A 144179-nucleotide genomic window follows, 5' to 3' on the forward strand; every position below is an offset into this window, starting at 1 on the left:
CCCTTTATGGCCTTACTTTATCCCTTCTTAACAACAGACGAAGGAATTAGGAAAAGACATACTTTTTAAATTCATTTTACCATTGATCCCAAAAGAAATCTATTCACTCAATAATACTTCCATAATAAAGGAAATTGACAAAGAAAGAATTTACAAGAAAAACAGATATTTGTTATCTTTAAAGTCAAAAATAATATATGAAAGAATTGCTGATCAATAACAGATCCCATATTGAATCATAAAATAAAAGTATTCAGACAACAAATTGAGACAGAAATTTGTTCTAATCTCCCTATTGCTTTTTGGCACAGGCACTGACATATAATACAATTAGCTTATGAAAAAGACTTTAATGAAAGAAAGATACCTACTAAAGCTAGACCAATACAAATGAACAATGAATTATTAGAACATTGTAGAAAAGAAATTGAAGATCTTTTAATTAAAGGCTTAATTAGTAAAAGCAAGTCTCCTTGGAGCTGTGCCACTTTTTATCTTAATAAACAGGCAGAATTGGAACAAGGGGTTCCAAGATTATTTATAAATTATAAACCTTTAAATAAAGCATTACAATGGATAAGGTATCACATTCCCAATAAGAAAGATTTACTTGATAGACTTCATGAAGCAACCATATTTTTCAAATTTGATATGAAAAATGGATTTTGGCAGATACAGATAGATGAGAAAGACAGATATAAAACTACCTTTACAGTTCCTTTTGGTCATTATGAGTGGAATGTCATGCCTTTTTGTTTAAAAAATGCACCTAGTGAATTTCAAAACATAATGAATGACATATTTACACCTTTTATAGATTTTTCAATTGCTTATATAGATGATGTCTTAATTTTTTCTAAATCAATCGATGACCATTGGAAACATTTAGATATATTTGTCAAAGTAATTAAACATAATGGATTAGTTGTCTCAGCCACTAAGATAAATTTGTTTCAAGATAAAATTTGATTTTTAGGTCATAATATTTATAAGGGAACCTTAAGCCCCATTGACAGAGCCATTCAATTTGCAGATAAATTTTCAGATGAAATAAAAGATAAAAATCAGTCACAGAGATTTCTTGGTAGCCTAAATTATGTTTCTGATTACTTTCAAGGATTAAGAAAGACATGTAGACCCCTATATAAAAGGCTAGAAAAGAATCCTCTTCCATGGACAGACAGACATACTATGATAATCAGACAGATAAAAAAATAAACTCCCTTGTATTGTTATTCCTTCCCCCAATACTTTTAAAATTGTTGAAATAGATGCTTCTAACATAGGTTATGGTGGATTCTAAAGCAGGTAGCAAAAAATGATGCCAAAGAACAGATTGTTAGATTCCATTTTGGTTCTTGGTCAGCTACCCAGCAGAATTACAACTCTATTAAGAAAGAAATGTTATCTATTATATTATGTGTTTCAAAATTTCAAAATGATCTTTTTAATCAAAAATTTTTAATTCGAGTTGATTGTAAAAGTGCTAAAGAAGTTTTACAGAAAGATGTTTAAAATCTTGTCTCTAAACAGAGTTTTGCTAGATGACAAGCTATTTTAAGTGTTTTTGACTTTGATATTGGATATATTAAAGGAGAAACTAATTCAATTAGTGATTTCCTAACCCATGAATTCCTACAGGGAAGATAAGTTCCCCCTCAGATAAGAGCAGCTCCCTAAAACCCAGAACCAGATAGTCTTATGCTGCTACTCCTATTCCCCCTAGCAAATTCCTCCCTTGCCCTTCTTTCACCTCACCTGCTCTCTCTTCGAATAGACCCCAATTGACATGCAGACCAAACCCCTTTGATCCACTCTCCCCAAGCCCCACTCCAACAACCAAACAGACATATGCTTCGCCCTCAACTTCTCCCTTAAAAAAACCATTTAACATAGCTGCATTCTCTTTTCCCCCTTTAACCACTCCCTCCAACCAACCAAAGTACAGATCTTCTACCTCTCAAGAAGCCCAGGCCCCAAAAGAAGACCAATGTATTAAGCTCCTGAAAGATTCCTGGAATTTTTTTCTATGGATTGAACAAGAATACCAGCACATAAGAGATACTCTCTCCTTAGTCAGACAGCTCATACCCCTAGGATGGGAATAGCCTAAGACAGAAATATTAAAAACCCAGAAATTTTATGAGTTTATTTTAGTTGATACAAACTCAATCTTGGTAACACATATGCCTTGCACCCAAGACCCAAACAGAATTGGCTACTCTAAAGTAGTCATAAAACAGATCCTTACCCCTTCCCAATGGAAAGCATCACCCTAAATCACTAAAAACTTTTCCCTACCCTTTGACCCTCAGTTTAATAATTATTATGACTATGTAGAAGCCTGTGATAGGTTCCTTCTATTCCAAAATAATATTAATAGACATACTTGGTTTTTCCATTTTGATATGTATAGAAAAAAAAACATAATGATACTTATACCTTTCACAGTAATCTTAAATACTCATATAGCAGATGTTCTAATAAAAGAAGTTTTGACAGATTCTCCTTTACTAATCATTAAAGAAAACATTAATTGTGGTAATTTCTTGTACAAAAGATAGATTTAATTTCTTAACAAATAGAGTTAATCATTTACATGGATGTAAATGACCAGTCTAATGGTTGAAATGAACTACTGCAACTATGTTTGTGAATCAACATCTTGAACAAAGGTGAGATTGTTTTGGTATTTTGGTGGAGAAACTTAAGACTAATGAAATGATGGTTAAATGATCATAAAAATAGTGAGTTTAATTGAGAAATCATGAGAAAAATATTGGCTTTCTAGCTACTAAAGGTCAGAAAATTCAATCAAGTTCTTACAAAAAATTGGTCTTAGACTCTTTGAAACTTAAAAGTATTATGGAATGATTTGGCAAAACTTTGCTATGGGTGTAAAAAGTGGGATCTTTTGAAGGTGGGAAATGGGGGTATTTGTAGAGTTTATCAGGCTCTAGGGTTTGGTGGGACATTCAAGCCAGCATTTGGCCAGACTGATTGACTAGAAGATCCCACCAAAATAGAAGTGAAATGATTTTAGGCTTTTGTCACAAAGATGCATATGCCACAACTTTGGTGCATAAGCATCTTTGCTAAGCCATATGCAAAAATGGGTCAGAAATGGAATTTTGGGTTAAAACTTGGGGTTTTTGCTTTTGGTCATTGAGCTTCATAGACAATACTAATAATTTTGCTAGTAATTTAATTTCTCGTCATTAGGACCAGGGACTTCGAGTATATATAGGCCATGCAGAACAAAATAGAATGTCTACAACATCAGTTATAACTTACAAACTAATATAATTAAAAAGTGTAAACATAAGACTTTAGGCAAAATCCTTATTCAAATTTAAAAATGTTTCCCTAAACAATTTATAGTTTCATACATTACTCTTTTTCTAATTCTACCATTATCATTTTCAAAATCCAAACAAGTAGCAATCATATGACTAGAAAAACTAACTTAATACTACAAAGACATGAAAATAAACTATTGCTTTGTAACAATAGTGCTATCTGGCTTTGTTGGATTCTAAAGTTTTCTTGAACCACCACCAATGCTATTGCTATCATCTGTCTTCGGGTGATTGCGGTGCCAGATTCGCTGTACGCGAGCAGCAGCCTTGGACTGCAATTGCTCTTGGCCTAATCTTGACAACTTAGACTGCCATATTTGTTTCAAGTCATGGGCCATCAGAGCAACGGCTTCCACTTTTGTGTGTGTTTTCAGGGTTTTTGACGAAATAGGGAGTTTTGATAGGTTGTACATGTCGTCGGAGGTAGGTGTCAAAACCCATTCAAGAAGTTTTCCTCCAAAGTACTGACCTTTTTCAAGACGCTCAGCATGTTGAGGGCCAGATCCTTCACCATTGTTGCTTGTACAAGTCCATACAATGCCTTCTGTAATCAAGAACACTGCATCGATTGGGTCTCCCTCCCTAACAATGTAGTGGTGCTCATTGAAGAACACTGGTTTGAGAGAGTCACAGATTTTAAGCAATAATGGTTCTTGCTTAGCCAATCCACTGTCTTTTATGATAGTTAGCTGATGAAGAAAAACAAATATAAGTCGAAGTACAAATGTAGTTCCTAACCATATAAAGAGATGCTCAAGTTGAAAATACCATAAAACTATATATATATATATATTTGACACAATACCATAAAACTAATTAATTTTTAATTATATTACACTAGCAATATGAGCATTTAATGCATTTATTAATAAAAGAAACATATGCATATTAATTTAAGAAACTAGTCGCTAACCTGTGCGATGCACGGGATAATTTTTATAATTTGGCTCAAAGCATATTATAAATTTTTTTTTTTAACCCATAATAGTAAAGAATGTTAAACCAAGAGCAAAATGGGGGAAAATATAAGGAGAATACAAATTGACTAAAAAAGGGATGAGAATCTTAACAAATTTAAGTTAAGAATAAGCAGTTGCCAATGTAAATCCTTCAATTTAAGAACTTTCAAAAACTAAGTCTTGTCTGGTTGAAAATAGCTACGAAATAAATAAAAAAATTTAAAAAGGGGGGCTCTCTCCTTTTCTTCTAACCTCAAAAGTGTCAAGCAAGGATCATAGGATGGATTATGGGCAACAATAAAAGTCCACAACACAAATTTGGGTAAAAGAAACCACCTGCAACATTTAACATTCTGTGAGGCAAAAGATATGACAATCCAACTACAAATTTGTGTTAAAAAATTAATTGCAAGTAATATAGAAAAGCATGATTCCAATCCAAAATTTGGATTCTAAAACAGTAATAGGTTCAGGAACAAAATATGATCCAACTCAGATTTTCAACAAAGATGAAAAAATTGATGTGTAACCCCAAAGTCTTAGGGCATAAAATTCAACTTAAGCAATCTATATATTAAACTCTAGGAGTTTAAACTTTCTTTTTCAGTTTTAGATGTCTTTGTGATTCTCATTAAGAAAAAAGCTTTAAATGTAAATAATCACCCTTTCATCAACATGTTTAATATAAACAAAGGCTAGGGAAAAAAACCATAACCAAAAAAAAAAAAAAAGAAGAGAATCCTATAGAGTTGAGAACAATTACATCTCATCGAAGAAGCAATTAACAATAAAAGTACTAAATTTCTAAACTTTGTTTTATCAACATAGTACAACTTTTTCATTAAAAAAATTAAATTAAAAAAAAAAACATAGTACAACTTAAAATGATGAACCATAGAACAATGGAGAACTTTGTTCCGATTTTTTGATTTAATAGTAGAAAAAGGAACAAAACGGAATAGTAGAAGAATTAAAACCTTCTAGGTTGTGTTCCTTGCAATCCTCCAAAACCAAAGGAAACCCATCAAACAAAAAAAAACATGAAAAATAATCAAGCAATAGGGAACCAAAGAAAATAAAAGAAAAATCCATATGGAAAAAAGAGAGGAAAAAATAGGGGTGTACAGAGATTCAATGGTGGAGTTTACAAACAAATAGAGAGACAAACAGATATAATTTGGGAAAACAAATTTGAAAAGAATTGGGAGAATTACCTGACATGATAAACCAATCAAAACCAATTAAAATACATTATATTTTTGCTGAATAAAACTTTGGAGGCTATACTTATTTTGCTAAATTTTGTCTTTGCCATTGCAAGGTGAAAACAATACAACTTTCTTATATCCTTTATGCAACATAAATTTCAATGAGGTTGATGGCATGCTAAGCATGGCTGTAGCTCTGTACCTGCAATTACATATATGTACTTACTTACATATTTGTATTGTAAGAGTTCCAATTAAAACAAATTAGAGATTAATTATAGTAAAAAGTTTCTCCTCTATGTGATAAAAAATCAAATGAAACGTAAATGATCATAATGCATCATGAAATGGTACAACTGAAATTCGTGCACTTCAAACAACTTATAAGAAGCTGTCCAATACATAGCAAATAGATTAATGACACAAACACATGCAGTGCCAAACAACCAATGCACCATTCCAAGTCAACCAATTCACCATTCCAAGTCTCTCCAAATCAAAATCAAAACAAAAGAAATACCCAAAAGACAAAAATCCTCAGCAACAAATCTCAACAGAAATCCAGGAAATTAAACAGACCCACTTCCCAAATCCCATTGATTTCACCTCAATCCCCAGAAATTGGAAAGAGAAATTGTTAGAGATCATGAAGTTCATGAACAAAAGCTAACATAAAATGCAAACCAAAGAATACATTGTTAAGTTATAGTAACTCATTTAACACAAACCCAAAACTTAATCCATAAGTTTATTTTTTCCATATGTATTATATTAGGATTTGGAATTAGGAAAATAGAATGATGCAAAATGCTTATCTGAATATTATTGGTCACTATCATCTAATTATATACATCAACAGAGTACTTAACCAACTAACTGAAAGATAACTAACTAACTTCAAAGTCACGTGCACATCACATGCTCACTTAATAGACTAAACTACTTGCAGCATATCTACCTAACATTGAACTACGTGTAGCACAGCACCCTGCTTATAGCTCTTCAATAGCAACATCAGTTTCTGCATTAACTGCATCTGCAGAATCCTTCTTCAACATATTACATAATAGAAGTAAAATTATTAGGACATACCATATGCATACTTATTGCTGGTGAGTTTTGGGTCGGGTCCAATAATGTGAAAACTTTGTGCCAAACCTATTGTTGGTGAAGCTAAAGCCACCATTCACGCAGTTCACCTAGCCTGGTCTCTTGGGTTAATGTCATTTTGAAAGGGACACTTCAGCTATTATATCTGCCATCCTCAAGTTCAATCCTACTCAAGCTAGCATACTGGAAAAATGCCTTTATCACTGTAGACATTCATAAAAGGATGTCATTTTGAAAGGGACACTTCAGCTATTATATCTGCCATCCTCAAGTTCAATCCTACTCAAGCTAGCATACTGGAAAAATGCCTCTATCACTGTAGACATTCATAAAAGGGCTCTTTTTCTCTAACACATGGAGTAAGATGGATTTTTATATTTATTTATTATTGTGTTGCTAGAAGAGCTAGATGGATTTAATTCGCTATTTTGTATTAATTTCCTTATGTGTTAATGAAAAGTTTTATTCAACAAAAATAGAGAGAAAAGATAATTCAGCTTGCCCTTTCATATGGTGAGAATTGGAGATTATGGTGTGTTGGAGAGGGTGGATCTACAATGTTTTCCAAGAGAAAGAGAAAAACTTATTGATTGGGGTAGTAGAGCCACAGGCAGAAGAGGAGTGGGGGGAACAATAGAGTGAGACATTAGTTGTAATTCCACCATCATTGATTTACCTCTTAACTGATATAAAAACCAATTCTAAATCAAAACAAAATCTGAACCAATTTCTTAAAGCAAAACCAAACAAAATATCCGAACCTAAATCCTATTAAACACCCACAAAAGATTTTACCTGACCTATATTAGGGTTTCCAGTATTGATAAAAACCAATTCTAAATCAAAACAAAATCTGAACCAATTTCTTAAATCAAAACCAAACAAAATAGCCGAACCTAAATCCTATTAAACACCCAAAATTAATAGAAAAGATTTTACCTGCAACCGCTCCAGCAGTCTGATGTTAGGTTGGTTGTGAGGCGAAGCGTTTGTGGCTTAGTTGAATTCGCTTACCGTCGCAGGGGAAGAAAGAAAGATCTGCGTCTAGCTTTTCCGTTTTTGGGTTCTTGCGTATGGGTCTTGTAGTGTTTGTTGGCTGAGTTTGCGTTTGAAGGAGAGACAGAGACTGAGACATAGGTTTTATCGGGTTTGTTTTGGGGAGAAATAGTTATTGAGTTAGAAATAGTTACGTTGTTTAGGGTTATTTTTTTAATAGTTTTATTTTTATATATTTTTTTAATAGTTTTAATTTTTTAAATAATGCTAATGTGGAAAAATGTGGAAGCTTCAAAAGTTTCGGTGGTTATTTTTTTAATAGTTTTATTTTTATATATTTTTTTAATAGTTTTAATTTTTTAAATAATGCTGATGTGGAAAAATGTGGAAGCTTCAAAAGTTTCGGTTTTATATATATATATATATATAGATGATTTGAGTAATATAATTTAATTCAAATATTAATTAAAGAGACATATGTGAATTATTTAAAGAGATGATTTTTTTTTTAATAAATAGTTTGATAGTTATAAGTTATAATGGGTTGAATGAATTCAAATTCTTGATGTCTCTGTTGGAAACATCAGGAGTTAAGTTACAAAACTCTTAGCAATTAAAGAAATGTTTTAAATAATTAATATCATTGATCTTAAAAAAAAATAGACAAGTATTTTTTTAGATAACTCTTAGCAATTTAAGAAATGTTTTAAATAATTAATATCATTGATCTTAAAAAAAAAATAGACAAGTATTTTTTTAGATCGCATGTGGAAACACATTATGTAACATAAAGTAATTTTTTTTTTTAGGAACGTGACTAACTATATATCAATACCTACTATTACGATAAATTTTTTTTTAAAAAGAACTTTCTTTTAAATTTCGTAGGAATATTGGTAATAAAATTTTAGACAGAGTGTTATTTTAAACTTCTAGGTAAGTACTTTGTTAATACAGTTTCATGTACAGCAAATTATCTTAATAATTTTACTATATTTATAATAAATTACAAGATAAAAGCTTCTCATATGTAATATTTATATCCATTTGACATAAGCACAGTGTTTAAGACCTGAGTTTTATTATATTAGCTTAAACTTATATTATATCTATATATATAACAGAACTCACAAGCCATAGCCATCCACTGCCGTCTATGCTGCAAGCCCACTTTGTGGAAAATTGTTTGTATATAAATCTATAAATTTTTAAGAAATTGTGGATAATCGTAGAGAAATCATAGAAATTATGAAAATTTAAAAAGATGTTAGGAAAATTGCTGCGTATATATATATTTTTTCTGGTTTTTGTACAAATAATCAAATTAAAAAATAATTTTTTTTCATAGATCTAATTATATCATCTTTAGTGTTTAACTTTTTTTTTTTTTTGTTCTTGGATTATTATTTACTAAAATTATTAGTTGTAGAATATTTTAATAATAAAGTATAATTTGATGAAAAGTATATTCCCGAAAACATAATCGAACGCAATTTCAATCAGCATAATTACTTTTTCATAAGAATTCAACATAATTTAAAATTATATTTCTCTAAACAATGTATTTTGCAAAAATTCATTTTTGTTAGAATCAATTCTACTAGAATTTCTATTTTCCAATAGTCTGACCACACGTAGCCATGAGACTGTTCTTATGTACACTTAATAAATTCTAAAATCTATTTATTTAACATTTTTATTTAATTCTCAAATGATATTTTATTACTCATTAGATATTGGATCTAGTAGGATTTTATTATTAATTTTTAAAAATAATTCATTCTCACTATAAATAATACATTAAAGCAAATAAATACTTGTTTTAACTATTATTCAAGACGATATGTAATTACATAACAAGTATAGAAATAATAAATTACAGACATTAGTTGTATTGGGTATACATGCATGTGTGTGTAAAGTCAAATATTAAATAACAATGACAATGGTGAGTGCTTAATATAATTGGGCCTAAGCTTTCATTTTTGGGTAAGTAATATTCCCTATATATTATATTAACTACTCAATTGAAATCCCTTCAAATTGCTCTTAATTTTATTCTAAAAAGAAAAAAGAAAAAAGAAGGGTTCTCTAATATCTCAACAAGCTGGGATTTATTTCGACTATTCTTCTTTTTTTTCCCTTTTTATTTATGAAATTTAAAGTGCATTTCTTAGTCATTAATTATGCATGGAAAAAGAGTTATTTACCAAATTTACAAAGGTAATGAAACTCACATTCTTTAGTAGATCTAAGCAGATATGGCGCTTGACATCGCTTTGAAGTTCAGAAGGAAGATCAGGGATAAGGGTCTCGACATAAACGTCTTCGTCTGCTTCATATCTCTGACCTATGTAGTCATTAATATTTCCCTTTGTTGTACCATGAAATTCATGTTTGGATATCCACGACTTAAGGTTTTTTTGTTGCTTTTGTCGTTTACTCGACTTCATCTTCATGCGTTTCTTTTCCCACTTTTTAATTGATTTTGATGTTGTCCACTGCATGTACATCTATCCCACATCTACTTGTCAGTTCAACTCACCAAATTCTTAGCAGGGATTGAAATTAAGAGTCTTAATTCAGGGATTGAAATTAAGAGTCTCAATTCAGTAAGGGTGAGGTGTAAAACTCATATTTTATACCATTCAAGAAGATATTGATACATTAGTTTTTTACTTAAAATTCAATAAATCCTACTGCACATAATAACATTTCAATAAATTCATAATTAATTTGGATTTTTCAAATGGGTATTAGAATTGATTGAGTGCGGTTGTGTTTATTGTTTATACGTAAAATGATGATGTGGCATGTTGAGATTAGAGAGGTAAAACTTAGGTTTTACATCACATTATTGTAGAATTTAATTTCTAAAATTAATTATAGTAGTTTACATTTTACAATTATACATCTCATTGTTCAACTTCAACACACAACTTCATTGGGTAGTTCACCAAAAAAAAAAAAAAAAAAAAAAAAAAAAGAGAAGAAGAAAGGAAAACAAGATATAGAGAGAAGGTTTAGGTTTCAAATCCTCTACCAAAGGTTAGAATTTATTGACTTAAACAATCTTCTGAAGGAGAAAAGGTTGCGGGTTTACTTATGAAAGTATGGGGTTTCATGATCTCATTTAAAACTACAGGGCTAATGAAAATACTATTTTTGTATTTTCCCCAGAAAGAAAATACTAACTTGTGGAATTTGTGAAAACGTTCACTAGAATATGCACACAAAAAAACCTCCCCCCACCAAAAAAAAAAAAAAAAAACCGATCTAGTTTCTAATGCAAAAAACATAACAAAAAATTCTAAATATGGTTCCTAAAGGTGTTTTAGACATTTTAGGTGTTAAAATATTAGCAACGCGATGTGATATACCATGTTATGTATGTTAGAGTGGATGCGGAAGAAGAAGCATAGAAGAGGAACACTGAGAACACGAGGGTTACGTGGTTCAGCCTTGACGGCCTACATCCACGGAGGAATCCCTTAAGGGCTACATCTTTATTGTATGAGAGTGTAGTACAATAACGTCCTCTGTTACAATGAACCCTAACATGAGTATATATAGGTGACTAAACCCTAGACTAATAGACTTCTAGTACAAGTAGGAGACTTGACTTGCACACAAAGTAGAATTAGGGTTGGGCCTATTACATTGGGCTAATATGAATAATATGAATAATATTATTCATATGAATAATATGAATAATATATATCCTACTTGTACTACACAACATGATATAACACATCCCTATGCTAATATTTAACATGGTATCAGAGCCAAACTTCGTTCTTGGCATCAAACAAACATCTCTACACAGCAAAGAAGATTCTCACGTGCATACCACCATCAGAAGTCACGCATGCCTCTCTGCTGGATCTAGACTCCACGGCATCTCGCAGCCACCGTGGCGCAATGCTGTGTCCAAGATCCACAAACTCAAGCAAACCGTGACTTAACTTATCAGATCTGCACAAATCCAAGCCTCGCCTGATGAAACCAACACCACAGACGTGTTCCAAGATCTCTCGCGACAAAAACCCAGAAATCCGGTCACCCAAATCCTTGCCACGCGCCTCCACGCGCCGCAGAAGCCTCCAGAAAATTCCCACGCGCCGTCTCAGATTCATCACTTCAGCTCATCCTTTGGCCACACGTGCCGTCCAATCGGCCATGTCGACCACCGATCTACCTACGGAAGAAATATCTTCTTCAACGGCCGCTGCACGCGCCTCCACGCGCCACCTGGGTTTCTGGCTTCTCCTCCACGCGCCGGTGATGCTGTCACGCGCATTCCACGCGCCGGAAAACTGATTGCTGACGTCATCCGATGACGTCATCACTCCACGTCAGCAGCCACGCAAGCTCGTCCACGTCAGCCCTAGTCCACGTCAGCGACACGTCATCAGCCACGTCAGCAGTGTCGTCTCGTCAACACCACGTCACCTAGCTGACCGTTGACCCGGACCGACCCGACCCGGACCACCCGGATCTGACCCGTGAGCACTTTGACTGTTGACTTTGACCTGGACAAGTTGACTTTGACTTTTGCGTTGACCTTTGACCAAAAGTCAAAATTTCCAAAAGGGTCTATCTTGCTCAGTTTTTCGCGTAGATTCCGATTTTGGGCTCCATTTCTGCATTTGAGGCTCCGAAATTGGACATTTGGCACATTCTTCATTGTGGTTTCTTCGAAGGCATTCTTCAAGGCATCTCCAAGTGATCTTCTCATGCTTATCCAACCTCAAGCCTTCATCGAGCTTCCGCCTTGAGTTTGAGGGAGGGTGTTAGAGATATATATTAGACATATTAGCCCAATGTAATAGGCCCAACCCTAATTCTACTTTGTGTGCAAGTCAAGTCTCCTACTTGTACTAGAAGTCTATTAGTCTAGGGTTTAGTCGCCTATATATACTCATGTTAGGGTTCATTGTAACACATGACATTATTGTACTACACTCTCATACAATAAAGATGTAGCCCTTAAGGGATTCCTCCGTGGACATAGGCCGTCAAGGCTGAACCACGTAACCCTCGTGTTCTCAGTGTTCCTTCCTATTCTATGCTTCCTCTTCCGCATCCACTCTAGCATACACAACATGATATAACACATCCCTATGCTAATATATTTAACATTAGGTAGGCAGTTTTCTACAAATGCACAAAAGTGACCAAAATGACCTAAGGAACCTATGATATCGTAATGTGGATATCATAACGTAAAGTCTCACATACACGGGACACCATGGTTCACCTTGGTGCACCATAAGTGGAATGCTGTACTAGATATCATAACGTGTAAAATGTGGAACTCTACTAGATTTCTACTTTGAAAATAAGATGAAACTTTGCCGAATTTTTGTTGTGGAAATTTCTTCTTGACTCTTTACAACCAGGGGTGATATGCTCAATAAATTGAACCCTTACCCTCACGAAGAAATGGGCCACATTTCTTCTAATCTAGTTAGTGAAATAGACACCTGGTTATCTTAGGTTAGAATGGGATTTCGAGTACATCCTGACGCTAACATATTGATAAACCTTGGTTTCTTAAAACGTTGCCTGTTTGCATCATTTTTTATGTAAACATATCATGATGGAACACTTACCTTGAAAACTAGAAGTTAATGTTTTTATTTATTTTCTACTTATTGGTCAACAAGAGTCGGTAAAAAAGGATGGGCATCGTGGGATGTCTAACAATTTTCTCATGTATAATCGAATTTCCAAACTCATGTTTTTTGTTCAAGAATTTATTATTATTAATAATAATGATGTGTCATACTTCCTAGTTCCTATCTACAAATCACTCTCTCTTTCTCTCTGTTCTTCATTATGTGCATCTACATCTAGTGTATAACAAATTTCTCTCGCATAAACATGAATCTTGTCGATGGGTCCATATATGAAGCTTATTTTTATGTGAGAGGAAAATGTAATACATTGGATGTACTAAATAATTTCACATATAACTAGGAGACTTACAAATTTTCAAAAAGAAAAGAATAGAAGAGAAAAGAATAGGGTACTTGTATGCGACTAAATTTCTCGTTTCGAAATGAGTCGAACAAGTAAAATAGTGTCACAAATGCGAATTTGTATTAATGATTGTGTGGTACAATTCTCTGTAATTACAAAAGAGTTATCCTCTTATTCGATCTCCTTAAAAGACTTATTGATTGGATTTGTAGTAATGTGATTTTGATTCGAACACCCAATGTACTTCAATTTGGCTGAAGAATGGATCGAAGATCTTTGAAACAGAATTACAATGAATCTTTGACTATGAGCTTGTTGGAAGTCCCTTGTTCTTCATGTTCTTCGTGTTCTTCGTGTGTTCTTCGTCTTCGAAGGTTTGTGGTGGAAGTTCTTCGGTGCTTTAGAGGCTTGAATTCATTGAGCTTCACTGATTTGTGATTTCTTGAGGTTTCTGGAGACTTTTGAGCTTGATTCCAGTGAACTTTGAATCTAAGAAAATGATTTGGATGATTCCTTTTCGAATGTTCTTTGTATTTGAAGGTTTGTGGCGGAAGTTCTTCGGGGCTTTGGAGGCTTGAATTCGTAGAACTTCACTGATTTGTGATTTGATGATTTTTTCGGACCTTTGAGCTTGATTCCCGCAAACTTTTGGATCTAGGCAGATGGTTTGGATGATTCTACTTTGAATGTTCTCCGATTTTAGGGTTAAAGTTCTTGAAGTTCCTGGAGGCTTTAGGGCTTGATTCCAGCAGAGCTTTTTCACTTCTGAATCTTGGTCCTTTTAAATGTCTTAGGAAGGCTTCTATTTATAGGAGTTTGGAGGTGAGTGAGCAACACGTGGCGGAGGTTGATTGGTGACACATGTCACAGCCTGATTGGTCTACTTATGTCATCGCTTACACGTGCAAGGTTGCTTGTGTCATCGCTTACACGTGCAAGGTTGCTTGTGTCATCGCTTACACGTGCGAAGCTGCTTGTGTCATTGCTTATACGTGCACTGATGCGTGATTAGTTTTTGCATGACACTTGGCAAATTTCTGTTGGCTTCTAAATAGTGATAGCAAAACCTAATAGCAGCACATGGTGCTTTGTAATTGACTATATTTTGTGGACTTAGTAATGTGACGTGTCAGCTTGTGATAGGTCGAGAATTTTCCCTCTCTACAAATACCCCTTCAAGAGTCGTTCACGCACACAATCTAGAAGTGTGGTGTGGGAATGAGTTTAAAAAAAAATGGATTTTTGTACTTGACTCTTTAAGTGAAGTAGTTGAAGGTGGTGGAGCTTTCAACAGGATGAGATAATTTCCGAAGAGTAGACCCACCCATATGAAAGGCTTTGATGAGACTGAAAAGGGGTCTGCGAGTATTTGAATGTATTCGCGTGATGGAGCTTTTTCAGCAGAGGTTAAGTTGAAGTAATTTTAGAAGAGTATTTTGGATCGTTGGCGGTGATCACAAGATGTTGAAGATGGGGAAGATGAGAGAATGGTGGCTGGGTATAGCATGCAGAGTCATAAGGCTAACCTCATGTTTTTAAGAAGTCTAGGCGAAGTAATTTCTGAAGAATATACCTTGAATTACGACGAGGACTTGTGGGAAAGTGGTTGAATGCACATGCGCAATTGTTTCACTCAGTTTAAGTTGAGGTAATTTCAGAAACTTATGGATTCTGGGTATGTTGGTGTTGGTGTTGAAGAAGACGGGGATGAAGTAAAGCGAATGGGTGAAACACATGCCACCATGGTGCTGGCCCTGTATTGCTGGGGACCTTTTGGTGTAGATGTTTATGGGAAGTACACCTTTGGATATGTGACTGACTGCATGCTAAATGAGGTCCGACGACAAGTAGTAGAATGTGCGTGCATGATGGGACCATGTTGAGGGACGTTATGTTGAAGTAATTTCAGAAGAGTACCTTCTGAAATTCTTCAAGCTGATTTTAAGTTAGAGTAATTCCAGAAAGTGAGTTTTGGAGTAATTCCAGCAATTGGAGAGAGACTATGGGAGACCTAAGGTTAGGAACAGGTGTCTCTGCTAGACTTAGGTTTCCTGGCCAACCAAGTCCACGGAAGCATGGGAGGACGATGTAGACCTTGTTATGTGTAATTTTATGGACAAAGGTGGTCGTTAAGGGGAGAAACAAAATTTGTTTGGATCTCAAAACTGCAATGATGTTGTAAATAGGGTTTCGACCGAACCATGAGAGGGTTGATCTCAAATCGATTATAAAGCAATATTGGTTGCTAGGTGTTGAGAATGATGAGGCCATAGTGAGAAATGGCTGTGAAAAGGAGGACTTAAGAATTTGAAAGAAGCAAATCCTCATTTCATGATTTAGTGTGTGTGTGTGTGTGTGTGTTTTTGGTGAGACGAGGAATGGTAGATAGGTAGTTGAGAATGGCGGTTGAGAATTTTTGGTGAGAACGGTAGATGGGAATGGTAGGCACCGAACAGGAATGGTAGGTTAAAGACTGGTAGGCACCAAACAGGAATGGTAGGTTAAAGACTGGTAGGCACCAAACAGGAATGGTAGGTTGAATTAATGACCTAGTGTAATTTCAAGTTCCAACACACTTGTGAGAGTTCATTTGTACTTCGAAAGGGAAGTCTTGATAAAGTTTGAAGAATAACCCTGAGGGGATCCCAATTAAATGGATGAATCTCTAATTTTGATCTCAGGAGCTTAAGTTTTGGACACCGTCAGTACTTCAAAGATGTGGGTTTGATTGGTGATTTCCAAGTCCAAAACAAATGAGCGGATTTCAAAATTAGAATCTATGTGAAAGTCTGAATAGGACAAGCTTTGCTCGAACATCTTGATTCTTGGTCAAAATTCACTTAAAGCCAACAGTTGCAGAATCACACTATTTGAGCAATTTTGGATTCTCAAATGAAGAAATATACCCCAAAATTGGAATCTAAGTGAAAAATTGGGCAAGACGGGTTCTACTTGAAAATTTTGACTTTTGGTCCGGATTTATGCAAAAGTCAACTTTCTAGAAATTGGATGTTTGCACGATTTTCGAGTTTTGAATGAAGAAACGAATCCCAAAATCGGGATGTACTAGAAAAACTGAGTGGGATAAGTCCATTTTGAAAATTTTGACTTTTTAGTCAAGGTCAAAGGCCTACTTGGTCAAAGCTTTTTCTTTCTTTTTTTTATTTTTTTTATTTTTTTTATTTTGCAGGCAGTTCGGACCGGGTCAGATTTTCGGGTTGGTATGGGTCAAACGGGTCAGACCGTAGTGGGTGGTGACGTCATCCATGACGTCATTGCGCTAGGCGCGTGTGTCAGCGTGTACGCATGCGAGAGAAATGCCAGCGCATGTGAGCGCGTGAGCGGATGGGGTAGCACGTGTTGCTAAAGGCAGTCATCGCTAGATCTTTTGGCGGTGCGTGCTTATGTTTTTGGGCCTGAAATTTTTGGGTTTTGTCAATCTAAGGCCGTAGAAGACCATGGTATAGTCAGTTTTCTAAAATCATGGGTAGATTTGCACAGATTTGAAAGACTAAGCCGCGGGTCATCGCGAGTCCATGGCGGCGTATGGAGGCGCGTGCAACCGTTTTTGGGCTTGAAATTTTAAGGTTTTGTAGATCATGGGCCGATAGATCTAGTGGTAGTATTATTTTTGTGAAATGAATTTTGGATTTGCGCGCCTGTAAAGAAGTAGGCAACGATCCTCTGAAGCTTTTGCCGGCACGTGGAGGTGCGTGAATGAGCATCCGGAGTTCATTTTCCTGGGTTTTGTAGATCGAAGGTCGTAGAAGATTTCTCTGGTGTTAGTTTTGTGAAATGATCTTTGGATTTTCACAAATTTGGAAGAAAAGGCCGTGGGTGACAATTTGTCTATGATGACTTTTCTAGTCCTTTTTTGTGGGCGGCTCTGACAGTGGATTAATGTCTTCGGCGGCTCTGACAGTGTTTTGACACTGGTAAAGTAGCAATGTCTTTGCTTTCAAGGTCGGCAGCACAAGTAACTTTGAACAATGTTTGGGCTAGAGCTCTATCCCAGGTCTGGTGCAGCAATTTTTTTAGATGGCACGTGTACTTTTGCAGGCCTATAAGCCATCTTTTCTGAGGTCTAGCATAATATTTTCTTTATGGCAACATGATACTTTTATGAGCACCCTTTTCTTTTCAAGGTTTGGCGCAGACTTCCTTGACCTTGAGTGTCTGCAAAATTTGACTTTGAGCTCCACAAATCTCTATATAAGGCCATCCGGGGCATGCATTGAGTTGTACAAATAGCCTTCAGTGGGTAGTATGATACTTTTAAGTGTAGAGAAATTATGCAGAGAAATATATATATATATATATATATTTTATGCTTTGTTTGTACTAACTATTTTTTTTTTTTTTTTTTTGATAGGCTAGTGATTAAAATTGAAGCTCTCTCTCTCTCTCTTTCTTTATCAAAATTTTTTTTTTAAGATGTGCCATGAGATTTTCTTCTGACAAGTTTTTTTTTTTGCTTGTTTTTGTTATGCAGCATGCTTTCCTTGGCAATTAAGCTGCACCAACATTTGTCTTTTCAACGCAATCATTTCAAGAGTTTTTGCAACGTTGCCATATCAAGAGTCTTTACCATGAAGCGATGCCAGCATTTGTCCTTGTATTGAAGCCATGCTGACATTCATTTTTGCCATGAAGCCACGTCAACACTTCATTTGCACTAAAGTCGTGCCAACGTTCAACTTTGTCATGATGCCAACGTTCATCTTTGTCATGAAGCTAAGTGAACACTTTATTCACACCAAAGCCGCGCCAACGTTCATCTTTGTCATGATGCCAACGTTCATCTTTGCCATGAAGCTATGTCAATACTTCATTTGTGCCGAAGCCATGAGGCCACGTCAACACTCCATTTTCGTCGAAGTCGTGTTAACGTTCATCTTTGCCATGAAGCCATGACAACACTTCATTTGTGCCAAAGCCATGAAGCCATGAAGCCACGTCAACACTCCATTTTCGCCGAAGTCGTGCCAACGTTCATCTTTGCCATGAAGCCACAACAACACTTCATTTGTGCCAAAGCCATGAAGCCACGTCAACACTCCATTTTCGCCAAAGCCATGCCAACATTCATCTTTGCCATGAAGCCACGACAACACTCCACATTAGCACTTGCACTTGCATTGAAGTCGCGCCAAATTTTTAGAGACAACATAGCTCAAATGTCGAGGGTGCATAGCACTATAGCCAAACATCGAGATTTTAAAGATGCCAGCAAGACGTTGAAGATGCAAGGAGTCCCTTGAAGTTTCAAGAAGCTCCCATCAAGACTTTGAGGATGCAAGGAGATGCTAGCAAAACTTTGACATTGCAAGGACTTCTCATTAAGATTTCGAAGATGCCAACGAGACTTTGAAGTTTCAAGAAGAATGCCGCAAAGACTTTGACATTGCAAGGAGCTCTCATTAAGACTTTGAAAATGCAAGGAGATGCCAACAAAACCTTTAAGTTTCAAGAGGAATGCCGCGAAGACTTTGACATTGCAAGGAGCTCTCATTAAGACTTTGAAAATGCAAGGAGATGCCAACAAAACCTTGAAGTTTCAAGAAGAATGCCGCCAAGACTTTGACATTGCATGTACATGCCCTTGGAGGAGAGATGATGCAACACCAACTTCAGATGCTGGAGGAAGGTGACATCGTCCAACTTTTGGCGAAGTGATGTAAAACTGCACCACTCAGAAAGGAGATGATGTGGTTCAAATTTCAGAGTTGTGAAGTGGTACAACCTAGAAGAGAGAAGATGTAGCTTTGACTTGTAAGGTACAAGAACATGCTCCCAGGAGATAAGTGATGTAAAGCATATTTCAAAGATGTGGGAGGATGTCCACAGAAGATGAGCAATGTCATGTAGACTTCATTCCTTGCAAAAGAGGTTGAAGATTTTATTTTACTCCACAACCAAGAACCAACTTATGTTTATCATTAGTTCAAGGAAAGCTAAGTAACAGCAATTCTTTGTAGCTGTCATTTTCTACCATAATGATCTTTGATCATCATGTAGTGAGCAATTGACTAATCTTAAGTGACACCTTGCCAATCAAGGGTTCTTGAAAGCACGTTGATGGTCTATGGAGAAATTCTTCAAGCTAGACAGGCAATCCTTCTTCTTTTCACATGACTGAACTTAGTGACAAGTACTAAGTTGCCTACGTACCCCGGAGAGAGATCAAGTCATCACGTAGTTCAACATTTTTTTTTAATTTTTTTAATTTTTTTTATGACTTATTTTTTTCTCTTTTTCTTATTTGTTTTTGCAAAAAGGGGGGCACAGTGTGTAATAGTGGGTATCACCACTAATCGAACCTGAGACCTTGTCCTCAAAGGAGACACGGGCGTCCAACCGCTACGCCACACTCGCAATTGGTGACATGGAGTGGGATTAATTTCTCCTTATTGGTACGCTTTCAAGGGTAATGGAAAGACATCATGTATTCTTGCAGCGCTACAGTGGGCAATTTAAACTCTTACCAAGGAGCAATCCTTGATTTTCAAGCATAGAAGCGTTTGAGGAACTTCCCATTGATGGGGCCGATCCTTACGCCATTATTGTCAATCAATTTGTAAGCTCCAATGGTGTTTGCCCCCTGCTTGAGAGTTGGAAGTACATCACAAGCAACGGTCACATGGTTCAACCCAACAACTTTATCAAAGTTTAGATTAATCTTGTTTTCTTTGACAAGCTTCATGATTTGTTCTTTGAAGACAAAGAATTTTTGGATTGGGTGGCCAATGATGTGATGATATTTGCAGTAGTTAGGGTCATCAACTTTCCCCATGTCTTCTGGTCGCTTGCATTCTGGCAATTCAATCAGCTTCAGCTGCAATAGTTGTTCTAAGATGTTTGGCACATCTTCATCAGGGAAAGGATATACTTTTTACTCACGTTCTTTAAAAGTCAGGCGACGCACCTCGTTCTTTTGCCATCCTTCAAGCCATTTTTCATTTGCATTTGTTCCTCTTCTTGGAACCTTGACTTCGGTAGTGTTAACAACCATTGAGTCTTTTAGGTTGGCTTTTGCATTCCTATCATTCTTCCTTACTTCCTTTTTGCTTTCCTCAAGTATGGGAGGGTTTGTACATCCATGGCTAGAGATACTCAATTCCATGTCATGCGCACGAGTTGCTAACTCTTCAAATGTTCGAGGCTTTATCCCTTGGAGGATGTAAAGAAGTCCCCAATGCATGCCTTGGATGCACATCTCTACAGCAGATATTTCAGAAAGTCTATCCTTGTAATCCAAACTCAAAGAATGCCATCGATTGATATAATCGACCACCGGCTCATTTTCCCATTGCTTGGTATTAGTAAGCTCCATCATGCTCACCATGCGACGTGTGCTATAGAATTGGTCAAGAAACTCTCTTTTGAGTTGCTCCCAACTGTCAATTGACTCAGGTTCTAAGTCTGTATACCAATCAAAGGCATTTCCCTTGAGTGAACGGACAAATTGCTTTACAAGGAGGCTTCCTTGAGTCCCTGCATTCTCACAAGTTTATACAAAGTGAGCAATGTGTTGCTTAGGATTTCCTTTGCCATCAAACTGTAAGAACTTAGGGGGTTGATACCCATTTGACATTCTCATGTTGTCAATGCGCTTTGTGTAGGGTTTTGAATATGTGAGAGAACTTGTAGAAGAACCTCCATGTTGTGCTCGAATGGTATTTGTTATCATGTCTTGCAGTTGTTGGACAGATATCGAGGCCATTGAGGTGGAATGTCCATGTTGAGAAGTGCCTTCACCTCCTTTTCCTTTATCAACCCTAGCGTTTTCTCCTTTCAAGGTAAAGCCAAGTGGGTGCTAAGGGTCAAGACTTGATTCACCCGAATCTTGTACCTCTAGCTTGTTCATTAGAGTTGCAATTTGGAGGTCCTTATCTTCAAGTGCTTTTGTGAGAAGGACAACCCTTTGTTCCATTTCAGCCATCTTTTCTTTCATAGTAGAGGTGTTAGTCATCATGACTGACACAACTTCCCAAGATGATGGAGAAGGAAGTGAATTAAAGTGAGCATGTGAAATCTCATCTTTTGGATTCCCTTCGGTGGGAGAGCAATTGTGCGACCAACTTTTTTGAATGAAGAAGGGGATTTACCCCCATACTTGAGGTGTTCCAAGGTGGAGAGCAATTGTGCGACTTTAGGTTGGCTACAATTGATTGCACCAATGCAGTTGTTGGTAGTAGCCGTACCAAGTCTAATTGAAATAGCTATTGTTGAAGCTTGAATGTTCTTGCTAGAGGCCATTGAAGTTGGTAGCAATGTGATGTTGATTTCTTTCTTTGAAGGAGAATGAGATGGGAGGCAGAGAGGTCCCACCGGGCATGCCAGAATTTGTATGCAACTAAATTTCTCGTTTCAAAATTAGTCGAACAAGTAAAATAGTGTTGCAAATGCGAATTTGTATTGATGATTGTGTACTACAATTCTCTGTAATTACAAAAGAGTTATCCTCTGATTCGATCTCCTTAAAAGACTTGTTGATTGGATTTGTAGTAATGTGATTTTGATTCGAACACCCAATGTACTTCAATTTGGCTGAAGAATGGATCGAAGATCTTTGGAACAGAATTACAATGAATCTCTGGCTATAAGCTTGTTGGAAATCCCTTGTTCTTCACGTTCTTCGTGTTCTTCGTGTGTTCTTCATCTTCGAAGGTTTGTGGTGGAAGTTCTTCTGTACTTTAGAGGCTTGAATCTGTTAAGCTTCACTGATTTGTGATTTCTTGAGGTTTCTGGAGGCTTTTGAGCTTGATTCCAGTGAACTTTGAGATCTAAGAAAATGATTTGGATTCTTCGAATGTTCTTTGTATTTGAAGGTTTGTGGCGGACGTTCTTCGGGCTTTGGAGGCTTGAATCTGTAGAACTTCATTGATTTGTGATTTGATGATGTTTTCGGACCTTTGAGCTTGATTCCCGCAAACTTTTGGATCTAGGCAGATGGTTTGGATGATTCTGCTTCGAATGTTCTCCGATTTTGGGGTTGAAGTTCTTGAAGTTCCTAGAGGCTTCAGGGCTTGATTCCAGCAGAGCTTTTTAACTTCTGAATCTTGTTTCTTTTAAATGTCTTAGGAAGGCTTCTATTTATAGAAGTTTGGAGGTGGGTGAGCAACACGTGGTGGAGCTTGATTGGTGACACATGTCACAGCCTAATTGGTCCGCTTATGTCATCGTTTACACGTGCTGGACTGCTTGTGTCATCGCTTACACGTGCGAGGTTGCTTGTATCATCGCTTACACGTGTGAAGCTGCTTGTGTCATTGCTTACACGTGCGCTGATGCGTGATTGGTTTTTGCACGAACTTGGCAAATTTCTGTTGGCTTCTGAATAGTTATAGCAAAACCTAGTAGCAGTATGCGGTGCTTTGTAATTGGCTGTATTTTGTGGACTTGGTAATGTGACGTGTTAGGTTGTGATAAGTCGGAAATTTTCCCTCTCTACAGTACTCACCTGCAATTTTCCCAAGAAATATAGAAATAGTATCATGCCAAAGATGGAAATACAAAGTGCAAAGCAATTTTCCCATATATAGTTACTTGTTTGGAGGTTTTGACCAAGGGAACTGCAAAAATGGAACAACTATAATGTATGATAATTAATGTTAAAAATTTATAACAACGACAATGAATAAAATAAGACTACAAAATTTCTTGGGGAAATGGATAATTCAATCCTGTTACATTAATGAGAAAAATCTCAATTAAAAGAAAAATGAATAGAAAGAAACTATAATCACATTCCTAAAAGAAGAAAACAAAAATAGAAGACTAATATTGAACTCGAATTCTATCACATGCTGCTATTTCTTTTTTTGGATAAAACGCAAAACACACTCTTGAAATTTGGAATGTTTGAATTTTACACTCTAAAGTTTCAGAATTTTAATTGTGTCCCTTAACGTTCTATGTTGTTTGGATTGTTAACCCTCCATCACTTTTTTGGCTAATGTGTTTGTTAAATGCCATATTAGCTTATGACATGTATTAGTCATCCCAATTAAATTGTGACGTGAGGATTATTTATTACATGTAATAAAATAACTTTAAAAAATCTTTAAAATAATTAAAATAAATCCTAAAATCTAATTAAATAAAATGATTAGATTAATTTTTTTTTTCTTTTGAATATAATTTCAGAAGATCAGTATGAATGTGTTCTTCCCCAAAGAATCAAAAGTCCTCAAGAGTGCAACACTGAATCTGATGAAGACTAGTGACTAGGTTTGGCATCAAAACAAATCCAACCCCTACGATTGATATGAATAGAAAAAACAATGATAAAACCAAGAATGAAAGGCTCCTTCGACCCATCACAACTCCACAAACCAGGTCCACTCCCATCAAAGAATCAAAGAGGCGAAATACCACTTATTTTTGAAATATTTAGCAAAATAGCATTATTTCCAAACTATCTGGCAAAATACCACCCTTTTGGAATTCGATAGTTTGAAAATCGAGTTCTATGTAGAACTCCATATTACCAATATTGAATTCCATGTGTGTTTTGCCATGGTGGCAAGTGCTGATGTGGCTTTTCTGAATAAAAATTGCCATTTGAAACTTGATATTAGAAAAATCGTATTTTGTAGATTTTTTTTTTTTTTTCAAGTTGAACTATTGAGTTCTTTGCAAATTATATTTTTTAAAATAGAGTGGAACTTGATATCGGTAATGTTGAGTTCCACCACAACTAAACTTAGAAGCAAAAGATTATGTGAGAGAAGAGTACTTGCGGATGCTACTTTTGTGAGATAAGAGTACAAGTCAGAAAGCATAAAAATAAAAATAAAATAAAAAAAGGAGGGGAGGGGGGGGGGGGGATACAATAAATGTAGGACTAGGAAAATTGAAACCAATTTAGGCTACGTTTGGTTCAATGTAAATCAAATTCCAAGTGTAAAATGAATGCAGGGGAAAATATTTTTGGGAAAGGAAAATATTTTCAAGTGTTTGGTTGCATTCCAAAAAATGCTTTGGAAAATATTTTCTAGTGTTTGGTTGTGTTCCTGAAAATACTCTAGAAAACCCATTTTTATCATGTTTCTCATTTTTTTTAGGATCCAAACAAATATTATTACAGAGAATCAAAATAGAGAAAAAATCAAAGAAACAAAAATCAAAATCCCAAGACCAATCGTGAGAGAGGGACTTAAGTGACAGAGAGAGAGAGATCGGTTCATGGGTGACTTGGTGGTGGCGACGGCAATGGTGACATGGACACGGTGGGTCGATCTAAAGGTGGTGGCTCAATCTAGGAGTGGGTCACTCACTGGGTGGTCCGCTCTAGGAGTGGGTTGCTCACACGGTGGACAAATCGGCTCAGGGTGGGTCGTTCACTGGGTTGGTGACGATGAGGAATGGGTTGGCGGAGTAGGATGGGTCAGCGGAGTGGGATGGGTCGGTGAGGATGAGGGACGGGTCGGCGGAGTACCCTCTCCTTGCTCGGCTTGAGGGATGGGTCTTCTTTCTCTGGGTGTGAGTCCGGTGAGGATGGGTCTTCTTGCTCGATCGGGACCCATGTCTTCTTTCTCTGTACTCTCTTTTCTCTCTCTCTCTCTCTCTCTCTAGGTGTCTGAGTCTAGAAATCATTTGAAGGTAAAATACAAGTGTAATTGGTTTTCATGCGTGAGGCTGTCTATTTTATGGTCAACTAAAATTCATTTTCAGTTTGACCGAATATTCATGCGCACCCAAACACCCTCAAGGTGTAAAACGTTTTCCTGATTTCGTTTACCACCAAAACAAACGCAGTCTTATTGTGGAAATCAAGGAAAACATGCACAGTACATTAACAGCAAAAGAGACTATGTTTTTCTCTTTCCCTTTTTCTTATACAATCTGCCACACAAAGGCATATATATAGAGCAAAAGTTCATTTATAGTTGTATAACGCACAACTTCATTTATAGTTGAATATTTTTGTTATTCTACTCCCCTCACCTTGTACAAATTATAATTTTGTTATATGATTTTGTGTTGTCCTAGGAAATCCCCAGAAGGGTTGTTGTTTTAAGGATTTATTTTGTGTTTTTAGGTGGTTATATTTCAAGTTTTGAATGACAATCAGGAAAATAGTTCTTTAAATCACTTTTGTGACATTAAGATAAAAATATCATTCTTATTCTCCTTTCTTAGGTTCCTTTTACATAGTGAAATCACTTCCACCTCCTCCCTAGTGAAGTCTTTAATGAGCTCCTGATTCATAGTTGCTGACACCTTGGGTTCTATTGTCTCCAAAACTAATGCATATCAGAAGGTTGCGATGAAGTAAATAGAGACTCATAGAACCTGACTACTATCTCCTCAACATATGGAACCATTGAAGGCACCGGGACCGGATGGTATGCCTCCAATCTTTTTCCAATCCTTTTGGTCTGTGGTGGGTGATGAAGTTTCTTTTGCTGTGCTTGACTGCCTTAATAATTGTTATATCCCACATGATCTTAATCATACTTATGTTACCCTCATCCCTAAAGTTAAAAGCCCAGAATTTATTTCTGAATTTAGACCGATTAGTTTGTGTAATGTTATTTACAAACTGATGTCTAAAGTCCTAGCTAATCGATTGAAAAAGGTGCTACCTTATCTTGTTTCTGAAAATCAAAGTGCTTTCCAAGCAGGAAAGGTTATTACAGATAATATTTTGATGGCTTTTGAAACTCTCCATTATATGAAACATCACCAATCAGGCAAAACAGGGTTTATGGCCTTGAAACTCGACATGAGCAAGGCTTATGACCGAGTGGAATGGGGTTTTATGGAAGGGCTATTACAGAAGATGGGATTTCATGAGAAGTGGGTTGCTTTAATGATGATATGCATTACAACTGTATCTTACTTGATTTTAATCAATGGTGAGCCTACAGGTACCATTCATCCTAGCAGAGGTATAAGACAAGGTGACCCTCTCTCACCTTATCTTTTTCTCCTTTGCACCGAAGGACTCCATGGCCTGATCAATCAAGCTGTATTAGCAGGGCAAATAAGGGGTATCTCCATTTGCAAGAATGGTCCAAGACTTACCCACTTATTTTTTGCAGACGATAGTCTATTGTTTTGCAGGGCCACTAGTCAAGAGTGCCAACATGTTTTAAACATCCTTATGGCATATAAGAAAGCTTTCGGTCAACAGGTTAATAGAGATAAAACAACTCTATTCTTCAGCAAGGCCGTTTCCCATGAGATGCAAGACACAATTATTTCTATGATAGGTGTGCCTGAAATCAAGCAATATGAGAAGTATTTGAGTCTCCCTTCCTTTGTGGGTCGAAGCAAAAAAGCTAGCCTCCTCTATATTAAGGAGCGTGTGTGGTCTAAAATTAGGGGATGGAAGGAGAAGCTACTATCTCAAGCTGGTAAGGAAATTATTTTGAAGGCGGTGGTACAAGCCATTCCCGCATACTCTATGAGTTGTTTTAAGCTTCCAACCTCATTATGTAATGAGCTTGAATCCATGACGCGGAGATTTTGGTGGGGACAAAGAGGTAATAGAAGGAAGATTCACTGGGTGAAATGGTCTAAACTTTGTAAGCCTAAGAGCGAAGGTGGCATGGGCTTTCGCGAGTTGGAAAAATTTAATGAGGCTATGTTGGCCAAGCAAATTTGGAGATTGGCCTCAAACCAAGACTCTCTATTTTATAGGTTTTTTAAAGCAAAATTTTTTCCTAATGGATCAATTTTTGATGCTAAGGAAAAAATGGATCCTATGCTTGGCGAAGTATTCTTAAAGGGCGGGATGTCATTATGCGGGGTATGAGATGGAGGATTGGTGACGGTTCTGCAGTCAGGATATTTCATGATAGATGGCTACTGGGTATTGATAGTGGCAAGGTCATTTCTCCCATGTCGGATTCCAACTCAAAAGCTTTGGTCTCCACTTTGATTGACCATGAACTGTTCAATTGGAAAGAGGAAGAGGTTGATAGGATTTTTCTGCCCATGGAAGCTTCAACTATTAAAGCTATTCCCTTGAGTTTCTCTAACAGATGTGATAAAATTTTCTGGTCAAGGAACCATGATGGGGTCTATTCCATCAAGTCCGGATACAAGCTGATCATGGAGATGGAGTGTGGAAATGGAGCTGGTGCTAGTTCGTCTAATATGGGTACAATGAGGAGCATATGGAATGGAATCTGGAAGTTAGAGGTCCCAAACCGTATTCGACTGCTACTATGGCGTGCTGGGAATGACTCCTTACCTACAAGAGTCAATCTGGCCCGCCGTAAGCTATTTACAGAGACCACATGCTCACTGTGTAAGCTGGAACCTGAAGATACACTACATGCCCTATGGAAGTGTCCGCTTCTCTCAACGGTTTGGCAGGTGTCTTTTGCTGACTTGGTGGCTGGAAGTAACGTTGTCTCAAATTTCTCGGATGTGATTCAGCTTGCCCAGCAAGACAGATCACGTTTTGCCCTGTTTGCTTGGATGATTTCTCTCATCTGGATGTGCAGAAACAAGCTTCGGGTAGAGGCGGAGACATTCCCGTTGTCTAAGATCAGCTCCTTGGCTAGTGACGGCTTACAAGAATATCAGCAACTGCGTCCTATTCACATGAAGCTTCCACGCACAGCGAGGTCTGTGAGATGGCGTCCTCCTCCAACAGGTGTACTCAAAGTTAATTTTGATGGAGCTTACTTTGCAGAAGATAATAAGGCTGGCCTTGGCATTATAATCCGTAACAATGTCGGATTAGTTATGGCTGCTATGACACAGCAGATTCCGCTACCTGCTTCGGTGGAGATGGTGGAAGTGTTAGCAGCACACCGAGCTCTTTGGTTTGCTAGGGAGCTGGAATTTGACAGATTAGTAGTTGAAGGTGATTCCGAAGTGATTATTAATTCTATCAAGGAAGGCAATATGTCTCACTCTGAGTTTGGGCATATCTTGCAAGACATTAATTCCCTCTGTTCTTTATTTAATTATGTATCTTTTTAGCATGTTAATAGACAAGGTAATGGCGTAGCTCATAGACTTGCTAGATGAGCTATTACAAATCCCTTGGACGTTTGGATGGAGTCTGTTCCTCCAGACACGAACGATTTTTACAATTTTGATCTCCATCTTATTAATCAATAACAATCCCCATTGTTAGGGGTTTCTCAAAAAAAAAAAAAAAAAAAAAAAAAAAAAGAGGTTCCTTTTACATATTACAGTACATTTTAAGTGCAAACGAATAAGTTTGCTTTGGGTAATTGCCACTCGATGTCATGATTATTACTGAATAAAACATAGCAAACATAAAATCAGTTATTGACTCTTAATCCTATGTAGGGTGCGAGTAAAACACAAAAAATGCAACCATTAGAACTACATAGTATCACACCCGAAATGTCATTCAAACATCAAATTATAACGTTTTGCTTGAATAGGAAAGTTTATTATTTGATGTTTGGCCACTGAGGAAATAGAAGAAATCACAGGGAAATGTAAATTTGGATTAGTGTTGATTTTCGTGCTGACGTGGCTTATTGTAGCACAAAAATGGGTGACATGTCAGGAGAACAATTGACACTTATCAACTGGGTGATATGTTAGGGCCTATTTTGTACTTAATGGTGAGACTAATAATAGAGATGGACCATTTTGAAAACGGAGCCAAACTTTAGGTGCCAAAATGAAACTTTTAAAACATCAAGGACCAAAATAAAAATAAAAATTTACCAACCCACACGACAAAATACCTAACTTCAATGATTTCATTTTAGCATTCAATACATTAAAATAATATAAACAACATAATAAAATAATATACCTAATTGAATAAAAAACAGCCACAACCACCCATAACAATCCCTGTCATAGCCATGGAAACCACCGCACATCCACAACCACAACCACAGCCACCTCCACCCACAATCGCAGCACCCAACTATCACAATCCCTCCAAATTGCAACCCATCAAACACAAAAAGACCACCACTGCCACCTACAAGGGCCACAAACCCTACAAATCAGAAACCCCACCACCGCAAATCAAATCACAAACCCACCAAAACCCAGCCACACCTGCCGGAACCCATCCACACTTGCCAAACCCCATCCACATCCACCGAACCATTGCGAGACCCACAAATTGAGCTACCCACACTGTAGCCGATCTCAACCTCCACGACATGCCCACGTTGTCACTGATCTCAGCCGTCTTGATTTTGAGTTAGAGGAGTTAGGCAAGAGAGGAGAGAGAAAAAAAGAAGAAGAAGAAAGGGAGAGACATGGAGATGTTGAAGAGAAAAAGAAAGGCAAGAGAGAAGGACGAGAAGAAGAGAGACGAGAGAGAGAGAGAAAAAAAAAAAAAAAAAAGAGAGAAAGACAAAAAAAAAAAAAAAAAAATTAAGGGAAGAGGAGAGAAAATGGAATAATATATATATATATATATATAGAGAGAGAGAGAGAGAGAGAGAGAGAGAGAGAGAGAGAGAGAGAGAGAGTAAATTCTATAAGGACGTGGTGTAAAACCCATGTTTTACCCCTCCAATCTCAACATGTCACATCATCTTATCACATATTTAAGAATAAACACAATCACACTCAATCAATTCTAATACCCATATATAAATCCAACCAAATTGGAAATCTATCGAGATATTATTAGGTGTGGTAGGATGTATTGAATTTTAAGTAAAATGCTAATGTGGCAATCACTTATTGGATGGTGTAAAACATGGGTTTTACACCACATCCTTATAGAATTTAATCTCATATATATATATATATATATATTATATTTTTGGAGCTATAGTAAAGTAGTTTATCAGAGCTGGGTTGTTAAAATTTTTAGCTTTAACACCATTAACGTAGTTTTTTTTTTTTTTTTTTTTTTTTTGGGTTGCTAAAATAACGTTTAAGCAATTTTAACACCATCAATGTAAATATATTAAATGAGAGAGAGAGAGAGTGGGTGAGTGTGTGTGTGTTAAATTAAATTATGTCCAGAGCAAAAGCAACTAACTTTGAACCGTTCCCTTGTGGATGCTGAAGGTAACTCATAACTAAAGTTTATCAATGACACAATGTCTAGAAGAATGAATCAACCTCTAAATATGTATAGAGCCCACGAACAGTACCACAAAGTTCTGACTTTGGATCCCTGAAAAAATGAAAAAGAAATTAGTGAGTTACAACCTATTAGCCACTATTGACACTACGCTTATAAGGGGAAGAGTCTCATTCAAGCTAGACATGAAAAGTAAGCAAATATCATTACATACAACATAATTTAATTTTAGCTGTTTAGAAATGTAAATATTAAAGCAAACTATAAGTAGTTTAAAATATGTATATATCTTAGAGAGACATGAATGTGTATTTACAAGAAGTAAATTGAACCTGCTTAACTCAATTAGGAAGCATTTTACAAGCCGGAGGCAAAGCAAAGAGAGGCAGAAATTGGCTTTGTCATAGGATTCTAGAGTGCATAGATGCAAATGAAGATGCACATCCAAGTAATAAGCATAGCTAGCTCCATGGGCACTAGTCCACCTTAAGTCTTTCTTTAAATTTATCTTTCTAACCAACTACATGGTAAAGTTTCAATATATTATAAATTCAACTCAGCCAACTAGCCTAGTGCGCTGGTAGTGTAAACATAAGAAAAAAAAAATTAACCTCGCAACTTCCAAGTGAAATAAAATGGTAAACAAATGAATAAAATAAGCTTATATTTGCAATTTGAACATTAACTATAAGCTTGAAATTGCAATTCTACATGTGGTAGTACTGTAGCAAAAAAGTCCAACTTCGCATCTTCCCAGCAATTAGAAATTGGTAAACAAATGATAAAAAAAAAAAAAAAAAAAAAAAAAAAAGCTTAAATTTGCAAATTGCTAATTGACTGCAAACATACTACAGACTAATGGTCCATTTGGATTGAAGACGATGAAGGGGAAGTAGATGAGAGTTGGTTGAAGATTACCCTATTTTTTATCAACTCTACTCTATTCCCCTCTGCTTCCTCTCTCTCCCCTTTTAATCCAATTAGGCCAAAGGAATATATTCTTTTGCACCCAATTCACATCTACTATTTCATATACACATCTACAATAAGAAATAATACGTATACAACATTTTCATAATATTTACACAATATATCATAGGTGATAAATTGCTATCACTTCTAATTTGAATTTACAACTTAAATTATTTTTTTACTCACTCATTACAACCAATAACAACTTACTACTTAAAATTTATTATAAAAATATTGTGAAAATATTTCAAACATTTTCATAAAATAATGACAATCGGGCTTATTAGTATTAAAAGTCTGGTTCTAATATACACGGTTTTGTTATGGGATTTTTGTTAAAGGGTGGAGCTTGAGTCCAGTGGCACTGGCCACTGGACATAAGCCGGACCCTTTGTCAAAAGAGTTAGATGGTACGATGATGATAATGATGATGTTGGGTTAATGATGTCATTTGATTAAAGTGTCGTTGCGTCATGAAAGGCGACAAGATGACATGTGGAACGTGGAGCGGTTGAAAATACATCATTGATCAAAGCTGATTTGATTTGAATTCGGTGATGCAGAAAAGCATAAATGTTTGTGAAAGGTTTGGTGCGTACTTATACGCAGTAATTTTTGCATTATGGTTATAGGGCAGAAAAAATAAAATAACATGCGTCTAAGAGTCAGCGATGCACATAATTAAGTAGGGCCTTAAATATTTATCATTTTTTTCTCTGCTACATAATCTATTATGCAGCAATAGAATTACCCAGTAAAACTTTTCCCTCAACAAATTACTGTTTCTGTAAACATTTTAATTATTATATTAGTTTTTTTCTTTTTCATTTTGTTACGGTGATGAGCTGAGTCAAGTCCCTCGACTACTAGGACTTTTAGAATAGGCTTTCAGCTGGAAAGGGGGCAACTTGTTAGTCGTGACTTGTGACTTGCAGCAAGTAAAATAGCACAAATAGATCAACCAAGTCCGTGAAAAGCCTACAGTATATTATTCAAGTCCCATTTGGGAACAATTTATTTAACTGAAATTTTTTATATTTTATTAAAAATACTATAGATAAAACTAAAAATTAGTTGAAATAGTATAGAGGATATATGAATAGTACCAAAAAGTACAATGAATCTATTAATAGTAGTAAAAATAAGTTAAATAATAAAATAAGCTACCAAATATAATATATCCAAATGCAACTTTAATAATCCATGAAGTGATATAAGAGTATCTTCAATAGTCTCTTTAAATATGTGTATTGTTTGGATTCACCAACTCACTTTTTCAAATACACTTTTTGTAAATATGAATTTATTCAACTATATATGTGTTGACTTTATTCCGTGCCAAATTTACTTGTAATTCAACAATTAGAAACCTTGTAGTTAGGTAGGGATAATGTACGGGTTGTGTGTGAGAGAGTAAAGAATTGATCAAGTGTGTGCAAAGAAAGAGGCTTCTTGCGACTGGATTTTGCGACTGACTCACAAGTGGTAACTCGCCAAAATCCAGCACACATATGGAGCATGTAGGAAGTTGAAGGGTCAAGACAGTTGGATCACTACAGGACAAAAAGTACAATTTGGTCATTCTATTATCTGGCGACTAGAACTCGCGACTTGTCCCATTTGTGAGTGACTCGCCAGTGCACCATGTGTTTACTGAAAAATGATTTTTCATATTCCTTCTCATACCCTACTATAAATACCGTTATACCCATAAAATGTAGAGAGCTTTTAGAGAGAATTTTGAGAGATAAACCTCAAAGAATAACAAGATTGATTCATCCACAATTTTATACCTTTGATTCTCCAAATTTCTCTACTCTCACATTCTCCGTTGTCATACCCTTGAGAGGATCTTTAACCAAATCCTTACCTCATCATATTCATATCAGTGAGAAGGTTCTTGGTGTTTGAGAAGCAGTTCAAAAGAGAACCAATTCATTTTGGTTGATACAATGGGTTTATTGCGAGGACTGGTAAGCTAGAGAAGACAATGTTAGGCTTAACCTTGTTGGAGCAAGAAGTTTGGAGGGTTTAGGTACATCGGGTAGATTAGGTTTGAAGGGTCTATTGCTATTTATGTATCTCAACTGATTTTCTAGTAGATCATTTTACCACTTGGAGAGTGGCGAAAAAGTTTTTTGCCGAGTTCTTCGGTTTCCTCTTTGATAACACATGTTGGTGTTATCTTGTGTTTGTTTCTTTCTAATTCTTACTCCTTGCTTTTAATTACTGTTGTGTTGTGATTAATTTATGGCTTAGAGTTAGTTGCTTGTTTGGGTGTAGCTTCTATTTATCATTCCGCACATATATTGTTTGAGTATAAGCTTGTGTTGGTATTTTTGTAATTGGGGGTCTAAACATTTACTAGTGTTTTACACACTAAGTGAGCTTTCACTTTCCAATATACTCTCTATCTTTTTCTCTATTCCATTAAAATATTATTTCTTCATTATTTCTTTATTTTTTTAAAAAAATTTCTTCATTCATTCATAATGTTTATATTTTTCAACATTTTTTCGCAATACTTTCACAACAAAATCTTATATGGTAAGTTGTTATTAGTTCTAATTTGAACCACCCACTTAGTGTGCATTTGGGTTAGAATGAAAAATTAAAATTATTTCACTATTTAGCTTATTTTTGCTACTATTTATGGGTCTCATTGCACTTTTTGGCACTATTCATAGGCCCTACCGTACTATTTCAACTTTTACCTTTATTTACAGTACTTTCAGCAATAATTTTCAATTTTAGCAAAATAAACAGTATCCAAACACATCCTTGAATTATTTTCACAACATTTCTTTGTCCACGATTGAGGTGAAAATTTTCACATGTTAACACATAAAAATAAATGTGAAATAGTGGAGTGTGAAAATCAAAACCCTAATCCTAGACTAAAACCTTGAATTAGCAATCACAGGGGATAGTCTAACAAAAACAGAAGGGTTCAAATTACATTGGCGAACTGACATTTCAGTATCCAACCTTGAAATTTTCAACAACAAAAAACCTCGTACCTTACACTGGTGTGGCCCTTCCTTCAGTCGAAATGGTTAAAGAAGTTGTAAACACACCACAAAAATAATTTAGTTTCCTAAAAAGTTCAAATCTTGTCATTAAAGCAACAAAAAAATAAATTTAGTTTCATACAGTTAAAGAATTTTCTTAAAGCTCTTATGTACCTAAGATCCTCTCTATCCATTATAAAATGGGTAGGTTGAATTTGGCCGTATCAAATCTGATAATCAATTAAATCTCTAATTTATAATCTATATCAATAATTTATGATATATATAAAACCAAAGACATTTGACTTTTGATTGACAGTATAATATGTGTCATATAAACTTTTAAAGCCTCATAAACTTATAATTCATTATTTTAACATATGTTTTTTACTTGAATTGAAATTTTATTCCACAATTAAACCATTTATTAGAATCATAATAAATCATATTTTATTTAAATAATACTATTTATATTTTCATATAAAAATACAAATAAAATCATAATAAATATTTAATGTTCGAATATATAGTTTCATATACTATCATCACTATCACAATAAATATCTATTGATAACTATCATAATCATCAAATTCAGTAGAGCACATATAGTAGAGCACGCTAAAGCTCTAGCGGCAAGCCGAGCCGTTACACTGGCTAGGGAGTTGTGTCTGTCTTAGATGGTTTTTGAAGGAGATTGCCAAAAGGCAATTGCAGCCATAAACTCGACGGGAGCATGCCATACTCTATTCGGCCATATTATAGATGAGATCCGTTGTCTTAGTTCTACTCTAGTTAATAGTTGTTTTGTGCACACTCATAGGGAGGGCAATAAATTAGCCCATGCCCTAGCTAGAAGAACAATTCTAACTGCAGTTACTGATGTTTGGGTAGAAGAGCTACCCAGTGATGTGGATGATGTATTCCATTCTAAAATTATCCAATAAAACTCCCTTACTTCTTTCTCCAAAAAAAAAAAAAAAAAATCATAATCATCAAATTTCATCTTTAGAAAAAAAAAAAAAAAAAATTGAAGATGTTGGACATTGGTGAGTGTCATAATATTATGCTACATAATCTTTGGAGGTCTCACAATTTTTCACGCATTATTCAAATAAATCTTTTTCAATTGAATTTAAATTTTCTATAACTACAACTTTCAATATTTTCATACTCCATTAGAATCTTACCATATCATAATAAGTATTTTCATATTTAAATATAATCATAACGAATTTTTTTTTTAAAGATACATAAATTTTTTATATTAATTACTACCAAGATTATCAAATTCCATCTATAGAAAAAAATTAACTAAAAAGGGACATCAAAATTTCTAATTTGGTTTTCAGAGTTTCAAAAATGCTAAAAAATGTTAGTTTAATTTTTTTTTTTTTTTTTGAATTTACAATTTTATTTTTAATAAAGAAGCTCAATCCTCATATAATAGAGGATTGTTATAAATCTCATCTAATGTAACTTTGGATTTTGGATTGAAAATTTCAGCAATATGCATTGATATGCCAGTCAAATGAGAGGGAGGAAGGAAGAGTAAAATGAATAACAAAAAAAAATAATAATAAAAAAAATAATGTCCGTTCTTGTGGTGTTAATTATAGCTTGTTAGTTAAGCTGAGAACAACCAGAGAGAATGGAAGCTGAGTATTGCAATGACCCACCACGATCGAGTGAGGAAGAAGATGAGCTAGGACGTAGTGTTAAGAAGTTTAAAGAGAGCAGTGGAGTTAAGCAGTCTACACCACAAAAGAACTTTGTAAGCTACAAAGATAGACTTGTAGGAGACATTCCTGGAGCTTATGAACAAGCCTTTAAGCTGGATAATGTCTGGGATGATGGTGAAGAATCAGACACAGAAGTTGAACCTCTCATTGAAGGAATGGCGGAAGTGAAGCTATCTAAGGAAACCAAGGATCGTATCAGAGCCCCATGGTCAAAGGCCTTGATAGTGAAAGTGTTCGGTAGAACTGTTGGTTATAGCTATCTCACTTTCAAGCTCAATGCCTTGTGGAAACCTGCAACTAGGATGGATTGTGTTAACCTTGGGAAAGATTATTTCTTAATTAAGTTCTATTGTGCAGATGATTATGATAAAGTATTACGTGGAGACCCATGGTTTATTGGTGAGCATTTTTTGGCCATTAAGCCTTGGGAACCATATTTCAGAGCCTCAGGAGATAATCTAACTTCAGTTGCAGTTTGGGTGAGGTTCCCTGAATTGCCAATTGAGTTTTATGATATGGAAGTGCTAAAAGAAATAGGTAGCATTATTGGGCCAGTTCTTCGCATTGATTCCTACACGGCCACAGGATCACGGGGAAGCTACGCAAGGCTATGTATACAAATTGATCTGGTGAAGCCCTTGATAAAATCCATCAGGATAGGTAGATTGGTGCAACAAGTTAAATATGAAGGTATCTCGTCTCTTTGTTTTTGCTGTGGGCGACTTGGGCACAAACAAGAAAATTGCTGCTACCAGATTAAGGAAAAAGATAGGAAAGACAGTGAAACAGAGAAAAGTCCGAACCAGGCCAGTGAGGAAAACAAACAATTGGATCCAAATTTTGGTCTGTGTATGTTAGTTACAAGGAAAAAGAGTTCAGTTAGGAATGGACGGTCAAGATTTCCCTTGAGGAGCGATCATAAGGGTGAAGTCAACCAGAAGGGCATTTTTGTCCATGGAAAGGAAAAAGATGAGGGTGATTCAGTCAAGTCCAATAAAGAGAAGGTGTTGTCTAATCTTTCTGACCAAACACGTGATGAGAGGAACGTTGCTGGCCATGAAGTTTCACAGAATGAAGATTTGAGAAATCTTGTAGGAGACTCTAGTGCGGTGAGCCCGATACAAGGAGAAGACGTGATGCGGACTGATGGGAAGTTTCAGTTCGGTTCTTCAGGCACGAATACAGGAGGCAGCAGATCTAGTGGAGGGAAAGGATCAAAATCTTTGAAAAGACAACACCCATCTTCTTCACAGAGAGCTTCCTTTTCTAAGAGTGTGCAGATAAGGGAGAATGGAGGAAAACCAAGTGAATCGGTGCAATTCAACAAGGAGTGGTTGGGCGATTTGGCACCGAAACAGTTTGATAGAGGTGCCAAAAGCGATAATACGTCAGATCAAGTCCATGCCGACGCAAGAGCTGGAGTGGTGCAAGGCCGAGATGGGTCAGGCAGGGTGGGGCATCTTTCCGTTAACCGTGGGGAGTGGCAGATCGGGGACACTATTACCGGATCATCCGGACTGGGGTTAGATGCCCAACCCTTGGTGGCAGTTCATAATGGACACTCCGTTAATTTCACAGGAAGAAGCCGAAGCCTTGAACAAGCTGAGAAGGCCATTGGTGGTACCCCACTTCGACGAGTTCGGATGGGTGATACAGGAAAGAAGACTAGTGGACCAGAGGGGAATGGCAACAGCTTTGATGGGGAACCACCCGATGCTAAAGCTTATCCAAATACTTGCTCCGATAGAGAAGAGCGATGTGTTGATATGTTTCCGGGAAGACATAGCAGGAATATTGAAGCACATGATGATATGGAAACCGGAGTGGAATCACTCGACGGAGTTGTTAAGGAGGCTGGGATGGAGTATGATCGAAGCTGCAACAATGAATCCTAGTCAAGCTGAATTTCCCTTGGATCAGTGTGTGAAGATGAATGTTCTTATGTGGAATTGCAGGGGTGCACTAAACCCGGATTTTAAGAGGAGGGTGTTTGAGATGGCTGTGAATCATCTTCCATCGATAATGGTTATCACAGAGACCAGGGTGGGTGGAAGTAGAGCAGAAAAGATCATTGAAGGACTCCCCTTTGATGGTTTTATTATAACAGAGACTATTGGGTATGCTGGAGGCTTATGGATTTTGTGGAAAAAAGAGGATGTGGATATTAAACTTCTTTCAGCTACGGAGCAGGAGATTCATGCTACTGTGAAGGTATGAGCTTCAAACTTTTCTTGGTTAATTTCTACAATTTATGCTAGCCCTCGATTAGCTGAACGGAGAATTCTTTGGTCCAACATAGAAGAGGTAGGGCAGTTACATAATCTTCCTTGGTTGATGGTCGAAGATTTCAATGAAGTGCTTAGTGGGGAGGATAAATTTGGGGGGAATCATGTTAATTTAAATAGGGCCTTGGAATTCAAATCTTGTTTAGATTCTTGCAATTTTGTTGACCTTGGTTTTGCCGGCCCAAAATATACTTGGACTAATAAAAGGCAACTTTCAGATTTGATTTTGGAACGTTTAGACAGGTGTTTTGCTAATCCTAGGTGGAGAATTTTGTACCCGGAAGCAGTAGTTACCCATCTCCCTAGGACATTTTCTGATCATCATCCTGTTTTGATTGAATTATGGAAACCCAATGTGAATAGACTAGTGAGGCCTTTTCGTTTCCAAATGATGTGGCTTCTTCATCCGGATTTTTACAGAATTGTTAAGGAAGCTTGGCCCAATGAAGCTCAGTTACAAATGGCTATTCCAGAGTTTACTAGGAAGGCTAGGAAGTGGAATTTTGAGGTGTTTGGGAACCTTTTTGGAAAGAAAAAGAGAGTTTTAGCCAGATTACAGGGGACTCAGAAAGCATTGGCTGATAACCCGAATGAGTCTCTTATGAGACTTGAAAACCAACTCATTGAGGAGTATTCTTCTATTTTGCTCCAGGAAGAGGAGTTTTGGGCCCTTAAGTCGAGGATCAATGTGGCTGCCTTTGGGGATAGAAACACTTCTTTCTTTCATTTAAATACTGTTGTTCGAAGGCAAAGGAATAAGATAAGGTGTTTGAAGGATAACATGGGGGAATGGATTGTAGAGGAAGAAGCGGTGCAGGAGCATATTTTGAATGGGTTTAAGAAACTCTACTCCACGGATTTTGAGATGTCTTATAAGATCTCTCAGGTGGCTGATTTCTCAAGTAGCTTTCTCACAGAAGTTGATAGAAATTGGATGGGGAGGGAAGTTACTGATGAAGATGTGAGGAATGGGTTGTGGGCTTTGAAACCGTTTAAAGCCCCAGGGCCGGATGGTCTCCATGTTGGGTTTTTTCAGCATTTTTGGCATGAAGTGAGGAATCCAATCTGTAAGGAGGTGAAGAATATTTTCAGGGATGGTGTAGTCCCAGACTATCTCAATGATACTCTTGTGACTCTCATTCCAAAGTGTAAAAGCCCTGAATCCCTAAACAATTATAGGCCGATTAGTCTGTGTAATTCGGTTTATAAAATTGTTTCAAAGATTTTAGTGGAAAGGATTAGACCTCACCTAAACAAGCTTGTGTCTCCTGTCCAATCTGCCTTTGTGCCCAGAAGGAAGGGATTAGATAATATCTTAATTGCTCAAGAGCTCTTCTATGCTTTGGATGGGAAGAAAGGCAAAGAAGGTTATATGGCTATTAAGATAGATTTGGAGAAGGCATATGATAGGTTGGAATGGTGCTTTATTCACAAGGTTCTTCTGGCCTATCATTGTCCCCAAAATATTGTTAAGGTGATAATGAGTTGTGTCTCTTCTACTAAGATATCAATTTTGTTTAATGGAGGGGCCTTGGAGTCGTTTAATCCTTCAAGAGGGATTCGGCAAAGTGATCCTTTATCACCGTACCTTTTTATTCTATGCATGGAATATTTAGGGCATTTAATAGAAAAGAAATGTATGGAAGGAGCTTGGAAACCTTTAAAAGCCTCTTATAGGAATCTCCCATCTATTTTTTGCGGACGACTTAATCCTCTTTGCCAAAGTAGATGATGATGCATGTGAAGCCATCTTGGAAGTATTAGATGAGTTTTGTGAAGAGTCGGGTCAAAAAGTAAGTGTAGAGAAGTCAAGAATTTATTTTTCCCCCAATATGCAAGCTGAAACAAAAAGAGAAGTCTGCTCAAAACTGGGAATACAAGCTACGACCAATATTGGGAATTACCTGGGGTTTCCGATAAAGCATAAAGGGGTCCTAAGGAATAGGCTAAACTTTATAATTGAGAGGGTAATGAATAAGCTGGCTGGTTGGAAGGCAAGGTTCTTATCCTTTGCAGGAAGGTCTATTTTGGTGAAGTCGGTCATGTCATCCATCCCTAACTATGTAATGCAGGCTGCCACCCTCCCTTCTCATCTTTGTGAAAAATTAGACAAAATTAATCGAGATTTTTTATGGGGTTCAACCAGTGAAAAGCGAAGGCTACATTTGGTGGGTTGGAGCAAGATTATTAGGCCAAAGAAGGAGGGAGGTCTTGGGATTCAATCTTCTAGAGCTAAGAATTTGGCTTTATTAGCTATGCTAAACTGGAGAATGTATCAGGAAAAAGAAAGCTTATGGGCTAAAGTGATCTTAAGGAAGTATTGTTCGATTGAGAGAGGAGAGCTAGAGACCCGGATAAGCTGCCAACTTCTCCAAATTGGAGAGCTATTAAGGCTGGTTTTCAAACATTTAATGATGGAATTTGTTGGGGGATTGGAAATGGTGAAAGAATAAAAATCTGGACTGATAGTTGGATAAGGGGGTGTTCTTTGAGAGAGTTGATTGAAGGCCCTTTAACTCAGAGGGAATTTGATATGAAGTTGTCTGAATTACTCCTTGATCATATGCAGGAGTGGAAGTGGGAAGTTTTGTCTTTTGAAATACCTCCTTGTATCAAGGATAGGATTAAGGCTATCCCAAGGCGGCTGGTTGACAGTGGGGAAGATGTCATTATGTGGAAGTTTTCTAAGGATGGAGAGTTCACCACTAAGTCTACCTATGCTTTGCTAAATGGTGCTCAACAAAATGCCGTGCCTTTCCAAGGTCAATGGGTTTGGAAAATAGACACTTTGCCAAGAATTGTCAGCTTTCTTTGGCTGTGTATGCATAACAGCTTACCTGTGAAGACTGAATTAACTATGAGAGGTATAATTACTAACAGTTGCTGCCCTTTGTGCAATAATTTTCCTGAAACCATAAGCCATCTGTTGAGAGATTGTGTGGTGGCAAAAAATTTCTGGTTTAATCTTAAGATTCCCCCCGTTATGGTTAGCTCCTTTTTTGATTTAGAATTGAATTGTTGGCTGGAAACTAATTGTCAAAGTAAGGTGCCTCATTCCTCTTTGGTGCCGTGGAGCTATATTTTTACCTTTGCCATTTGGAATTTATGGAAACAAAGGAATGGAATGGTTTTCAATAATACTACCTTCAATGCTAACTTACACAGATCTAGTAAAAACCAAGCTTTGGAGTTTTACTACTGTGTGGGGAAGCTCAATTGTCACAGGAACAAGGTGGTGTGTACTGTTAGCTGGAAAAAACCTCCTTTAGATTGATGTAAATTAAATACTGATGGGGCCTCTCTTGGTAATCTGGGCAGGGCAGGAGGAGGAGGAATTATTAGAGATAGTGAGGGGAGATGGGTGAAAGGGTTTGCTAGAGCTATTGGGTTCACCACTAGCATTATTGCTGAGTTTTAGGCTCTAAGAGATGGGTTGTTGCTGGCGGATCAGATTGGAGTGCAGAACCTGGTGATTGAACTAGATGCTAAGGTTGTGGTGGAGTTAGTCCAATCCAAAACCACCTCTAATGCTTTCTACTCCTCTCTGCTGGCTGATTGCAGGTCTCTGTTGGGCAAGTTTCAACATTTCAAGGTGCAGCACGTGTTTCGTGAAGTTAATAGAGTTGCAGACGCACTGGCTAATTTAGGATGTAGTATGCAGGAAAATTTTGTTGTTATGGATAGCTCCCCATCTGATGTTGTTGCTAATTTTGTGTATTCAGATGCCATGGGGGAAAACCTTTGTAGGCTTACTGCCAACAATTTAGCCATTTTGGCTTAGTTGAATGCTATTTTCCTTTTAACCAAAAAAAAAAATTATAGCTTGTTAGTTAACTGTTGTAGTCAGAATGAGTACATTAATAACCTTTGAAAAGTTTAAGAACAAAATCAGACTAACAAAAACATTAAAATATATATATATATATATATACACACATGTAGGAAAGGACCCCACATTTCTTCTGAAATGATATGATTCATTAATGACTTTGGAAAGTTTAAGAACAAAATAAGACTAACAAAAACATTAAAAAAAAAAAAAAAAAAATTACATGTAGGAAGGATTAACTAAGACCTTGACATTTTGTCATTTAAAAAAAAAAAAAAAGACCTTGACATTGCGTGTTAACATGTAGGAAGGATTCTTGTTTTCGTAATTTTGCTTTCTAATACTTTATAGATAGAAGTACATGCTATCAGAACAAGATCTTGACATTTGACATTGCAGCTCCATTAGGAGCAGCCCAACATAATTTGGGGTATAAGGTGAAAAATTCATATAGCTTTTTACATGTAAATATTAATTAAATAAAATTATTTAATACTAATCAAATCAAGGTTAATTTGATACATCAAATACATAAATTGATGAATAACACCAACTAAACTAATTTTAATTTCATATAGAGAATTGAATATTATAGTTGGACTGTAAATTTTAATAAAAGGATATAAAAATATATTGTGATTAAAAAAGATATTTTATTTTGGAAATATGACAATACATAATTAAGTAAAGTTGTAATCTAATTTTTAATTTTATTACTTGTTTTTAAGAGAGAGAGACTGAGAGAGAGAGATTATTTGGTGTGTGGCTTTTTAAGATATCGGTTTACAAAAAGTAAAGTTTCAAACTATTAGGAGAGATTAATCTATAATTGGTGATTTAACACATTCGCAACATTTTTTGAAACATTTTGTGGTTTCAATCGGGTTAGGTTGCTATTGCGTATTGGTCATATGTTTTGGAAGTGTTAATAGAAGTGAAAAGGGAAAATGCACTAAAAGTAATACAAAATGTTCACAATATGATATGACAATGACTATGATTGATAAACTTCAACAACCTAATTATAAATGTTTAAATTTCTTTTTTGTGATCAATGACATGTCAATTTGTAATCCTATAATAAACTTTGTGTTATCCTTAGCATCACTAATAAGAAAGAAAGTGTGTGTGTGTGCACACACACACATATAATTTTATAAAATTTTGGGTTTTTTACAATCTAGGATGAAGGGATGGGGCCTTTTTTTCTTTTTTTTTTCTTTGGGGTAAATTAATTAATTATTATTATTATTATTTGTGGTGGGGGCCTTAGGCCGGCCTGAGCTCCATGTGTGAAGTCAAGAAATATAAGGGTTAAAAGAAGGATGAAAGCTTTTAGTTAACAGGTGTATTTACCTATCTCTTTAGGATGAATATAATGGGTTCCACTATATTAGGAGAGCAATAAAAGCAAATAAACAAATTCTTTAACAAATTGTGTTGTGCAATTCTCCCAAAGAAGTTCTTGATTGATTACAATAAAAAATTCAACCTTATTTAATGCCTTCTCAAAAAAAAAAAAAAAAAAAAAAAAAAAAAAAAAACCCTTAAACAATGCCTCGAGGCACTTGGTAACCTGACTAAAAATAAATCCATATGTTTGCTTCTTTTGGGGGAAAGAAAAGAAAGATAAAGTAAGTATATTTTACAATTTGTTAACTAAAATAATGACCTTGGGATGTATGGTAGTGTAAAAAATTAAAAAGACCCGTCTTCCTAACTTCCCAACAAAATAATATTGAACAATATATAAAAGGGTAAAGTCCAGTAACCTCCTGAAGTTTGGGGAAATGCCAAACACACCCAAAAGTTTTTAAAAATGACCAATTTGCTACTTAAACACAAACAATGTGTACTGCCATTTGTTCACTCTCTCCAAACAATTTTTATCCATGTTCTCTATTTTATCACTTTCTTCTTTGCACCATAACATAAATGCTTCTCTTTGAAGCTCAAACTAGTCCAAAAAGAAAAGATATACACAAACCATGTATTTTGATAAAGATTACCCAAAAAAAAAAAAAAATCACTAAACCAGTATCCATTTTTCAAATCAAAATCATACATTCTCATTTGGAAAAATAAAAATTTACATTACATTCCAAAAACAAAAATCCTTACTACATCAAACCAAAATCAACCCAATTAGATCCAGTATTACACAAAGCAATCAAACATAGATCAACTCAACCAATCAACCATCCAACATCTCACCTCAAAAAGATTCGTTTACATCACACCTCAAATTGATCCAAAAAAAAAATTCAAAACAAAACCCAGACCTATCGATGAGCATCGTGTGACCCAACAACCGCCGTCCACCACCCATCACTACCCACCCTTGTTTTCAAACCCAAACTATCCCACCATCAAACAACACATGATTCACACCTCAAACCCAAACAAAACCCAAATTTATAAATAAAATAAAAAATAAAAATAAAAAATGTAAACCCATTGTCGAGCATCATGTGACCCAGCAACCACTGTCCACCATGGCACCAACCATCACTACCCACCCATCTTCCTTAAACCCAAATTGTTCCAACCATCAAACATCACATAATTCACACCTCAAACCCAAACAAAACCAAAAAATTTAAAATTTAAAATAAATTAAAATTTAAAAAAAAAAAATACTCATACCCACTCCACCAGACTGACCTTGCAACCACAATCCCCACTCATCATGACCCAACAATTGCCATCTACAACTCATCATGATTTGCGACCCAACCACAAAGCTTTTAACAACAATGCTTAGTGTGAGATTTTTGAGTAAATTGGCTCTGAAACCATTCCGGTAGAGGAGTTGTTAGTCCTAAGTCTAAAATTTGAGCTTTAACCTTGAGAGAGAGAGAGAGAGAGAGAGAGAGAGAGAGAGATTTTTAGGAGTGATTCATGAAGAAAAGAGAGAAGAAAATTTGTTTTGATAGGTATTGCTCAAATGGCGTTACATGCGGTCTGTTTTTAAGGAGGAAATTAGTCATTTTTAACAATTTTTGGATGTGTTTAGTATTTCCCAAACCTCTAGAGAGGTTAATGTAATTTCGCCTATACAAAAATATAAAATTTCCAATTTCAATTGGTTAGATGTTGACTTTTGTCTTGTACCATTGGATTATTAAGTCGATTCCCGTCTAGATTCTCAAAAAAAAAAAAAAAAAAAAAAAAAAAAAAAGGGTATTGAGAATGTGAGACATAGCGGTGATTACATGTCATGTCAAAATACAAACATATTACCCCAAACAATTTATTATTTCAGACATTAGTCTTTCCCTAATTCTACCATTAACATTGAGAATCCAAACAAGTAGCAACTCTAATCACTAGAAAACTAAACTTAATACAAAAGACATCAAAACAAACTATTGCTTTTGCAATAACAATGTCATGCCCTGCTTGACTGAATTTGTCCTGAAGCACCAATGGTATCACCCATCTTGGATCTACGCACACGCCATGCTCGTTGTATAATAGAAGCTGCCTCGAATTGTAATGGCTCTAAGTCTCGCGATAACTTGTAAGACCATATCTTCGACAAGTCGTCTGCCATTAGAGCAAAGGCTTCCACTTTTGTGTGGGTTTTCAGCGTTTTTGATGAAATGGGGAGTTTGGATAGGTTATTCCTGGAGGTGGAGGTAGATTTCCGAAGCCATTCTAGAAGTTCTCCTCCAAAGAACTGACCTTCTACAAGACGCTCAGCATGTGTGGGCAAAACTCCTCTACCATTATTACCGGTTGTATAGGTCCATGCAATGCCGTTTGTAATGAAGAATATTGTATCAATTGGGTCTCCCTCCCGAATAACATAGCTGTGCTCCTGGTAGAAGACTGGTGTGAGAGTGTGGCACATCTTAAGCAACATTTGTTCATCCGTACCCCGAAGCACTTCTACCTAATTTAAGTAGATCTTAAACAATCAAGATGAATGTATACTACATATTTTCATTAAAAAAAAAAAACTAGAGGGATTGACTATATAAAGTGTAAGTTGCAATGGCAGTCATGGGTTTAGAATAAGATTTAGTCCCATTTCTAGTGTCACTTCATACTTCACGATTAGAAATATAAAGAAAGTTTACCTACCAAACGTGTTGAGAAAAACCAAATCATTAAGTGGGTAATTATACAATACTCCAATAACATAACAAATGTGTACTCATTCTTCTTGCATAATAATAAGTCTCACTAATTTAATTTATGTTAGTAACCTATAAGAGGAGGGAGTACATATTTAAGACTGAATATTCTATAATTTTCCATTTGTAAAGAAAATGAATAAACCCAATCAACAAAGGCATATCTGTGTAATCAACAAAATCAAATGAAAAAGGAAAAAGAAAAAAAGTGATGTCTATAAGCCTATAACCATATTTAGTCAATAATTGTAGGGAATCTATTTGGCAAAGCCGTGTGTATAAACAAATTAAGTGTTTATTTGGGAATAATTTATCTAATTTTTTGTTGGAAATATTTTACTGAAAGTATGCTACAGTGGATTTGTGCCATGGTCGCGGCATTAAGTGCAAAGAACAAACTGGGGTTTGTTAATGGCAATGTTCCCAAACATACAACTTCTTCCCCAGCTAGCCGAATTGGCATCAGCTGCAATGACATATGTGCAGTTTGGATCCGTGTTTACTACTGCGTTTGTTTTTTTTTTTTTTTTTTTTTTTTTTTGCTTCAGCAGCACCTTTTGACTAAGTCAGCAGTGAATAGTGCATATGTACACTGTTCACGGATCTCACAAATTACACTTTTCAGCTATTTTTTCATTAAAAATGGGTTCCACAATACTATTCACATATTTAAAAATTATTTTGTTATAGTGTTTTTAGTTTCAACAAAATAAGTTCTATCCAAACAGACCCATAGTCAAATCATGGTTGCTCGATTCTCTCTCTCCTAAGATATCATCTAGCGTTGTTTATTGTGATCTAGCCTATGAGATCTGAACGGAACTCCATGAAGTTTCTTTTTTTTGGGCATACGTTACTATTTGTAATCTTGTTCAAACTACGTATGTTACTACAATATGTTACCAAGCTAATAGAACTATGGGACGAGCTCTCTGCTTTACACACAATCCTGGACCGTTTATGCGGAGCATTTAAAGGATCTCAAATTTTCAATCAATATCAACACTACCAGCACATCATGAAGTTTCTCATGGTGCTCAACGACTCCTACGGCTTAATAAGAGGTTAAATTTTACTCATCCGACAAGAAAAATGTCAGCAAAACATCTCACATGTCGTTCCACTTTCTAAATCAGTAGCTTTGGCCTCTATAAGACACCCTTCCCAACAGAATAAAAATCCTCCACTCGCAAGAAAGAAAGACCCAAATGCAATCCTTGTGGATGTGAAGGACGCACCTTGGAACAGTGCTACAAACTTCATGGTTACCCTTCTTACTCTCAGAATGCTAAGACCAAATCTAGATCAAATTTACAATACAGGAGCTGGAAATTTTTTTGAACTATCGTACATAATAAAGGCTCTCAGAATGCTAAGACCAAATCTAGATCAAATTTACAATACAGGAGCTGGAAACTTTTTTGAACTATCGTACATAATAAAGGCACGGGAGATGCTTGTGTGATCATCATAAAAACATTAATAAATAAATTCTATTCTCCCCCTTTTTTCTTTTTTAATTTTGAAAAAAAAAAAAAATTTGTATTACCGTTTCTCATGTGTGGGGAAAACAGTTCTAAAGCAAATGTATATAGGTAAAGAAACTCACATTTTCTAGTAGCTTTAAGCAGATATGCTGTTTTACATTATTTTGAAGTTCCCCAGGAAGATTAGGAAGAAGGTTCTCCAAGTAAACATCTTCGTCTTCTTTGAATTTCTGAATCATGTTGTCCATAATCAGGCCTCTCAAATCACTAGGAAGATCGTGTTTGGAACTCCACAATTCTATTTTTTCTTTCTGTTTTTTTCGTTTTTCTGATTTCATCTTCCTGCGTAACTCTTCTGATCTTGTAATTACCAACTGAAGAAAAATAGATATAGATGCAGTCAAGAGGAATAATATGCAAATGAAGATGAAAGTGATAGAGAGGAAGAAAATTGATAAATATAATCAGTATTTCTTATTCACAAGCTCGGTACAAAGATTGATACATATACATGTATCTGTTGCTAATCAGCCTTAATTACTTTACATTCTGTTGCAACTGTACATAACAGAAATATAGAAAATTAACCAACTGACAATTTTAGTGCCATCCAATGCTGTTGATTAGTTTTCTACGGCAAAACTTGACTGGTAAGTGGTAAAATATAAGTGAGACACTTCCACCCTGTGTAACCCAATGATTATTTAAGTTTCATCTTGAAAGTTCAAAAACGTGTACAAAAACACTTTTGAACGTTTAGACCCCCAAAAACCAACTTAACCAACCCAAGCAATATGTCAAACAACTAGTGTGCGGAAACTTAACATATGCTATAATATGGAATTGATTAAACAACTATCTAAGCCACAACAAAATAAACCACAGCAGATAATGTAAAGGCAGAGATAGAGAAGAAGGAAGATGCAAACACAGAGATAACACCAGATATGTTATCGAAGAGGAAACCGAAGACCTCGGCGAAAAACCTCTCCGCCGCCCTCCAAGCGGTAATTAATCCACTAAAAAATACAGTTGGGATACAAGGACAGCAATAGACCCTCCAAGCCTAATCTACCCAATGCACCTAAGCCCTCCAAGCTTGTTGCTCCAACGAGGTTGCGCCGAACCTTTTTCTTTTCTAGCTTTCCGGATTCCGCTACTACACCGTAGCATCAACCAATGAAGATTGGCTCCTTCCTAACTGCTTCCCAGAACTCCAAACGTCTGTCTCACAGAGATGATAATGGTGAGAACCAGGTTTGGTATAATGCCTCTCAAGGATTTGACAATGGAGAGGAAGAGAGTGAGGGAATTTGATGAGACTCTAAGGTAGAGATTGTGGGTGAAACAATCTGGTTTTTCTTTAGGGTTTCTCTCTCAAAATTCTCTATGGAAGCTCTCTTTCAATCGTGGGTTAAAAGGGTATTTATACTGGAGTGAAGAGGAATGCGAAACGTCAGGTTTTTCCAAAACAGGGGTGGCTCGCGGCTTGACCTCGCGGCTTGACCAAGTCGCGAGATCCAGTCGCGAGTTAACCGTATGGCCAGTTGTCCTGTTTTGTCCTGTAGTGCTCCAGCTAGCATGACTGTTCATCTTCCAGCATGCTTGGCACGTGTGCATCTTCTGGCGGGTTGAAGCCGCGAGTCCACCCGCGAGTCCCAACCGCGACATTCTGTTTTCTTGCACACTCTTGAGCAAACTTCACTCTATCTCACTCACTACCCTTACAACAATCCCACCTAAATACAGGGTTACTAAATGCTGAATTACAAGCAAATTTGGCACGGAATAAAGCCAATTAGATGGTTGAATAAATTCAACCTTACAATCTCCCCCTTTGGCTATTCCGTGACAAAACCCTAAAACAGACTCTAGACTTAACATGTGAGTTGGGAACAGTTGAACAAAACTCACTCACACCTAACTCTAGAAGCTGTGAAGCACTTGAATCATATGAACATAAACTCCTGAAACACAACAATACACCATGATCATTGTAAGCAGAAAATTATAAATGCATATGAAACAGGCAATATGAGATCAAGCAAAAAATGGAGTTAATAAACAAACCATGGCTTGATCAACCAAGTGAACACCACAAGGTAGTGATCACAGTGCTCATTCACACTTGAAATGAACACAAGGACATACAAGTTAACAAGCACAAGGCAAGACACTTGTATGTTCAACACTCAACCAATGCATAGCTCACATGGCATATGCATCTAGGAACAATCCTACAAGGGCACAAGAGTGACAGTACAACAACCACAATGCAGAACATTTAGATTAAAGTACTAATTTCAACATAGCATAAAGGCTGCACTTAAGCATGGTACATACCATAAAGCCTACAAACTATGCATAAAACAAAAACCCTAAAAGCTTACAAAAGCATATGGGTACAAAACAACAAATACCTGAATAACATCATCAAACATATATTAAAGTTTAAACCAAGAGTATATGAAAAGAGTTAGAAACAGTTATACACCAAAACACAGTGTATCAAAACCATAAAAACACTAAAATACCCAAATCATAAACACATTACTCCCCCTCAACTAATTACTCCCCCTTAAGAGCTGCTTTTCTGCTTCTCAATCATCAATGAACTTTCTCCCCCTTTTTGACATGGAATGGCCAAAGGGTCACTTGTCATGCTGAGTTGTGAAGCTGTCAAGTGTAGCAGCCAAGACATCAATCTGGTCTTGCATGGCTCTCATCCTGTCAGAGTGCTCAGTTTGGACTGCCCTGATCCCATCAAGCCTTTCCAGAATGATCTGGAAAGCATCTGGAGGTGTGTCTGCAGAAGTTGAAGCTCTGTGTCTTTTGCCACTTCTCCTAGGTGTTGAAGTTGATGCAAGCCCTGCTGCCTCTGCTTCAGTCTCCATTGGAGCCGCCTCTCCTTCATCACCTTCATCTTCTTCTCCTGGAAGCCTAACACTTATCCTTTTGCAGGTGAGCTTGTTGATTGCAGAGGGTGTAGACATGGGACTGATGTCTTGAGGGATTGGAACACCCTTATTCCTAAAAATCCTCATAAGCAAACTTGGAAAGATCAATTTAGGCCTAGAGGTTGTTCTAGTCTCATCCACAATGGTGTCATAAATGTGGGAACTTATGTCTATAAAGTTCTTTTCCTTGAGATCCATCAGAAAGACTGCTCTAGCACAGTTGATTGTGGTCAATTTCCTAATGGGATAGAGGTTAAACATCATAATTATTGTAAGGCACCTCATGTCCACTGGAAAGGCAGTGGTATTCAAACATTTCCCTTCTCTCTGCCCACCTATCCTTTGTTGAATTGTTTCAATAGACACACTCCTATCCTTATAATTGACAAATTCTTCATCATCTAATCCTTCAAGCCCTAATGCATCATCTATGACATGAGCATCTAAGACAAACTCTTTACCCCTCACCCAGCAACTCAATTCATTATCCTTTATCACAGCATTTGAGTAGAATTCCCTAATTAAGGGTTCACACACAACAGGGAAACCACTCAGAAGCTTTTCCCATCCTCTTCCTTCAAAACAACTGGGAATAAAAGTTTGCCTTAAGTCCTCCAAATCCACAAATCTCTCTTGAATGATTCCTGCATTCAAGAAGTTATCCTTGTATCTCTCAAAGTGGTGAACTGACCTAAACAATCTAGAATCCATCTTAAGTCTTTTGTCAGCCTTCTTCGCAGTAGATTTCTTCTTCTGAGGTGAAGGAGCCATCTGTGAACAATCAGAAAAGGCCACAACAACATATAGCAATATATGTGCAGAACCAGTCAGAACCATATAGTAAACAGAGAGAGATATCAACCAAACAAATGAACTTCAAACACTTAAACAGCAAGCTATTTAGTTCAAACATATGGATAAACCAAGCCTAGGATAGGAAACACATGAACAACATGGTGAAACTATCCTGAAGGCAGATAAATGACATTGAGGCAGATAATGGAAAAATGATATGACACTCAAACAATATATTGATCCAAACAGAAGCTACCCACAGATAGACACACTAGAACATGCAAATCTAGCACAGTAAAACTCACAACCTCAGAACGAACCAATAGAAATCACTCAACAGCTCAAAGATCAGATTGAAATAAGAGAAACACTTAGCTAAGCACAAGATGAAGAGCAATAAGCATATGACAATCATTTAACACACACTATAGCAACAGCATCCACAAGCTAAGCAAGAACAAGGAGCAGAGACCGAAACACAAACCCATTTCAGAAACTCAATCATATGCGAAAAATCAAGGGTAAAAGCACAGAATCAAGTAGAAAAGAGTGAAAATCAGAAAACCCATACCTGTAACTTGACGATTTTGAGCTGCAAGAGTGCAACACAAGAGATTGGAAAAGGGAGCACGGAGTGTTTGGGAGGGAGAGTGTTTAGAGAGAAGATGAACAGTCACAAAAATTCGAGGGAAAAACTGAAAAAGTTTAAAAACTGCTCCTGTTTCTACAAAACACGCGATTTTCGCGACTGGATTAAGTCGCCACATAGTCGCCAGCTCAAGTCGCCAAAGCACTCAAGAACAAAATTTTGAAAAATTTTTCTAAGTGTTTTTCGCGACTGGAAGTTCTACCCGCGAGTGAGTCGCGAGCTGAGCCGCGAAAATCTCTGAGTGAACCTCGCGACTGGACCTTCCACTCGCGAACAAGTCGCCAAACATGACCAGCGAAGATGCGACTGAGGCTCGCGACTTGACATACCCGCGACTGAGCCGCCAAAACAGGGCAAAACTGTATTTTTGAAATTTTCAGATTTTTCCAACAAAAACACTTTCCAAAAACACCTAAAACACTCAAAAATCTTTTTGTGCTTGAATTAACAAAGATTGAGCATGTGAAAACACATTTTATCAAGTACAATCACACAAATGAATATGGCATTTATCGAACAAAAACTTGTGTGTTGTGTGTGGATATCAACAATGAGATAGTCCTTTGTCTAATGTGAAGCTTCAATGATCAATTCAACCAAGGCATACACAATTAGCACTAGATCATGTGACCAATCTCAATTATAGAAATATGAATATATGACTTCCCACACAACTTGATAACATAACTTGGAGCTTTTCATTTGACTCCACTTTCAGCCATAACATTTGATCTTTTGAGGCAATCATCTCTCATTGTGAGAGGGATAGACAACATTTTTCTTTGAAGAACAGGCCTTTGGCCTTTTTGAAAGAAATTTCACTTTTAATATAAGGTCGCTTACCCTTTTTCCTAGTCAAATACTAGAATGTGCGACAGGCTTTTGCAGCTCAATATCTCTTTTCATTTGGAGATTTACATTTGGTGAGCTCTTTTTAGCAAAAAAATAAAAAGTGGGAAGAGATATAGACACAAGTCTATGCATGTTTCAAGATCAACATAACCATTCACTAATCATTCATGACAAGTTTGAAGATCTATTTACAACAATCACATAGATTTCAAGATTTTTCCCATAGTGATATGAGTGCATGAAAACAAGCAATGCTCGAAAATGCACAAAGCCATTAGCACAAAGGTACAAGGCAAAACGAGTTTTAAGACAAAAACTCAACAAAGTCAATCAAGCTTTTTGATTTTCAAATTTTTATGTAATTTTTGGATTTTTGACTCAAGAAACAAAAAGACTGATAAAACACAATTAAGAAATATTCACAAGAAGATAAGCAAACAACCAAAAACAAAAACAACAAGCATACCACACAAACATAGTCACAAAGCATAGGAAGTATTAGTGCATGGACATGTTGTAATGCTTATGCATGAGTACCCCTTTTCACCCACACGTCACTTGCGTTTGGGGTGATTTCTTTAAAGGATTGGGTACGGGAGTTAGGGTTTTCAAACCTTCGTGAGAAGCTTTCCAAGCAGTTGGTGAATGCACCAATCATCTTCATCACGTTCATCATTCCGGGATCTCCATTTTGCTCTCTAGGTTGATCCCCTGCCCAAGTTCTCCTATCAATTCTTGGTCCTCTTGACCTTTGAGGAGTAGCACTGTTCTTTGCTCTCAGCTTTTGGCAATTTGGTCGAGTGTGCCCTTGAAGTCCGCAATAATGGCACACATACATTCCTCTAGGACCTCTTTGTGGTCGTGGACGTGACTTGGCACGAGACTCAGACCTGCCCACATACTGATTACGATGATTCAGCATCCGTTGGTCCACCACATTCTTCTTCTCCTCCACCTCGAGCTTCACACCAGTAGGGTCAGCTACAACTGGATCTTTGGCTTTGACAAACTTCACTTCTTTGGTGACATTTCCAGTTGAACTACTTCCTCCGGTATATCCCAGTCCGGATTTGTCTGAGAAGCTCTTTTGAGAAGATATAACATCGTCTAGCTTCTTGGTGGTGACCCTCTCTATTTTAGCATTTGCTTGCATCACCTCGTTCTCAAGAAATCTCACTTTAGTGTAAGCTTCGGACAGCTCACCATTCAGAGTTTCAATCTCGCATTTGGCCTCCCTATACCGGATTAGGAGACTTTTGTAGTCCTCCTCAGCCTTCTTCATCTTTCTCACAGCAGCCTTGGCTACCCTTGTGTATTCACCCGACTTCTCCAAGAGTGAGTTGTAATTTTCTTGAAGAGTTGCTGTGCTTTCTTCTTCTTCAGCTTCCGATTCTTCAACAATTCCTAGTGAGTCATCCTCACTATGTTCTCCAAGGTCTTGAACAAGCAAACTCAACTCATCCGAAGACTCAACATAAGCAATAGTCATGAAAGCTGAATAGTTCCCTTCTCCATCACAGCTCTCTTCAGATTCTGAGTCGGACGAGTCTGAATCACTCAAGGTCGTGGCATACACCTTGCCTTTCGATTTCAAATAATTAGGACATTCCTTCTTGAAGTGTCCATGCCCGTTGCATTCAAAACAAGTGACACCTTGTGTGGAATGGGATTCTTTTCCATCTTTCCTTTGGAAATCCCTCTTCTCCCTTCCAGAATTTTGGAATTTTCTCTTATCATCAAATTTTCCATTGTTTTTGAATTTCAAAAACTTTCTGAAATTTTTAACAAGATAGGCTACATCTTTGTCCACCATATCTTCTCCCGATGAGCCTTGATCTTCCACCTTCTCATTAGTGGTCTTTAGAGCAAGGGATTTACCCTTCCGTTGATTTGGCAGCGACATCTCATAGGTCTGTAGAGAACCAACCAGCTCCTGTACCTTGATGTCGTCAAGATCCTTGCTCTCTTCAATGGCTGTCACTTTAGCACGGAAGCTTTCCGGCAATGATCGAAGGATCTTTCTTACAATCTTTGAGTCCTCCATCTTCTCCCCCAAGTTAAACTTACTGACAACCACTTCATTTAACTTCCCATAGAAAGAGTCGAAAGACTCATCCTCACTCATCTTGAGCTCCTCAAACCGAGTGGTCAGCATTTGTAACTTGGTATCTTTTACTTTCTTCGTGCCTTCATAAGTTGTTTCCAGAATCTCCCATGCATCTTTGGCAATGGTAATGTGAGAAATCCTGTGAAATTCATCTGGAGACACCACAGAAAATAGCATTTAGTGCTTTACTGTTAGCATTAGATGCAGCAAGTGCTGCCTTATCCCATGTGGATTTGGCTGCCTCAGGTTTGGCCCAACCAATCTCAACAGCATCCCACACGGATTCATCAATAGAGCATAAAAAAGCTCTCATACGAACCTTCCAAAATGCATAATTACTTCCATCAAAATATGGAGGTGCATTAAGGGATTGAGACCTATCCATCTCAAAAAGAAAGGGAGTCAAGGATCACACAATGGTAATGAAACCAAACAGCTGTGTACCCGCTCTGATAGCAATTGAAAGTTCAAAAACGTGTACAAAAACACTTTTGAACGTTTAGACCCCCAAAAACCAACTTAACCAACCCAAGCAATATGTCAAACAACTAGTGTGCGGAAACTTAACATATGCTATAATATGGAATTGATTAAACAACTATCTAAGCCACAACAAAATAAACCACAGCAGATAATGTAAAGGCAGAGATAGAGAGGAAGGAAGATGCAAACACAGAGATAACACCAGATATGTTATCGAAGAGGAAACCGAAGACCTCGGCGAAAAACCTCTCCGCCGCCCTCCAAGCGGTAATCAATCCACTAGAAAATACAGTTGGGATACAAGGACAGCAATAGACCCTCCAAGCCTAATCTACCCAATGCACCTAAGCCCTCCAAGCTTGTTGCTCCAAGGAGGTTGCGCCGAACCTTTTTCTTTTCTAGCTTTCCGGATTCCGCTACTACACCGTAGCATCAACCAATGAAGATTGGCTCCTTCCTAACTGCTTCCCAGAACTCCAAACGTCTGTCTCACAGAGATGATAATGGTGAGAACCAGGTTTGGTATAATGCTTCTCAAGGATTTGACAATGGAGAGGAAGAGAGTGAGGGAATTTGATGAGACTCTAAGGTAGAGATTGTGGGTGAAACAATCTGGTTTTTCTTTAGGGTTTCTCTCTCAAAATTCTCTCTGGAAGCTCTCTTTCAATCGTGGGTTAAAAGGGTATTTATACTGGAGTGAAGAGGAATGCGAAACGTCAGGTTTTTCCAAAACAGGGGTGGCTCGCGGCTTGAACAAGTCGCGAGATCCAGTCGCGAGATCCAGTCGCGAGTTAACCGTATGGCCAGTTGTCCTGTTTTGTCCTGTAGTGCTCCAGCTAGCATGACTGTTCATCTTCCAGCATGCTTGGCACGTGTGCATCTTCTGGCGGGTTGAAGCCGCGAGTCCACCCGCGAGTCCCAGCCGCGACACTCTGTTTTCTTGCACACTCTTGAGCAAACTTCACTCCATCTCACTCACTACCCTTACAACAATCCCACCTAAATACAGGGTTACTAAATGCTGAATTACAAGCAAATTTGGCACGGAATAAAGCCAATTAGATGGTTGAATAAATTCAACCTTACACATCTTATGGCTCACTGTTTTGAAACTATTGACCTACCATGTCCACAGCTAGGTCTAGCGCGACCTGTTGTTTAGTACTTTGCTTAATATCCCCCTCAAATGAATGGTAACAAAGTCTACAACTGCAAGCTGTTGTGCCCTGCAGCATTCAGTTAATAGTAGATACAATCCATTTGCTTGGCTCATTTGTAACAGCTTCATAGTAGTGTGTTTGTATTATAATGCAGTTAGTGATAAGAAATGATAGAGATTAGGATGGTTAGTGAAAAGGGCAGTAGCATATCAGTTAGGTAGAGATAGTTTGTTATGGATTAACCAATCAAATAACAGCTATTTGTATCTAACCAGCCAGCCAATGACAATTAGCCTTTACCAACTATAAATAAGCAGATTTTAACTTATAGAAATAGATACTTGTCCGAGAGTTATTTGGCAAGAGTGTGTCTCTTGAAGAGCCTGTTTTCCCAGCCAACTCTAAGCAACTTAGCATTGTCCATACACTTCCAGTTTTCAACCAATCCTCCATCCTTTGGGTATCAGAGCTATATGTTATTCTCCAATTTCGAGTCCATAAAACCACTTCAAGAATCAATCTTGATTTTGTTCCCCAGCCTTGGACAATATTGCAGCCCATAACCAAGCCTCAAATCTGAGAGTCCCTAGGAGTATATTTTCTGAGTGGTTACTGCAACATGGCACCAGCAGACAGATCCGGGAAGTTCAAGAAAGGTTTTGTACCAATAGAATGAGAAGTAGAAGTACTAGCCTAGCTACAGCAGCCACAAGTTCATGTGGTTGAGTTGAGCCTCAGATTATAGTGATAGAGATTTGAGGATTTGTTAAGGCAACAACTGATCAAGGAAGTAAGGAGAAGCCAACTAGCCAATCAAAAGAGTGATGGAGATCAATCAAAGGATGCTGATGCAGATATCAACAGACACTTTGACAATCATTTTGGCAATACTAGAGGAGGTAGGCAAGCATCAGTGCAGCAGCCAAGACAGGCCCCTGTGCACAAGCCCTCCAAGAGAAGAGCCAAAACGGGAGCCCAATATGAAGATTGACCTGACCTACTAGAATTTCAAGGAAGCTTGAATCTTGAGGAGTTTATGGACTGGTTGATTGAACCACATTGATAGAATCTTTGAGCATTATGAAGTCCAAGATTCCAAGAAAGGTGAAGCTAGTCTCTATTAAACTGAAAGGAAGGGCCTTAGCCTGGTGGGAACAACTGCAAGTAAAATGAATTACAAGAGGGAAGAAAAAAACTCAAGACTAGTCCAAGATGAAACAGAAAATGAGGAATTATTTTTGCTTTTCAACAATATGTAGACATTGTACCAAGAGCTGCATAATTTGGTGGCTTGAGTGGATCTCAATGAGAGTGAAAAATAGATGGGCGAGTTCTTAAGGGGCCTCAAACCAGTATTCCAACATGCATTAGGGCCTGCACTCTGTGGCCAGTTTCTAAGGCATACAACAGGGCCTTGTTGATTGAAAGGCAACATGCAAGAAGTTAGTTCTTGCTTTCACAGCCCTTTGGAGGTCAAAGAAATAATATAACCAGCAATCAAGAAAGGCCTGTGACTGCACAGCCGTTCAGGTTTGCCAACGCAGGCATGATTTCAAACTCTAGAGCATCGAAACCACTAGCAAAACAGCCTCAGCACTTAAAATTTAAGTGTTAATAAAGTGGAGAAGCAGGTCATAAGGCCACTGACTGCAAGAGAACTGGAGAAGCAATCCAAAACAAAGTCAAAGGCCTTGATTATTGAGGCAATGGAGGGAAAAGAAGATGGAGATTATGCCATGTATAATCTCTTCCCTGAAGCGACTTAGAACAAGCAGAGTGGCTTGCATTGGTCATGAAAAATAGACCTTGCTTTCATCCAAGAAAGAAGACCAAGGTTGGCGTAGGAGTAATATTTTTTATACTACCTATTGCATTAGTGGAAGAGTATTAAACATGGTGATTGATGAAGGCAGCTGTAAGAATGTTGTATCACAAGAGGCTGTGGACAAATTAGGCCTTGAAACTAAAGAACATCCATAACCCTACAATTTCACTTGGCTCAAGAAAGGAAAGGAAATGAAGTGAAGGTGACCAAGAGATGCATGGTTTCCTTCTCAATCAGAAAGAAGTTTGAGGAAGCAGTCAAGGAAATCATATTAGCAGTATGAAGTGGGTCCCCTCTAGTCAGGAATATAGCATAGAGGGGCCCATTGACTTGGGAAATACCCCCTCATCATGACAACCCCACTAAGGAAAGATTATAAATAGGGGAACAGAGAATTGAAATAGGGGTTGGAGGAATTGGGGGAGTGAAACACGAGAGTAGTGATATAAGATTCAACTCAGGAAGGGGACAATCTTACTCAGGTTCTAGGGCGAAAGCTCAATTGTATAACGTTCATCTCGGTTGAGCTAAGAACTAGGGAGTTTGGTGTAAGAGTGACTTTAATTCCCTCATATATTTAAGAAACACTTCTTGGACCTCCCATTGTGGGATAAGCCCAACCAGAATACAAGTAAATTGGGGGTCAGGGCCCAAAAGTCTTAGCTCACTAGAACCTCACCACCACACATACAATTATATTTCCTAAAAAATAATTTTAGAGAGAGAGAGAGAGAGAGAGAGATTCGTCATTTTTTATATATTTTTTATTTTCATAATTGTTATGTGCATATGAAAGTTTGTCTATTTGGAAATATATTAATTTTAGAAATTATTATGAAGTCAATGGGTGATCAAGAAAATTACACTTACTAAGGAATAACTATTACAACACTTTTAGAGATGAATGATTATTCTTCATTTTAAAGAATATCTATTCATAAGGAATGCATGTTCCCTGTAATAAAAATATAACTAAACTGCCGAATAACTAAACCATAACTATTATATTATAGATACAGTGTCTATTACAATTTACCCAACATACACTACAAGAAATTTGGTCTTTAGCGATGGCATATAGTCGTCGCTAATGCTTTGAATATCGTCGCTAATTATATTGGCGACGAAAAATGTCGTCGCTAATTTTCGTTAAACGAATTTGGTTACAAAAAAGTTTTTTAGCGACGATATTAATGTCATCGCAAATACAATACTGTTAACGACAACAAAGTTGTCGCTAATAGTAACAGTTGTCGTCATAAATAACTCGAGACCCCAAGACGAAATGTCATCGCTACTATCTCATTAGTAGTGACAAATTTTTTTGTCGTCGCTAATAGATTATTATTAATGACGACATGTTTATGGTCATTGATATATCATTACTAGCGACGACGCTTGTTGTCGTCACAGATAACAAAATATAAGTGACCACAAACATGTCATCACTAAAAATTGCATATTAGCGATGATATTGTTTGTCGTCACAGATAACGATATATAAGTGACCACAAACATGTCATCACTAAAAATTGCATATTAGCGATGATATTGTTTGTCGTCACTAATGATATGATAAAATATTAGCGATGAAATTGTCGTCGCTAATAATATTTAACATTTTTTTTTTAATTTTTCTCTAAAATTTACATTCTGAATTTTACAATGGTACCTGTTAGGTAATAACAAAGCACAATCCTATGCACATAAAAAATTTTCAATCACAAATACTCATAGAAGCATAACAACTGCTCAATCAATAACTACTAATAAGGGAAAATAATACCCAAGTTCAATATCACATTCATAATAAAAGCTCCAATCTATTCACTCAAATACTAATCAAAGGATAACGAATTTCTCATGAAGATATGCAATCAAGCTAAAACTTGTTGCAATGAACAAAACACAAAACAAGAGCCAACAAGGAACAAGACAAAGAAGAAAAAGAAAAGAAAAGTAATCGTTAAAATTCCATATCCAATTTTCTCAGTATTTCCAAACTAGTCTCCTTTTAAAAAGTACTCCATAACTCAAATTAAATTAAGACCCTTTTTACAATTCACCAATCAGTTACACCCAAAACACACAAAAACTCCAAAAATCATTCAAAACCCATGAAACTCTAAGACACAGAGACCCACAACTAAACCATGAAACAGCTGCTAATTTTCAAAGATACCCACAACTTGTTTACAAAAATTAAGGAATACCCAGAAGGTAAAATGAAGAGAGATCATCAAAAGGACCTCAATTTAACACAACCAGGAAAGATGAGAACTTTGACACTCCCCAGAGTTGAAGTGTCAAACTTTGAGTTTAGTTTCTTCTTCTATAAAAAATAAAAATAAAAACTTTGTTTCTTTCACATAGTGTCTGGTAAACGCCTTGGACTTAGAAGTTGAACAAAAGAGTGAAGTCGTGCTCTTTTCTAATCACGTTTGTGCCTTCAAGACAAACTACCATTGGTACTTTCAGCATAACCTTCAAAACAAGTATAAGATAAAGAGTTATAACCAAAAGGTGTACAAAATTAAGCACATGCGTTACCTCTAACCCTTCCACAAAAAAACTATCTCAAGCATTAACTTAAAAAGATTTTAATTTTTAGAAAGATGAGATAATGGGTCTATGCAGATTTTTATACTCCCTCTCCAAATTGAGAGTCCCACTTTGGGAATTTAACAATAAAGTGAAAATGATAAATGGTCAAAAATATACCTTAAAAGCTAAAAATATACTCAGATTTTCTTTGCTTTTTTTAAATGATTCATTTTTTCCCTCCAGAAAGATTAATTCAAGAAGGTTCTAATTTTTTAACTTTACTATTCAAAATGCTACATTTAGGGATGGCAGGGCGGGGTGAATATTCTTTGTTGGAAAGATTAGGGGTAAGTTCACGGTTTACTTTATACCACAGGTTTGCAGTGCAGGTGTACTTTCAAATGCTAAGAGAAAAATACAATACATGAAAAGCAACTCACATATATTTTGAGTGAAACTTAATCACAACATTAGTTAACGTTTAAGCATACCTATATTAGTTTGAATGAATGCAAATTTTTTTCACTTTTACAAATAAAAAATGAGAAATAGAAATTTGGATGCGATGTTTAATTTGTAAGTGTAAGAAAATTAGGAGCAAGATAGAATTAAAAGGCAAGCATCCTAATAAACTAGAATATGCCAGGCTTCTTCATGGTTTTACAAGAAAATGACATCTGATGACACCTTTAAAATTTTAGATTTATATGGAATAATTTACAATAACTGTAAGGTTGAATTTATTCAACCATCTAATTGGCTTTATTCCGTGCCAAATTTGCTTGTAATTCAGCATTTAGTAACCCTGTATTTAGGTGGGATTGTTGTAAGGGTAGTGAGTGAGATAGTGTGAAGATTGCTCAAGAGTGTGCAAGAAAACAGAGTGTCGCGGCTGGGACTCGCGGGTGGACTCGCGGCTTCAACCCGCCAGAAGATGCACACGTGCCAAGCATGCTGGAAGATGAACAGTCATGCTAGCTGGAGCACTACAGGACAAAACAGGACAACTGGCCATACGGTTAACTCGCGACTGGATCTCGCGACTTGGTCAAGCCGCGAGCCACCCCTGTTTTGAAAAAACCTGACGTTTCGCATTCCTCTTCACTCCAGTATAAATACCCTTTTAACCCACGATTGAAAGAGAGCTTCCAGAGAGAATTTTGAGAGAGAAACCCTAAAGAAAAACCAGATTGTTTCACCCACAATCTCTACCTTAGAGTCTCATCAAAATCCCTCACTCTCTTCCTCTCCATTGTCAAATCCTTGAGAGGCTTTATACCAAACCTGGTTCTCACCATTATCATCCCTGTGAGACAGACGTTTGGAGTTCTGGGAAGCAGTTAGGAAGGAGCCAATATTCATTGGTTGATGCTACGGTGTAGTAGCGGAATCCGGAAAGCTAGAAAAGAAAAAGGTTCGGCGCAACCTCGTTGGAGCAAGAAGCTTGGAGGGCTTAGGTGCATTGGGTAGATTAGGCTTGGAGGGTCTATTGCTGTCCTTGTATCCCAACTGTATTTTCTAGTGGATTGATTACCGCTTGGAGGGCGGCGGAGAGGTTTTTCGCCGAGGTCTTCGGTTTCCTCTTCGATAACATATCTGGTGTTATCGCTGTGTTTGCATCTTCCTTCCTCTCTATCTCTGCCTTTACATTATCTGCTGTGATTTATTTTGTTGTGGCTTAGATAGTTGTTTAACCAATTTCATATTATAGCATATGTTAAGTTTCCGCACACTAGTTGTTTAACATATTGCTTGTGTTGGTTAAGTTGGTTTTTGGGGGTCTAAACGTTCAAAAGTGTTTTTGTACACGTTTTTGAACTTTCAATTGGTATCAGAGCGGGTACACATCTGTTTGGTTTCATTACCATTGTGTGATCCTTGACTCCCTTTTTGAGATGGATAGGTCTCAATCCCTTAATGCACCTCCATATTTTGATGGAAGTAATTATGCATTTTGGAAGGTTCGTATGAGAGCCTTTTTATGCTCTATTGATGAATCCGTGTGGGATGCTGTTGAGATTGGTTGGGCCAAACCTGAGGCAGCCAAATCCACATGGGATAAGGCAGCACTTGCTGCATCTAATGCTAACAGTAAAGCACTAAATGCTATTTTCTGTGGTGTGTCTCCAGATGAATTTCACAGGATTTCTCACATTACTATTGCCAAAGATGCATGGGAGATTCTGGAAACAACTTATGAAGGCACGAAGAAGGTGAAAGATACCAAGTTGCAAATGCTGACCACTCGGTTTGAGGAGCTCAAGATGAGTGAGGATGAGTCTTTCGACTCGTTCTATGGGAAGTTAAATGAAGTGGTTGTCAGTAAGTTTAATTTGGGGGAGAAGATGGAGGACTCAAAGATTGTCAGGAAGATCCTTCGATCATTGCCGGAAAGTTTCCGTGCTAAGGTGACAGCTATTGAAGAGAGCAAGGATCTTGACGACATCAAGGTGCAGGAGCTGGTTGGTTCTCTACAGACCTATGAGATGTCTCTGCCAAATCAACGGAAGAGTAAATCCCTTGCTCTAAAGACCACTAATGAGAAGGTGGAAGATCAAGGCACATCGAGAGAAGATATGGTGGACAAAGATGTAGCCTATCTTGTTAAAAATTTCAGAAAGTTTTTGAAATTCAAAAACAATGGAAAATTTGATGATAAGAGAAAATTCCAAAATTCTGGAAGGGAGAAGAGGGATTTCCAAAGGAAAGATGGAAAAGAATCCCAATCCACACAAGGTGTCGTTTGTTTTGAATGCAACGGGCATGGACACTTCAAGAAAGAATGTCCGAATTATTTGAAGTCAAAAGGCAAGGTGTATGCCACGACCCTGAGTGACTCAGATTCGTCCGACTCAAAATCTGAAGAGAGCTGTGATGGAGAAGGGAACTACTCAGCTTTCATGACGATTGCTCATGTTGAGTCTTCGGATGAATTGAATTTGCTTGTTCAAGACCTTGGAGAACATAGTGAGGATGACTCACTAGGAATTATTGAAGAATCAGAAGCTGAAGAAGAAGAAAACACAGCTACTCTTCAAGAAAATTACAACTCACTTTTGGAGAAATCTGGTGAATACACAAGGGTGGCCAAGGCTGCTGTGAAAAAGATGAAGAAGGCTGAGGAGGACTACAAAAGTCTTCTAATCCGGTATAGGGAGGCCAAATGCGAGATTGAAACTTTGAATGGTGAGCTCTCCGAAGCTTACACTAAAGTGAGATTTCTTGAAAGTGAGGTTGTTCAAGCAAATGCAAAAATAGAGAGGGTCACCACCAAGAAGCTAGACGATGTTATATCTTCTCAAAAGAGCTTCTCAGACAAATCCGGACTGGGATATAGCGGAGGAAGTAGTTCAACTAGAAATGTCACCAAAGAAGTGAAGTTTGTCAAAGCCAAAGATCCAGTTGTAGCTGACTCTACTGGTGTGAAGCTCAAGGTGGAGGAGAAGAAGAATGTGGTGGACCAACGGATGCTGAATCATCGTAATCAGTCTGTGGGCAGGTCTGAATCTCGTGCCAAGTCACGTCCTCGACCACAAAGAGGTCCTAGAGGAATGTATGTGTGCCATTATTGTGGACTTCAAGGGCACACTCGACCAAATTGCCAAAAGTTGAGAGCAAAGAATAGTGCTACTCCTCAAAGGTCAGGAGGACCAAGAGTTGATAGGAGAACTTGGGCAGGTGATCAACCTAGAGAGCAACATGGAGATCCCGGAATGATGAACGTGATGAAGATGATTGGTGCATTCACCAACTGCTTGGAAAGCTTCTCACGAAGGTTTGAAAGCCCTAACTCCCGTACCCAATCCTTTAAGGAAATCACCCCAAACGCAAGTGACGTGTGGGTGAAAAGGGGTACTCATGCATAAGCATTACAACATGTCCATGCATTAATACTTCCTATGCTTTGTGACTATGTTTGTGTGGTATGCTTGTTGCTTTTGATTTTGGTTGTTTTCTTGTGAATATTTCTTAATTGTGTTTTATCAATCTTTTTGTTTCTTGAGTCAAAAAATCCAAAAATTACATAAAAATTTGAAAATCAAAAAGCTTGATTGACTTTGTTGAGTTTTTGTCTTAAAACTCGTTTTGCCTTGTACCTTTGTGCTAATGGCTTTGTGCATTTTCGAGCATTGCTTGTTTTCATGCACTCATATCACTATGGGAAAAATCTTGAAATCTATGTGATTGTTGTAAATAGATCTTCAAACTTGTCATGAATGATTAGTGAATGGCTATGTTGATCTTGAAACATGCATAGACTTGTGTCTATATCTCTTCCCACTTTTTATTTTTTTTGCTAAAAAGAGCTCACCAAATGTAAATCTCCAAATGAAAAGAGATATTGAGCTGCAAAAGCCTGTCGCACATTCTAGTATTTGACTAGGAAAAAGGGTAAGCGACCTTATATTAAAAATGAAATTTCTTTCAAAAAGGCCAAAGGCCTGTTCTTCAAAGAAAAATGTTGTCTATACCTCTCACAATGAGAGATGATTGCCTCAAAAGATCAAATGTTATGGCTGAAAGTGGAGCAAAATGAAAAGCTCCAAGTTATGTTATCAAGTTATGTGGGAGGTCATATATTCATATTTCTATAATTGAGATTGGTCACATGATCTAGTGCTAATTATGTATGCCTTGGTTGAATTGATCATTGAAGCTTCACATTAGACAAAGGACTATCTCATTGTTGATATCCACACACAACACACAAGTTTATGTTCAATAAATGCCATATTCATTTGTGTGATTGTACTTGATAAAATGTGTTTTCACATGCTCAATCTTTGTTAATTCAAGCACAAAAAGATTTTTGAGTGTTTTAGGTGTTTTTGGAAAGTATTTTGTTGGAAAAATCTGAAAATTTCAAAAATACAGTTCTGCCCTGTTTTGGCGGCTCAGTCGCGGGTATGGCTAGTCGCGAGCCTCAGTCGCATCTTCGCTGGTCAGTTTTGGCGACTTGTTCGCGAGTGGAAGGTCCAGTCGCGAGATTCACTCAGAGATTTTCGCGGCTCAGCTCGCGACTCACTCGCGGGTAGACCTTCCAGTCGCGAAAAACACTTAGAAAAATTTTTCAAAATTTTGTTCTTGAGTGCTTTGGCGGCTTGATCTGGCGACTGTGTGGCGACTTAAACCAGTCGCGAAAATCGCGTGTTTTGCAGAAACAGGAGCAGTTTTTAAACTTTTTCAGTTTTCCCTCGAATTTTTGTGACTGTTCATCTTCTCTCTAAACACTCTCCCTCCCAAACACTCCGTGCTCCCTTTTCCAATCTCTTGTGTTGCACTCTTTTAGCTCAAAATCGTCAAGTTACAGGTATGGGTTTTCTGTTTTACCCTCTTTTCTACTTGATTTTGTGCTTTTACCCTTGATTTTTCGCATTTGATTGTGTTTTTGAAATGGGTTTGAGCTTCGGTCTCTGCTTCTTGTTCTTGCTTAGCTTGTGGATGCTATTGCTATAGTTTGTGTTAAATGATTGTCATATGCTTATTGATCTTCATCTTGTGCTTAGCTAAGTGTTTATTTTATTTCAATCTGATCTTTGAGCTGTTGAGTGATTTCTATTGGTTCTGTTTGAGGTTGTGAGTTTTACTGTGCTAGATCTGCATGTTTTAGTGTGTTAATCTGTGGGAAGCTTCTGTTTGGATCATTATATTGTTTGAGTGTCATATTTTCCATTATCTGTCTCAATGTCATTTATCTGCCTTCAGGATAGTTTCACCATGTTGTTCATGTGTTTCCTATCCTAGGCTTGGTTTATCCATATGTTTGAACTAAATAGCTTGCTGTTTAAGTGTTTGAAGTTCACTTGTTTGGTTGATATCTCTCTCTGTTTACTACATGGTTCTGACTGGTTCTGCACATATATTGCTATATGTTGTTGTGGCCTTTTCTGATTGTTCACAGATGGCACCTTCACCTCAGAAGAAGAAATCTACTGCGAAGAAGGCTGACAAAAGACTTAAGATGGATTCTAGATTGTTTAGGTCAGTCCACCACTTTGAGAGATACAAGGATAACTTCTTGAATGCAGGAATCATTCAAGAGAGATTTGTGGATTTGGAGGATTTAAGGCAAACTTTTATTCCCAGTTGTTTTGAAGGAAGGGGATGGGAAAAGCTTTTGGGTGGTTTCCCTGTTGTGTGTGAACCCTTAATTAGGGAATTCTACTCAAATGCTGTGATAAAGGACAATGAATTGAGTTGCTGGGTGAGGGGTAAAGAGTTTGTCTTAGATGCTCATGTCATAGATGATGCATTAGGGCTTGAAGGATTAGATGATGAAGAATTTATCAATTACAAGGATAGGAGTGTGTCTATTGAAACAATTCAACAAAGGATAGGTGGGCAGAGAGAAGGGAAATGTTTGAATACCACTGCCTTTCCAGTGGACATGAGGTGCCTTACCATAATCATGATGTTTAATCTCTATCCCATTAGGAAATTGACTACAATCAACTGTGCTAGAGCAGTCTTTCTGATGGATCTCAAGGAAAAGAACTTCATAGACATAAGTTCCCACATTTATGACACCATTGTGGATGAGACCAGAACAACCTCTAGGCCTAAATTGATCTTTCCAAGTTTGCTTATGAGGATTTTTAGGAGTAAAGGAGTTCCAATCCCTCAAGACATCAGTCCAATGTCTACACCCTCTGCAATCAACAAGCTTACCTGCAAAAGGATAAGTGTTAGGCTTCCAGGAGAAGAAGATGAAGGTGATGAAGGAGAGGCTGCTCCAATGGAGACTGAAGCAGAAGCAGCTGGACTTGCATCAACTTCAACACCTAGGAGAAGTGGCAAAAGACACAGAGCTTCAACCTCTGCAGACACACCTCCAGATGCTTTCCAGATCATTCTGGAAAGGCTTGATGGGATCAGGGTAGTTCAGACTGAGCATTCTGACAGGATGAGAGCCATGCAAGACCAGATTGATGTCTTGGCTGCTACACTTGACAGCTTCACAACTCAGCATGACAAGTGACCCTTTGGCCATTCCATGTCAAAAAGGGGGAGAAGTTCATTGATAATTGAGAAGCAGAAAAGCAGCTCTTAAGGGGGAGTAATTTGTTGAGGGGGAGTAATTAGTGTTTTTATGGTTTTTATGGTATTAATACACTGGTTTTGGTGTATAACTGTTTTTAACTCTTTTCATATACTCTTGGTTAAACTTTAATATATGTTTGATGATGTTATTCAGGTATTTGTTGGTTTGTACCCATATGCTTATGTAAGCTTTCAGGGTTATTGTTTTATGCATAGTTTGTAGGCCTTGTGGTATGTACCATGCTTAAGTGCAGCCTTTATGCTATGTTGAAATCAGTACTTTAATCTAAATGTTCTGCATTGTGATTGTTGTACTGTCACTCTTGTGCCCTTGTAGGATTGTTCCTAGATGCATATGCCTTGTGTGCTATGCATTGGTTGAGTGTTGAGCATACAAGTGTCTTGCCTTGTGCTTGTTAACTTGTATGTCCTTGTGTTCATTCCAAGTGTGAATGAGCACTGTGATCACTACCTTGTGGTGTTCACTTGGTTGATCAAGCCATGGTTTGTTTATTAACTCCATTTTTGCTTGATCTCATGTTGCCTGTTTCATATGCATTTATAATTTTCTGCTTACAATGATCATGGTGTATTGTTGTGTTTCAGGAGTTTATGTTCATATGATTCAAGTGCTTCACAGCTTCTAGAGTTAGGTGTGAGTGAGTTTTGATCAACTGTTCCCAACTCACATGTTAAGTCTAGAGTCTGTTTTAGGGTTTTGTCACGGAATAGCCAAAGGGGGAGATTGTAAGGTTGAATTTATTCAACCATCTAATTGGCTTTATTCCGTGCCAAATTTTCTTGTAATTCAGCATTTAGTAACCCTGTATTTAGGTGGGATTGTTGTAAGGGTAGTGAGTGAGATAGTGTGAAGATTGCTCAAGAGTGTGCAAGAAAACAAAGTGTCGCGGCTGGGACTCGCGGCTTCAACCCGCCAGAAGATGCACACGTGCCAAGCATGCTGGAAGATGAACAGTCATGCTAGCTGGAGCACTACAGGACAAAACAGGACAACTGGCCATACGGTTAACTCGCGACTGGATCTCGCGACTTGGTCAAGCCGCGAGCCACCCCTGTTTTGAAAAAACCTGACGTTTCGCATTCCTCTTCACTCCAGTATAAATACCCTTTTAACCCACGATTGAAAGAGAGCTTCCAGAGAGAATTTTGAGAGAGAAACCCTAAAGAAAAACCAGATTGTTTCACCCACAATCTCTACCTTAGAGTCTCATCAAAATCTCTCACTCTCTTCCTCTCCATTGTCAAATCCTTGAGAGGCTTTATACCAAACCTGGTTCTCACCATTATCATCCCTGTGAGACAGACGTTTGGAGTTCTGGGAAGCAGTTAGGAAGGAGCCAATATTCATTGGTTGATGCTACGGTGTAGTAGCGGAATCCGGAAAGCTAGAAAAGAAAAAGGTTCGGCGCAACCTCGTTGGAGCAAGAAGCTTGGAGGGCTTAGGTGCATTGGGTAGATTAGGCTTGGAGGGTCTATTGCTGTCCTTGTATCCCAACTGTATTTTCTAGTGGATTGATTACCGCTTGGAGGGCGGCGGAGAGGTTTTTCGCCGAGGTCTTCGGTTTCCTCTTCGATAACATATCTGGTGTTATCGCTGTGTTTGCATCTTCCTTCCTCTCTATCTCTGCCTTTACATTATCTGCTGTGATTTATTTTGTTGTGGCTTAGATAGTTGTTTAACCAATTTCATATTATAGCATATGTTAAGTTTCCGCACACTAGTTGTTTAACATATTGCTTGTGTTGGTTAAGTTGGTTTTTGGGGGTCTAAACGTTCAAAAGTGTTTTTGTACACGTTTTTGAACTTTCAATAACATTGAATTATAGAAGTAAACACAAAAGAAAGGAGAAGAAAGGGAGACTACTCACAGCCTTTGAAGACTAGAAGACCCGAAACCGAAATATTGGAGGGCTTTAACACTTCACCAGCCAAATTGTTCAACTCCACAACAACAGCCGAAGCTAGTTCTTTTGCTTAAAAAAGCCTCTTCAGCCAATTTTTTATTCTACACACATAACCCACTATTCTCCTCTGAAAGCTAAACATGTTCCAACTTAAGTTTCTCATTCTCAATCTCCTATCCAAACAAACAAACATACCAATGAGTTCCAAAAGTGCAAGCACTTGTTAAATTGTAAAATGACACATAAACAATGTGCTCTAATACCAGACAAATGTGCAGTATATTTTGCAAATAAATCAGGAAGTTTCATAGTATGAGTGGGTCAAGCAGCTGGATCTATTACAAGGATCACACGCTGGCCATTTGTGAATTAGATTTAGCCAAATGGATTGCCATGATGTAGAAGCCAAGGTGTTATTTGCATGTTATAAACAGGAGTTCTAAATTGGGCCAAAAAAGATGAACTCATGATAAGGACAATTAGGTTGCTACCATAATAATCCGACTTTAATAAACCATATTTCCACACATCACAAATTTTTAATCACAAATACTCATATAGGCATAACAACTACTCAAACAATAACTACTAATAAGGAAAAACAATACACAAGTTTTATATCACATACATAATTTAAATTCAAATCTACTCTCTCTAATAATAATAAAATAATGACAAATTCCTTAAGAAGATATACAACCAATTTTGCAATGAAAAGTATCTCCCCTTAACATCATCAGTAGCCCAAGGTATGAGACATTTTAACCTGAAATAAAAAGAATAAATCAATATAAAGGTGAACTAAAGTAGATGACAAAAATGTGTACAAAATAGTTTTAACATCCAAGTAAAATTTTAACATTTTTATTTTTCAAAAATACCATAGCTGAGAAGATATGAAAGTTTTATGTATTTAACAAAACTTAACCTGCATCAAAACTCAACTTAATCTTCATCCCTAAGATCACCAATAGATTCATCATTGCTAGATAAATCTTTTTCCTGATCTGAGCTTGAAACATCGTCATCACTATATGTTTCTTCTTCATTGTTGGAATCTGTATCCCATTCCTCATTAGACAAATCATCATTGATGAACATACTTTCATCAAGTTGCACATATACATCATCAACAGGTATGAAGTCCTCCAAATCTATTGCTGGCACACCATCTCTATGTAACAAAGTTAAGTCTTCATCATTTTCTTGTTGAACAGTTGCATTAACCCCAATGCATTCACTTTCTTGGTATACCGCATCACCATTATCTTCTTCATTTTCTTCATGCACTTTCTCTGTGTCTGTAGGAATATCATACATGTTTCTATGCGTCATATGTTGCACCACTCGCCAACTACTACCCAATTTGGTATCATTCAAGTAAAAAACTTGTGAAGCTTGGCACGCTAGGATAAATGGGTCAGAATGATACCATTATGGGTCAGAATGATACCATGTACGAGATGTATTCACACTTGTACAATGCTCATCCCTTTGCATTCCTGTTCCATTCCTAGTGTCCCACCAATCACACTCAAATAAATATACACGATTATTGCCCATATAGGTTAGCTCCAAAACATTCCTCAACTCACCATAATAGTTAGTTTTTGTTCCACCATCTTCACCCGAAACAAAGACACCGCTATTTTGAGTACGACGAGTATGTTCACGGTCTTTTGTGTGGAACCTAACACCATTCACAATGCAACCTTGGTAAACTGCAACTAGAGCATCAGATCCGCATACAAGACTATATAATTCTTTTGACACATTTGTCGCATTACTCCCACATATATGATCTTTAAACCAATTTTCGAATTCAACTTCATGTTTATGATCAATGTCAATGATGCCTTCTCCCTGGATCTCCAAATAATGCTCACTACATTATAAATACGTAAAAACACTTCATTTTATGTTCAAGTAACATGAAAATTTTCTTTAAAAAAAAATCAATGGATCTTCAGATAACACTTAATACATAATAAAAACATATAAGCACTTCATTTTATTGCTAAGTAATATGTAAATTGAAAAAAAAAATCAATGAAACACTTACGTTTTATACGAATCAATTTCTGAGCAATTGCTAAGCACATATCATCGAGCTCGTGTGAGATGCATATCATCAAGTCTTACATATTTTGTTGTTCCTAAAGGACGTACTGGTTGTGAAAAAACAGACAAGCCTACATCCCTTTCCCCCTGGCACCTATCGCTATTCCGCTCCTCACAACTCCATACTGTCTCAATCTCACGAAGATACATGGAGCAAAATGTCAAACATTCAATAGATAAATATCCCTCAGCAATTGACCCTTCTGGACGTGCTCTGTTTCGCACAAACCGCTTTAATTTACCAAGAAACCTTTCAATTGGATACATCCAACGAAATTGAACAGGACCTGCAAGCTCTGCCTCTCGAGGTAAATGAAGAGCTAGATGTACCATTATATCGAAAAAAGCAGGTGGAAATATCATTTCCATTTTGCATAAAATCACAACAATGTCTTCCTTCATTTGATTTAAGACATCTAACTTCAATGTTCGTGAACACAAGTCCTTAAAAAATAAACACAATTCAGTCAATGTTGTACGTATATTATCATTGAAATATCCACGAATTGCAACAGGAAGTAATCGTTGTAAGAGTACATGAAGATCATGACTTTTCATTCCTGAAATCGTACCCTCATTGGTGTTCACACATCTACTAATGTTAGATGCATACCCATCAGGAAACTTTACATTTTTTAGCCAATCACAGAATCTTGTATTCTCAGCTTTTGTCAATGTATACTTTGCTTGTGGCATTTTTGTAGATGTACCAATTTTCTGTAAGTGCAAATCTTTACGTATGCCCATATCTTCTAAATCCTTTCGTGCTTTAGAAGTATCTTTATTTTTCCCTTTTCCACTATCATACATCAGTGTACCTAAGACACTGTCACATATATTCTTCTCAATATGCATGACATCTAAGTTATGTCTCAGTTTCAGTGTTGACCAATAAGGTAACTCAAAAAAAATACTTTTCTTTGTCCAATTCAACTCGATCTTCGTGCGCTTTCTTTTTCTTGTAGCTTCATCATCTCCAAATTGCACTTTTGGAACATTCAATAGTTGTTGTAACAGTTGATCTCCTGATAATTCATTAGGAGCTATCCTATGCTCTTCAGTTCCATCAAAAAATTCTTTTTTCTGGCGCCAATTATGCTCCTGAGGTAAGAATCAACGATGACCCATGTAACACAATTTGTGGCTAGACTTCAAATAACTCGACTCTGTATTCTCGTTACATATGGGACATGCTAACTTTCCCTTGGTAGACCACCCAGATAAGTTCGCATATGCAAGAAAATCATTTATAGTTCATAATAACGCTGCATGCAACTTAAATGAATGTTGCTTTGATGCATCATACGTCTTGATGCCTTCATTCCATAATTCTTTTAAATCATCCACCAATGGCTGCAAGTACACATCAACTTTGTTTCCAGGTGCCTTACGTCCAGGAATAAGTAAGGACAAAATCATATATGGATCCTTCATACACCTCCATGGAGGTAAATTATACGGCATAAGTACTACTGGCCACATGCTATATGATGTACTCATGTTACCAAATGGATTAAACCCATCGCTTGCTAAACCAAGTCGCACATTGCAGGAATCTGCAGCAAACCAAGCATGTTTTTTATCAAACTCTTTCCACACTATTGAATCGGCAGGATGTCTAAGGTAATCTCCATCTTCAAGTCGCTCATCTTTGTGCCACCTCATGTCTTTAGCTATATCTTTCGACATAAACAATCGCTGCAACCTTGGTTTAATTGGAAAATACCTTAAGACCTTCCAAGGAATTTTTTTACCATTACCATTGTCCTCTTTCCATCTTGAAGTATGACATTTTGGGCATTCTTCTTTATCAGCATGTTCCTTCCAAAAAAGTGTACAGACATTTTTGTATACATGTATCAACTCATAGCTAAAACCCAAGTCTCGCCTAAACTGCTTCGCTTCATAATACGATTTTGGCAATGACTCCCCATCTGGGAGTGCCTGCTTTATCAAGTCAATCATCAAATCAAACGACTTATCACTCCAATTGCAAAGTGTCTTTATATGGAGCAGCTTCATACAAAAAGAGAGTTTAGAAAACTTTTTACAACCTAGATAAAGCTCACATTGGGCATCTTCCCACAACTGATCAAAAGGTCTTGTTTTGTGATCATTGTTTGATGGACCTGGAGAAGTGGAGGATTCACCTATATTTGCATCTGGAAATGTTCCCCTATAAATGTCATCTAACATTTCTCCAACGTCATCAATGTCTTCTGCTTGTGAATTATTATCATTATGCTCAACTTGCACATGTTTAAAAAACGGATCTTCTTCCCCATGAAATATCCATTCAGTGTAATTCAAATCAAATCTATTCAAAATTAAATGAGTCTCCACCGCGTCTATATGTTGATAATATCGATTTGTGCATTTACGACATGGACACTTAATCCTACCAACTCGATCCGCATGATCACGTGCCATGTTAATGAACTGCTTAACACCTTCACTATATCGTGTACTAGTTCTATCAGTTTCATGCATCCAACTTTTATCCATCTTGATGTCCCTATCATAATTTCAACAAACACATTCTTACGGGAAATGAAGTGGGTCGATGAGTTAAACAAGTTCTCTATTATGATGTCTCTATCATAATTCATAAATATAAAAGAAGTGAACTACTTACCAAGTATAACCCAATTTTCTTCAGAAATAAAATCAATTAAAAAATATAAAAAAAATTGCTTGTTATTGAAACAACAATAATCATAATAGACTATTTTCAACTAATCCGATCAATTCATTGTACAAGACTACAAGTGCCTCAAAAACAAATTAATATTTTTTTGATAAGTAATAAAAATAATTATAATGAATATGTACATTGTACATACTAAATTTATAAAATTTCATGGTGACAGCCATAGTTTCAAAACCAGACCTGATTAGTTGATTCAACTAGTTTAGCCAAACCTATACGAATCAACTAGTTTAGCCATAACTATACCAAACCAATGATTACCCTAAAACTGAAAAAATTCAAAAATTAGTCAAAATTAGTAAATAGGAGGTTCAATCTCCAAAACTGTGTACCAAATAAATAACTATTGCACAATGAAAATGTATAGAAAAAAAAAGTTAAGAAGGTAAAAAGTAAAAGATTAAAATTTTTATTAATCTAAGAACTGATATTAAAAAAGTGAATATTTTATTTTCTAAAAAAAAGGGTAAATATTTTAATTTTTAATTTCAATATTTAAAAAATTATTAGACCGTCGGCATTGTAATTATTGAGGAATAAAATCATTACTTCATAGGCATTAAAGTTGAAATATTTCTCCCTTTTTTCCTTTTATACCAACGAGAGGTCTGGACTCAAGGCTCAAATGTACCTATCCCAAAAGGTTGGTAAGATGAATAAATTTAATTTATCATTATTTTGACATTATTAATAATCATTATCTGAACTGAAACGGAACCAGTGAACTAGATTTATTAACAATGAAAGATAAAAGGCATTAGCAACCAAACAAAAGTATTTTGGGTGGGCCAGAAGCCAGATCAATAGATCGCTTCAACTAAATTGTATCCATCGTTGCATGTAAAAAGCTTTGCGCAACATATGACTCCCCACCCCCACAAAAAATTATAATAAAAATGTAAATGTCCATTTGAATGCCTACCCGTTTCAAGACTCCACACAACCTCCCCAACTAACAAGGAAGAATAATTCTCCTCTAAAAAAACAAGGAAGAATATTACTCCTATTAAAAAATTAATAAGTCTAAATATAGGGCAAATTTCATATTCAAAACTGTGCATGAGACTTTTATCTTCTATGGCTTCTTGTTCATCCAAAAAAAGTCTTGTATGGCTTCTAAATTAGTATAAAAAAGAAAGAATAACTCGTCTTCTTTACTTTTGTTTTTTTTATATATATATTTTTTCAATTATAGAAGTAATAGATTGTGATATCTGTGTCAATGGAAATGATGTTTAGAGTCCAAATCAATTTCACAATTATCTGTCAATTCTTTTTATATAAGATTATATCAAACCTTATTCAATATGAAAAAAAATTATTACGTCATAGAGAATAGCTTATTTTAGAAAATAAGGATTATCTTCAATTCAAACAAAAAAAAAGAAAAAAAAATCATCAATGACTAAAACATTTTTAGCTAACAAATTAGTTGAGCAATTGTATTGTTTACCTACATGGGAGATATGAACATGACGAAATTCATCCATAAAAGACAACATATTGTAAACAATTGAGCAAACGAAACGTAAGAGGGGTAAAATGTGTGGGAAATAATGAGCAAGTCATCTTCAATAATGAGCAAGTCATCTCCAAAATTAACTATTTTAGGTCTACTTTATGTTAATTTTAGGATTAGAAACAAACAAATATCAAAATATTTGACAATATTTCAGAAACAAAATCGAAAGCAATAATAAATATAAGACAGTCCAACTAGTGTAATTGAAATCCCTTCAACCACAAAATAACTATAGAGATAAAAACAATACGAATATCTAACCTTTACACGCTTTGTAGCGGCAACCCAATTACGTTTCCCAAATCGCTAACCTGCAAAATACAACAGAAAAAAAAAAAAAAAAAAAAAATGCTCAATTATGTTTTCCAATTACGAATTCAAGGGTTGAAGGCAAAGAAGTTGAAGGCAATAAATAGACCAAACTGTTCAACATTGAGAGTGTACCTGATCGGCGTTGGAGTCTATGACAGTTGAATGGATATTTCGAACTTGTTCAAACAGTGATGGAAGAGGAAGGTTTTCTTTTCTTTTCTTTTTTGCATTCACTCACCAGTGTGATTAGTGAAACCCTAAAAATTGAAATTAAAATGGGAATTGAATCTGAGGGGTGGGATTGGAAATCTGTGGAAATTGAAAGCTGTAGAATTGAGATTTAAGAAGATCTGGAAAGGGTGTAGTCTGTGTAAAAAATTTGAGAAGAGGAAGACGAACACCCAGAGCGTGTAGGTTAGATAGTTGCATTGGTTTTTGGTTTGGCTTAGAGATGTGGAAGCATTCTGAGACCCTGTCGGCCTACACGACCACATACATAAAGCCTAGTCTAATTTAATTGAAAACCACGTCCACATCAATAAAGCCTAGTGCACATAAATAAAGCCTGGTCAGTTTTTTTTTTTTTACCGAAAAAGATAGAATTGATATATTAAAAAATGGCAAGAGCACAAAAAAAAAAATTTAAAAAAGCCTATCCGCCTACGCTGCAGGACAAGAAGCAGACTAAACACTGCCACAAATAAAAGGCATGACTAAAGGAAATAAATAAAAAATTAAAAAGCTGTGGCAGGCCAAGTCTAGTTTAGTTGAAAGTTATGTCAAAGCCTAGACTAGCCTACATAGTAGAGATGGCAGATGGCTTTACTTTTAAGTATACTTCACCATTTTTCCTCTTTTTCTATCAATTAATTTGGGGGGCACTTTTTACTCTTTTCCCATCAATTACTTTGGGTGACACGGTATGTGTTGTACATATCACTATTCCAACTTTTCAAGCATGACTATCACAAAAAAACTCAAAATACATAAAAAATATTTTGGGATATTAAAATTTTGTAAGATTATTTTAGATATTCTACCATAAAATATTTTAAAAATTATAAGATTTCAAAATGATTTAACTAAGAGGATAATAGTTAGGGGTATTTCCTCAGTTTTAAAGTTGAGGGAGTAATAAAATTACCCCAAACTTAATTTTCTTTTGGTGCAAAACTGTCTTTTTATTTTATTTTATTACTTTAAATTTTAAACAGTGTGCAAAAAAAAAATTAGCCCAAGAAAAATGTGCTTGAAAATGTGAATTTTGGCTAAGTAAATTTGACTAAATGAAGAAAAGAAAAGAAAAAAAAATCTAGGAACACAATCTAATCTAATATTTTATTAGATTATTTTGACTTATAAGGAACTTACATCTTAATAATTATAAAAATATTGTGATAACAACAAAATGTCACGACATTTTCACAATACACAATACAGTACCTTTATTTTTAATTATGCTAGTTCTTGGTTTGATATTTTATTATTTTATTTTAGTTTGACCGAAAAAGAATTGACACGTGTTACAATATTTACACAATATCTCTATATTTGCATTGTACTTGCAATGAAAATTTATATAGTAGACATACAAAAATTGGCAAATGTTGTACACATTGGCAAAACTTGTACAATATTTACCATTGTTTTACAAATATATTTAATATTTGTTATTTTTTGTGTCTAAATTTTACACCATAAGCTTACATTATAGAGGTACAAAGTAAACATATAAAATCATTAAAAGAAAAAACGAATACAAACTCAATCCAAACTGGCATTCTTAAAGGGGAAAAAAATGCTCATTAATTCTCCTTATTTTAAAGGTTTTAGGTAATAGTATTAAATACTATTATTACGTCTACAATATATTTACAATACTTTTTCAACAAATTTTTAGCGAAAAGTTATTAATGATTCTAATTTGAACCCACCATTAAATTTTTTTTTCTCGCCAATAATAGTAAATAATAATTTGCTACTTAAGAGATTTATTGTGAAAATTCTGTGGACATAACTTTTTTTAATATTAAAAGTTTTTCTTTCTTACCTGTAGCTAGAGACATTTGCTCTTTTTATATACTTAGTAGATAATTTATACGGCAATTTAATTTTCCTTTTCCTTTTCCTTTCCCTTGATGATTTCTTCATGCATTTATTGTAAAAAGAATTTTTGAACAAGTTGCATTGTTATAGTTATGTACATGAGTCAGTTCTTAATTTTGTCTCCAAAAGTCAAATCCTAATTTCTTATAATTATGTATGTGAGTCAGTTCTGATGAACATTAACCCTCCCTATAATTTAGGGATGGCACTTAAAATGATTGTGATCTTTTTCCATGCAAAAATCCCTTTCAAAAACCTCTCAACTCCACTTCTCATATCTACAAAATACTTTTTCCTTGTAAACTAAGACGCAAAAGTGAAAGCTCAAACTGAAGATAACTTATTTTTCCTAAACTATTACATCACAGGAACAGTAAACGATCCATAAACCAGTTCATAAACCAGACACATTCAATTAGCAGTACAATTAAGTAAATAAAATAAATAAATGAAATCCCCACTATCATTTCCTAATTGATTTTCCAAACCTACAACTTCCACCACTGAAAATTTAGACACCGGTTTTTGAAAAGTTAAAAGATATAACTTAATTGGAGCATACCAACAAAAAACAAAAACAGTAAATGATAGTGATAAAAAATGGAGAGACCTGAGAAACCATCAAAGGAATAAAGGCAATAACTACTAATAAGGAAAAACAATTCCCAAGTTCAATATCACATACATAATTTTAATTCCAATTTATTGTCTCAAATACTAATAAAGTAATAACAAGTTCTTCAACTAGTAATAACAAAGTCTTCATAAAGTAATAACAAAGTCTCAAATACTAATAAACTAACCACCTTAGAGCATCTCCAACAGGGCTGGCCATCTCCAAATTTTGGAGAGAAAAGTCACTGTTCACACTAAAAATGAAGTCCAACAGCCTCTCCATCTCTAAAATTTTTTTTAGATTTGCTACAGTAGCTCTCCAGGTCTGGCGAGTACTGTAGCAATCTCTGTAGCTTTTGCAAAGATTATTTCTCATTAAAATAATACCAGATGAATTAAAAAAAATAATTTTTTCTCTTTCCTCCCTTTATCTCTCTTCTCACGGCTACAAACACAACGGTTACAAACCCATCCATCTTTCTCTCAAATATCTCCAAACTCAAGCATAATCAAAATACAAACTCAAAAACATAATCTTAAAATTAATCAAACCATAATAATAAAAGCAAAATCCAATTCTTAAAATAAAGTTGAATCAGAATAAACAAATATGAAAAAAAAAAAAAAAAAAAAAAAAAAAGAAAAAGCCGATATGACCCAACATGGTGGTGGGGAGGAGGACGAGCGACGGTGGGTCGGCGGACGTGGTAGTGCTGCATGGTGAATGCCGATCTCCACCGACGGTGGGGCGGCGGACAATCTGACCCACTCTCTCTCTCTCTCTCTCTCTCTCTCTCTCTCTCTCTCTCTCTCTCTCTCTGATGTGAAGCAAATGTGAGGTTGTTGGAATGTTCTTGAGGTAAAAAATAAAATAAAAGAAGATGGGCTGAACACTTGTGTGGAGGAGAAAAACAAGAAAAAGAAAAGAAAGAGAGAGCTTCTTGAATGTTGTAGAGTAGACAAGGAGAAGAAAAGAAATAAAAAAAAATAATAAAAAAAAAAAAAAAAGTGAAGAGAAAACCAGTGGAGTAGACGAAGAGAAGAAAAGAAAAAAGGCAAAGTGAAGGAGCTCAGAGGAAGTGCTAGAGAACAAAAGAAAAAGGAAAAGTGAAGATAGAGATAAGGGAAAGGTGTGGAGGAGAAAAAAAGAGAAAAAAAGAAAAGAAAAGAAACGTGTGGAGGAAAAAATGAGATAAAAAAAAAATAAAAAATCCTAATTGAAAAATACTACCACAATATTTTTACAATATTTTTTTAATAAATTTTAAGTAATAGATTTTTATTAGTTAATATTTGTGAGTAAAAAAATAATTTTAGTGATTGGTTTAAATTAGAACTAGTAATAACTTTTCACATAAATTTTGTTGTGAACGTATTGCGTAAAATGTTGTGAACATAGCAATTCTTATTGAAAAATATAGTTGTTAAAAAAAGAATAAATGATGATTAAAATAAGAATAAACAATAAATGATAAAATAATATTTAAATGAAATAAAGAATGAGATAGAGAATCTGTTGGAAAGTATATTTGAAAAAGTTGGTAGGTAAAAGCTAAATGTCATTGTTCATTCTCCAAACAGGCAAAAATTTGGAAAGGCTACTGGAGATGCTCTTATAGACTAGCTACCAAACCTTGCCATCAGTATAGCTAGTTGCTGACGTTGTTCCTCTACCTGACTCTGCAACTGTGCCATTTGGTTTTGTGTTTCAGCAAGTTTTTGATCCGACTCACCCTGTTTTTGCTCCGCATCAGACAGTTTCAGCATCGTATTGGACAAATCTTGCTTGCAGGTTTCCAAATTCATGCTTGTCTCATATCGCAAATGAGAAGAAGGGGTTGGGGTCGGAATCACAAATTTCCCCATCCCTCTTACAAAGCCTCGCCTTGTCCCTAGCACTTCTGTAAAAATTTCCTCCTCAGTGCTTTGGTTATCTTCATCAGCTACTTTTTCTATCATTAGATTCTGCACAAGTTACAAAATTTTACTAAATAATTTATGCAATTATTTCAAGATTTACTCTATAAATTATCTATATGAAATCAAACTTTGATATATATATGAATACAAATTGGAATATTAATTACGTAATTTTCTTTCCTGGTAGTAGTCACAAAAACTAATATATATTGACAGAGAGAGAGAGAGAGGAAGCCAACAAATAATATAATTGACAAAGAAAAACAATCATTGTAAAGAAAATAAAGTAAAAGAATTTAAAGTAAATGAAAAACCATTAACACAAACGAAATATCACTTATCTAAAAAACAAATCATTCATAGTGGACTTAAAGAAAAAGAATTTAAATGGATACACAACATGGACATCCAAACAAAAGAGTCTCTGGTTCTTTCTTAGGTGATGGAAATTAATTTCCCAAAAGAAAATCTTAGGTGAAGTAAGGATTAGAATTCACAAAGCTAGTAGGATACTACAATCACAACATCTAGATAAAAAAAAGTCACTCTAATCATTTCCTTCTACTCTTTTTTTTCAGTTATAAGATAAACAAAAACCAAAAAACAAAATGCTTTCCATATCTGTTGAGAGAAGATTGTTAGTGACCAAAGAACTTTTACCAGTGAACTTCTTCCATCCCCATGAAAAGGAACTAGACACAATTTTTCTTTAATTATTGAGCCAACTAAATAAAAGTTCAAACAATTAACATTTTTGGTATCATCATTTATCACCATAAACAAAAGATTACTTTAGAACCCCATTTGAAGGAAAAAGAAAAAAAGAAAAAAAATCCCAAATGTCCACATTTAAATAAATCTATTTTCTACGTGCAGTTGACTATAAATATTGAACTATCCCCAACCCACCGAAGGATCAATTTTGAACCAATCAGTTTTGACCATGACGACTCATGAAAACAACTATAATTGGAGAAAATGAAAATAAATTAAGGTAAGAATAAAAAGTAAATTTTAGAATTTGGATATTATATTATATTGTTGATCAAGTGATGTCGATTAAAAAGCTATTGTCAGGCCAACTAATAAGTAATAAAATTTATGCCACTTTTTAACAATTTTCCTATTTTAATAAGTTGAAAACTTGAGAACACTAAGAACAAAATTAACCAGAAGTAAAGAAAAAAAAATACCTGAATAGCGGCAGTGAATCTACAGGTTTAGCGGGTATGTGAGAATGAACGAGAGAGATGATGAGTAATATATAATTGGCGGTAATGACTGAGAAAGACATGGGATCATGCTCATCATGGGACTACAAAATCCGTTATATTAGGTGTTTTTTTCATTCCCATTTTCCCTGACCCATTTTCCCTCCAAATTCAAACAATCCTTTCTCTCAAACATCTCTAAACTGCAGTCAAAAGCAAAAATAAAATAAATTAAAATAAAATAAAAAAATTTCCCTCCAAATACAAACAATCCTTTCTCTCCAATATTTCTAAACTGCAGTCAAAAGCAAAAAATAAATAAATAAATAAAAATAAAAAAGACAGAGCCCATCTGGGATGTGTTGAGGAGGAAGATGAGAAAAGATTATGCGCAAATCCGCCCCAATTTTGTGCAAATCTGCCTCTTGCTCTTGCTGTTTGCATAGCTCTAAGTGGTAAAAATAAAAATAATAAGAATATAAAAAGAGATGAGCTTTACAGACTTAGGCAGCAAAATGAAGAAGATAGGTAATGAATGAACATAAACTATAATGCTTGAATCTTGAAATTTACAGACTTGGGGAGCAAAGATGAGACGTGGGAACTCAAATATTTCCTTGAGAATATAAACTATAATACTTCCCAGCTGTATTACTAGCCTATAGCTACTATTACTCACTTATGTAGCTACTATTTTTTTCTTTTACATAAAAAGTCAGAACCTTGGAATTGAGATGATGATAGGACGTCTCAAGGACACTGCCCCTATTGAATGCTCAAGTAACCTGCTCACTTTTTTGCTGAATTTTTTTTTTTATTTTTTTATTTTGTTTTGCCTGGATAGTTAGCTGCTCACATGTACACTTTTTTAATATTTATATCCAACATAACATTAGTTTTGTCCTTTTTGATGTGCTTGATCCAAAGTATCTCATGAAACCTCTTTATTAATTTGTTTTGAATAAAATAATGTTATATTTTACTTATGTCTGACATCTTTTCTTTTTTTTATTACTTTTTTTTAATACTTTAAATACGTTACATCAAAATAATATCAAATATTTAAATAAATTTATAATTTTAATCTTAATAAAAAATAAATTTTATTATCATGTGCCATCTAAAAAAGGTTTGTATTTTTAATATAAATGTATAATGAATTTATAAAAAAATTAAGATTTTAACTAAAACTTAAGAATCAAAAATATTAAAAAACTTTTATAATTTATAAATATTTTTAACAAATTGTGTGGCCTTGAACTTTTACCAAAATGTATATATATATATATAAAAATTTATAAAATAGTAAAACTCTGAGATGGTATGCAATGATATATCCAAATAGATTTATATCAAAATATTTTGTTTTAATAGCAAACCGAAATAATCGAAACAATATTCATAATATTAATACTAACTACTACAAAGGCGTGCTGTAGATTCCTAAAAAAAAAAAAAAAAGGGCGTGCTGTAGAAAAACTTTAAATAAAATCTTGGAAGGCATGATGAAAAATCAAAGTTGCGTGTCTAAGTCAATGTGTAGATAAAGATTAAAAGATGTGGTGACGGACAGAAATAAAGGTGTCAGACAAAAATGAAGATGTGAGGGACTGAGAAAAAACAAGAGATAAAAAAAAAAAAATGAAAAGTAAGTAAAATATAATAAAATGTTGGAAATAGAATGGTTTGACATTGTGCAGTGTGCCTAGCCTTCGTTTGCCAGTTTGCTACATTAAAAGAAGAATTAGTATTTTAATAATATTTTAATTAAAATAATAGTAGTTTAATTGATTTGATTAGATTAATTTTAAAATAAAAAGTTTTATAAATATAACTCTTATGTTTTTAAAAGTAATAGATATCTTTTACCTATATTAAAAAGAGCGAATGCACATGTAAATAGTTCTTTTGTCGAGTAGCTTGTTTGCTATTTGTTTATTGTTTCAGCACATTTTTTTGTTTTTTTTTTTTTTTACTGACTTTGTCCAGCACCCTCTTGACTTTTTTACCCTTTATATACAAGTAGGCCGAAAGGGTTTGTTTTGTCTTTTGCTAGCAACCAATGAGGTATAATACAAGCACACTTATAAAATTCTATTTATTTATTTATTAAACTTATGAAGATATAGTTTAATAGTTCATAAATCTCTTGTTTTGAATACGTTTGAAAATATATGAAATTCTCACATTATTGCTCTAATGGTACGATAGAATAAAAAATTTAGAAAACATTGCAAGGCTTTCTTTTGACCAAAAGTTCATTATTCATCTCAAATTTGCAAGTTATGACGTTTATAGAGAAACGCACAATAGATTTAATATTATTTCCATCTTTGATGTGCAAAATGAAAGTAAATTAATACAAGCTACTGTGACAAGTAAATTAATATGTATATGTGTTTGAAAACTTCACTACAAATCAGAAAAAAAAAAAAAAAATGAAAATCATGAAAGCCAGATAGAGACATAATTATTACTCAATTATGTATCAATTTGTCTTCCCTTTTGTAGATCTAAGGTGTAGATATGGATACATTTGTTTTTTTAGACCTCTTTTTGTACACAATATATACTCATCTTTATAAACTACACTTGTGATATTGAAGATTTTTTTTGTATAAAGTCTAATATGATTTACGTTATTATTATAGTTAATTTATATAAAAAGAAATTCTTGTATTTAGATTTTCAAATAAAATATAGCATAAAAAATTATATTATCTACTTTATATAACAAATACTACATATTTTTTTTTTTTTTTTTTTTACGTATGTGATCTTTGGCAGTAAAATATAAAAAAATAGCATTTACGAGAAAAGTAACGGAACAAGGCTAAAATATTGATATCTGAATATTTTGAAACATTTAATTGTATAATTTCTAGGCAGTCCAATAATTAAATAACTATAAATAAATTTTATTTATACCCATAATTGTAAAATCATTTTACTAGCTAGCACGTGCTTCAAAACTAGTATATATATATATATATATATATATATATATATAAGTAATATGTTTTTAAAAGTAAATAGTTTTATATATTTTGAAATCCGAAACGTCTTGAAACAGTACATTGAAATTGGTCGGTATTAAAATATTTCAATTCATTGGACAAATCGAAATGGGATCCTAAATAGTATTCATAACATTGGATAGAACATAGCCATACAAGTACACAACATATGTCCATCACGCACTATCCTTAGATTTGAAATCTAACCATTGGATTCGAAGAGTGCAATGAAAGGTTCATTCTAGTAAATTATGGTCACAATCAAATGGTTGGATTTTGAGAAATGTGCGGTCAAAGTTTAGTTAAAGTTGTTCAAACCCGGTCAAACTTAATAGATGGTCTCGAAACCACTACACTTGGTAAAATTCATATTCAAATCTTGATCATTAGGATTGAAGAGTAGGGTGACATATTGGTATTGGTGAAATTTAAGAACGATTGAATGGTCAGATTGAGAGAACATAGCCATATAATACATAACACATGTCCATCACGCGGAATCTTTAGATTTGAAATCTAATCGTTGGATTCAAAAAGTGCAATTAAAGGTTCATTCTAGTAAATTATGGTCACAATCAAACGGTTAGATTGAGAGAAATTTGTGGTCAAAGTTTAGTTAAAGTTGGTCAAACCCGGTCAAACTTAATAGATGATTCCGAGACCACTAGACTTGGTGATATTCATATTCAAATTTTGATCATTGGGATTGAAATTTATGGTGACATATTGTTTTGGTGAAATTTGAGAATAATTGGATGATCAGATTGAGAGAATATAGCTATACAGGTATACAACATATGTCCATCACGCGCCATCCTCAGATTTGAAATCTAACCGTTAGATTTGAAGAGTGCAATGAAAGGTTAATTCTAGTAAATTATGGTCACAATCAAACGGTAGGATTTAGAGAAAGGCGTGGTCAAAATTTAGTTAAAGTTTGTCAAACCCGATCAAACTTAATCGATGATCCCGAGACCACTGGACTTGGTGAAATTTATATTCGAATCTTGATCATTAGGATTGAAGAGTATGATGACATATTGGTGTTGATGAAATTTGAAAACAATTGGATGGTCAGATTGAGAAAACATAGTCATACACGTACACAATATATATCCATCACGTGCCATTCTTAGATTTGAAATTTAACCGTTGGATTCGAAAAGTGCAATGAAAGATTAATTCTAGTAAATTATGGTCACAATCAAACGGTTGGATTTAGAGAAATGTGCGGTCAAAATTTAATTAAAGTTGGTAAAACCCGGTCAAACTTATTAGATGGTCTCAAGACCACTGGACCTGGTGAAATTCATATTCGAATATTGATCATTAGGATTGAATAGTATAGTGACATATTGGTATTGGTGAAATTTGAGAACAATTTAATAGTCAGATTGAGAGAACATAGTCATACATGTACACAACATATATCCATCACGCGCCATCCTTAGATTTCAAATCTAACTGTTGGATTCGAAGAGTGCAATGAAAGTTTAATTCTAGTAAATTATGGTCACAATCAAACGGTTGAATTTAGAGAAATGTGAGGTCAAAATTTAGTTAAAGTTGGTCAAACCCGTTCAAACTTAATAGATGGTCTTGAGACAACTAGACTTGGTGAAATTTATATTCGAATCTTGATCATTAGGATTGAAGAGTATGATGACATATTGATGTTAATGAAATTTGAAAACAATTGGATGGTCAGATTGAGAAAACATAGTCATACACGTACACAATATATATCCATCACGTGCTATTCTTAGATTTGAAATTTAACCGTTGGATTCGAAAAGTGCAATGAAAGATTAATTCTAGTAAATTATGGTCACAATCAAACGGTTGGATTTAGAGAAATGTGCGGTCAAAATTTAATTAAAGTTGGTAAAACCCGGTCAAACTTATTAGATGGTCTCAAGACCACTCGACCTGGTGAAATTCATATTCGAATATTGATCATTAGGATTGAATAGTATAGTGACATATTGGTATTGGTGAAATTTGAGAACAATTTAATAGTCAGATTGAAAGAACATAGTCATACATGTACACAACATATATCCATCACGCGCCATCCTTAGATTTCAAATCTAACTGCTGGATTCGAAGAGTGCAATGAAAGGTTAATTCTAGTAAATTATGGTCACAATCAAACGGTTGAATTTAGAGAAATGTGAGGTCAAAATTTAGTTAAAGTTGGTCAAACCCGTTCAAACTTAATAGATGGTCCTGAGACAACTAGACTTATTGAAATCCATATTCGAATCTTGATAATTGAGATTGAAGAGTATGGTAACATATTGAATTGGTGAAATTTGAGAACAATTAGATGGTCAGATTGACGCGCCATCCTTAGATTTCAAATCTAGCTGTTGGATTCGAAGAGTGCAATGAAAGGTTAATTCTAGTCAATTATGGTCACAATCAAACGGTTGAATTTAGAGAAATGTGCGGTCAAAATTTAGTTAAAGTTGGTCAAACCCGTTCAAACTTAATAGATGGTCCTGAGACAACTGGACTTATTGAAATTCATATTCGAATCTTGATCATTGATATTGAAGAGTATGGTGACATATTGAATTGGTGAAATTTGAGAACAATTAGATAGTCAAATTGAGAGAACATAGCTATACAGATACACACCACATGTCCATCACGCGCCATCCTTAGATTTCAAATCTAATTGTTGGATTCGAAAAGTGCAATGAAATGTTAATTCTAGTAAATTATGATCACAATCAAACGGTTGGATTTAGAAAAATATGTGGTCAAAGTTTAGTTAAAGTTGGTCAAACCCAGTCAAACTTAATAGATGGTCCCGAGACCACTGGACTTGGTGAGATTCATATTCAAAACTTGATCATTAGAATTGAATAGTATGGTGACATATTGGTGTTGGTGAAATTTGAGAACAATTTGATAGTCAAATTGAGAGAACATAGTCATACAGGTACACAACATATATCCATCACACATCATCCTTAGATTTGAAATCTAACCATTGGATTTGAAGATTGTAATGAAATGTTAATTCTAGTAAATTATATTCACAATTAAACGGCTGGATTTAGAGAAAGAGGCGGTCAAAGTTTAGTTAAAGTTGGTCAAACCCAATTAAACTTAATACATGGTCCTTTGACCATTGGACTTGGTGAAATTTATATTCAAATCTTGATCATTAGGATTGAAGGGTATGGTGACATATTAGTGTTGGTGAAATTTGAGACCAATTCAATGGTCAAATTAAGATAATATAGCCATATAGATACACAACATATATCCATCGCACACCATACTTAAATTTGAAATCTAACCGTTGGACTTGAAGAGTGTAATGAAATGTTAATTTAGTAAATTATGGTCACAATCAAACTGTTAGATTTAGAGAAAGGCACAGTTAAAGTTTAGTTAAAGTTGATCAAACCCGATCAAACTTAATAGATGATCTCGAGACCACTAGACTTTGTGAAATTAGGTTTAGTAGGAAGGTTTTCAGTGGATTATTGGGTATTGGAGTAGTTGTTAGAAAATGTTAATAAATAAATAATTTTGAAAGATGATGAACATCTTGTTAACATTGACTTCGATAAAATTGATTAGGCAAAATGATAAAAAAAATTTATTATTTTGGCTCATATATCACGTATTATTACTTTTGATTTTAATTAATTTGAATATGTATGTTATAAATATATTTTAATTTGATTTATTTACTTACTTTTGGTAAATATCATTACATAATTGATGATTGAATTGGTTATTAGTTGAATATATTGTGAATTTATAATGAATATACCTTTCATATATTTATAATGAATTTATTAGTTTGGTAAATATTGACTAATACCTTTCTTATGACACATGATACAGAAAAATCAAAAATTGATTCCCGATACGATTCACATTTTGATAACTATAAGAATTAGTCAATATTTTGAGTGGAATTAGAACGTTCTCAATTTTTATTATTTTATCAATTTCAAGTTTCAAATGGGTAACATTATGATTTGAGAGTATATTGAAGCAACAAGCCCTCCATTGCCTCATATTTTCTTTTTTTTAAACGGATTTGAAAGTTTTAAATTACTTTGGAGGCTGCAAGTTTATTTTGGTCATTATATAAGTTTAGGGGTATTTTGGTAATTTGGACGAGGTTAACGGTATTTTAATCATTTCAAACATTTTAAAGGAATTTATGTCATTTTTAATATTTTAAGAAGCATTTGGAGGATTTGATAAAAAAATAAAAATCATATTATATCAAAATTGTTTTCGCTACATACTAGTGACGACAATCTTTGTCTTCATTAAAAGATCCCTTATAGCGACGACCTAATTCATTGCAAATATAAAATCTGCTTCCCTCCAATAATTCCCACCACTTTTTGAGAGTGAAAATTTTACCCTCCATTATATTTAGGTAGATATATTTGCGACGACATGTTATGTCATCACTAATAGCATTCTAATAGCGACCACCAATGTGTCATCACCGATAAATAATGCATATATATAATATATTTACTATATATTTTTGGCCACATATTTGTGACGAAATATAAGGTCGTCACTAAAGATTATTATTAGCGATGATAGATGTTGTCATTAAAATACACCTTATTTTAGCGACATAAATGTCGTCACAACAAAATTTATTGTCATTGCTAAAAGTTTCCCTCCATTTTTCCAAAAGTGAATAAAATTCCCTCCATGGCGTTAGCGATGACTTATTAGCGACTACCTTAGTGTCGTCGCTACAATACACTTATTAGCGATGACCATATATTTTCGTCGCTAATGTATGCTTAATAGTGACGATTTTTTGGTCGTCGCTAAAACATTGGTCGCAAAAGACCAAAATTCTTGTAGTGATACCTTAGATAATAATATTTCAATACATTTCAATATATTAAACTTAGAAATATATATATATATATATATATATATATATATATATATATGATTTGATTAATCTATGTATGATTAGTTGATTACTATATTTAGTATTTGGCACCTCACTTTAATCAGGCTAGCGCCTTTTTGTTGCCTCACACCTTGGGCTATACATGGCCTTGGAGCCCTAAGGTCTCCTTTCATCTTGTCCAAAAGATTGCGTAAGCATCTTATTCTAGACAAAAAAGTGTGTTGCAACAGAGTGGCCTCTCTCATAGGCAGGCATCTTATGGAGAGAAACCCTAAGTTCCCTATCTCTCTCAATGGTGTTGTTTCTCTGTTCTAGGGTTCCATTAAGCACTAGCTTTGGGACAAGGCATGTAAATGACAGTAAGCATTTATATTATTGTATCTGAGGACTGACAACCATAAGAGCTTGTGAAATTCATTAGTGAGGCTTGGTGGACGTGGAATTAAGTTGAGTTTCTTACTCTTTTGTTACGTGATGGTTCCTCATTGGGTATTGAATAAATAGCAAATCAAGATTCAAAACCCAGTTTAATTTGACAGAAAATCATGTAAATGTTTGTTTCCTTTAGTTCCTCAAAAATTTCTACAATTCATATTGTACAAAAGAAAGCATATTGCTTGAAATTGGCCGGTATTTGTAGCTTGTGATAGCCTTAAGGGACTATGGTGGTGACGACAGAGGTGTTAGTTCATAGGGCTTGACCAAATTCAAGCCAATGTAGACATTTGTTGTGTGTGGCTTGACCAAAAGTCGATGACTTTGTCTAGTTGTATTGGGAAACCAGGTCCCAATGGGCTTTAAGCCCTAGCCAACCTATACCATTATATATCAAGTTAGTGAGTTAGCCGCATAGGAGAATTGCTACAAGCTCTAGTGCAAGTATAATAGTGTTCTTTATTCTTTGTGAGAGAGAACTAAGGATGTATTTAGGATTTGGGTATTGTGAGAGTACTGTGTTATTTTATTGTGGACATAGGCATATTACCAAACAGAAGCCAAGATTTCGACTTAGGGGGTGGCAAGATCAAAAGAAGAAATTGAAAGTAAAATGAATGTGCAAAATATTAATTGATATTAATAACAAACTAAATAAACTCATGCATAGAGTAGACTTTCGTATATATATCATTCTTACTTATCAAAAAAAAAAAACTAAATAAACAATTATATAGTAATATAATTTTCATGCATAAACTAAAATAAATGTAAAATTTAATTTTTTTTTTCATACTTTAAATTCAATTTAAACTCATATTATGATAATGCTTCTCCATAATCTCAATCAATTATAAATATATATTTCATATAAAATAAAGAAAACAAAAGTGATCAATTCGTAATTAATAACAATAAAACTAAGGATTACTTTTTCTATTAAAAAAGGAAATTACTCTAAATACATCAACTTTGAACATGTAATTTGATTACTTAAAATAAATTAAAAAAATAAGTCAACATGTAGTGTTAAGAATATTTGCAAAATTTGTATATTTTGTCTCACTTTCTTGAATACTTTTAAAAATGATGCAAATTTCTACCTTTCTTAATTCTTTTTGGCTAGAGACAATTTTTTTTAGTTGTTAAAACTTTGGGTAGTAAAAACAATGAAACTATTTTTTTTTTAAAGTATGAAGATGGAAGAAAAACTTTAGTGGTAGTCTATGAATCTATGTTTAGTGTCTTATATAGTACAAGGACATAATAGTATGATTTTTTTAAAAAAAAATTTCTTATTAAAAAAAAAATATGATTATTATAAAGTGGGATCCATTATTTTCATACTTGTCAAGGGAATAGTGAAATTGACTTGTGACAAGTAGATACATTTTTTTTAGTTATGCTGTGGAGTGTGGACATAACAGTTTCACAATATAACCTAGGTAATAAGCTACCATTTATCTTCTAGGCTTATTGATATTACTTCTTTATCTGCTATTAAGAATTTGCCATTTAAATTTTATTGTAAAATTGTTGCAAAAATATTGTAGTTATAGCTTTTTATTTTTTTACTAAGTAAATATATTACATTTAGTTGAAACCTTTGTTCTAAAAGTAAAAAAAAAAAAAATTGTATGTGCAGAAGTTTGTCCGTGGAAGACTAATGTGCAGAAATTTCTGGGAAGCTCAGGGGGGTCAATTGACCCTCTTGGCCCTGGCTCCGCCAGCCGAACTACCTAAATTTTATGTGTCTAATTTTCTTCTCTCTTCTTTAATTTTGCATAGACAATTTATTTTTCACAACAAAGAGAAAAGAATAAAATTGGTTATTGGGTACAACCTGCAAATTTCCCACAAAATATAAAAGCAGGAACAAGCGCGTGACAGAAATATAAACCGAAAAGAAGTTATCCCATACATATATACTTGTCTTGAGGTTTTGACCAAGCAAACTGCAAAAATGGCACAATTATAATATATGAAATGCTGATCTTAACAATCTTAAAAATCATAATCGCCAGGCATAAAGTATGAATCTACACAATTTTAGGGGAAAAATGGGTAAGTTAATAGAATATGTGAAGATGTATATAATAGGAATAGGGATTTGAACATAAATATCTCTGTTAATATCTCTAAGAGGTGAACATTTATACTTCGGATCTTTAGAAAAGAAAAGGGAATCAAGATCATAGATTTATGGCCTTTGAAACATATAACCCTCTTACACAAAAGTGTGGTAGTTAATTAAGGTCAACTACCCCAAATTTTAGTCCATGAGCAATTCCAGCTCTTGAAATTTGGAGTGTTTGATTTTAGCTCCTTAGATAACGATAACAATCTAAAAATTGGCACATCATCACGCCATGACACACATTAGGAGTTAAACGCAATCACGTTAAGTTTATTTGGGTCCAAAAGTAATCACTTTAAATATAAAGGACTAAAATAACTCTTAAACTAAAGTTTAAGGACCAACAATATACTTTGGCTTGTGTAAATTTAAAAGAACGTAACCAAGATCACACACCTCAAAAGAAAGGGGGTTAAGATGTAGTGTGTATGTTTTTTTTTCAAAGTAGGGATAAGAGGTAGTTTACACCCTCTAAATTTGGATTTATTTCTAAATTGATTCTTTAACTTTCAAAATTTGCAACTTACACCCTAGACTAACAAATGTTAACGGTACGACACATTGAGTTTGTTATAATACTTAAGAGCGTACAGGGGTGGCACTAGGTAGTGTCTAGGTGCCCAAATGAACCCCCTATGCTAGCCCCAAGGGAAAAAAAAAAAAGTTAATTTTTAATTTTTAATTTTTTTATTTGGCCTTCTAAAATAAAAATTTGAACACTCTGAAATTAAATTATTATTTTTATCAACATTTTGGTCTTTTTAAACACAAGAAAAAAATCCCAACAATAAACTAATTTGATCTAGAATCTATGAATAAAAATAATAAGCCCAACAACAAAAGTAAAAATTTGTTCATCTTGAACTTCAGAAAAAGCCCATTTAGATCTTAATAAATTTGAAAAAATTAATAAATAAAAGTTTATTATATTTAGGTCTCGCTTGTGTGGGACTAGTGTAGTGTGGGGCTAGTGAATTCGCGGCCCAGGCCCATTCCACATGGGGCCCAGGGGCTAGGGCCCACGCCGAGGAGAACCATTGCTGAGGACAACCTCCTGCTCGGCACCTCGCGAAATGCCTGAGGAAGGGGGGAAACTGAGTTCAGGGGCAGGGTAAGAGAAAAAGCTACCAACATCATAACACCAATCACTGTATCTGACAAGTCCATGCTCTAAACCATACTGGAGTAGGGGTTGATAGGACAAGTCTGCACCCCGAAAAAAGGGTGAGACTTACACGTGAACTTGAAGGAGGAGAAGAAACACGGATATAAAAGGAAGAACTCCCCAGAAGGAAAAAGGGGGGGGGGGGTGGGGGGTCTCTCCTCCGGTAAAAATGAAAAAAGGAAAGGATATAAGGGTCCTAGGACAACGTCCGAGGACCGGAGTCCCACAACCCATACCAATGGAAGGCTTAGCTAGTTAAGCCAGGCCCGCCCATATAAGAATTTCCATAGACGCCATGATAAAACCGTCCACCTGTGCTCAAGGTCATGCTTTTCAAGCCCACTCTCTACAAATCATATTGTTGGGGTCCTTTGCATACGAGCCCAACATCACTCATGGGTCGTTAAACAAATCGTGTCCCTACAATTGGCGCCGTCTGTGGGGAAGGCTTGCGCATTGGCGCAGGTGGCGGTGGAGTTAAGCCTCCGTCAAGCAAATGTCTGTGAAGGTTCCTACATTTCCAGCGACGTTTGTGAAGGCTCCTCCATTTCCAGCGACGTGCTGTTGTTGCTCCGACATAGATTTCCACTAGGGGCTACGCCTCGCAGTGCCAATGGCATGGGCAATTCTAGGGGCTTCAAACATCAAGCTAGCTCCCCCCACCTTGTTCGAGGAGCTAACCTTCGGAAAATAAATGAATAAATGAACAAATACAAGTTTTGGACAGAACCAAGGCTTTCTATGGTCCTCGGACCCAAGCCTCTGGAGAAACCAACTACTTACAAGAGAAAATACAAGTTTTGGACAGAACCAAGGCCTTGCATGGTCTACGGACTCAAGCCTCTGGGGAAACCAACTACTTACAAGAGAAAATACAAGTTTTGGATAGAACCAAGGCCTTGCATGGTCCTCGGACCCAAGCCTCTGGGGAAACCAACTACTTACAAGAAAAAATACAAGTTTTGGACAAAACAAAGGCCTTGCATGGTCTACGGACTCAAGCCTCTGGGGAAACCAACTACTTATAAGAGAAAATGCAAGTTTTGGACAGAACCAAGGCCTTGCATGGTCCTCGGACCCAAGCCTCTAGGGAAACCAACTACTTACAAGAAAAAATACAAGTTTTGGACAGAACCAAGGCCTTGCATGGTCTACGGACTCAAGCCTCTGGGGAAACCAACTACTTACAAGAAAAAATACAAGTTTTGGACAGAACCAAAGCCTTGCATAGTCTACGGACTCAAGCCTCTGGGAAACCAACTACTTACAAGAGAAAATACAAGTTTTGGACAGAATCAAGGCCTTGCATGATCCTCGGACCCAAGCCTCTGGGGAAACCAACTACTTACAAGAAAAAATACAAGTTTTGGACAGAACCAAGGCCTTGCATGGTCTACGGACTCAAGCCTCTGGGGAAACCAACTACTTACAAGAGAAAATACAAGTTTTGGACAGAACCAAGACCTTGCATGGTCCTCGGACCTAAGCCTCTGGGGAAATCAACTACTTACAAGAAAAAATACAAGTTTTGGATAGAACCAAGGCCTTGCATGGTCTACGGACTCAAGCCTCTAGGGAAACCAACTACTTACAAGAGAAAATATAAGTTTTGGATAGAACCAAGGCCTTGCATGGTCCTCGGACCCAAGACTCTGGGGAAACCAACTACTTACAAAAAAAAAATACAAGTTTTGGATAGAACCAAGGCCTTGCATGGTCTACGGACGCAAGCCTCTGGGGAAACCAAATACTTACAAGAGAAAATACAAGTTTTGGACAGAACCAAGGCCTTGCATGGTCTACGGACTCAAGCCTCTGAGGAAACCAACTACTTACAAGAGAAAATATAAGTTTTGGATAGAACCAAGGCCTTGCATGGTCCTCGGACCCAAGACTCTGGGGAAACCAATTACTTACAAAAAAAAAATACAAGTTTTGGACAGAACCAAGGCCTTGCATGGTCTACGGACGCAAGCCTCTGGGGAAACCAACTACTTACAAGAAAAAATACAAGTTTTGGACAGAATCAAGGCCTTGCATGGTCCTCGGACCCAAGCCTCTGGGGAAACCAACTACTTACAAGAAAAAATACAAGTTTTGGACAGAACCAAGGCCTTGCATGGTCTACGGACTCAAGCATCTGGGGAAACCAACTACTTACAAGAAAAAAATACAAGTTTTGGACAGAACCAAGGCCTTGCATGGTCTACGGACTCAAGCCTCTGGGGAAACCAACTACTTACAAGAGAAAATACAAGTTTTGGACAGAACCAAGGCCTTGCATGGTCCTCGGACCCAAGCCTCTGGGGAAACCAACTACTTACAAGAAAAAAATACAAGTTTTGGACAGAATCAAGGCCTTGCATGGTCTACGGACTCAAGCCTCTGGGGAAACCAACTACTTACAAGAGAAAATACAAGTTTTGGACAGAACCAAGGTCTTGCATGGTCCTCGGACCCAAGCCTCTGGGAAACCAACTACTTACAAGAAAAAATACAAGTTTTGGACGGAACCAAGGCCTTGCATGGTCCTCGGACTCAAGCCTATGGGGAAACCAACTACTCAAAAGAAAAACTACATTACATGGACCTTAGAATCTATCCGAGAAGAACTCTCCATTAACAATTGGGTTAATTCCTAAACTGCATGGATTCTCAAGTCTGCTCTCGAATCCTCAGTACCAAAGGGATTAATGCAATATTAACAATTGTGTTAATTCCTAAACTGCATGGATTCTCAAGTCTGCTCTCGGATCCTCAGTACCAAAGGGATTGATGCAATATAGAGCAATATGTTACCAAAAATACAATCGGAGTCCCTTACTGCTCGGTTACCCCCTCGGATGAATTATTTAGAGTTTATCGTTCTCGGACGGTCTCCTCGCATGTATCACGGAATATTCAGCTGTTGTCTCGGTTAGTTTCTAAAGTTTAATTTACTGCGAATTATCGTTATTATGCCTGGTAATGTTGGTAAATTAGAATTAGTCGGATTATTTTTCAAGGTTTCCTGCTCTGAGTATCATTAAAGGAAAACACACATGGGGCACACCCATTCACAAAGTAGTGTTGCAAAAAAGAAAAATATTCAAAACAAGTAAATAAATTTCCCTTTTTATTAAAACAAAAAATAGTACAGCGTACAATGAAAAGCTGGAATCAGCTTATATTAAAGCTAACTACATAATCGAAGAGAAAGGTACAAGAGAATAAGATAAAGCTGAGGAGGTAGTACAGAGGAGAGGTTGGCTGCTGCTTCAAGACTTTGTTCTTCCTCAACACTTTTACATGCCCATAACTCAGGCAACAAAAGAGCCCAACATGAGGCCTGCACCATTGAAGAAAAGGTGCAGAGAGCGTCCAACTTCAGGCTGGCGCAGCTGAAGAAAAGGTGCAGGGAACCCAACTTGAGGCCAGCACCGTTGAAGAAAAGGTGCAGGGAGCCGGAAGTTGAGGAGCCTACACAAAAATTTGCCTGCAACAAGGCAGACGGCGCTGATGGCGGAAAACTCTACTTCTGATGCACTAAGGATCTGGTGCGATCAGTACCTGCTTCGGATTTTGACTAAAAGAAGGAGAAACACCATTTCCCCCTTTGTCAAGACGGAGTATTTTCTTGAATCTGTGCCTCCCTTGCCCAGACCACGCTACCTTGAGTCTCAGAAGGACCCGGCGCCTCTATGGCGGAGGGAGTTCCTTCACCCCAACCTGCGCCTCAAACATATTATACTAAGGGAGGATAATACCGGATATGGAAGTTGTGATTATGGCTGAAGAATTGTGGTTTGGGAGGAAACTGAAGGATTTGTGTGTAAGTGGAGCAACTTCCTACCCTATTTATTTAAAAGATAAGGAGGTGGCATTTAATTCACGCAGAGTCCCAAGGAACGCTACAAACAAAATGGTTTCGGCTCAATTCCCAACGCCACCTGCAACCATAAGATTAAAGGATTCTCGTGAAGGCACATCTCGAACATTGGAACGTCAAAGGGTACCGCGTGACCAAAGACTGAAGGAATGCCTCTTAATCCGGTGCATCTCCTATGCAAATGGAAAAAGCCCAAACATCAAAAAGTACATAATCTGAGTGAGTCGTGATGTGGGCCCAACATTATCAAAATCCTCATCCCCAACTAAAAGTCGGGCAGCAGGATTTTGAGGGGCTATTGTGGGGTTAGTGAATTCGCGGCCTAGGCCCATTCCACATGGGGGCCCAGGGGCTAGGGCCCACGCCGAGGAGAACCATTGCCGAGGACAACCTCCTGCTCGGCACCTCACGAAATGCCTGAGGAAGGGGGGAAACTGAGTTCAAGGGCAGGGTAAGAGAAAAAGCTACCAACATCATAACACCAATCACTGTATCTGACAAGTTCATGCTCTAAACCATACTGGAGTAGGGGTTGACAGGACAGGTCTGCACCCCAATACAAGGGTGAGACTTACACGTGAACTTGAAGGAGGAGAAGAAACACGGATATAAAAGGAAGAACTCCCCAGAAGGAAAAAGGGGGGGGGGGGTGGGGGGTCTCTCCTCTGGTAAAAATGGAAAAAAGGAAAGGATATAAGGGTCCTAGGACAGCGTTCCGCGTTCGAGGACCGGAATCCCACAACCCATACCAATAGAAAGCTTAGCTAGTTAAGTCAGGCCCGCCCATATAAGAATTTCCATAGACGCCATGATAAAACCGTCCACCTGTGCTCAAGGTCATGCCTTTCAAGCCCACTCTCTACAAATCATATTGTTGGGGTCCTTTGCATACGAGCCCAACATCACTCATGGGCCGTTAAACAAATCGTGTCCCTACAGCTTGAAATTCACTTAACAACAATTAATATATTTATTGTATTTAAAATAGCTTAATATGAAACAACAGAGTCTAATTTGTAAGCAAACCTCAGATTTTGCATGCCCCACCAGAAACCATAAAATATTTTTTCAAGACCCTGCTCGGACACCACACCAAATTCAATGGCTTCTGAATATATTCCAAAATCAAATTGTGTATCTGGTGTACTTATTTGGCAGACACGATTATCAAATGAGAAATATCTTCTACTGTTGTCACAGGCAAAAGATTTTCGATCACATGCAATCTGACTTTGACATGATAAACGCCAGCAAATCATCATTCGTTGAAAAGAGAAAAAATACCAGAAGGCTCCCAATACCTAAAAGACCAGCATGTCATTAAAATCAGTATATTCAACAAATATTATAAATTTATGACCAAACAACAATAATAATAAGAGAAAAAGACAATTATGTGGATATAAAACTTTTAATTTATTTGAAAATTGATTAAATTACTTTTCTTAATTGCTTAAAATTTTGATAGAATCACTAAAACTTATTTGAATATGTGGTCCTAAATTTTTGAACGCTGTCTTCAAGGTCTTGAACCACAACTCATAGCTGGGGATACCAAGCGTTAGATCAGAGGGTTTGTATTACAACTTTACAAGCTAAGAGATTTTCTCATCTAATGTGATGTGGGAGATCAGGTCTGGTACTCTTTTATAGATGGGTAGTGAAGTTTTGCAAAAAGGTTTGGATCACATTGGGCTAATAGCCTAATACAACTCTAGCAACTCCAATTAATATATACCTATTAGTTTCTCCCTATTCATTATATAAAAATAAATAAATAAAATTAGCCTCTACCTATTAAAAAAAACAACTTATTAGGCTTGGACTTGGTTTAAGTCCAGTGCATCCAGTGCACTGGACCCAATCAGATGGTGACACGTGTCTACTTTTGGATACATGTCACCATCTCAACAAGTCCAATGTTACTGGACACTGAACCCAAACTTGACCCATTAGGCTTTAGGTACTGAGAGTGAGAATTCCTGGGGCACTTGAATTAGAGATTTAATCCATGTAATTGCAAAAACTAATAAAATAAAATATTCTTCATTTGTAATCTTTATTGTACTTATGCGTTATAAAATTATTATTTTCCAAGGCAGATTCAAAATTTTTTATTATTATCAAAAGAACCAGCGCAACATTGATCATACTTGTCAAGATTTAAATTTATATGAAATCAGTATGTAATCAAACTTACGTGACCAGCAAGGAGATACAGAAAGAAATTTAACGCAGCTTTAATCCATATGTTTTCTTCAAATTTCTCGTCACTTCTTATAAGTTCCTTCCAGGATCGGAATATTTGGAGAATTATTGGCACATATGAGAAGAGAACAGCGCAGTTCAACATTACCATTTTATTTGAAGATCTCATCACTGTCATTTCTGAAAGAATCCTTGAAATTGCCACCTGAAAATATTACAAGTTTAGTACTTTTAGGATCAAAGGATAAAATCTACTTATGTAAGACAATGTTAATTCAAAGGAAATAATAATTATGAGTTTGAAATTGTCTAATTTTTTTTTTTTTCCATCGCTAAAATTTGGGTGAATTTCATTTTTCATCCCTACATTTTTTAAAGAGCCCTTTTTAATGGTTGAAGGGCAAAAATGTTACTGCCTCAACTTTTATGCCTATCAAATGGTCTTCACCTACATCAAATTCTACTTTCAAACTCAATGTGCTATCTCTCACACAGTTGGCATAGGTTTGCTAATCCAAAACCACAAAGGAGAAGTGATGGCAGCTTCCTGTGACCGAATAAATAGAGCATCAAATGCCTTATGAACTGCTGCTGATGTTATGAGGAAGGCTCTGCTTTTCTGTCAAAACAGTTATTTTCTTGACATTATTGCAGAAAGTACAATTGGTGAACTTCTAGATCTTCTGAATTCTAACAGAGTTTTCCCTCTTAAGGTTGTATGGATACTGAAGACATTAATTTAATTTGTGAAGGTTTTTATTCAATCTCTTTTGTTAGTGTGCCATTGAAATATATGTAATAAAGCTGCTCTAGCTCTAGCTCTTGCTAGTGTTGTCAAAGAGAAAGAGGAGGCTTATTTTTTTGGTTTGAAGAATGCCCTTTTTTCTCTTCCCAATTGTACATAGTGATATTTAATCAATAAAGTCAACTATTAATTCCCCTAAAAAAAGGGAGAAAATAGAAATGAAAAAAAAAAAAAAACTGTTTTCAATATTTTATAGATGAAAAAATATTTATTTTAAAAGTTTAGGAACAGAAAGTGTAACATTTTCAATATTTGACTGCCCATTTGGTAATGCTGTTTTAATAATGTTGTTTGTATTTTTTGAAAATACGTGTAGGTAAAAAAGTGTGTGAAAATATGTGAAATGTTGTTTAAACATTAAAAAATGTTGTACAAAATACACTACCAAACAGCCCTTGAAAATGCAGTTGAGAAGATCTCTTTTTACTTAATAATCTATTTGAAATTTTGTGGCATTAAAGTAAAATGTTTTACCTTGTCAAAAAAAAAAAAAAAAAAAAAAAAAAAAAAACAAAAACAAAATCAAATGTTCTGTTATGAATGGGAAGAGATTGAGATAATGAAGGCGATTACTATGCATTTGAGTTATGTCCAGAGATAAACTATAGCATGTTGGATGAGACTTTTTCTAAGAATTATAGAAAAGTTTAGAAAAGATATGTGTATATATATATATATATATGCTGAAGTCACTTAAAATCTTTTGTACTTGAAAAATGAGTCATGATCAATTTCACATGGAGAGAAGTGCTGATAATAGGAATCATCTGAATGCTTTGGATAATCTGACTACTCGCTTGTTGGAGTGGAGGTGAAAAATGTTTTGGAGCATCAAACTTTGTTACTTTTAACCTTGCTCCTCCATCACATGATTCTTATCATATCCTACTGACTACACTATTTGTTGGAAAAGTGACAATCAAGGCAGCTAGACGAGCTAAATATCATTCTCTTCAAGGCAAAAATGTTCAAGAATAAGCTGACGAACAACAATAAGACGTGTGAACATAGGATTTCTCTATAAGCAGTGTGAAGGGGAGTTTCACTTACCTGTGGTATTGGAAGAATAACTAGAATGTCGAATACGAAGTATGACCTCAAGTACCTTCTAGCTATTGCCATAGCATTTGTATTCAACACATTTTTTCCAACTTTGCGAAGGTTCTCATCTATAAAAACCAGTACAAAATTGCAATATAATATGCATTAGGTAAATGATATCATTGATCGATCGCAAAATAATAGTTGTGATCAACAACTTTTTGTCCAACTCAATGCAGTAATTTTCGATCAGCACGGGAACGTAACAGAACAAGGGATCCACTGATACTGCAATCACACACGACAATACAAATATTGTAAGGTTGAATTTATTCAACCATCTAATTGGCTTTATTCCATGCCAAATTTGCTTGTAATTCAGCATTTAGTAACCCTGTATTTAGGTGGGTTTGTTGTAAGGGTAGTGAGTGAGATAGAGTGAAAATTGCTCAAGAGTGTGTAAGAAAACAGAGACTCGCGGCTGGGACTCGCGGGTGACTCGCGGCTGCAAGCCGCCAGAAGCAGCATACGTGCCAAGCATGCTGGAAGATGAACAGTCATGCTAGCTGGAGTGCTACAGGACAAAACAGGACAACTGGCCATACGGTTAACTCGCGACTGGATCTCGCGACTTAGTCAAGCTGCGAGGTCAAGCCGCGAGCCACCCCTGTTTTGTAAAACCTGACGTTTCACATTCCTCTCCCACTCCAGTATAAATACCCCTTTTACCCACGATTGAAAGAGAGCTTCCAGAGAGAATTTTGAGAGAGAAACCCTAAAGAAAAATAAGATTGTTTCACCCACAATCTATACCTTAGAGTCTCTTCAAATTCCCTTACTCTCTTCCTCTCCATTGTCAAATCCTTGAGAGGCATTATACCAAACCTGGTTCTCACCATCATCATCACTGTGAGACAGTTGTTTGGGTTTCTGGGAAGCAGGTAGGAAGGAACCAATCTTCATTGGTTGATGCTATGGTCTAGTAGCGGAATCCGGGAAGTTAGAAAAGAAAAAGGTTCGGCGCAACCTCGTTGGAGCAAGAAGCTTGGAGGGCTTAGGTGCACTGGGTAGATTAGGCTTGGAGGGCTTAGGTGCACTGGGTAGATTAGGCTTGGAGGGTCTATTGCTGTCCTTGTATCCCAACTGTATTTTCTAGTGGATTGATTACCGCTTGGAAGGCGGCGGAGAGATTTTTCGCCGAGGACTTCGGTTTCCTCTTCGATAACACATCGCGTGTTGTCTTTGTGTTTGCATCTTCCTTCCTCTCTATCTTTGCCTTTATATTATCTACTGTGGATTTTATTTTGTTATGGCTTAGATAGTTTTTAACCAATTTCATATTATAGCATGTGTTAAGTTTCCGCACACTAGTTGTTTGACATATTGCTTGTATTGGTTAAGTTGTATTTTGGGGGTCTAAACGTTCAAAGGTGTTTTGTACACGTTTTTGAACTTTCAAATATTACATTCCACCTTCGAAGGAACTTCCCTTGTGGGTCAAAAATTGTCTTTGTCGTCATTATTTTTGCCGATGAATCACCTCCACCTTCCTTGAGAGGTTGCCTCTCAATATCCTTATTCCTGAACATAAATACGGGAGGAGCAGAACACCAGATATACGCTAATGACAATAAGGTTACAAAAGCAACACAGAAGTTTGTTTTCCATTTATTATTATTATTATTATCATTATTATTATTATTATTATTATTATTATTATTATTAATTGTTTTCTTTGTGGCCTTCAGTGGAATTCCAATAATGAGTCTGAAATGAGAAATGAGGAAGTAGTGACCATTTAATATATCTCAATTGTACCAGAGTATAATGATTCAATACCATATTTAAGTTTTCAACCAATTTTTTTTTTTTCCCTCCAAGATAGAAATTCTACGCTAACCTAATCCAATCAAAGGGTTTCTTTGAAATCCACTTATTTTGTTGAAACTAAAATTTTTTTTACTGAAAGTACTATAAATAAAAGTAAAAGTTAGCTAAAATAGTACAGTAAGACCCATGAATAGTATCAAAAAGTACAATGAGACCCATGAATAGTAACAAAAATAAATTAAATAGTTAAAAAGTTGGCAAAAATAATCTTTGCCAAATGGATACTAAGAGCAATTACATTAGCTTGGGCATAATTGTGCAAAATGGAAAAAGTGGCTAATTTTACACAATTTGAGCAAAAAAAAAACACCCACACCAGCTTGTGCATAATTGTGCATTTATGCACAATTGCTACAATAACCATGCATATATGCACGGTTACTGTAGCATGTGTATTTATTATTTTATTAATTTCCGTTCACACCTTTTTTTCTCTCTCTTCTCCTTGCCCAATGAACTCAGTGACTTTCCTCTCCTCATCTTCTTTTTCCTCAGATGCACACAAACACAAACACATCCACACAGACAAATCAACACACAAACAAACCCACACAGACAAACCAACAGAGAGATAGATCGGTGCTTGACTAGAACGATCGGTGCTTGACTTCTTGTGGTTCACACACCGTTCAAGGCTTGTAGATCAGAGAGTGGTTTGAGAGTAGAGAGTATCGGTAAGATCTTGATTCAGGTTCAGAAGAGATGTGTTTGTTGGTCTCGGGTTAGACTAAGATGCAGAGAGGGGATGAGCATCCCCGAAGTAGTGGCAGTCTGTTTCCTTTAAGACGTGAAACCATCGTTTGTGGTGGTGATGTGGATCGGAGATGGTGGAAGCTTGAGTTTTGGCCATGAGAGATTCATAGATTATAGAGAGGGCTCGGGTTTAAAGTGGGAGTTAGAGGGCTCGGTGAGACTTAGGGTCGGACCACCGCCTGTGGTGGCGTGGGTGCTCAGAGGCCATGGAGGTCTGTTTGAGAAAGCTTCAGGGGTTAGAGCTGAGAGAAGGTTCTAGAGGAGTGAGGGGTTTGAGATGGGTAGAGAGATCGGTATAGAGAGAGGGCCACAAATCAGAAATAATGGGTAGAGAGAGAGAAAGAGCATATCGATAGTTGAGAGAAATAATAAAAAATTTGAGAAGTATGAATATTTTATTGAAATATCTTGTAAAATAGATAAATTGATGTGTATGTTTTGTAAAAGTGATGGTGTAAAATAAAAAAAGTAGGTTTTAAGTGTAAAATAGATGGAATCTTATGCACAAGCTAATGTAATTGCTCTAATTTAAAAACTTTTTACTGAAAATATTATAGATAAAAATTAAAGTTAGCTAAAATAATATAACAGGATCTATGAATAATATCAAAAAGTACAGTGGAGCTTATAAATAATAACAAAAATAAGTTAAATAGTAAAAATAAACTGGCTTTTTAATTTTTGCCAAACACACACTAAGGGTGTGTTTAGATACCGCTTATTTTGCTGAAATTGAAAAATTATTGCTGAAAGTACTGTGAATAAAGGTAAAAGCTAGTTAAAATAGTGCAGTGAGGTCTCGGTGCACTTTTTGGTACTATTCATGAATTCTACTATATTATTTCAGCTAATTTTTATTTTTATCTACAGCATTTTCAGCAAAAAAATTTCTAGGTGTGTTTGGATACCGCTTATTTTGTCAAAAACCAAAAATAATAAAAAATATTTTCCGGTTACTATTCATTAATGAAATCACTGTGCATTTGCCTAATTGCATTGTTCATGAGACGTTGGATTAAAAAAAAAAAAAAAAAAAAAAGCAGATGCAGGAATTAATTCCTATCCAAACGCCTTCTTAGTTTCAATAAAATAAGCGGATCCCAAACAGACCCTAAGTGTGTATGTGTGTGAAGCCCTCTTGGAGACTTTAAGTCCGGCTCTTGTCCTCCACACCCCAAAAGAACTTACACTTGTGGATCAAAATTTTGAAATTTTATGGGACAATCAAAATTTTCTCTCAAATTTTAGTGTAATTTGCAATTTAATAAAAATATTATCATTAGCGGAGGAAAAAAAAAAAGAATTAGTGGTTAATTAATTTGAAAGTGTTGATGCAAAAGAATTCAGAGGATTCAAATTAGCAGAGGAAAACAAAGTTGTCATAGAGCAAAAGAAACTAACCTTGCACCATTTCCTCGCCGACGTGAAAGATAACTCATAACTAAAGCTTACCAATGAAACGATGTCCAAAATAAAGAATCAACCTTTATAGGTCCGTTCACTTAACAGGAAAAATCTGAATTTAGATCCCTGGATAATTGGAAATTATTAAAATTAATACTGATTTTCACTTAAATAAAATGCAAACTCCCAAGATCTTTATATATTTTTAGCTAAACAAAAATACTTTTTTTCAATTGTTTTTCCTAGGTAGAAGCAAAAAAGATTTTCGCTGTAGAACATTATGGTTGTTTAGGAAATGTAACCAAGGCAAACAAAAACAGATAAATTCTTTCCTTCAAGAGAGAGAATTTGTCTTTATAAAAAGTAAACTGAACCTAAAAAAATCAAGTAACATTCATTTCACTAGGCGGGGCAAGAGAAACCTGGCTTTGGCAAAGCAAAGGAGCAGAAAATGTAAAATGGCCTTCTGGCACTTGCAAGTGCAGGTGTTGTCCATGTAAATGCAGATGCAACCAATAAGCAAAGGCAAACACCTCCTGTACTCTTATAGAATTATTGACAATGGTCAACCCCTTGAGTCTTCCCTAAGAAAAATATAAAGACCACAAAAAATTACATAATTTTATCCACAACTCTAGTATTCCCGAGTTGTAAGCGATGAAAAAAAATGGTGAGTTTACGTGAGTTCACACCTCTACCAAGTTTACATGAGTTCACACCTCTACCACGTGATAAGTTGTAGTAAAAGTTGTGTAATTTTTAATCTTAGCATTTTTCTTTTCTTTAATTTTTTCTTCCTCGCATGACTGGCTTTAGGCCCAGACCCATATTTATACAAACAAAAAGCTAAATTGCATGTTACACTCTAAAAATTTGGAGATGTTTGGATTTTATACCTTAAAATTTTAGAATTTGGATTTGACTCCCTGAAATTTGGGAGAGTTTGAATTTTACACCATGAAATTTCAAAAATTGGATTTTACCCCCTAAAGTACGAGGGTGCTTGGATTTTATTTCCTAAAGTTTGGCAGTATTTGGATTTTACATCCTAAAATTTCAAAAATTAGATTCTACCCCCTAAAGTTTCAAATTTTGGATTTTAACCCCATGAAGTTTTATTCTGCTTACCCCTTTGCCCATATTTTCTATCAAGTGCCACATAAAATTGCAACATGTGTTTAATTCATCCAATAAAATGATGCAATTTCATTTTTATTATGCTATGCCATTTTTAATTATTTAGTATTTTTTAGATTACAAAAATGATGTGGTATCATTTTATTAAATAAACTAAACATGCATAGTAAATTTATGTGGCACTTAACGAAAAATATTGACAAATAGATTACTGTTGCAAACAGTATAGAAATTCAGTGGATAAAATCCAAATTCAACTTCCCTACTTCCTGCAAATAAAATCAACTTCGCTACTTCCCTGCTAATAAAATCATAAACAAATAAAAAAAGAGAGCATACATTTACAATATTTCCAATTGACTTAAAACTTTGAAATTGCAATCCCATGTGCAGGGATTGGTGGGGGCCATTCCCACTAACCACAAAATGCACTGAAAACTGAAATGACAAACACAGAAAATAATAGGAGATGAGAAAGTGATAGAGAGGAGTTTTCCGGTGAAGTGACAAACACAAAATAATAGGTGAATCTTCCCGATCTGAAATAAACTCCTTTAGAGATGAGTGAGCCTTACCTTTTTTTCTATGGAGTTTTCCGGTGATCTTTGCTAGAAAATAACGGTAGAGGTGGTGCTATGGAGTGGGTATCGTGGAAGGAGATGAGAGAGCGATAGCTTATGGAGGAAAAAAAAAAAAAAAAAAAGGAAGGAAGCAGATGAGTGGCCGGCCAAGAGGGTGAGGATTCTTGTGAGATGTGTGGTTGAGGGGAGTGGGGTAGGTGGAGTCACACGTGTGTCTCCTTAAAATATCTGACCTTTTTTTTTTTCTTTACTCTTGAATTGAGCTGGGGCGTTACAAAAGGTGTAAGGTTGGCTCTCGTGGCTGAGGTAAAATGGAAGGAAAAAAAAAAAAAGGGTTAGGTTGGGTGTGGGAAAAGGGGAAAGAGGGAAAAACGCATGTTCACAATATAATTTTAAGAGCATGCATGTGGAGACACCTAGAAGTACTAAATAAGAGTAACACCTGTCATCGTGATCTTAATTAGTGCGTAATGTGAACCATTCACGCAGGTTAATCCCTCAAGTCTTCCGATATTGTCTTTTTCACCAACCAATAAAATATGGGTGGAAAGGGATGGAGCTGGATTTAATGGAGAAAGCCAACGTATAAATTTCTATTTTAAGGAAAATTCTAATTAGTATTTATTTAATATTAACAAAATATCATAGAATGGAAAGATACAAAATAATTGTTTTTTAATATATACAAAATATTTATTTACTATTAGATATCAGATTTGCAACGATATATATTTATATCTCTGAAAAAAAAAAAAAAAAAAAAAAAACTTTAATGAATTAATTCTTCTCAAAAAAAAAAAAAAAAAAAACCCTAATGAATTAATGAATTATTCAAGACTTAAAGCAGATAATTATTTATCACAAGTTTTACATGGACAAACATATTTGAAGCAATAAATAATCAACAGACCCACACAGACACAAGCAATAAACAAGTGCAACTGCTGTCATGCTCATTATCAGTAGTGACCGCTAGTTATGAGATAAGTTCGGAATCTATGGGTGCAAAGGGCTGGACCGAGGATTTCAATTGAGGGGACCAACGTATGAATTTTCTATTTTTAATGAAAATCCAAGGTTTTTTTTATTTTTTTTAATGAAAATCCAAGTTAGTAATCATTTAGTATTAACAAAATATTATCAAATGAAAAAATACAAAATAAATGTTTGTTGATACTTGCAATGTAATTATCTATACAAATGAAATTTGACTTTCTTTACATCTTGAAAATCATCTATAATTGATTCCATATTAAATAACAGATGAATTTTTTTAATATATTAACTTTAAAAAATTCATTAAAAGATCATAATCTATAAATCAATAAAAGTTACCCAAAATAAAAAATAATCTTCTAAATAATTTAAGCTTTTTTGTGAAAAAGTTAAATATTGTAGTAGTACTTTGGTTATATAATGTATTATAAGTCTGTTTAAAATATTCTATATATTACTTTCATGTTTGTATATTTTAATAAGCATTAATGTTTCTTCAAAAAAAAAAAAAAAAAACTTACCCATAATCTAAAAGTCAAATAAAAATTATGTTTGTTATCTCACTGTATATCCCATTATATTCTAAAAGAAGACTAATTATTATTGCTAAATAAAAAAGGGGGGAAAAAAACAAACCCAAAAAAAAATAAAATCCATGTGGAAGTCTATTTAGTAACCTTAACAATGTCATTGTGCTCAATGCATGGAGACACCCATCACAAACTTGATAAAACAATAAAAAATAGCGGATCACTTGATGAAATAGATGAAAATAACTGAAGTATTAAGTTATTTAGTTAAAAATAATTATTCTAACTAATGATGCTCTGATCCTCAACAAGACTATCATCCAAACTCGCAGTGTTAGAAGATTTGAAGAGCAGAATACCTATAGAGTGCATTGGTATAGTGCTAGCCAAAAACCCTCCAAAGATTAAGTTAGAAATTCACAAAAATCTCCATGAACTCTAAAAGTCTGCGAGTTAGGATATTATACACACATGCCTTGGAATGGAGGTGTCTTGGTACTTATGTAGTAGTTTAGGGTGACCACATTCCCAAGAATGTAGACACTAGCTAGTATAATGGCAGGAGTGGAGTTAATGGCATTGAGATCTTTGGGTTTAACTTTTCATATTTAGTGGGTATGGATTTGTGGGAGAACCTTCTGGTGAGGTATGTAATAGTTTCCATATTGGGTAATTGTTCTCACTCGCCCATCCACGTGGGTATCCAACTAGTCAAGATGGCTGGATGACTCAGTTCCGCTAAGAGTCCTTGTGGTGGTTTAGCTGGCTACTAAGCAGTATGTTGGACTGGTCTGATTGTCTAATGGATCAGGTTTCACTATTGGATTGGTCAAATTGAAATGTTCCCTATCACTAACCCACCTACCGACTATCATTAATAATAAATTAGTTAATTTTAGATATAGTTCCTTTTTTTTTTTTTTAATATATTAGGTTTTCTAATCAAATTCAAACATATGTCTATATTAATCAATAAAACACAAAAATATATTTTCTTTTCAATGAAAATTAAATTTAATCTAATTATCTGTTTGAATTTAATTGAAGAACCTAATGTAGAGCACCTAAAAAACTATATCTAAATTTTGTCATTATAAATTTGCAAAGTTTTCGTTATAAAATTAACAAATTGTGTATGTAGGGACACGATTTTTAATGACCCAAGGATGACGTTGGGCTCGTGTGTAAAGGGCCCGAACAATATGATTTGTAGATAGTGGGTTTGGAAAGGCCTGCCTTTGGGCGCTGGGTTTCGGTCTGGTCCCAGTTTCATGAGCGATCATACAAAGATGAGTTTGGACTGTATAGCTGAGCCTTGCATCAATGTAGTTTGAAAGGTTTGACTCCTCAGAATTAGTCCGAGGAGCATTACATTCTCACCATTCCTCCTCCCTTTTTTTCAGGATCCCCCCATTTTCTTCAGGATCCCCTCCTTTTATACTAGTATTTACCTCCCATCCTTCATCTACGTGTCAGTTTTTCCTGGTTTGGGGTATTTACTCGTCCTATCAATTCATACGTTAGAGTGGTTGGGGAAAAGCTGGATAGCATGGTATGGAGTATGGGCTCGTCAGGCGTTGGGCTCCACATTATGGTGTTGGTAGCTTTCTCGTTTGTACGGCTCTTGTACTGGGTTTGTCCTTTTCTTCAGGCGCTTTGTGAGGTGTTGAGCGTGAGATCGTCCTCGGCAGTAGAGTTCTTCGGCTTGGGCTTTGGGCCCTTAATGTGAAATGGGCTGTGATTTCAAATTTCAGGCCCCACCACCCACAATAGCCCCTCAAAATCCTGCTTCCCGACTTTTAGTTGGGGAGGAGGGTTTTGGTGATGTTGGGCCCACCTCGCGGCTTTGCTCAAGTTCCGTACCTTATTGCTGTTTGTATTCTTCCATTTGCATGGGAGATGTGCCGAATTAAGAGGCGTTACTTCATTCTTCACCCACTCAGTGTCCTTTGATGTTTCAGTACTCGAGGCGCGCCTTCACGAGGACCTTTAAATCTTGTGGTGGCGGATAGTGTTGGAAATTGTGCCAGAGCTGCCTTGTCTGCAACGTTTCTTGGGAATCTGCTTAAATTAAATTAAATGACACCTCCTTACTCATTATATAAGTAGGATAGGTGGTTATTCTCCTGGCGTATAAACCCTTCTGCTCTCTTCAAAATCATAACCCTTTATCCATAACTAGTTCCCACCTCCAGTGTCGTCTTCCCTTAGTGCAACATGTCTGAGGCTTGGGTGGAGGTGGAGGAACTTCACCCGCCACAGAGGCACTGGACCCTTCCAAGACTTAAGGTGATATGGTCTGGGCAGGGGAGGCACAGATTTAAGGTGTCCTCCCGCTTGGATATGGTGGGAACGGTACCCCCCCTCTTTCAGTCAAAATCCGAAGCAGGTTCTGGTCATACCAGATTTTTGGTATGTCAGAAGAAAGGTTTTCCGCCATCAGCACCGTCTGCGATACCGTAGGCGTGGTTCCGTGGAGGCTCATCAACTTCTGGTTCCCTGCACCTTTTCTTCAGCAGGGCTAACCTCGAGTTGGACTCCCGGCACCTTTTCTTCAATGGTGCCGACCCGAAGTCGGGCTCTTTTGCTGCCTGAGTTATAGGCATGTAAAAGTATTGAGGAATGGCTCCCCTAGACGAAGTTTTAAAGCGGCAGCACGTCTCTCCCCTGTACCTACTCTTCCGCTTTTTCTTAATTCCCTTGTATTTTTTCTTTTTTGTTTTGTGTAGTTAGTTTCAGTATGAGCTTATTTGAGCTCTTTCAATGTACGTTGTACTGTTCCTTTGTCTTAATAAAAGATGAATTTATTTCTTTTTAAATACTTTTCCTTTCTGCAACAATTATTTTGGGCATGAGTATGCTACATGTGTGCTTTCCTTTGATGATACTTAGAACAGAAAACCTTGAAACAGAAACCTACTAATTCTAGTTTATTGATATTATCAGGCATAATAATGATAATTCCCAGTAAATTAAAACTCATAAAACTAACCGGGATAATGGCCGAGTGCTTCGTAATGCAGGTAAGGCGACCGTTCGAGAACGATAAACTCTAAATAATTCATCCGAGAGGGTAGTCGAGCAGTGAGGGTCTTCGACTCTATTTTTGGCAACATATTACCCTATATATTGCATCAATCCTCTTGGTATTGAGGATCCGAGGATAAACCGGGGAATCTATGTGGTTTAGGGATTAGCCCAACTATCAATGGGGAATTCTCCTCGGATAGATTCTAATGTCCATGTAACGTCCAGGTCATGCCCAAACCCATGTTGTCTCTTCTAGGTAGTCGGTTTCCCAATAGGCTTGAGTCCGAGGACCATACAAGGCCTGGGTTCTGTCCAAAACTTGTAATTTTTCTTTTGAGTACTTGGTTTCCCCATAGGCTTGAGTCCGAGGACCATGCAAGGCCTTGGTTCTGTCCAAAACTTGTAAGTTTTCTTTTGAGTACTTGGTTTCCCCATAGGCTTGAGTCCGAGGACCAGAAAGTCCAAAACTTGTAAGTTTTCTTTTGAGTACTTGGTTTCCCCATAGGCTTGAGTCCGAGGACCATGCAAGGCCTTGAATCTGTCTAAAACTTGTAATTTTTCTTTTGAGTACTTGGTTTCCCCATAGGCTTGAGTTCGAGGACCATGCGAGGCCTTGGTTCTGTCCAAAACTTGTAATTTTTCTTTTGAGTACTTGGTTTTCCCATAGGCTTGAGTCCGAGGACCATGCAAGGCCTTGGTTCTGTCCAAAACTTGTAAGTTTTCTTTTGAGTACTTGGTTTCCCCATAGGCTTGAGTCCGAGGACCATGCAAGGCCTTGGTTCTGTCCAAAACTTGTAAGTTTTCTTTTGAGTACTTGGTTTCCCCATAGGCTTGAGTCCGAGGACCAGAAAGTCCAAAACTTGTAAGTTTTCTTTTGAGTACTTGGTTTCCCCATAGGCTTGAGTCCGAGGACCATGCAAGGCCTTGAATCTGTCTAAAACTTGTAATTTTTCTTTTGAGTACTTGGTTTCCCCATAGGCTTGAGTTCGAGGACCATGCGAGGCCTTGGTTCTGTCCAAAACTTGTAATTTTTCTTTTGAGTACTTGGTTTCCCCATAGGCTTGAGTCCGAGGACCATGCAAGGCCTTGGTTCTGTCCAAAACTTGTAAGTTTTCTTTTGAGTACTTGGTTTCCCCATAGGCTTGAGTCCGAGGACCATGCAAGGCCTTGATTCTGTCCAAAACTTGTAATTTTTATTTTGAGTACTTGGTTTCCCCATAGGCTTGAGTCCGAGGACCATGCAAGGCCTTGGTTCTGTCCAAAACTTGTAAGTTTTCTTTTGAGTAGTTTTTTTCTATGTATTTATTTGTTTTTCAAAGGTCAACCCCTAAACCATGGCGGGGAGAGTTGGCTTGAGGCCGGAAGCCCATAGAGCTGCCCGCGCCATTGGCACTGCAGGGCGTAGCCCCTAGCAGAAGTTTATGTCGGAGCAACAACTGCATGTTGCTGGAGATGGAGGAAACCCCGCGAACCTCTACTTGCTAGAGAGTTGACTCCACCGCCACCTGGGCCAATGTGCAAGCCTTCCCACAGATGGCGCCAATTGTAGGGACACGATTTTTAACGACCCAAGGATGACGTTGGGCTCGTTTGTAAAGGGCCCGAACAATATGATTTGTAGAGAGTGGGTTTGGAAAGGCCTGCCTTTGGGCGCTGGGTTTCGGTCTGGTCCCGGTTTCATGAGCGATCATACAAAAATGGGTTTGGACTGTATAGCTGAGCCTTGCATTAATGTAGTTTGAAAGGTTTGACTCCTCGAAATTAGTCCGAGGAGCATTACATTCTCACCATTCCTCCTCCCTTTTTTTCAGGATCCCCCCATTTTCTTCAGGATCCCCTCCTTTTATACTAGTATTTACCTCCCATCCTTCATCTACGTGTCAGTTTTTCCTGGTTTGGGGTATTTACTCGTCCTATCAATCCATACGTCAGAGTGGTTGGGGAAAAGCTGGATAGCATGGTATGGAGTATGGGCTCGTCAGGCGCTGGGCTCCACATTATGGTGTTGGCAGCTTTCTCGTTTGTACGGCTCTTGTACTGGATTTGTCCTTTTCTTCAGGCGCTTTGTGAGGTGTTGAGCGTGAGATCGTCCTTGGCAGTAGGGCTCCTCGGCTTGGGCTTTGGGCCCTTAATGTGAAATGGGTTGGGATTTCAAATTTCAGGCCCCACCACCCACAGTGTATATTTTCATTAGACATGTATAGTGTGTGGTGTTGATTTTTTTTTAATTAATATATTTGGGGTTTGTCAACACTTCTCATAAAAATGGTTTTTTTTAATAAGTTTTTTTGGGATGGGGGCTTTTTTTTTTTTTTTTTTTTGCACATTGTTATTGTTTGGACCAATTTTTTTTTTTTTCCTTCTTTTTAAAGGGGCCTAGGATTATATTAAGAGTGCTGAGAAGAATTTTCTTGAATCTAAATTATAAAATCTCAAAAAATTTATATACTATATATTTTTAAAAAATTCTAAGGGGACCCGGGCCATGGACCTCCTTGGTTGAACCATCTATGTTTTTAGATTAATTCACACAATTATTGTTTTTTTTTTTGCTAAATATTTACACATGTACAATTATTGCTGAAAACTTGAAATAAAAATGTGACATATAGATATATGACCGTTTGGCTTGCTTGTCATATTTGATGCTAACTTTACAATATTCAGGTTTTATTATTGGGACCAGTGACCACAACAAATTTTTTTTTTTTTTTCAAGTGCAATAGACCTTTTTTTCAAGGCTACAAACTTACTTAATATCTTTTTATTGGATTTGAATTTTGATAAATCCACCATTAGATTACATCTTCTTCTTATGTCCTCCATGCTTGCGAAATTTCAAGAAAATTAAAGATCAATAGCTATGTCATCAATAAATTTTTTAAATTGCAAGTTTTTGTAATTTAAAATTATGCACAAAATATAAACTTATAAATAATATAGTAAATGATATCTGATTGACACAAAATTTAACATGTGTATTAAGGGCGTAAAGAACATGCAATTCAACGGTTAGATTTTCAAAATATGTTGTAGTATTTATTTTATTAAGTGAGTTTGTAGCCTTAAGCTACAATCAATTTTGTAACTAAACTTTATCATTTTTTATTTACATAGGAAGAACCGAAGAAGTAAACATATTTTCATCGAACAATACTAACAAACCACAATACTTTTGATTTTGATTTTTTTTTGAAGAACAATACTCTTGATCTAATTGTTCAGAAATTGTAATAGAAGTAAATAAGGAGTTATATATATATATATATATATATATATATATATTTATATATATATCCCCTTTATTCAGCATATATATACATACCCCCCTTATTAGTGAGAGAGAATGTTTATTTATATAAAGAAAATAGTGACTAAATTGGTTTTGTTGGAAGATTTTTAAGAGCATGGTCTTTAACAGTTAGTTCGAGCGTGGGAAGTGTTATTCATTGACAATTGTCTAGTCTTTCTCGCTATTAATATCGTCTTCTTCACCAACCAATAAGAAATTTTTTTTTTTCCCCTAAGAAATTATAAGGCCCTCAACGGATAAGAATTCATCTCCTCCTCTCATGGGGTTTGGCGAAGAAGGAAGGCTCCTTCAAGAAGACTCCGCAGTCAACTTAACCACTTAAATTTAACAAATGGGAGAAATAAAAATCAGCAATCTTTTTTGTTTTATATTTTTTTTCCTTATTTTTCTTTTCTTTTTCTTTTTGTATGCTTTTTGTTTTATATAATTCAATAGTTAGGAGAGAAGGAATTTGAATCTGGACAGTTCTATCGAAGATTGCTAATTTTTGTTCTTAACAAAAATTAGCAATCTTATCAGCATAATTTTTTTCACAATTTATTAAGTTGTATTTTAAAGCATTATTACCTTCAAATGAACTCATTCTTGACATGGTTTATAACATACACCACAAGTGACAATATATCACATCAATAGTTATAAACAATTTCAAAAGTAAAGGCACTAAATGGATAAGACGGCATTGTTGTCTAGTCACCACTTAGGTAGTTAGAACTTCAACTAATAATAATGGAACATAATAAGAAGCTACATGCTAACTTAACTAAAGTTACACCCTTTTAGAACAGTAGTTTCTCACTAAAGATCAGCAAAATACTACTTCCCATATCAGTAATGTAGAGTTATTGGTGGAGATTATATTATGGAATAGTGGTGAAGTCAAATTTTACTTTAGGAAGATGAAATTTATAACTTAGATACATATATTGCTAGGGGTAAATTTTAGGTATAGTATTTAGGTATTGCTTCTTAAGTTCCCTTCTTAAAATTCAACCATGCGGTTACTTAATTAAAAATGCACTTCTATTCCATGAGAAAAAAGCCACATAGTTGAATTTTAAGAAGGAAACCTAAGATACAATATCTAAGATATTGTACCTAAGTTTTGCCTTATCATTATACACTCACATACATACAGATTTTTTATACATTGTCTAAAAGCATAACACATATACACATTATATATGGCACACTTAAGTCTAGTATAGACATTTAAATACTGCTTATGTGAATACTGGTATTTTTCGTGTTAAAAAACTGTACAAAGATAGCACATTCCTTATATTGTATATTTATTTACTATGTTTTTTTTTGAGATCTTTTTTTTTTTTTGAGATCTATTTATTTACTATGTTACCACCACTATGAATAGTTTTTATAATAATTATGTTAAATTTTCATCCTAAAGTCAATTAATCCCGATTAAGTAAAAAAAAAAAAAAAAGGTTTAGGCTAGCGTGTGGCCCTCCTTTAAATAAAGAACTCTTTAATAAAAAATATATATATTTTAAAAATCTACATTTTATACAACTAAAATCTTCAAGTATAACCTAAAATCTTATAGTTTAATTATAGTTTAATTAGTTGCAGTGCTAGGTTAATGGGTGAGCCAAATAGGCAACCGCCTAAAACCCCCAATGAAAAAAGGCCCCTAAATTTTTACCAATAGAGATATTCTGTACCAATAGAAGTATTAATTAAGTCCTAAATATTCATCAATAAATAAAAAGTTGTTGTTTTTTTATTAAAGAAAAACCAATTAAAGAAAAATATTTTCATTGGATGGGTCAATCATTTAATCTCTCATACATAAATGTTAAAAGAACTCATTAATCTTACACTAGTAAATAAATTTATACTCAAATTCTATTTAGAAATATCAAATATATAGTTTTATTAAACTTTTCAATCATAATTTTTTAGTATTTGGTTATTTCATTCAATAAATAGTGTTTATTTTAGTCGTATAGTCATTGAGTAATGCGATAGGTTTGTTTTAATTTGTATTTTTTTTTTCTAAAAAAGTAGATTTTAAATGAAAAAAGAAAATCAAAAGTCAAGTGAGATTATCAAATTAAAGTATAAGAATAAACCTCACTTAAAGTTGTTGCCTTAAGCCCCACAGTACCTCGAGCCGGCCCTGATTAGTTGGCACCTCTTCCTAATTTTTCCAAATGAGATTATCAAATTATTATTAAAAAAAAAAAAAAGTAATACTTTTAGTGTAAGTAAAATAAGAATCTCTTAATCATTAGAAAATTAAAAGAAAATTGAGAAATAAAGGACTTGAAGCAATAAAATTCAAGCAGGATGCATTTTACAGTTAGTACTAAAGTGAGAACTGTAAACCATTAACAATGGTCCACTCGTTCTTTAATATCATCTTCTTCACCAACTAATAAGAATTAAACTTTTTCTATGAAATTGTTAGGCCCTCAACTGATAAGATTTCAATTTTTCCTGAGAGGAGACCTTAGAAAGAGTCAAATAGAGAGAATGCCCTCAACGATCACTAGTCAAATCAACGTATACCTTATTTCTACTGCTTGAGATTTGCTATGACAATCATAATCCTCAATTAAATCCATGTTTAGTATACGATTAGAAGTGTAAACAGAGATCAAACTAAAACCACTTATTCTAAATCATATATATAACAGAAAAAGGCCATAGTGGCTAACGCATCCCAGCTCAATTGGAAATACTACATCGATCATTTCCAAATCTAACAAAATACATAAAATTAATTTAAGCAATTTAACATACAAATCAATTGAGCTCAAATGTTGTAGAGTAAAATTGGATTTTATTGAATTTTTTTTTTTTTTTTTTTTTTTTTTTTTTTTTTTTTTTTTATAGATAAAGTAGAATTTAAACCTAGGGAGTCTACTTTATGATGATTGCTTTTATTATTGAGCTAAGACACTAATTTGTTTTTTGGTGTAAGTAAGATTTGAACCCTATATCTTATTCGAGGACAAGAAATTTTACTAATTGAAACAAATCCTAAATTTAATATGATGCATCAATTAGTTTTGTTATTTCACACGTTGCCCTTTTCCTAATTTCACCATTATCATTAATTAAAAAAAGTAGTGTTCAATTTTAGACCTCTAGAAAATACAATAGGTTTAATCTAATTTATTAGTCAAGTTATTACTTAGGTTAATTATTCAGATCTAGATTAAACATTCATCACAATCAACACGCACAGCGAAAATCAAAATAACACAAGATATGATGACCTAGAAAAACCAATGAAACAATTTGTTTCAAGGTAAAAAAACCTGGGGGGAACTATCCCAAGAGAACAATCAACTATATCAAATTGAGATTTACAGTCAAGAATAACAATTCGTAATAAATATAACACAGTTACCAAACTGGGCTCTGAACTCCTCATACTTCTTTGATCTAGATCTTTTCTCATATGAACCTCCAGTTCATGCTTTGATCTTTAGTACGCTTAATAACTGAAGGTTGAATTGCAACTTTACTCCACTGATTCTAGCAATATGAATTTGATCTCTAGTAGGTACTTGATAGAGTTAGAAGGTATAAAACCTCATAGATCTCACAAAAGTAATTCTCAAGACTTGAAAAACGTGTATTAGGGTTTTTCCTTTTATACTTAGTAGTGTTAGACTTAAACCCTAAATGTTTCACGAGCTGTTGGGCTTCAAATATAATTCTGCAAATCGCAGTTTGATATTTAGAACCTATTAAGTAGCATCTCTATTACTAGAAAAACTAAATTAATACAAAGACATCAAAACAAATTAACCTATTGCTTTTCAACAACAGTGTCATGTGCTGTTGGATTTCGACGTTTTCTTGAAGCACCAAATTCATCTTTGTTTGGGTGACTATGGCGCCAGATTCCTTGTTTAGTGGAAGCTGACTTGACTTGTGCAATTGCTATGGGTCTAATTTTGGAAATCTAGAATGGAACAAAGGCTTCCACGCTTGTATGGGTTTTGAGGGTTCTTGAGGAAATAGGGAGTTTGGATATATAGGTTGCATTTGAGATTAGAGTTTGAAGTCAGCTTATTTTTGCTACTATTCCTAAATCTCATTGCACTTTTTGGTACTATTCATATATCTTATTATACTATTTCAGCTAGAATTTACCTTTATCTACAGTACTTTCAGCAAAAAATTTTTATTTTTAACTAAATAACCCATTCCTAAACAGACCCATAGGTTGTACATGTCAATTGAGGAAGGTTTCAAAGCCCATACAAGAAATTATTCTCCAAAGAACTGACTTTTTTCACGATGCTCAATATGTTGAAAGGCAGTTCCTTCACCATTATTACTGCTTGGATAGGTCCATGCAATGCCGTCAGTAAACAAGAATACCGCATTAATTAACTCTCCCTTTGAATAATGTAGTAGTTCTTTGTTGTAGAACATTGGCTTAAAAGAGTCGTAGATCTTAAGCAACAATATTTTTTTCATGCTTAGCCAACCCATTTTCTTTTTATGATATTGAGTTTTTCAATAAAAGTGTATATAATTTAGTGATTATTATTACTATGAAATTTATTGAGTATGAACTATAACCAAGTTTAGCTGTAAAATATGAAATATTGTTAGGATATATGTGATTCACTTGTTAGAAATATATGTCACTATTTTATGTAATTGGCTAATTCTTTGACTAAACGCACTTTACTTGTATTTGGGTAGATCTAGGATGTGTTTAATACTTCAAGAAACTGTGTTTCAAGATCAAGTGTTGAAGACATGCAAGTCTGTCCAAGATTCAAGCTGAAGAAGTGCTGTTTATTAAAGATCGATAGCTAGCTATCCATCGAGCTTAAGAAGCTGTTCCAGCCTCGTGGCTCGATAGCTACTCGATAGCATCTTGACAGACAGGTATCTGTCGAGTTTTATGGAAAACAGAATTCCAGTTTTGTTTTGACTCCAATCCGGTTTTATGTGTTTGGACTTTCTTTTCTTCTAACCCTAGACATATAAAAGGATTATTTTAAGGGCCGTCAAAGAGTACACAAGTGTTGAGCAAAGTTTGTTCAAGCAATTTGTAACCGGAGACAAAGTTTTGCCTTTATGACCAAGCATCTTCTTGATCTTCATCGTTGGGATGAATTGAAAAACTTTGCAACCAACAACCTTCTCTAGTTGGTGATTGAAGTCGCATACTGGGATCCACGCATTGGTTAGTCACATACTTGGGAGCCGTGCATCAAAAGAGGAAATTGTCACTACAGAACAAGTCCAGTTAGGTATTGGGATAAGGATTCAATTGTAGGTTGGTATAAGGTATTGAGATTCCTTTACTTGTAACCGCTTGTTTTGATAATAATGGAATTTCAGGAGTGGTGACCTGAAAATCACCTGGTGGGGTTTTTTACCATTAGGTTTTCTCCATTCGTAAACAAATCACCTTGTTATTTATTTTCCGCTGCATAATTAGTTTATTGGTGATTTATTTGTGCTACTATGCGTTTGCATGTTAATTAACTTAATTAATTCACTTAGCCAAATTAATTGGTTAATTTATCACAAGGGGTCAATTCGTTTTTGGCCTATCAAATATGAATTAAAGTTATAGTAAAACCTGGAGAAATCCATGATTTAAAATTAAGGATGAGGTGATAAAATTTTATTTGTGTTTTTTTTTTTTTTTTTTTTTTTTTTTTTTTTTCTTTTTTTCTTTTTTTCTTTCTGCTGTAGAGAGGAATTTTCAACCAATTGCAAATTGCCACGCCATATTATCAATTCCACATGCTACGTTCAAAATGGTCAATTACAAAGTGTCGTGTGCTAGGTAGTAGATCTCACTCTCAATGTTCAAAGAGAATAATTATATTTTTAACAAATTTTAGATCATAAGATCAGGATTGTTATAAATCTCATTTAGTGTAAATTTGGATATTAGAATGATAATTTCAACATTATGCATTGATGTGTATGTGCAATTGCAAAGAGGTGTAAATGGGAGGTGGTTGCCTTATGAGAGGAAAAAAATAAGGGTAAAATGAAAAATAAAAACAAGAGAATAAGTTAAATGAAGGTTTGGTGTAAAATGAGACTTTTACACTCTCTAATAATGATGCCCTATTGGGAAAACCTTGAACCAAGATTTGCATAACCAAAAGAGATTAAATTCAATAATGACCTGATGTAAAACAAGTCTTTTACACCTCCAATCCTAATATGCCGCCTCAACATTTTATAAATTAATGAATAGGAAGTGTCACACACAATCAAATCCTCATGAATAGTCATCTCTCTTATTAGACTAGTCACCATGGTCAACTTCTCAAGCTCTACACATAGCGGCTGTTGTAGTTGTCCTTGGTGGTAGCTCCCATACTCACCCACATCTCTCACTCTCTAACTTTCTCCTTTTCTCTCTAGTTCCCAGAATACGAGTTTCTCTCCAATCCATTCTTGTTTGACACTAACTCAAAACCAACAATTCTTCCTTCAATAATTGATCTTCAAGCCCATCAACAATCTTCACAAAACCTACTAACCATCATCTTTCAAACCCCCAGACCATAGCTCCATAGCAACATCTAGCCCATTTCAAAAACCACCTCATCAAACCCATATCAACAAAAACCCAAACTATCATCTTTAAACCCAGATTGTTTGAATCATTATGGCATCAAGGTTTTTGACCATTACCTCTTTAAGCTTAGGGAGCACAATGATAGCAGTGGCGATTGGCATAGTTTTTTTGGTTGGCCATGGATGTTTAGATTAGAGAGGGTTTAGGTGTCAAAATTAGAGAGAGAAGGAGAAGCTTTTAGAGAGAGAGAAAGAGGGAAGTCAGTGTGGTACCCAGTGTCAAGGATGGCAGCAGCAATCGGTGATGGACAGAGCATGGTGATGATCATATTTGAGAGAGAGAGAGAGAGAGAGAGAGAGAGAGAGAGGAGCTTGGTGTTTGGCAAGGAGAGATTGTGTGTGTCACCTTTATTCATTAATTTGTACAATGCTGATGTGGCATACTGGGATTAGAGAGTGTAAAACATAGGTTTTACAAAACATTCTTACCAAATTTAGACTCTAACCAAAATAGATAAGACCAAATGGTAAACATTTTTGAATCACTAGCAACTATTTGATACAAAATAAAGAGTAGCACGCACAACACACCTAATCAACCACTTTAGGAAAAACAAGAAGGGAACGTTGATGGTAGGTGTGGCATGGTGACTACATTGAATTTAAAGATATATATTGGATTTATATTACACATGTATTGATCCAAGAGGCCCAATTGTAATATAAAGTTAATGTGCACTTAACCCTATCTCTTGCAATTCCTATATATACCTTACTAGGGTTCATTTTACAACATATTTGATCATATAGTAAAATGTAGTTGACAAGGGCTTCCTCTACGGACATAGACCGTCCATCCAAATCATCACATATTCTTTGTGTTCTTTCTTTTCTCATTTCTTTCACTTCCACATCTCTTTCTACAATTTTCCTCTACAATATGTTATACTTTGCTTCAATTTCAACAATATATATACACACGCAACCATTTTCATTCGACATGTGTTTTATATATTTTTTTCAATAGATTTATATCTTTCATTAATGGGAATTATTTGATGTAGTGAATACTGGCTTTGATTGTTTGTTGTTCAAAATTTCTTTTTTCTCATATTATCCACACCATCCTATTTGTTTGTTTAATGAGGCTTTTAATTCTTTTGTGGTTTGCTTTATAAGACATTTTTTTTCACTATTTTAAATGGAATAAAATAATGGGAGAAGTGCCAACAACCTCCTTAGGAAAGAATTAAAGAAAAAAAAAAATTCTGTATTAAAGAGTACACCTTGTTAACAAACACATACACCCAAATGAGGTTTGAAGGAGAAAGCTAGATAGAGAAAATGTATAGGCAAAACTATTTCTTTCTTCAATTATATTTTTATATGTGATGTTGACACTTGCTAAATCATCAAACTTTGTTAAAATATAACAGAAATGCTCCATAAAGTGAACCACAAAAGAGATAAATATCCCATAAAACAAATTACAAAGGAGGTAAGTGTTGCGAAATAAATCGCATGGTAATTCCATATTTAATTTAAAGGTAGTTATATTTATAATTTACCATTAATAATAAGGGGGAAAAAATGTGCCATGTTTATCACAAGTGCCTATGCATTGGATTAGTAACGCAAATGAATCAGACATAATTGAATCCTATCATATAAAATAATATTAGATATCCAAATCCATTACTTTGCACAAAAATGTCAGGTATTGCTAGATTCATAAGTTTTCTTGGAGCACAAACACTTTGGTTGATTGCAGCACCAGACTCATTGTAAAATAGAAGCTGCCTTGGATTTAACGCTATCATCCGTCTTTGGGTGATAGCAGCGCCAGATTCGTTGTAGAGTGGAAGCTGCCTCAACTTGCAATTGCTTTGGGTCTAATCGTGAAAACCTAGAACAGAGATTACCCTTCAAGTCATTGGCCATTAGAGCAAAGGCTTCCACCTTTGTATAAGTTTTAAGGGTTTATGAGGAAAGTACGTGGGAGTTTGGATAGGTTGTATATGTTGACAGAGGAAGGTTGCCAAGCCCATTCAAGTAGTTCTTTTCCAAAAAAGTGACCTTTTTCAAGACGCTCAGCATGCCTTCCTTCATCAGTATTATTTTTTGTATAGATCCATGCAATGCCATTCATAATCAACATGAGCCAAAATCTCCATATTCCTTTCTTCTCTTCCTACCTGGTTCTTCTCTAATAGGCCACAACACATTAAAAGAATAAGAGATTGAGATATCTTCCAAATAAACTGAGGTTAGTTATTGATAGGCCAAGAATGTATTGACCCCTTAGGTAAATTAACCAATTAATTTGCCAAGTGAATTAATTAAGTCACTTTAACATGCAATACGCGTGGTAACACAAACAAATCACCAAATAACTAGATGCAACGGAAATTAAATTTGACACAAGTGATTTGTTTACGAATAGGGAAAACCATCGAGACAAAACCCCACTGGGTGAATTTAAGGTCACCACTCTCGAGAATCCACTATTATCAAAACAAGCTGTTACAAGTAAAGGAATCTCAGTACCTTATACTAACTTACAGTTGAACCCTTACCCTAGTACACAATTGGACTTGTAACGTAATGACAATCTCTCATTTCAACGATGAAGATCAAGAAGCTCCTTGATTACAAAACTCTACGGCATACAAATGCAGCAACTTCTTCAAGAGAAAGATGAAGTAGGGCAAATTGTCTCCGGTCACAATATGCATGAATAAAACATTTGCATCAAGTTGAGACGGCCCTTAAATTAATCCTTATATATGTCTAAGATTATGAGAAAAGAAAACCTAAACACATAGCTTGGATATGTGTGAAAAATAATTATAGAAATCTGAATTTCTTAATCCTTAATAGATACAGCTGTCGAGTTATCTGTCGAGTTTCGAAAAATTAAACCTCGATAGATACATCTATCGAGCTATCTGTCGAGATTTAATGAACAGTACTTCTTTACTTGATTCTTAAACAAATTTGCATGACTTCAATACTTGGACTTGAACTCTTGTTTCTTGAAGTATTAAACTTATCTTAGATTTACCCAATTACAAGTAAAGTGCATTTTGTCAAAGGATTAGCCAATTCTATATGACATATATTCTTAACATGTTCCACATATGTCCTACCAATCTCCTCCTTTGGCAATCCGTGACAAAACCACAACAACCAAATGAAATATGAGAAAAGTCATAAATCACTTAACTCATGCTTACTTATTAAATACAATAAAATCTAATCCTAACACAAACTCTTGAAAAACTTTGCAAGAAGAGAGTTCATGGCATGATGGATTTTGACAACCTGTATTTCTGAAACACTTAAAACAAAACTCATCAAAACATTTTAGTGCGAAACAGAAATAAAAGATTGCATACACAAATAAGAAACATGTGTATAAAGAGAGAAAAGAAACAATACATGAAAAGATAGGTGAACATGATAACAACATCATCAAATATATATCAAGGATAAATGCAATGTTTGCTATCACTAAATGGTCACAAGACCAATATACAAGAGATAATATATATAAAAGAGAAAGAAAAGAAAAAATACATAAATGCTCACTACATCCTAATTTATAAACAAAAACACTCCTCCTATCAAAAATGTCCTATACTAACTCTCCCCCTAAGTACATGACTACTCTCATATCCAAAACTACTCCCCTTTTTTGTCACGAATGACATAGGGCAAGTCACTGAGAAGCAGTCATCTTCTCATCTCCGGAAGAGCTAGCATCCTCATCCTCATCATCATCACCATCACCAGAGCCATCATCATCGTCCTTGTCCTTTGAAGCCTACGAAGATGGAGAGGGAGATGGAGATGCGGTGAAGCCACCCATGCGAGCCTGTCATCGTGCAATGCGACTAACACGGGTGTTCACTTGATACAACTTAGTGGAGAGTGTATCAAGGCGAGCATCCATGTGCTCAAGCTATGTCATGATGGCCTCTAGCATCACACCACCTGCAAAAGAAGAAGAATGAGTGGAGGTGGATGGAGCAGAATGGGCTGGAGGAGTTGCCATCTCGGTTCGTGGCCGCTTCAGTCGAAGCTGGGCCTCACTCTGTTAAACAGACGTTGCGCTAATGGCACCCATAACGGTGAAATAAGCAGACTCGGGATAAGGTACAGAGAAGTTACGAATGATCCTCATGATAACAAAAGGAAAAATAAGCTTATCACGGGTCACCGTGTCTTTATAGACATCGATGAGAGAGAGAATGAAGTGAGAAGGGAAGTCTATGATAAGATCCTCAATGAGGGAAAGCAAAAAGTGAGCACGAGGCTCGGTAATGGAGTTATAGTGAGACAAAGGATGAAGAACGAATGTCATCACCATGTTAAGGAACCTCGGACCTTTTGCAAAGCCCAAGCATGGAGTGTTTTGACAATCACCCATAAAGAAGGTGTCTCACAGAAGAGATGAGAGTTCGCCTTTGGACACAGTCTGCAGATGAGGACAACCGGGGTAGTCAAGAAACTCCACCCTCGGAACGTGTGATACATCAGAGATAAGCTCCGATGTGACTACGATACATACACCTCAAACTTATGTAACAGATCGAGGTATAGAGATATCGAAACCATGCATATTGGAGTAGATCTCCTGTATGATGGTGGGACAGCTCACTGGTATCCTACATAGAGATTCCCATCCCCAACTATGAATAACAGTGGGTAAAGCAGTACCAGAAAAATCCGATAGAATCACGTGGCATTCTGAATGAATGCCACGTCGAGAGAAGTTCTACGAGAAGTCCTAATGGGCCTTCTCATACAGAACCGAACAGAAAGAGGAGTAGTATTAGAAGAAGATGCCCCGGAATGAAGAGGGTTCCAGGACAAAGCGGATTTGCGCTTAGGTGCTATGTGCAGATTGTTTGAGAGAGAGAGAGAGAAACAAACAAAAAAGTCCCAATCACAAAGAGTACCAATAAAAGAAAAGAAAAGGTACGTATGCATGAATAATGCATGAGCATGTGATGTGCAAAGAAACAAAACATCATAGGCTTAGCTCAATCCAATCCTACCAGAACACAAGTGTTCAACATAGTAACACGCATCTAAATGCATGAAACATAGTGAAAATGCAAATATGATGCAATGCATGAGCATATAGGATCATTTAAACAAAACCCAACCCACAAATTTTGAAAAAACTCATCAATTTTGAAAAACCCCAAAGAATTTTCAAAAACCCAAAAACCTAGGTCTAAATAAATGAAATGCATGAAGAATGAGAGAAAATAGATCATACCAAGTGAGAAATGATCAACTTTGGCCAAAATCCAAATGGGTTGAAGTTTAGAGAGACTAGAGAGTGTTTGGGAGGTGAAAAGATAGATTTCTATCGAGAGAGATAGGAGAAAATGAGATCTGATTCGTGCTGAACCTATTTAAAGAAAATGCATCTCGATGGATTGAGGATCTGTTGAGAATTTGTCGAGCACTAATTCTCGATAGATAAATCTGTCGAGGTGCTATTGAGAATCTGTCGACGGCAAAAGTACCTCGATCGATCGAACTGCTATCGAGCAGACAGAAACTTTCTCGATGGATTAAGAATATGTCGAGAAGCTATCGAGACAAATTCTAGAAAGCTTCAATAGATTGAAGAAGCGATAAGATCTGTCAAGAAAAAACAATCCAAGGGTCTCGATAGATAGCTATTCGTCAAGATCTGTCAAGAAGTTGTTGAGCTTGACAAAAGCAATTTTTCAAAGAAGAGAAAAACACAGAAATGTATGCAATCAAGCAAGCTACTCAACCAGAGACCCAAACAACATTTTAAGCTTTCAAAATCATCTCTCAACAATAAAAATGTCAAGCATTTAGAACCAAAATTCACACACACATTAAATGAGTTTAACTAATTTTATATTTCAAAAATAAGTCAAAACAGTTTAGTGAGCATACATAAACACATGTACTCCTTGTGATGACCAAATCACATTGTACCTGCACATGTATCAAAAGTAGCAAAGAATTTGCGTGTTGTGTGTAAAACATCGTAAGAGTGCATAAGTGTTTCATGTTATGATGATTTTAGATATGAGAAAATTAGTGTAACTCACACACAATCATAACTGCTTGATGGGGACTATCATCTTCTAGGTACATCTAATAACTCTAACATCTCCTAAAAACATTTCACGCTTGTAACCATATTTAAAAGCATTTTGATTCTCTTTGCTTTTATTTTTCTTTTGAGCATATCATGCATGGGCATATAAGAGAGAGAAGAAAATACCAAATTATGTTAAGCTTTTAACATTGCACTTTTGCTATGCCGGAGCATACAAATGTTATTTCATGATCGGCAGGTTTTAGTGATGAGATGGTTATTTATGCATTTCTTTTAGAATTTTCTAGTCTTTCTTGTCAAAAAGAGTAATATGAGTGTTAAGTACAATAGATTACTTAATCTTACTCATCACAAACATGAGCCACAAAGCTCACTTGCTTGGTTGTGCATAGGGATACCATCTAAGTTATAAGAGATACAAAGTTTAGAAAATTTTGTTTCAATGGCCATCCAAGGTACACAAGTATCAATGTATACAAAACACACATTGTTTTTGTATTTTTCTAATTTTTCAATTTTTTTTAATGAAAAAAAAACAAAATAAAGCAAAACTAAAAACAAACAAACAAAAACAAGTTAAACCAAAGCATAACATAAAACTAGACTAACTTAAAAACAAGAAAGCAAAACACACAAGTAATGCATTAACAAAAAGAGAGTGAGAGAGAAAAAGTGACTAGATCACTTAGAGCCTTTTTCCTTCCACACCTTGGAAGAACTTTTCCATTTAGCGAACCCTTGATCCGACTGTGAGGGGGAAGAATTAAAACTGTTCAAGTTCAAAAGAAACATGAGGGTCTTGAGAAAATCTCCAAGAGGAGCAAATGAGGAAAGAAAATGATTCTGATTCCAGACGAGATCATACTGTTGTTTTGTTGAGTGGCTAACCACTTGTAGCAATTAGGTCAAGTATGTCTAGTAGCTCCACAGTGAAGACAGAGATGTTGCTTCTTTTGTTTAGACTTTGGGTTATTACCTTTCTTAGTCCTGGGGTTTCTAGTCTCTTTCTTTTCAAACTTTGAGGGTGCTTCTAAGATAGATTTACCCTTGTCTATGTTCTCACTAGCTAAAATAGTTTTCACATAATTGTTCTCATATTCAACATTATTAGCAGGTGAAACAAACATAGTAGTACTAGAAGAAGCAATATTAGGAGAAGAGAAATCATACCCCAAACCAGTTCGATCAAAAGCAGATTTCTGAAGGCTAAGCATCTCATCAAGCTTTGCACTCGAAGTCCTCTCCAACTGAACACTAACTTGAAACAGCTCTGCTTCAAGCTTCTTGGTCCTCTTAGCTAAGAAATTGTTCTCAAACTGCAGTGCCCCAATGGTCTGATTAGCTTCATCAAACTTTGTGGAGATTTCTTCTCGTTCAAGTTCCACATCATTGAGCTTTTTGGTGGCCAGCCTATACAATTTCTCATGCTTTTTAGAGACCTTGTACAATTTTGCATAGGCTATATGGATGTCATCCTGTTCATCCACCTTCTCAAACTTAGACTCCACCAAGTCCTCTTCTTCATCTACCTTTTTAAGACACCTTAGTAGGATTTACCATGGCAGTGAAGGCATTCGAGATTCCCTTATCATCATTATCCGAATGATCCTTAGGCTTGGTGTCACTCAAGGTAGCAACAAGGGCTTTGCTTTTCCCAATGGTCTTGAGATAAGTTGGACATTCTTGTTTCATTTGTCCAAAGCCTTGATAACTAAAGTATTTTGGTTTGGAGGGAATAGTGTACTAACCACCGTCCCTAGCATCCTTCTTCCCTTTATCTTGGCTCTTAAATTGTGAAGAACTGGATTGTTTTCGGTCCTTGTCAAATCATTTCACATTGGCATTCTTCATGAACTTTTTGAATTGCCTAGTGATGTAGGATTTCATTTTAGAATCTTCATCATCTGAAGACTCATCGGTGTCACTGCTTTTGGCCTTCAGTGCCATGCTCTTGCTTTTACTTGATTTTCCGATCCTAGACAAACACAATTCATAGGTTTGCAAGCTGCCAACCAGTTTTGTCAAAGGAATTTGATCAATGTCCTTTGATTCCTCAATAGCAGTAATCTTGGCATGGAATCTCTCTAGAAGAGATCTAAGCACCTTTCTCACAATCTTGGGTTCAGGAATGGTTTTCCCAAGATTAAATGCAAAGTTTACTATGTCTTTGAGCTTGGCATAGAACTCATTCTCCTCCATCTTAATTTCTTCAAAGCTTGTGGTAAGCCTTTGAAGTTTCGAATCCTTAATAGCCTTACTCCCTTCATAGGTTGTCTGGAAGATAGTCCATGCTTCCTTTGCAGTTTCAGTAAAGGATATTTTCTTGAACTCCTCATTAGTGACTATACTGAATAAAGCATTCAATACCATGCTGTTGAAGTTTGCCGCCTTGATCTTAGCATCATCCCAATCAGCCAGCACTTCCTTTGGCTTGGTATAGCCTATCTCCATAACTTGCCACACCTTTTCATCTAAAGACTGCAAGAAAACTCTTATGCGTACTTTCTAGTATGCATAGTTAGTGTCATCAAATGAAGAAGATATAATAAGAGATTGTCCTCTATCCATGACAAACAGGAGTCAATGGATCACACATCAAAGATTAACCCTAATCAGAGTGTGCCCATTCTAATACCACTTGATAGGCCAAGAATATATTGACCTCTTAGGTAAATTAACTAATTAATTTGCCAAGTGAATTAATTAAGCCAAGTTAACTTGCAATTCGCATGGTAGCATAAACAAACCACCAAATAACTAAATGCAATGGAAATTAAATTTGACACAAGTGATTTGTCTACAAATGGGGAAAATCACTGAGGCAAAACCCCACGAGGTGAATTTAAGGTCACCACTCCCGAGAATCCACTATTATCAAAATAAGCGGTTATAAGTAAATGAATCCCAATACCTTATACCAACCTATAGTTGAACCCTTACCCCAATACACAATTAGACTTGTAATGTAGTAACAATCTCTCATTTTAATGCACTACTCCAAGTACGTGACTAACCAATTGATGCATGGATCCCAGTACGTGACTAACACACCAACTTGTGAAAGATGTTGGTTATAAAGTTCTTCAGTTCATCCACACGATGAAGATCAAGAAGCGTATTGGTTACAAAACCTTACGGCGTACAAACGCAATAATTTCTTCAAGAGAAAGATGAACTAGGGCAAATTGTCTCCGATCACAATATGCATGAATAAAACCTTTGCATCAAGTTAAGATGACCCTTAAAATAATCATTATATATGTCTAGGGTTGTGAGAAAAGAAAAACTAAACACATAGCTTGGATATGCGTGAAAAACATATTTGGAAATCTGCATTTCGTAATCCTCGATAGATATAGTTGTCGAGCTATTTGTCGAGCTTCGAAGAATTAAACCTCGATAGATACATCTGTCGAGCTATCTATCAAGATTTAATGAACAACACTTCTTCACTTGATTTTTGGATAGATTTGCATGACTTCAATACTTGGACTTGAACTCTTATTCCTTGAAGTATTAAACACATCCTATATCTACCCAATTACAAGTAAAGTGCGTTTTGTTAAAGGATTAGCCAGTTCTATATGATATATGTTCTTAACATGTTCCACATATGTCCTAATAGTTATGATTTGAAATATCAAATTACGATCACAGGACCTAAAACGAATGAAAGAAAGTGAAATTACCATTGATACTAGGAGTGGGGGTGTCTGTAGAAGAGTTTGTTAGAGAGTGGGTCACTCTTCCATGGCCACTGATGGGAAGATGAAATTGGGATTGAAGGTTGTATATCGAAAGGAACCAAAATTGAGGGAGAACCTAAATTAGGCTCTTGAAAATTTGATAAAAACCAATTCTAAATCTAAACCAACCAACCAACCAACCAAAATAGCCAAACCTAAATCCTATTAGACGCCCAAAATTAATATAAAATATTTTACCTGTAGCCATTCTAGAGGTCTAACGCTAGCGGGATGCTGAACATTGGGTTGGTTGTGTGGTTTGGTGAAGTAGCGAGGTGGAGGGCTTTGCAACCATGAGAGAAATATAGAGACAAATATTAGTGAGAGAGCAGAGGGAGAGGTCTGTATTTTTTAAGCATGAGATAGAGGAGAGGAATAGATTTTAAAAATAGGATATTAAATTTTTTAAAAAAAGATAGTAATGAGGTGGAAAATTGTGGAGTATCTAAAACTTATGTAATACAACATGTAGGAGTCAACTATTAGTCAAACATATTCAATTTTATAAATATTTATAGATGTCGAATTACAAAAGTGAGATAAATGTATTCTCATTAAGCAAATTACAAGGGAAGTAGATGTCATGCAATAAACTACAAAGTAGTCTCATACTATAAGGGTATACCACATGGGTCACCACTCAGAGTTCAGGGTGTTCCCAGGAACACCCTGACTTGAAAAAAAAATTTATATATAATAATTTAATTTTTTTATTTGTTTACCCTTAAAAGAAAATAGGAACACCCCCAAGCCTTATTAGGGACACCCTCAAAATTTTTATGCCAAACAAATCTTGAACTAAAATTTAAAAAAAAAAAAAAAAAATTATAACAGAGAATTTGAAAAAAAAAAAAATTTGAAACAGAACAAGCCCAAAAAAAAAAAACCCAGCTTCGTTGAGTTGCCATAAGGCGTTGGTACTCCAATAGAGGTAGAGACATGGTGGAAAGAGAGTGAGGTAGAGTCGTAGAGACATGGTGATGACAGGGGCAGCTGGAGAAGAGTCTTGATATCGGAGACCAGAGAGCTTGAAAAGTGAGAAGTGGAAAGTGGAAACTAAAGACAAGAAGAGATTTGTGAACTATCTGCATCAACAAGGACTGCTCACTCTCTGCTTTTGGGTTCCTAATCTAGTTTTAGCCCTTGTTTTAACTTAGCCTTTATTTTACTACTTGTTTACCTTTTCACCATTGTAGGATTATCCCCAACCCCCTCTGACTTGTGAGATATTTTGGACTGTATTGGGTTGTTTGAACTTTCTTGTAGGCCCCTTTCTTTGTTTAATGCATGTTTATTTGGTAAAAAAAAAAAAAAAAAAAAAAAAAAAAAACGACAAGAAGAGAGAGATCCGGATTTTTTTATTTTTAGTTTGAGTTAATGTTTTTATTTTGCGTGCAAGTCTCATACTAAAGTGCAAGCAAGCTGTATACAACCTGCCTAGGGTCTAATGAGATGAAAAAAATAATAATTTTTGAAGATAGGTGGTAGATTTTCTACCGATGAGAGAAAGACATGTTAGGCTAAAAAATTAATGAGAGAGACATGAGAAAAAAATTAATGAAACAACTATACACCAATAATTAATAATTTAATTAACTAATACATTATAAAAGACAAACAAATTAAATTATGTTAGGTTAAATAATAATTAATAATTTAATAATTAATGAAACAATAATACAACAAATTATAATTTATAAAAGGCAAACAAATTTATGAAACAACTAAACAATAATAATTAATAATTTTATTAATATTTCAAATGAACTTATAGTTTATTATACAGGTATCTTTGTTTATTTCATTTCTTTTCATTTTTTTTTCCTTTTGAGATTTTTCGGTGTACATAATGCAAATTTGTTTTGGTTTTAAGAATTTTTTTTTTTTTAAGGCCAAATCTTGAATTTCAGCCGGTATTTATCAAAACGTCCCCAAATAGACCAAAATAACCTAAAATTTTTTCAAAGTAGAATAAGAACACCTTGGACAAAATTTCTGGAGTTGCCACTGCACATGGGTAGTATGTGTAATTTACCTTTCATAATGTGGAAAAAAAAAATGCCCTATGTATCATGTTGTCCATATATTCTACTAGTAAAAAATGAATGAAGCATAATGGGATCCTATCGTATGAAATAAGATTAGATATGCATCGCATGTGTTAATACTTACAAGATAAAGGTTTTACGCAAAATCCTGATTTAATGTTACCCTAAAGAGTTTATTATTTCACATATTATTCTTTTTCTAAATCTACCATAATCGTTTTGAGAATGGTGCACCTACGCAGAATCCAAACAAAGTAGCTGCTGTATGACTAGAAAAAACTAACCGATATCCATCAAAACTAACTTAATACATGTAATTAGATATCAAAACCAACTATTGATTTACAGCAACAGTGCCGGCAATGCTTGATTCTGACGTTTTCTTGAAGCACCAACACTTTGGTTGATTGCAGCAACAGACTGTAATAGTGAAAAATTCTAAATAGAAAGATTTCTACTATTGCATAAAATGGCTAGCTAATTAAATCATTGAGTCCGGCTCTGTTTATATAATCACAGAGGAGAGAGAAAGCTAAGCTAAAAAGGTGGAGATTCTGTTACAACAGGCTTAACAACTTAACCACCTATTACACGTGCGAAAAACAGAAATCAAAAGCTAAAATAACTGAATAAATGAAACACAGCGTTTTTCTCTTAATTGCAAACTCAGGATTTTAAGTGATACGGTGCACCTGACAAATGGGATTCAACACGACACCGTTTCCATTGTCTTTATCAAAATCATCTCTGCTTTTCAAAGAGAAGCTGCCCTGTCTAGAACAACATCATCATCCGTCTTTGCACGATGCTGGCGCCAACTTCGTTGTACACGAATTGCAGCCTTGGATTGCAATTCCTCGGGTCCTAATAGTGAGAACTTAGACTCCATTATTTTTTTGAAGTCGTGGGCCATTAGAGCGAAGGCTTCCACTTTTGTGTGGGTTTTGAGGGTTTTTGAAGAAACAGGAAGTATGGATAGGTTGCGCATGTCGTCGGAGGTGGGTTTCAAAACCCATTCAAGAAGTTTTTCTCCAAAGTGCTGACCTTTTTCAAGACGCTCAGCATGTCGAGAGTCAGATCCTTCACCATTATTGCTTGAATAAGTCCATACAATGCCATTTGTAATCAAGAACAATGCATCAATAGGGTCTCCCTCCTTGACAATGTAGCAATGCTCATTGTAGAACTTTGGCTGGAGAGAGTCGCAAATCTTATGCAACAGTTGTGTACGCTTATCCAAGCCATTATCTTTCATGATTTTTAGCTGCTCAAGAAAAACAAATAAGCTGAAGTACAAATCTATTTCCTAACTAATAAATAAATAAATAAAAGAAGAGATGCTTACTTTCAAATTACCATAAAATCTATTAAAAAAATTTAACTAGAAAACAATGGGCCAAAGAGTTTTGCGGAGGGATGACAATGGAGTGAGCCAAAGCCGAATGATGGGATCTTCAAGATCCACAACAATTCTATTAACTATTCTACCTTTACTTTTTTATTATAAAATTTGTTTCATTAATATAAATATACTTACAAATACGTCTACATTACACATCTAAATGACTAGTCACGATTGAAACTCTTTATAATTATTTATAAAGAGTTAAAATGTGAGACTTATCACATACCTACACAACACACACTTAAACAATGTCCAAAAAAAAAAATGTTAAGTATAGATTATGTAGCTCTAAAAATTAATATTTCAATAATATCTCATCTGATTCATATAAAAAAAAAAAATAGATAGAATAAAATAAATAAGCCATGCGAGCTGCTTGAGCCTGCTTGTGTGATCATAAAACCGATCATTTATTAATAAAACTATTCTCTTTTCCATATTATTATTAATGAAATTTATAATACAGTTATTTAGCAAATTTATAGAGGTAATAAAACTCACATTCTTTAGTATCTGTAAGCAGATATGGCGCTTAACTTTCGTTTGAAGATCCGTTGGAAGATCGGGGACCAGGTTTTCCACATTAACGTCTTCGCCTTCTTCATATCTCTGATTTATGTTTTCCATAATCAGGCTTTTTTCTGTACTATCAAATTTCTTTTGGGAAATCCATGATATCATGCCCTTATGTTGTTTTTGTCGTTGACTTGACCTCATCTTCATGCGTATCTTATCCCATTTTTTTTTGGATTTTGATGTTGTCCACTGCATGTACATCTGTCCCACCTCTACTAAGTCAGTTCAATTTTACCAAATCTCACCTTGTAAGTTGTATAGTTGTCAGATCAAAATATAATTACTTTCAATGCCTAGAACAATTCATTGGATTAGTTTTTCTTTTTTTTTTCTTTTTTTTTTTGGGGGGGGGGGGGGGGGGGGGGAGTGGGGGGCGGCGGTGTGGTAGAAGTGTATTTCAGTAATACTTTTCTTTTACAAAATAAATAAATAAATAAAAATAAAAATAAAAAGATAAGTGAGGAGGCTTAGGTTTCAAATCATCTATCAAAGGTGTAGAAATTATAGACTTCGATCATTTTTTTCCCAAACCATTACCTTGGTTAGGAGAAGAAGGAATAAAATTGTTAGCCTTATGGATGATACTGGTACTTGGCTTTCCAGAGACTCAGACATGCGTCTCTAATATTCAATATTTGATTCATTGATTTAGAAGTTTATATGGCTCTTCCACAAGGCTTTCACAGTAAGGAGGAGATGATTTGTAAACTGAATAAGCCACTTTATAGACTGAAACAGGCATCAAGGCAGTGGTTCTCCAAATTTTCTATCAACTTTACTCCAATTGGGCTTTACTTAGTCAAAAGCTGATTACTCTCTCTTTACTAGGCAACAAGGACAGTCTTTCATTGTTCTTTTAGCATATATGGATGATGGTCTGATTGCTAGTAATGATCAAGAAGCTGTGAATCAATTTAATGTGTTATTGGATTAAAACTTCAAGCATAAGGACTTGGGTGACTTAAAATTCTTTCTTGAGTTGGAGGTAGCAAGATCAGAAAAAGGAATCACTCTTTGTCAAAGGAAGTAATGCATTGGATATACTGAATGATGCAGGTTCAGTTTGTTGCATGCCTGTCAAAACTCCAATGGAACAAAACATTAAGCTTAGTACGTATGAAGGTGAAACTCTCGATAACACAAGCATATATAGAATGTTGGTTGGAAGGCAGCTATACCCAGACCAAATATCACCTTTGATGTTCATAAGTTGAGCCAGGGGTGGAGCTACATTGCTCCTTGGCCCCCCCACCACCCCCCCCCCCCCCCCCCCCCCCCCCCCCCAATTTTTTTTTTCCCCTACAACTATACTAGCAATAGGATATAGCCCTCCCAAAAAATTAGAACGCACCCCCCCCCCCCCCCCCTCCCAAATTATTTCTAAGATTTCTAGTTAGTCCAATGGATTTTTAGTTGACCTACTCAATTGTTCAAAACTTTATTATCTGTCCACCCCCAATTATTCCTAAGATTTATAGTTAGTCCAAAAGATAATGACTAATAATTGATCTTCTCAATTGTCCAAAAAATTTATAATAAATCCAATGGATGATAACTCACTCTCTAGAGCATCATTGACAACCCATTTTCCAACATAATTTCAATTTTTTTCATCTTTAGGTACCTACGGAGCTTTGTTGTAGCTGTTAATGCCAACCCATTGCCCCATTTTCTTTCTTCTCAACACAAAAACTCCTATCTCAACCAAAATTATTAATCCATTTTTTTTCCTTGTGCAACATCATCTTCTTGACTCTTTAAAGAAGTGAATATGCAAGTGCATTTTCTTTTCTCTCTCTTTTATTAATCATCATTGTTATTTTACCATTAGTATTATTTTTGTTTCTTTCTTCTGCCACTATGTGTGTTGATATGCATAAGGGTATTTAAGATTTTTTTGTTCACATTTTTGTGTTGCTATCTTTATTCCATTAAAGATTGTTGGGCATAATTTTGATTTGACCTGTTCTTTTATTGGATTCTTTTTCTTTTCTTTTTTTTTGTATTTGTATTTGTCTATAATAAACTATATAATTTTTGTATATATGTTCATTAATATTTAAGAATATAACAATATATCAAAGTTAATAACTTTGTATTCAATATAAATTATGGTTAATATATCAATACTACAATATGGCCCCCTAAATAAAATTTTCTGGCTACACCCCTGAGTTGAGCCAATATATGGTAAAACCAAGGAAGCTTCATTTGAATGCAGCACACAAAATTCTACTGAAAGGAATATTTTTCTCATCTAGTGCAGAACTTCATGCAAAAGGCATTGTAGAATCAAATCGGGCTTCATGTCCAAACACAAGAATGTCTATGGCTGGATAATGCATCTTATTTGAGATTCTTTAGTGTCTTGGAAGTCTAAGAAGCAACCAATAGTCTCAGATCTTCAGAAAAAGCTGAATATAGATCCAAGGCAATTGCTACTTGTGACATAGTTTGGATATTATATCTTCTCAAGGATATTTAAATTGAAGGGAAGCTTTGTTATTTTGTGACAGTCAATTTGATCTTCACATTAGATCCAATATATCCTATGTTCTATGAGAGAACTAAACACATAGAAATTGACTGTCATAGTGAATATTCACTCACCAGCAGCTCATCTTAAGGGGAGTATCAAAATATAGAGAGCAAGAAGAGAGACCAACTCAAAGAGAAGAACGAAAAGAATCAGATAAAGTGCTTGTTAAACTACTTGCAGTTTTTAGTTACAATTACTTGTTTTGGTTAGTAACCACGTGCTACACACGTGACTTCATTGTGTAACAAAATTAGGCGGTTTTAAATTGGATCCATTCCCATTTCCTAAGGGATTGCCCCCTTGCAAGGCAATTTTGGCTTTTTCCTTGGGGACAACTGTCTTGATGCTTTTTTTCTTTAAACTCCTTTATCCACGTAGCATTAATTTAACTCTTCATTCCTATCGTTCTCCTTGGAGCTTGGTCTTCTCTTTGGGAATATGGGCCTTGTGGTTACATAGTAAAAGATGTGTGTTCAAAAACTCTGCTTGGCTGCCCCTAGTCCTTCTATTGTCTTTGAGGTGAGTAGTGGATTTCTTCCACTTTGCATGTGAAAGACCAAACAAAAAAAAAATTCAAAACCACATTGCAAGTTGAGTGGTGCAAACAAGCAGATAATTGGGTTAAATTAAATATCAATGGTTCCTCTTTGGGTAATTCAGGTTTGGTTAATGCTGGTGACATAGTTGAAGTTAAAGATCATAGAGGGATTTGAGTTTCAGGCTTCTCAAGGGCTGTAGATATTCCAACAAGCGTTACAGCCAAACCTTGAGATATCAAAGACGAGTTGAACTTATTCAACCAACTTCAATTACAACTTGATAAAGGTTGTTCACAAACGGTAGACTGTTTGGACCAACATTGATCACTCTGATCCTAGTATTCTGGTGGTTCATAAAATTGATAAATGTGGAAAAGCCTTACGTGAATGGAGTTAAAGTTGATTTGGGAATGTAAGGAGAGTGTAAAGTTGTTATTTACAACTATTTTGTGTTGGCTTTAATTCTGTGCCAAATTTGATTGTAATTCTATTCAATCATTTTTCCCTATATTTTATGTGAAATTTTATTGTAAGAGTTGTGTGTGAGAGAGAGTGTGAAGACTCAAGCTCTTATTGAAGACCAAGTAGATTTCACGAGAAGATATCCCGTGAAGTAAGTCACATGCAGAGCACATGACTAGAATGCGAAGAGTCATGATAGCTGGAGTTTTTGCAAGTAATTTACAGGTAAGGCCTTCTTGCAAAATACCAGCAAAACATTCTGTTTTGCTATTTTGTCATTTGTGCTCCACCATGTCTTCACTCACACTATATATATCATCATTACGCACATATTGTAAGGAGTTTTTTTCAGAGAGAAAACCCTAGCATACACACTTGAGAGTTAGAGATTGTCATATCCACAATCATCGACACATTTCCTTGGGGTTTTCCTCTACTCCTACCTTTCTATATCGAAATCCTTGAGAGGTTGATAGCCCAAACACTTGCCACACTCAATCTGAGTGTCAAGTGAGGTTTTGGTGCTACTGGGAAGCATTAGAAGAAGCCAATCGTTGACAGATGCAATCAGGCTGAATTGCGTGATCTGGGAAAGCTAGAGAAGACAAGGCTTCATCAAGTCAGTTGACAGCAGGAGCTTGGAGGGCTCGAGTACATGGGATAGACTAGGCTTGGAGGGTCTTTTGTTATTCGTGTACTCCAACTTATTCTCTAGTGGATTGATTTACCACTTGGAGGGCGACAAAAAGGTCTTTCGCCGAGTTCTTCAGTTTTCTCTTCGATAACCTGTCTTGATATTATCTTGTGTTTGCATTCTTCTTCTCTACTCTTTTAGCTTTCATTTTATTGTTAATATTTGATGAATATGGCTTAGAGTAGTTTTATTGTTTGTTCACTCACATCTACTCTTATTCTGCACTTAGTTTAAGTTAGAATAAAAACAACCGAGCCGTAACTTTTATTTGGGGGTCTAAACAAGCTCTTGTGTTTATACACAAATCTGAGCTTTCAAAGGGACTTGGAATTGAAGAGAAAACAACTTCAGTAGGTCAAGAAGGAGGCACTGGTGTCTGTGGTAAATTTTCAGGTGTTGGAGTTAAGAAGTGAAGTTAATGACTTACTTGATAAAGAGAATAGAATGTGGTTTCAAAGATCACGATCATTATGGACTGTTCATAGAGATAAAAATTCAATATATTTTCATAGCAGAGGAACTCAAAGGTTTCGGAAAAATAACATTGATGATATTAGAAGTTCTTCAGGACATTGGATCACTGATTCAAAAGAAGTCGCAAATTGTCTAATTAATTACTGCCAAATCTTGCTTTCCTCCACGGGCAACAATCAACCAAAGGAAACAATCAACATAATTTCTTTGCGTGGTCACCTCAGGTATGAATGAACAGCTTAATTATGAGTTTATGACATGGGAGGTTTAGGTTGCTCTTAAACAGATGACACTTCTAAAAGCTCCAGGACTTGATGGTACGCCACTGCTCTTTTATCAGAATTATTGGAATCTTGTAGGCATGGATGTTACTTAGTTTGTACTTTCTTTTCTTAATTCTACTTCCCTTCCTCAACATCTCAACCATACTTTTATTACTCCCATTTAAAAAGTCAATAAGCCTGAACTTGTTTCTGAATTTAGATCTATAAGTCTTTGTAATGTTCTATATAAGACTTTCTAAGGTCTTGGCTAATAGACTAAAGAGAATTCTACCAAAGATTATCACCACTGAGCATAAGTGCCTTTACCAAGAACCGTCTCATCTCTGACAACATCATGGTGGCTTTTGAGACTTTTGCATAGCATGCAACATCACATTTTAGTCAAAGATGGTTTTATGGCCCTAAAGCTGAATATGAGCAAAGTTTATGATAGAGTGAAGTGGTCTTTCCTAAAGTCTGTAATAAGAAAGAAGAGGTTCAATGAATATTGGATTTTTTTTTTTTTTTTTGGTTGTCAATGGGGAACCAAAAGGTTTTATCAAGCCAAACAAGGGGTATTAGACAAAGCAATCCTCTTTCCCCTTTCCAATTTCTCATATACATTGAAGGGCTTCACAATCTTATTTCTCAAACAACTCAACAAGACATTATTCATGGATTGTCTTTGAATTCAATAAGTCCCAAGTTAACCCATCTTTTATTTGCAAATGACAACCTTCTACTCTATAAATCTACACATGAGGAATGTTAGAAAGTGTTGGATATCTTGGGGGTTTATGAGAGGTGTTCAGCTCAACAGATTAATAGAGATAAGACTACTATCTTCTTTAGTAAATTCTACCTCGAAAGATCAGAGGACTCAAATTAAGGAGGTTCTTGGGGTTACATAGATAAAGCAATATGAGAAATATCTAGTTTTGCCCTCTTTTGTGGGTAGAAAAAAAAAAGGCCAACTTTGAATACATCAAAGAACATGTATGAAGTTGCAAGGCTAGGAGCTTCAACCAAGTTGGACAAAGAGCCATGGGAAGCATCTCATTAAAAGTGGAAATAGGAGAATTGTATTCTGAAGCTCTTTTCCACGTACTTGATGTCGATACTTCCTACAATGTGTTGTTGGGATGCCCTTGGGTACACACTTATGGAATAATTGGTTCTGCACTTCATCAATGCTTTAAACTTTGTGATGAAGATGGAAATGTGAAAATGGTGTACACTGATCCTAACCCTTACATGGGAGAAGAGGTGAATTATCTTGATGCCATATTTTAAGCAACAACCATGCTTATGCACTTATCCAAAAAACAAGGATACCGAGGAAGAAGGGTGAGGGACAATGTGTTTACCCTTGTGTAAATGAGAAGTTAATTAAAAAGCTCCAATATTTATTTAAAAAAAAAAAAAAAAAAGGCTCTCTAGGTTGAAAACTTTTCTATGAGGTGACCTAGGCAAAAGTAAGGGCACAAAAATAATAATAATCCCACTAGGTTGAAAATCTTTTTATGAGGCTGCCTAAGCACCAAAAAAAAAAAAAAAAACTCTGCCCCTTATTGAACTACATGTTGACTTAATCCCCTTCCGGGTACGTAGGCAGCTTGATATTATTTATTGAGTTTAGCAGCCACATATTTCAAAAAAAAAAAATCTCCCTTTTTTTGAACTACGTGTTGACTTGATCCCCTTTCGAATATGTAAGCAGCTTGATATTATTTATTGAGTTCAGTCACATATTTCAAAAAAAAAATCTCTCATTTTTTGAACTACGTGTTGACTTGATCCCCTTTCGGGTACGTAAGCAGCTTGGTATTATTTACTGAATTCAGTCACATCTTCAAAAAAAAAATCTCCCACCCGAAAATCCCCTTTGAACTACGTGATGACTTGATCCCCTTATGAGTACGTAGGTAGCTTAGTATTATTTAGTGAGTTTAGTCATATCTTCAAAAAAAATCATCATTCTTGAACTATGTAATGACTTGATCCCCTTTCGGGTACGTAGACTGCTTAGTATTATTTACTAAGCTCAGTCACATGTCCAAAAAAAAAAAACTGTTTCCCATTAAATAAGTGATCAATCTTACGAAGGCAAGAAAATTTGCATAAGTACAAATCAATGCCCAAAACAAAGAAAAAAAAATATCATGACAAATGTCAAAGCCAAATCAATCTACTAATTGGGACTTTAGATTCAACAGAAGGAGTCCAAGCCAAAAAGAAAAAAAGAAGAAGAAAAAAGACATGAATGTCACACAAGAATTCTAATATTGCATGACACCTGAGGGGCAACTGTTGAAACAAAAAAAATACACATTAGAGCAAATGTACCTCACCCAAAAATAAGGGTTGACATATTTAAAAAAAAAAGATGCTACGTCTACAATATTTTTACAATAAATTACAGGTGGTTAGTTGTTATTGGTTCAAATTTGAACTTAACACTAAGATTACTTTTTTGTCCCAACAATAACAACCTGCTACTTAGAATTTATTGTAAAAATGTTGTAAACATATCATTTCTCTTAAAAAAATAATAATAATAATCATATGAGTTCAAAAACTAGTAATCATAT

The 144179-nt window shown here is 35.7% G+C and overlaps 5 protein-coding genes and 2 long non-coding RNA genes across 10 annotated transcripts; 1 reads left to right on the forward strand and 6 right to left on the reverse strand.

Moving 5' to 3' along the window:
• Nucleotides 1–3535: 3535 nt before the first annotated feature.
• On the reverse strand, nt 3536–10145 carry LOC126704664 (probable cyclic nucleotide-gated ion channel 10). The gene is made up of 2 exons (XM_050403695.1): nt 9870–10145; nt 3536–4048 (listed from the first exon to the last, which is right to left on the reverse strand). The coding sequence occupies exons 1-2, from the start codon at nt 10143–10145 to the stop codon at nt 3536–3538; spliced, it is 789 nt and encodes a 262-aa protein (XP_050259652.1).
• A 28879-nt stretch (nt 10146–39024) lies between these two features.
• Nucleotides 39025–42414, forward strand: LOC126704666 (uncharacterized). Its single transcript, XM_050403696.1, has 3 exons — nt 39025–40068; nt 41203–41403; nt 42052–42414. The coding sequence occupies exons 1-3, from the start codon at nt 39025–39027 to the stop codon at nt 42412–42414; spliced, it is 1608 nt and encodes a 535-aa protein (XP_050259653.1).
• A 3215-nt stretch (nt 42415–45629) lies between these two features.
• Nucleotides 45630–102770, reverse strand: LOC126705503 (cyclic nucleotide-gated ion channel 1-like). 3 transcript variants are annotated; one of them, XM_050404559.1, is made up of 6 exons: nt 102557–102770; nt 100694–100906; nt 99520–99794; nt 93245–93278; nt 48214–48465; nt 45630–46360 (listed from the first exon to the last, which is right to left on the reverse strand). In XM_050404559.1, exons 1-6 carry the CDS (start codon nt 102626–102628, stop codon nt 45854–45856), a joined length of 1353 nt encoding a protein of 450 aa, XP_050260516.1. In that variant the 5' UTR covers nt 102629–102770; the 3' UTR covers nt 45630–45853. The 3 variants fall into 3 exon arrangements, with proteins under 3 accessions (XP_050260516.1, XP_050260515.1, XP_050260514.1); XM_050404558.1 differs by having other exon boundaries at nt 45630–46285; nt 93167–93278; XM_050404557.1 differs by having other exon boundaries at nt 93167–93278.
• On the reverse strand, nt 60932–71859 carry LOC126705505 (uncharacterized). Of its 2 annotated transcripts, XR_007648303.1 has the most exons (4): nt 71359–71850; nt 71131–71196; nt 70395–70603; nt 60932–61403 (listed from the first exon to the last, which is right to left on the reverse strand). It is a non-coding gene; the product is annotated as an uncharacterized LOC126705505 (long non-coding RNA). The 2 variants fall into 2 exon arrangements; XR_007648302.1 differs by having other exon boundaries at nt 70395–71196; nt 71359–71859.
• Nucleotides 71913–77636, reverse strand: LOC126705504 (uncharacterized). The gene is made up of 4 exons (XM_050404560.1): nt 77228–77636; nt 77045–77094; nt 72493–75066; nt 71913–72315 (listed from the first exon to the last, which is right to left on the reverse strand). The coding sequence occupies exon 3, from the start codon at nt 75054–75056 to the stop codon at nt 73806–73808; it is 1251 nt and encodes a 416-aa protein (XP_050260517.1). The 5' UTR covers nt 75057–75066; nt 77045–77094; nt 77228–77636; the 3' UTR covers nt 71913–72315; nt 72493–73805.
• A 1208-nt stretch (nt 102771–103978) lies between the features above and the next one.
• LOC126705681 (uncharacterized) lies at nt 103979–107097 on the reverse strand. The gene is made up of 3 exons (XR_007648385.1): nt 107017–107097; nt 106592–106720; nt 103979–104128 (listed from the first exon to the last, which is right to left on the reverse strand). It is a non-coding gene; the product is annotated as an uncharacterized LOC126705681 (long non-coding RNA).
• Nucleotides 107098–135072: 27975 nt separating this feature from the next.
• On the reverse strand, nt 135073–137739 carry LOC126706978 (cyclic nucleotide-gated ion channel 1-like). Its single transcript, XM_050406569.1, has 3 exons — nt 137155–137739; nt 136543–136818; nt 135073–135900 (listed from the first exon to the last, which is right to left on the reverse strand). Exons 1-3 carry the CDS (start codon nt 137230–137232, stop codon nt 135391–135393), a joined length of 864 nt encoding a protein of 287 aa, XP_050262526.1. The 5' UTR covers nt 137233–137739; the 3' UTR covers nt 135073–135390.
• Nucleotides 137740–144179: the final 6440 nt, after the last annotated feature.

The sequence above is a fragment of the Quercus robur genome, chromosome 11 (assembly GCF_932294415.1).
Source record: "Quercus robur chromosome 11, dhQueRobu3.1, whole genome shotgun sequence".
NCBI lineage: Eukaryota > Viridiplantae > Streptophyta > Magnoliopsida > Fagales > Fagaceae > Quercus > Quercus robur.

What these genes read in the sequence shown, in the direction of transcription:
- LOC126705504 (XM_050404560.1), bottom strand. Translation starts at nt 75,056, where the DNA reads ATGGATAAAAGTTGGATGCATGAAACTGATAGAACTAGTACACGATAT.
- LOC126704664 (XM_050403695.1), bottom strand. Translation starts at nt 10,145, where the DNA reads ATGTACATGCAGTGGACAACATCAAAATCAATTAAAAAGTGGGAAAAG. An exon ending in GCTTAGATCTACTAAAGAAT is followed by an intron (nt 4,049 to 9,869) that starts GTGAGTTTCATT and finishes TTTCTTCATCAG; the next exon opens with CTAACTATCATAAAAGACAG.
- LOC126706978 (XM_050406569.1), bottom strand. Translation starts at nt 137,232, where the DNA reads ATGTCTGAGTCTCTGGAAAGCCAAGTACCAGTATCATCCATAAGGCTA. An exon ending in TCCTTCTTCTCCTAACCAAG is followed by an intron (nt 136,819 to 137,154) that starts GTAATGGTTTGG and finishes GAGGTGGGACAG; the next exon opens with ATGTACATGCAGTGGACAAC. An exon ending in GCTTACAGATACTAAAGAAT is followed by an intron (nt 135,901 to 136,542) that starts GTGAGTTTTATT and finishes TTTCTTGAGCAG; the next exon opens with CTAAAAATCATGAAAGATAA.
- LOC126704666 (XM_050403696.1), top strand. Translation starts at nt 39,025, where the DNA reads ATGTGGCTTCTTCATCCGGATTTTTACAGAATTGTTAAGGAAGCTTGG. An exon ending in AATGGTGCTTTATTCACAAG is followed by an intron (nt 40,069 to 41,202) that starts GTTCTTCTGGCC and finishes GATCATATGCAG; the next exon opens with GAGTGGAAGTGGGAAGTTTT. An exon ending in TGCCTTTCCAAGGTCAATGG is followed by an intron (nt 41,404 to 42,051) that starts GTTTGGAAAATA and finishes GCTGAGTTTTAG; the next exon opens with GCTCTAAGAGATGGGTTGTT.
- LOC126705503 (XM_050404557.1), bottom strand. Translation starts at nt 102,628, where the DNA reads ATGGCAATAGCTAGAAGGTACTTGAGGTCATACTTCGTATTCGACATT. An exon ending in TGGGGCATGCAAAATCTGAG is followed by an intron (nt 93,279 to 99,519) that starts GTTTGCTTACAA and finishes CCATTTTTGCAG; the next exon opens with TTTGCTTGGTCAAAACCTCA. An exon ending in GCTTAAAGCTACTAGAAAAT is followed by an intron (nt 46,361 to 48,213) that starts GTGAGTTTCTTT and finishes TACTTAAATTAG; the next exon opens with GTAGAAGTGCTTCGGGGTAC.